The sequence below is a fragment of the Haliotis cracherodii genome, unplaced genomic scaffold (assembly GCF_022045235.1).
Source record: "Haliotis cracherodii isolate W230 unplaced genomic scaffold, xgHalCrac1.p SCAF_6, whole genome shotgun sequence".
Classification (NCBI taxonomy): Eukaryota; Metazoa; Mollusca; class Gastropoda; order Lepetellida; family Haliotidae; genus Haliotis; species Haliotis cracherodii.
Window position 1 is genome coordinate 37,713,155 of NW_027266319.1, and position 117,576 is coordinate 37,830,730.

Below are 117,576 nucleotides of genomic sequence, written 5' to 3' on the forward strand. Positions count from 1 at the left end.
ATCACTGGATTGTCTGGTCCAGACTCGATTATTTACAGACCGCCGTCATATTGCTGGAATATTGCTGAGTGCGGCGTTACACAACAAACCAACCAACCAACCAACCAACTCAACGACGAATTTTCTCGACAAATTCTCAATGCACTATTGGCCTCATGGCCACATATACGAAATAAATCTGTCTGTCTGTCTGTCTGTCTGTCTGTTAACTGAAATACACGTACTCACCAAGTTTCATCCTTCTAGCACAAAAATATAAAAATGTTGGAGAAAATGTCCCTAATATGCCAAAGAGAAAGCCCTTTACCTTGGCCTTGAGTGGTCATATAAATTAAACTACTTAAAATGAGATCTTTACTTACAGGCCGATATGCCAAATATACAAACAATATGTTCATAAATGTGGGGTTTAAAAGGTTTGTGTGTAAGTATTATGTAACCCGTGACTTTGACGTCGGATCCACAAGGTAACAATTCAAGTGTAATCCTCATTTGGTAGCTAGTGTTAGTGCTGCGTGATAATAATGTTTAAGTTAGTGTAATTACCAGCTTTGACACACTGACACAGCTGGATCATGTAATGTTGGTTCAGGTGATCTAATTTTCATATCAATTACATCTTTCTCTAAGATAAATAAACTCAACAAATTTCATCAATTTAGGACTAAATTATGAGAGTTACAAAAAGGTCCCGTAAAAGCCAAACTGAAAGCTTTTTAGTGACTTTGACCTTAGGGCCCTTATATGCCCCGAACTAAGCAATCTGACTCCCTCTGGTTACACATATACGGAATACAAAGTTTTAATGCTAGGATCCTTTGCACGAAGAAGCTAATGCAAAAACAAAAGCTGCAGTGGGACGAGTGAGGAACGGACAAATTTCATTGAAAATTGAGAATTCATGATTGGATGGTTGTTTAACGCCGCACTCAGCAATATTCCAGCTATATGACGGCGATCTATAAATAATCGAGTCTGGACCAGACAATCCAGTGATTGATATCATGAGCATCGATCCAAGCAACTGGGATCGATGACATGCTTCAAACCAAGACAGCGAGCCTGACCACCCGATCCCGTTAGTCACCTCTTACGACAAGCATAGTCGCATGGGTTGCTGAGGACTTATAATTCTAGCCCGGATCTTCACGGGTCGAGAATTCACGGAGAAACCAGTGGTGTACGTGCTGACGTCCATATAGATATATCTGTGATAATATAATGTCATAAATAGTTACATTGGTCTCGGGTTACTAGTGATGCTTGCGATGCATTAATAGTGGTACACAAGTGATCACTTAATGTATGATCATTTGAATTGGAAGGTATTTGAGTTTCAACTTTTTCAAGCTTTGTGCACAATGATCATCTGTGGCCATGTACACATAGTTTAACGTGGCTACATTTTCATTTTTTCCCTTGTTCACTGTGAACATTGTGACAACGCCATGATAGGTGAGTCATGGTTCAAATTTAAGGGCCGTTACACTACGACCACAATGATGGCTGTATCACATGTTGGCAAGGTGGTAACTGAAGAGCTTTGGCCCTTTTTGCATATTATTGCATAAATAACATCTATGTGTTTTTGTCTACCTGTAGAAAACTTATTGTATGTTTTCTTTGATGCGTTTTTGAAAATAATATAGCTACTTTAAATTTAATAAAAGAGCCAAAGTAAAGTTCCAAAAGGGCCAAACTCACTTTGCTAGATTTTGGCCCTTTTAGCTCTCATTTCTGTGTGTGGTTGAGACTGGTTGTCTGAGAGAGATTTTGAAAGTTTGGACACCTTATTATTATATTTCAACTATTTTAACAAAGTTGGCATTAGTTTAAATCATTTAAAATTACTTCAATAGTATGTGTTTGTACTTTCAGTAGTAGTTTATCAATCTCACATGTTAAATCCCATGCTAATGCCTGAGGGTTAAAAAGGGCCAAAAGACAGACATTGGCCCTTTCCACCCTTACACAATTTAAAAACGTAAGTTTTGTGAATGTTTTTTATAACAACATTTATATCTCTGCTGTCAGAATGCGTTAATGTCTAGGAATTTATGGCTAAAAAAAGTTCATTAACATGCATAATATTATGTGTTTTCTTCAATTTTCACAAAACAGACTCCACATGACATTGGCCCTTATGGCTCTAAGCTCTTCAACTGTACTCCATCGCAAGATGTCACTACCACCATATACATGGTTCCACCTAGAGAAAACCAACACCCTTCTTGTGGCTGCGCACGTTACAGAGCGTTACAGTCTCAGTAGTTAGATAAACCGTTCAATGTAACCATCATCGAAAACCCAGGGTAGCATACCCCCATTCTATTATAATATATGCCCTGCACCCATTCGTCACCATAGCTTCCTTTCGAAAATGACGTCACCATTTCAAGCTCTCCTATCACTAACAGTTTCTCTCGCCCATGTGTGGAATTAGAGTGGACGGCTACTTTTAGCGTCATTTGTATCCGGATATATCATAATAAAATGGATATATGTATATATGAAACTCTGAATTGTCGAGGATGCAATCTAATACGTGGAAATTCTACTCCTGAGAACCTTCTTGTGTGGCACAGAGAATAGATGATATATCATTGGAAAAAAAAACAGATAAAGTTAAGGAATGTCAATAAGGACCAGGGGTGGTTGGGGTAGCCTAGTGGTTAAAGCGTTCGCTCGTCACGCCGATGACCCGGGTTCGATTCCCGACATGGGTACAATGTGTGAAGCCCATTTACCGTGTCTCCCGCCTTGATATTGCTGGAATATTGCTACAAGCGGCGTAAAAGCATACTCACTCACTCAATAATGACCACAGCAGTGAATCTAATGTAAACACAGACAGTTTGACAATAAATATATTTATTTCAGCAAACAGATTTCATGTATAACAAAAGAAACATACGTTGTATATAAGGTTGTAATATATATATGTATGTGTTTTAGGGATCTGTTCATACAAAATATTTTCATGAATATCTTTAAACTTATTTTTCTATTCGTAGTTTGAATATGGGCGTTGAGAAAATAGTTCTGTCCTGCAATATACAACATGATGGAACACAATACAGGTACATGTTAGCAATTACACACATAAAGTTTGACATATATAAATATAGGGTTATTTATATATCACAGATTTGCATCAACAGAGTCACCGAGCCTCAAACGTTTATATAGTTATCCTGGCCACCTCATGTTATCGAAAGTGAACGTTGAGTGAGTGAGTGAGTTGGGTTTAACGCCGCTTTTAACAGTATTCCAGTTATATCACGGCGTGTCAGCTTAATGTGGGAGGAAAGCCCGAAGTGATGCAGGTCTAAGAAACCCATGAGCACGGGTATGGTGCTGACAAACCTAGAAATATAATCTGGGCGAACCGGGATTCGAACCCACAATCATAGGTTACTGGCGTGTCCAAGGGACGCAACTCTGCACAGCGAATCGCGGCGCCTTAGACGACTGGGCCACCCGTGCCCCCTGAACGTTGAAGAAGAAGGATTCCTGGTTAAAATTAAGCATACATGATTTCCTGGGGACGCTATATTTCCTTCTAGGACCTCTTCCATTCTTTTGTCATTAAACCTTAACAGAGGAGGCAGCTTTTACGCAGAGTGATAGCGTGAGATTAATTAAAAGTTTGTTTTGTTTGTTGTTGAACGCCGCACTCGGAAATATCCAAGCTATATATGAGGAGGCCTGAAAATACTCGAGTCTGGGCCAGAGTGATTGACCTCATGAGCCTCAATCTACGCAATTGGGATACGATGACATGCACCAAACGAGTCAGCTAGCCTGACCACCCGATCCCGTTAGTCGCCTTTTAATACAAACATGGGCTGCTGTATGATTTATTGAAAGTGTTCATTCTGAATACCCTATGCTGAAATGAAATATCATAACACGTTTTCCTCCATTTACTACACACACTTGGGGCAGGAAGTAATTTTATCTCTCTCGCGTCAAGATGCTCCGCAATCCCCTGTAGATGCATACGTAGCAGCTGATAAAACACGTGGAGTCTTCACGAAATAAAGTATTTCGTATTCTGAGGTACAAAATTAAGTCAGTTATGGCATACCTCTCATGCTGGCTGTAAAAACATGACTGAATCATTTCAACAACATTAACCATTTTTATTTACTGATTTTGGGTTAAGAAATAGAAAAGTGAGACTCAAAATTATGTGCTGGCTTTTTTCTATTTTAATCGCAAATCTGTACAGCGAATTGAGATCACATTGGCGCCCATACCACTTGTTGATTATAGAAGAGGAGGGAATGTTTGGATGCGGAAACAGGTAATACCATCCCTACCTCTCCTTTATCTGTCAGTTTACCGTATTTATAGAGTAACTGTGATCCTCTGTATGTTGCGGGTTCTGACGTCAGTGGTTTCCTTGTGTACCATTTCACTTGTGACCACTGACGGACAATGATTATATCGTGAGATCACACAATAAAGTACTTGGTCGCTCCAATCACCAATCACGAAAGGAGAAAGAGACGATGACTGTGGACGCCTTCGAAATATCATACATACACTATGTTATGTAATTTGTCATTGGTCGAAGCGCTACCCTCCTATGTTTGTTTGTTTGTGCATGGTTGGTTGGTTGGTTGGTTGGTTGGTTTATTGTTGCACTCAGCAATATTCCAGCTTTTTGACGGCGGTCTGTAGATAATCGAGTCTGGACAAGACAATCCAGTGATTGACATCGCTCCAAGCAATTGGGATACCTGACCACCCGATCCCGTTAGTCGCCTCTTACGACAAGCATAGTCACCTTTTTACGACAAGCATGGGTTGCTGAAGACCTATATTTACCCCGGCTACCCTTCTTCGAAATCCTCCTCTGAGAAACGTCACAAACTACTTTTAATCATGTTGTTAGATGTGCCACCATCAGCAGCAGGAAAGACCTAAACAATTCAAATTGTACTTAATTGTAGGAACTTAAATTTCAAAAATTATTAACTTCATACGTTACGTACATGATATCAATATGTAATAGAAATAATAGTAAACATATTCTAACGAAGTCTTTGCGTAAACATTTAGCTGTTTTTCGAATACACCCCAAAATTGTGCTATGCCGGAAAGATTTTTATTTTACTCCTTCTAGTATAATACCAACAGCGTGTTCTTTCTGTTGTAGGGTTAATTTTAGTATGCTACTGTACAACGGTTTGGGTGTGAATGAACAACACACCGTTCTTTTTGTACCCATATCTTTGTAGCTGGCCATGATGTAAGTGCAGCCAAAGTTCCACTTCAAACACAAGTTCTATTGATCTGGGTACTGTAGCAGTTACTTACTCTGCAAATTATTTTGGTTGTGTTTGGGCTCTTGATTCTCAACCATTTTGTGACACTATTTGGGGTTTGAGTCCAAATTGCGTCCAGATCTTGCCGAATGCGAACCGTCTTTGTCGGTTCACCGTCCGGTCACTGTCTGATCTCTGTCGGGTCGCATTCGGGAGAATCGGGACGCTGTCGGGACAGATTCGGTCGTTGTTTTACCATGCGGAAGAGACAAATCGGATCAGATTCAGATTGAGAACGGGAGAATCGGGACGAATTCGGCTGGCAACGGCTGAATCGGGACGCTTCCTGAACAATATCTGATTATTGATGAATTTCCCGCCACGAATCACAGGATCTTGATCAGACTTTTGACAAATTTTATTCGGGAATAGTCCTGTCAAGGACGGCAGTAAAAATCCTGAATGTGTGACTGAGCACTAACGGTTCTTCTTTCTTCGTCAGTTTACATCAAAAGTTATGCTATTTATGTCCATCATACACAATCTTAGTAACTGAAAAGTACATTCCTCGAGCAGTTGTGCGTACAAACATATGTCATGTTGACAGTTTCCTGCGAATCTTAAGAAAACTGCACACAAAAGGCTTTTTCTAAGTGTGGTGTAAAACAATGGTCTTTTACAACAAAAAATGCTTTATTGTACTGCTGTTTTCAATGTTCTATTGAAATCACCTACGTCTGTAGGCCTACTGTTTGGTGAACAGTGAGAAAAAATTAACATTCTTTCAATATGTTGAATTTGAAATGTGAAGTAAAAAACAATCTCATCACTCTTTTATAAAGAAAGAAATCTCAGCCTCTAATAATTAAGAAAAAACAACAGGACTCTTTACCCTACCCCTCTAAATATCAAATGGTCCGCCCCTTAACCGGATGGTAATCACCTGATGTTTGTGTGAAGTGGACAATCCATACCCGCCCATTTTCCCTGGGTATACGAATCTCCCTGGCGACGGATCGTCTTGTATTCTGTTTATCGCTAGCGAAATGGATATGTCGTGAAAAGCGCACTTTGCATTTTTTATCATTACTGTAAAGTAATATTTCTTATGAGCGGAATGTCTTGTTTTCACTTTATAAGTATTAGCACACATATGCGGCCATCTTCGTTAATCAAACATCGCAATATTTCGTGATTCTATTTCAAGTGGCGAAGGGGGCACGGGTGGCCCAGTCGTCTAAGGCGCCGCGATTCGTTGTGCAGGGTTGCTTCCCTTGGGCACGCTTGAAACCTTCGATTGTGGGTTCGAATCCCGGGTCGCCCCGATTATGTTTCTAGGTTTGTCAGCACCACACCCGTGCTCATGGGTTTCACCGAAGTGGTAAACGTCTGATACCTGCATCACTTCGGGCTTTCCTCCCACACTAAGCTGACACGCCGTGATATAACTGGAATACTGTTAAAAGCGGCGTTAAACCCAACTCACTCACTTAATTGGCGACAATTGGTTACACAATTCCATGCATGAGGGCACCCTGCGGCACAAAAGTTCCCATTCAAAAATACATTCATGCAATAAAACAACGAAGATGATATTCTGGAATTGGAAGATAAAAGCAGTACATGTATGGATATATATTTACGTCATCCCTGGAGTATTTAAAAACATTTATCATCAGTTCGAGTTCGAAGTATAAAAAATAAACCTCCATTTTGTCGGTAAGTGTTTCCTGGATCTCAATACAATTAGGCCGCAAGCCCCGGTCTGTATATGGCCAAATACGTTTGTTTGAAATAACAGCTGAAATATCTATAAGCGAGTCACAATTTAAGTCCTCTGTGTGTGAGGTGAGGAGAAATAGAGTTTAACGTCGCGTCCAAGATTATTACACTTTTAAAGCTACGTGCATGCATGTGTGTGTGTGTGTGTGTGTGTGTGTGTTTGTGGCTGCTTGTACTAGTCCAGACTAATGCCGATTTTATAGTGCTAGCCCACTGATCGAGATACCATGCCGCAGTCTAACATGAACTCCCCACTCAGACACAGTATACTGACTCCGAGCTGACCAGTCCCTGTTTTATCCACTGATTCCAAGCGCCAGGCAGGGTAACAACAAGTACCATCTTTTTAACGTCTTTTGGTTTGACGCGGCCGGTAGGGATCGAACCCCCGACCTTTCGCCCTCCGAGCGGACGCTCTACCTCTACCACGCAGGCGTTCAAATAATGTCAATACAAAGTTTGTCGGTACCCTTTGTATTGTTTGCATTTCGGCAATAAGAAATAGAACCAAAATCAATTTTCATAATCGATATACCATTCGCTGGTATAAAAAGTTCTTGGTAATGGAAATTGACAGCTACATGTGAGTAGATCGACGAGCTACCCATTCCACTGGTCAAGTCAGAAACACGCCAAATTTAATTTCTGATTTTATGTATATTGTTAGACATATAGATCTATTATGTTAGTTCTATATCGATAGGTCATAGGATATACGTAGATAATTGGACACAGGTGAACAATATCACATTCAAAATTACTTATTAATCAGAAGAGCTCCAGATCTCTCACAGTGGAGAAGCGTTTTTCTACTGCTTGACCCGACATATATCACAGATCGTCATTGTCGGGTCTCTGTGATCTTTTATAGTGTAGGTAATTCACTATCTCAAGCAGATTTCACAGTGGCAAATAATTGATAATGGATACCGACAAGATTACGCCTCGATGCCGAGTGTTTAAATGTATTGGTGATACTTCCGAGACCCTTCTGATTGTAAAGTGGCGGTGAGATTAGAGCCGAACGAGCACTTCAACCCGTGGCGTCCGGTTGCTAGGTGACAAGGGCAACCCTCAATGGCGTTGTCAACAAGCAAACAAGATGGCGGCCTACGGAGCCCGTTCTCGCACCGCATGGATAGAAACTAGTTAATGGATGGGTATTACGCCACTGTCATCCTATTTAAGACGGGTAAGATTATGTCAATGTATTTTAATGATAATTACAATCGGAGATTGAAAACGTCCAGTGACAAACCTCACTGAACGCTGATAACATTAGCAGTAGGCCTAGGTCGGACACCTGTCACTAACACTATAGTAACAGTAACAGTCCTCGACTCGGGATTGGAAATGTGAAAACAAACTGTCCCGTGACTTTGAGAAATTGTGTTTGATGTTCATCATATCCAAAATGCAATGGTTACATAAAGATTGAACTTCTTTCACTTCAATTATGCGATTATTTTATTGAATAGTTGTGTTTTGACAGGTATTGCTAACACATGGTTATTTTTCTGATATATTTTATAATAGGCCTAGTAATCCCTCAACATACACAATGAACTTAGTATCACAAGAAGCACAAATTCATTTTACATGTATATTGTTCATTTCATTTCATTTCTATACTATATTCTTTCGACAAACTCTTTCCAACTGATTACTGACTGAAATGTCTGTTTGTAGAAATCTTGGTAATATAGTTTCTAAGCTACCAAAAATCATGCATCCTCAATTACCCAGTTTGCTTTGTCTTCATTCTATTATGATATATATGCTTCACCCATCCTCTACAATAAAGCGCTATTTTGAGTCCATCTGAATGACACAAAACAACATATATAGCAGCCCAGTCACATTACCCTCGTATGTGAGAGAAATTCAAGGTGATGTTACTGAAAACAAAGATGGAGACATCACTTCCAAATTGAAACTATGGTTATATGGTGTCAAAAGCACCAAATCAGTTTTTGGTACTCATCGTGATAGAGTGGACATTTAATATACTGAATAATCATGTTTATCATAACTAGTACACGTGTCACCTTGGGCATAATGTAAAAAGCTGTGTATGGTTTGGCAATGCCCCACCCTTTTTTGTGGGGACCGCCTCTGTGGTCAAGTGGATAGAGTGTGTGCCCGGAGAGCAGAAGGTTGGTGGCTCAATCCCTGGCCGCATCCTACCAAAAGAGTTAAAATTTGGTACTTGTTGTTACCCTATCTGGCACTTCGTTATTTGGGGCTAAATCAAGGACTGGCTTGGAGTCTGTATATACTAGGTCTGAGTGGGTTATCCATGTTAAACTGTGGAATGGTATCTCAGTGGTCAAGTACACACCATGCACAATGATATATAATGGCAATAATTTTTAGCCGTGAAGATGCATGTCATCATATTCCAATTGCATGGATCAATGCTCATGATGTCAATCACTGGATTGTCTTAAATTTGTCCAGATTCGATTATTTACAGACCGCCGCCATATAACTGGAATATTGCTGAGTGCGGCGTTAAACAACAAACAAGCAAAGGAAAACAGGCAAAGATGTTGAAAAGCAGCATTGAACCCTACATCACCTCTCCTCACCTACTTTTCGGTTGTACTACAGTGTTTAACATCTACAACCTCTATCACTTTGAGCTTCCCTCCCACATGAAGCTGACATACATCTTACCGAGGCAAGGGAGTTAACTGACAATAAAAGTCCAGTTTCCACCCTTGCCGAACTAGGCTGGAATCTGGAGTTAATGCAATCAAAATTGCATAACGAGCTGCACATGCATTTGGTAAACATGGAATTGAGCCTGCAGATTTCAGTCGACTGCAGGATTTGCAAAGCATGCGTACAGCCAACTGGGTGTTGACAGATATTTGCCAATCTTTTCATGTTTTTATTCAAGGTGCTCAAGTGATATGATTCACTTCACGGGGTAATACCCATTATATTACAATATGGACCATGATTAGATCGTCTTGACCGGGCACCGCCATTTTGTTTGATGCAAATGCAAGTGAAATGAGAGATTGAATCTGATTGGTCAATAGTAGAGACATAACTCATAATAGCAACTGGCGGCGCTACAGTCGAGCTTGGAAATTCCAGCCTAGCTCGGCAAGAGTGGAAACTGGACTTTTATAGTCAGTTAACACCCTTGCTTCGGGAAGATGGTTGTCATGTAACTTAAATGGTCATGCTTTTAGGAGTGACCTAACTCACATGACTAATGCTCAACAATGTCATGCAAGCAAATATCACTCTTATTTCTAAACATAATTCTGTTTCAGGATCATTTTGCCAATAATTAACATATAAGTGCTCTCTGGTCATTTGAGTAGCAGTCATATAATAACATCTCAGAGTAAGAAGATCAAGATGTCGTCCATCATACCACATAAGAGAGGCCTGATCGACATCTTGACAGTGGCACTGCTGTATTTACAAGCATTAGCTAGTAATATGATAATGACTATCTGACACAGTAAGGGGCTTACTGTCAAATTACAAAGGTACCTTATAGTAATCATAACATTTATTGAAAATTACGTTTAATATTTCTAGATATATCAATAAGGCTGTCTGTTTGTGTGTTACAGCTTAAGATTTTCTGTTAACAGCAGATTAGCTTTGTTTGTTTGATAAGTACTGAATGAAGAGAAATAAACCATATTTAATAGGCAAGACCTATAGAAGGGTTTCAGTAAAAGAAATATTCGACAATAAGCGCCCAGGGCGCTCTCAAAATTAGAAATAGGGGGCTCTTTTTAGAATATTATTTTGGTGAAAAAAACAGAGTTGAAATTTTGTGGTTTATGCTGACAGCCTGAAATGTTAATGTACGACAGATATATTTTTCCAGAATTTAATTGCCCATAATTAAGGGTGCATATAACATTTGAGTGCGTATTATACGTGAATAAATAAGTCTTGTGTACATTGATCAATTGGGATTGTTCACCAGCCAATATATTAGCAGATGTCGCCATGGGAGCTTATTAGAGCGGGGCGCTTACTGCGTCGAATATGGTACACAGTGTTTGAAATAAGTGCTCTACAGGTGTTAGTTTACTGTGCTGGTGGCACCGTAAGTCCCCATGATCCCCAGTGAGGTGGCCTAGCTTTGGTTACTGGTGGACTATAGCCGGTGTTTTAAAATGTATGAATGATATTGTGATGCTCAAATATGTTTGATAAATTGTTTTTAAATATTACTTTGTATTCATAATTAAATTGTGTATATATCAACTTGGTCTCTTCGCTTGGCTGAAACAATGCTGACGCGACTTTAAATTTTAACTCACTCACTACTGTACTGGTGAATGGGATACTAGTGTAAAATTGCTTCACAGTATTCTGAGAAATGTTCAAAGAAATCATAAAAATTCAGAATGGGCAGTCTATCTATATAAATATTGATTATCAGTATAAGTACTGAATAAATTAATTATTTGATTTTCATTCAAAACCTAAAACGATGTGAGGCAGATCAAGTTTTTATTATATTTTGCTTTTTCCATTAACAAGCTGTTCAAGGCATGTTTATTTTATATGTTGATGGTTGTGATTCACATGAAGATGAATGTTTACTGGGACTATATATGTGGTGTTATGTAAATTAAGAAGAGAACAGACATACAATTCAATTTTTAAGGTAGTTTTGATAAATAGAATATGTGAAGAGGGGTGTTTTGTAGTAAAACGGGCGAGGATAAACATTAATCATTAATTTAGTCAGGGTTATAAATTAATTTTTACTTCCACCTGTTTGCAAAAATGATAAGCTGCAAAGTTGCCGTCTTAGACGTTGTGGTCCACAAGAAAATGTCACGGGTAAAGGAATCCTTCCTGAGTTTTATAGTCTTGGACTAGCAGACTTATGTTACTTTTGAACCCCGTTATTTGTTTGAACAAAGAGAATTTACTTTGGCTATTTGGCACCACAGGTCACTGTCTGGACAAAAATAAACAATATTTTTGGATTCAACATGGTGTTTTAGAAGGATACCATGTTATTATGCAGCACTGGGGAAATTGAACTAGTTTCAGATAATCACCTTCATTTCAGTCTGCATCATTTATACATAAGGAAGAGAATGGATGTCAACTTCTTTATTACGAGGAACACAAAGCTTCGGAGTATATACTTACTCCTTCATCAGGTGAATGAATGCTATGAGGCAGAGAACATATATATATACCTGTAGGGGCTGTCGGGTAGCCTAGTGGTTAAAGTGTTCGATTGGGGAAGACCAGGGTTCGATTCCCAACATGGGTACAATGTGTGAAGCCCATTTCTGGTGTCTCCCGCCGTTATATCGCTGGAATATTGCTAAAAGCGACATAAAACCATACTCACTCACTATATGTACCTGTAAGGACAACAAAAGTAATAAGATTACAAAAGTGGAAACTTAACGAGGGAAGCCAGCAGATTCATACAGATGTGTGCTTCCAAAGTGAAGAATCTATTCTTTCTTTCGGGTCCTGATGTCACAACAGAATTAACATTCACTTCAAAATATTCCGTTTCCGTCTCATATGGTCCATATAGGTGTAGTCTACATGAAAATCCTATTACACTAATCTCCAGTACAATGTCCCAATACAAGGTATGCCGGGCATGTCCATTAGCTGTGGGTGTGACTGACTCACTGATCCTGCTTGTTGCCAACATAATGTATATAATGCATGCATATTCATCAGACAGGAATTATGCATATTCATCAGACAGGAATTATGCATATTCATCACGCAGTCATCGGGTCAGTCACTACAGTGTAAACAATACTGATCAATATATCTGCAATCGCATTGTAACCGTCTCAACTCAGAACCTATTGGCCACATCGCAACAGGACTCTTAGCAGTTCGGATGGTTTCTGATTGTTTAGTTACACTGTGGGGATGAATCATTAGTGAATATTTTTTTGTCATTTCAGGATGCTGATGGGCAGAATATGCGATCATGATATAAAGAAAAAAACAAATAAAGGGCTGTGATTATTCCCAAGATGGAGGAACCTTACTTTTTCCAACAAGCTGGATTCCAATATCCAACTAAACGATTCCGGAAACTTCCAGAGGACTTACCGGACAGTTTAAAATTCGCTCACCTGAATCCTCGGGTCGCTGCCTATCTGGCCAGCAAGGAAAAGCAAAAGCAGGAAGAAGATTTGTTCGGAGATGGATTGGGGAAGAAAAGTCTTATGCCAGAGATTAACCAGGCATTTCAGCACGTCAAGAACCATCTGGACACCACTCTGTCCAACGATGAGGACTCACAGAGATATCTCTTTGAGGAGGCCAGGAGGTCAGCCTTAAGTATTCTTTACCAGTTAGGGAGAATTATATACAATTATGAAAGCCTAGTGGAATTTATTCCAAAGAGTTTAGAATACCAGTTAATGCTCAATTATAAAGATCTCACTGCAGATGTGATACATGTTCCTCGGGAATGGCAGACGATAGTAGCAAGGGAGATGTTTAATCGAAAAGTTACTGACATCCCGAGTGACGATGATAAACAAGGTATTGACGATGACGGGAGGTCGACTCGGACTGATAAACAAGAGAAGTTAAAGAAGAAAGTGCCCAAGTCGGGTTTGCCGGAAATAGTCGAGGATGAGGATTCAAATCGGACTACAGGTATAGCGACAACTCGACGTAGTGATAGCAAGCAGTCTGGTCAGTCCAAGAAACCAGGAATGAGCAGGGCGGATCGGGGAAAGAATACTCTCCATGCAGACTCCTCAAGATTGTCAGGTGGGTTCTGTGCTTTGTTCTTTGTTATGGTCTGCTTTGTGTAGGGGCTTAGATGGAGGTCATCCAAGGTGCAACAATTGGCTGTGCAGAGTTGCCCCCCTTAGTCGTACAAGTATCTGCTGATCATGGGTTTGAGTCCTGAGTTCAGTGCTATGTTCTGTTATGAATCTAGATTTCAGTGCTATGTTCTATCATGAATCTGAATTTCAGTGCTATGTTCTATGATGAATCTAGATTCCAGTGCTTTGTTCTGTTATGAATCTAGAGTTCAGTGCTATGTTCTGTTTTGAATCTAGAGCTTAGTGATATTTTCTGCTCTATTATGGGGCATAGGTGAGACCACTAAGTACCACAATTGGCTGTGCAGGGTTGCATGGGTTTGAATCCATGATTTATCCTAATTATGATCTTTGATCTGTCAGCACCATGAACCATGACTGTGGGATTCACCAAAACGGTAAACATCTGCAACCTACTACACTTTGGGCCTTTCTTCAACATTCAGCTGACATGTTGTGTAATTAAAGAAATTCGGTTCAAAGCGGCATTCATCCCACCCAATGAATTCATATATTTACTTCATCGTTATATCTAGAAATGTTGATGAGAGGTGAAATGGTGTTTAACATCAAAATTATTGCATTCCTATAGTGCTGTCTGTCTGTCTGTCTGTCTGCCTGCCTGCCTGCCTGTCTGTCTGTCTGTCTGTCTGAATCAGAGAGATATCATCTATTATTCATAGATTATAAAATCCAGTATGCTGTAACTAAGGGAATAGATCGATATTGTTGTTACTGAAAAGTTCCCAATTCTGTCTCAATATGATGTATTAACTGAGTTGGATTGCCCCTGATTTATGCTCAATGGTAGTTAGCATATTCTCAGTTGAAGTTTAAAATATTTGATGTCAAACAAAAACAAAATTGAACTCTTTGAAGCCACATCATCAATATGTGCCCCAAACTCTCTCTTGACATCGCTAGAAACATCTGTTTAAATAGTTTTAGTATTAAGATTACAAGCAAACCTTCCTGGACCAAAAGACATGTTACAAGACTAATGGCTGAAATCACGGACTGCCATGATTGAATTACTTGCATGTGCATGTCTTCAGTTCTTGTAATATATCTTGTGGACAATGTTTGCAATTTACCAAATCTTAAGATTTTGATAACTAAATTAGAGTATGTTTATATTTGATATCCATGTTGTTTACAGCTGAAACAGTGAAGTTTGTTAAAGGTAATGGTGACTGTGTGCATGTTGTTGATATTGTTGGTGTTATGTTACTGAAGTTGAGTTATGGTTTTTTTTCAAAACAGATTATTTTCTCTTCCCATGTTCCTGTAGTTGTGTAGTTCAGTTGTTGTAATTTGTTGTAAATGTCTTTACCAACAATGTTGTTGAGAGTTTTATATGATTATTTGAAGCAATTACTGTATTTGGCGTAATAAGCGCCCAGGGCACTCTAAAAATTAGAATAGGGGGCTCTTATTAGAATATAATTTTGGAGAGATCAAAAAACAGTTGAAAGATTGTAAATTTTGTGGTTTATGCTGATAGCCTGAAATGATGTAAAAGAAGGATCTGTGCATATTTTACACGATAGATATATTTTCGAGAACAAAATTGCCCATAATTAAGGGTACATATAACATACGAGTGCGTATTATACATGAATAAATAAGTCTTGTGTACATTGATCATTCAGAAAGGGTGCTAATTGGGATTGTTCACTAGCCAATATATTAGCAAATATCCGCGTGGGAACTTTTTAGAGCGGGGGGCTTATTACGTTGAATACGGTATGCTCTTTTGCTTAATTGTTAAGCGTTATTGTAAGAAACTTCCTATATTGCATCATCAGTTAGAAATGATTTTTTTATTTTCACTAGTCAGCAATATTTATCTGCTGCAGAGTTGCAATGTACTATTTGCATAGTTCAAAATTAAGCATGAAAGTCAAGGGGTCCTTGTCATAAGCCTATTATTAAAAGTTTACAATTTAGTGGTCCCTAGATGTATATACTACAGAAGCTAAGGCTGGGACGAGTCCCATTTTACTACCCAGGTACCCACACTCCTATTATCCGACCCTACCCAGGTACCCGCTATTGGTGTCAAGAGATAGGTACAAAATGTCTGATTGGGAATAGTTTGACAGTAGCCCTGGCAAAATGTATTTAGATACATGTATAAAACAATGTGGTCATGCATACACTAAAGTTGACTAAAGTTTTAGCTTTGTTCAAACATATATATGTCAGAAGGAACGTGTTCATAGTCATGAAGAAATGCGAAATTTGGAAACTTAAAATTGTCGTGTAACCATGTATTTATATTGTGAATTCGTGTCATGAAACAATATATCACGTGACTAACCACGGGTCCGGGTAGTCCTGTGGGTACTCGGGTCCTACTCAGTACCCACCCGGCCCGAGTACCCGAGTTACACGTCCCAGCCCTAATAGGAGCAAACCTCAAGGACCCCAGTTCCCTACTTGAGTTTGAACACTGTAATTGTGAAAGTGGTGGCCTGCAAGGTTATGTCACTGGTCCTTCTAATTTTACTAGCTCCTCAATAGCTGACTTACGTTAATGTTGTACCATGTATTGTCAATTTGTGATGTATAATTTCATTTTACATGTACTCGATTGTCAGTTGACAGTTTACAAGGTTTAATAAATTGTAAGACAATTAATAATATCAGAGATTTCACTAAAGTGGTAAACATCTGGGACCTGCATAACTTCGGGCTTTCCTCCATTAAACTCAGACATGCCATGATATACCGTATTCGACGTAATAAGCGACCAGGGCGCTCTAAAAATTAGAAATAGGGGGCGCTTATGAGAAATATTATTTTGAGTTGAAAGATCATAAATTTTGTGGTTTATGCAAACATCCTGAAATGTTTACATACGACAGATATATTTTTCAAGAATTTAATTGCCCATAGTTAAGGGTGCATATAACACACCTGCATAACTTCGGGCTTTCCTCCATTAAACTCAGACATGCCATGATATACCGTATTCGACGTAATAAGCGACCAGGGCGCTCTAAAAATTAGAAATAGGGGGCGCTTATGAGAAATATTATTTTGAGTTGAAAGATCATAAATTTTGTGGTTTATGCAAACATCCTGAAATGTTTACATACGACAGATATATTTTTCAAGAATTTAATTGCCCATAGTTAAGGGTGCATATAACACACGAGGCCGTATTATGCACGAATATATATGTCTTGTGTACATTGATCAATCGGAAGGGGTGCTGATTGGGATTGTTCACTAGCCAATATATTAGCAAATATCGCCGTGGGCGCTAAATAGAGCGGGGCGCTTATTACGTCAAATATGGTAAGTGGAATACTGTTAAAAGTGGCTTTAGACCCAATTCACTCACTCTTAGCTCACCTGTCTGAAAGTTAGTTGAGCTCATGTCATGGCCTTTTTGTCCATCATTTATTGTGGCACTATTTTTAAGTGGGCAGTAACACTCCCAAAGAAAATTTCCTAACATATATTTTATTCATAAAAATATATGAGTATATTTGTTTTAAAACTTTAATGATTTTTTTCTCACAATTTACCACATACAAACCTGACAACATATTTGAAAATCATTTTCAAGAAATTGGCCTAGACTTTTAAAGAAAATGAAATAAAAACACACAGTAATGTGTCCTTGTTTTGTATCTTGAAACATCAGCTGTTGTTAAGACCCCTAATTGTTTACTAAAGACATCTGAAATCTAGTATGTTTGTATCTCTAAAACATCTGACAATACAGAGACAGTAAACAAAGTGTCTGCCCACTTGGACTCTGCTGACCCCTCAGTGACCACAAAGTACATGTACAAGCATTGATCTCTCTAGGAATAAAGGAGTTTAAATCTCCTCTATCATCTTGTTTTGTCACAAATGTAGATGGCTAACAAGTTTGCACAGCCATACAATTGCCTTGAACCGCTGCCATAAGATATTGAGATAGACTTTAACGAGAGACAAGGGCTACGTTTGTAGACATGTTATTTCAGCATTATCTTTCTTGAAGAGAATAAAGCTGCCCTTGCCAGCAGTGATTTCTTGATTACTGTATAGATGTCTATTCAGTAATTTCTTGGATAACATACTTGAAGATATAATACTGCTTTGTACTTACTGAATTCCATTCTGCTGACTCGTGTTTTTTGTGTAAGTTTAGAGTAAGGTTGCTGTTGGACTTATTGGACAATCAGTCTTTTAAAGAGTTTAATATGTATGTTTGGTTTCTAAGAAATAAGTTAATTTCACATAATTCTGTATCTAAATAACTCTGTCTGTATTAGGGTGATACTGATAGCAAGTAATATTTCTGTTTATCAAATTTTGTGGCCTAAAATGAAGAACTGGCTGGATTTTTTATTTATTTATTTTTATTTTTTTTGTAATTTCAGAACAATATAAATTGTAAAAATTGTCTTAGGCATTGTAATGGAAGGTATAAAGCACCAATTCATTTCAATTTCCCCAACTTTACGGTATCCATTCCTTGAAGTTTCCTTCATTTAACAGTGTGCCTATGTATTGTCCATCTAGGTGAGTGAGTGAGTGAGTTAAAGATTAATGCCATCTCAGCAATAAATTTCGACCATATAGAGACAGCCTTATCTAGGTGATTGCTGGGTAAAGCAAGTACTATATTTGTCTTGCATATGGAAAAGAGATGAGTCTTCCAGTGTAATATAATCTATTGATTTTCAATTTGTGGATAAAGAAACTTATTTCAGGATTACCCAAAAAATGAAAAAAATGAAAGATTCAATGGAAAGTAGGTGGGTGATAGGATTATTGTGTAGACTTAATGGATTTCGTCTTAGGTGCACTTATCGCAGTAAAGAAATGCATTGCTCACTGGAGATGTGAGTACATTTATGTGACAGCATAAATCATAATTCATTATTACTATGACGCTCATACCAATGAAAGGTTGTCAAGACAGACAGGTGATTGAAATTTACAATTATGTTATTGAAATGGACTAAGTATTCCTTACAGAAAAAATGACAGATAAATAAAACTTATTTCTGTATAGAGTCTTTAATGCTTTTTAATGGTAATGTATTTGGTGTATTGTGATATGGGTGTCGTCAATTTCAGTAGATATGAAATCGACGTGATAAATTACAAGTAGGTAATGTTGTACATTTCATTGATCAACAGAATGCCAAGGGTGTAACACAGACATGAGTGAAGTAAAGGGAAAATGGTGTTATCAGAGTGAAATAAAATGGTAGTTTATATCATGAGCTGATAGATCTAACGTGATATGGCTGAAATAGAAAGGGTGTTTTGGTGCTTTATGAGTTTAATAATGATGTTGATACAGGGTTCTTATGAAGGATTTATTTACCATGACAAATAATCAACAACATATCATTTCCAGATTTGTATATGCTTTCTTTCAATACGATTTCACTGTTAAGTGTTAAGATAACATTATGTTTCTGTGTAACCTGTATGTTTGTCCTCATTTCAAAGTAAGAAATATGATTTTTGTTAAGTTATCAATTTTATTTTCGATGAGATTTTACACTTAAGACAAATGGGTAACTGAATGTGATTTACAACATGATTTCAGCAGGATCAGCTGCATATTAATATAATACCGTATTTGACGTAATAAGCACCCAGGGCGCTCTCAAAATTAGAACTAAGGGGCGCTTATTGGAATATAATTTTGGTTGAAAAAACACAGAATTGAAAGATTGTAAATTTCGTGGGTTGGCAAAAGCAGAAAACGTCCGCTCTCAGTATTTTACCCCTTTAGATGTATAGGTCTCTTACAAATAATACTACCTACGTACTTGCAAGTATTAACTTACATATCTATGTATTTGTGATAACGCAGCTCCACATTAATGATGAATAAAATGATCGTCGACGCCCACACGAGTGAGTTTTATACTCAAATAAGTAAGTTTTGTGTACACTGATGAATCAGAATGGGGCGCTTATTGGGATTGTTCACTAGCCAATATATTAGCAAATATCTCCATGGGCGCTTATTAGAGCGGGCGCTTATTGCGTCGATTACGGTATATGTAAAATCACAATTACAATCTGTGCCATGAACTTTGAAGTATACTAGCCTTACATTCTTACATATCCCACATTCTCAATTTTATGATTCATTATCCAGGGATAATTCTAGGGTGGGGCCTTGTGCTTTTAGCCCCTAAATTTGAAACAAGGCCCACATTTTAAAATACAATGGGGCATTTTAACATTGTGCTGTATGGGCAAGTGTGGGTATAACTCTGGAATATTTGAAATTTTCACATAAAGGGCCCATGTCAGAAAATTCCTAGAGTGAAACATGATTATCTTATTCATTCTTATTAATCACTGATAAAATAACAAGTTTGTTTATCCTAATAATATTTTGCTCAGGAAAATGTATATCCATCTTAAAGATCTAAATTTCCAGTCTTTAATGAACTCCATATAACAGTTTATACCTTTTGTGACAAATTGTTCCATCAAAGCAATTTCCAATATATTACATTTCAATGTAAACGCCACACTCAGATCACAAACAGGATCAAATAAAAGTATTGAGTTCACCCATATCTTTCCCTAATCTAGACCCGAGCCTATTGTTATATAACAGCACAACACAGAACCGCCGCCATTAATCAACAAAAGACTTGCAATAATATACCTGTCTGCGTCCGTCAACCTAATAACTGTAACCTTATTCCAACATTTAATTACATACCTAATCTCAGGATAAAAACACAACAAATTGTGACAGAAGTACATACTAGAACACAGTGTGGCACCTCCAACAGGTATATATCACCACAGAATAGGGCCAGGCTTCCCTGACGGCAGAATAATGGCCATATTGTTCAAAATCTACTTGAGACTGCATACTAAATCTCTCACAGTTAAACTTGACTCTCTTGCGATGTTGACATTAGTTTCACATTGTAAAGGACGACTCTCGTGGTCAGGTTGGAAACGTGTAATTCGTCTGGAGGAGTGAAACAGGCTGCAGATTTCAGGCTTGTTTTGACTTGTTGTTAATGGGACTTACTTGACGACGTCGTTCGGCTTATCTGTAGTATTATTGAAATGTTTTAAAGCCTCCAGCACGATCTTAATGTTTGTTATGGATCAGGAAATTTGTCCCTCTTACAAAGCCTGTGGATGTGTATAGGGTTCTTGTTATCGTAGAATTTGGTGTTACTACTACAGCTCCTGACAGACAGTTTGTTGGTGGACAGATTGCCAATTCTGCCGTTCCTTTTCGCACATTCTCTGTGCAAATTGTTCTGAATAGGGTTGTTAGTCTTTGTTTGTGTTCACACTTATGGTCTAAGATCAAAATTATTCATTTATTGATTCAGGGATTATGTTTTCATATCTATTTCTTGCAGTCACTATTTTTTTTTCAGTGACTTTTCTAAGGTGAAGACATGTTTGAAGCTGGGGGGAGGGTTATAAAACACTGTAGGGTTTCAGATCGGTTTATTTTTTCATAACGCTGACTGATTGTCATCCAAAATGTCCGCAATATTTTTTTCAAATTAAGTCATGTTTAGGTATCACCTTTGAAATTTAAGTGTACCAACAAGAAGAATAGTTTTGTAACTCCTAAAACAAACATAATCATTAAAAAAAATTTTTTTTTAAAAATTGAAAATAGTTATGATCCATCTTTCCCTCAAATAATTGAAAAGTAGGGATTATGAGTTGTATTAACAGTTTGCTATGGTATGCATACCAAGTTTTGTATAACATGGTATATAGGCAACAGACTGTAAGCTATTCAGTGTCCTTGCACAATCCTTTAAAAGAACTTGGCCTGTTCCTGGAAATATGCAGTAGTCATATGTAAAGTATATGATAGGTCAAGGAAAGCCAGTTAAGCACAGTTCCAACAGGATGTCTGATTATTGGTATTGGTTTAAGTGTTCTCAACGACACTGGCCCTGTTAAAACAGAAATGTACAACACGTATAGATCAATCGAGTTCCTGAGTAGTCAGTCATAAAGCAATCCAATAACAGTCCTGCCTCTACTTGTTGTCATCAATAGAACTGATATGTACATGACATGTGAAGTGACACTGATATACCGATAACATAGGACCCTCTTAACTGCCTGACTGATTGATTGCAATCGATTACAACCAGCACTGAATGTCTCCCATTACGTGATTTTGTTAAAATGAAGGTAGTCTAATAAATATACTCTTTTATTTGATGAAATGGACACATGGAATTTTTTTAACAGTACCTAGCACTACCTGGCACTAGTGAGGTGACATGGGGTTAAGCGTCTCTTCGCTTATATAATGTGCGTGTTTGTGTGGCTGCTTGTTTTAGTCCGGACTAATGCTGATTTTATAGTGCTAGCCCATTGAGACATCATGGCACAGTTCAAAATGAATACCCAACTCAGACACAGTATAGTAGACCCGTGAAGATCCGGGGTAGAATAGGTCTTCAGCAACCCATGCTTGCCGTAAAAGGCGACTTACAATGCCTGTCGTAAGAGGGGACTAACGTAATCAGGTGGTCAGGCTCGCTGACTTGGTTGATGCATGTCATCGATCCCAATTGCGTGGATCGATGCTCATGTTGTCAATCACTGGATTGTCTGGTCCAGACTTGATTACTTACAGACCGCTGTCATATAGCTGGAATATTGCTGAGTGTGGCGTAAAACAACAGATAAACAAACTAATACAGTATTACCATCTTTTAACGTCTTGTATGACGCGGCCGTGGATTGAACCACCAAGTGGGTAGCCTAGTAGTTAAAGTGTTAACACATAAAGCCAAAGGCTCAGGTTTTATTCCCAGCTTGGGTACAATGTGTGAAGAACTTTTCTTGTGTCCCTGTTGCTGGAATGTTGCTGGAATGTTGCTGGAATGTTGCTGAATGTGACAAAGGCCCTACTCACTCACTTTAACAACATCTTTTCAAAATGCAGAAGTTGTTGAGTTTCATCAAAAACTGGAACCAAATTTAGAACATAGATTTTAGGAGTTCAGTGATACTTTCCCCCTCTACTTGCTGCGTATCTCGATACACTTGTCATGATACAATATGTATCTCAATATGCCAGAAGAGCAACACAAAGGTCATGAAGTGAAAAGGTATTTTTGTAATTTATTGAAAACATTTAAGTCACTTAATCTTGATGCAGAATCTCCTCACGTAACTGTGCCAAGTAAACATGAAGTTTGGTTCAGTAGCAACTTTGGCATTCTGTATTGCACTGGTAATGTAAATGATTGTGTGATGGCGCCGAAGGTCTGTCGTCAAGTTGGTGGTGCTATTCACGTATTTTAGATGAGTGAAACAGTCGGGACAGACTGTTTCTTGCATGTTAATTGTTCATACAAAAAGTAACAGGGAAGTCCAAACGATCTTAAACAGCTAATTTCAATCTCACGTTATTCCCGCACTTGGCAATGTTTGGCCTTTTGTGTAACCAGCGGCTTGAAGTGCCCTACATTTAAAGCTTTGCGATTGGCTGTTGAGAGAGTGTCAACCAATTACAAGAAAGGATGCCTTTCACCAGTTAAATTGATGACAGGCAAACGTTATAAAAAGAACAATGTTTTTGTTGGAAGATAAAGTTATTCTTTCATTAATTCTTTGCTTAAAGATCAAAGGCTCTGACTGATAGAGTACTTTTAGAGAATGGGCTGATGTCATGACACTGTTCAAATTACCTGCCCATGATCTAACATATCCTTGGTAACATCATTATTTATAAAGATAAAACCCAAAGCTAATCTTAAATTTGTGTTTTAGAAAAATATTAAAGTTTGTTCTACCCCCATGTGCAGTGTAATAGAGTATCATTTTGTCCTAAATTACTGTAGAATCCAATGTCCCCGTGCTTTAACTACAGTAGTTCAGGGCTAAACTTAGTCATAACACTTTTTTACACTATCAAACTGGATTTTTTAAGTAAGTACAAAATATGTGTGTACAAGGCCCAGTTACACAAAGCGATCTTAACTTTAAGAAGATAAAACTCCCATACTTAGGGACCAATCATTTGATATTCTGGGGAGGGCTGGGATTCTGTATTGAGACCAGATTGTTTTTCAGTTTGAGCTGCAAAAAAAACAGATTTTTTCTTAGATAAAACTATGAGCCCCAGTTATTTTTCTTCTAAAAAACACATTGCGACAGTGTAATTTTTGTGGCAGACAAAAAACTTTTCTCAAATAATATGGACAGAATTTTATTTTTCAAGATTTTTTATAGGACAATTTATTGGGGGGGATAAAATCCTCCCTCCCCTCCTTAATGACTTTGTGGAACAGGGCCCTGGTCTATGTATTGTGTATCATTATACTCCAAGGCCCACTATAGCAGTGCAGTATGTCAGTGTATCATTCCACACTTAATAATTTTATGGCCCCCATTTATGGCTAATCTTGGAGATGTCAGTTTGGGCTATTTCCACACAAAGAATGCATGGTCAGTTGAGATGAGTTTTATGAAGACTGTCACGATAAATCATGATCGACAGTGTTTATGACAGAATTGTCAATACAAGGTCGCCAAGCTAATAAAATCTGTGAACATGCTTCAGCTACCTGGCAGGACAAAATTTCTGTCCATGATCGATAGTGGTTTGTTATATTGCATGAACTCATTGTAGCCCCAGGTTACCTGAAGAGACATGCTTGATTAGTCTTGTGTTCAAACTAACTGTATATTGATGCATCTGAAATAAACCTTTCTCTCCTTACCATCGTGCAAATCATGTGATAGAGAATATTTTATCATTTAGAAATTGTTTTGACCGTTTTTGTACATTGTACGAGTTTGTTTGTTTGTTGTTAAACACTGCACTCAGCAATATTCCAGCCGTATGACGGAGGTCTGTAAATAATCGAGTCTGGACCATACAATCCAGTGATTAACATCATGAACATCTATCCACGCAATTGGGATACGATGACATGCATCAACCAAGTCAGCGAGCCTGACCACCGAATCCTGTTAGTCGCCTCTTACGACAAGAATACGCCTTTTACAGCAAGCATGGGTTGCTGAAGACCTAATCTTACCCAAGTGTTCACGGGTCCATTGTACTAGTATCAGAGCTTTATTCAGATTGTTGTGAATACTTATGGATCAGTTGACTTGTGATATTGAGATAAATTAGAGTCAGTTCATTTCTGATTACTGGCCTACCTTGGTAATAGAGAATATATTGTGGTATGGATTTTCAACCTTCCGTTGGAATTTTGTTGCCCATTGCAGGGATTTGCTAGGGAAAAACAGGAAGGGACATTTTCATGATTTTATCAACTTTTGATATGACATTCTTCTATATAAACCTAAAGTGGAAAAATGTGTTTATGAAATTTTGGATGAGATTAAGTAAGTCCAAGAAAAGGAACCAATGGGAAACCAGGTAGTGTTGTGCGAAGAACAGTTTCATAAGCCAATCAATTCTGGCTGATTACTGTTGATGCATATTTGTGCATCACTCAAAATGGCACCAAGTCAAGTATTGTGGGATTTGGGAATTTGTTACGGTTGGCGTTTGATTTTGCACAATGTCGACAAATTACATTTGTGTAACTCACAAAATGAAATAGCTGCCTCCTCAAGAAAAATGAAGCTTACTGACACAATATCATTATTCAGATCTGAGTTCTCTCTATCGCTATACAAAGATCAGAGGACATCCCTTTACGGATCACGTCAGAACGACCTTTCGTCCGACCAATCAAAGCGTCGCTTACCAGATCATGAAAGTGACAGTTAGAATGTGTTTTCTAATTTGGAACCTCGAAAACGTTAACACGGGGTATTTCGAACAACAGTTCGAGCCCATAGGACTGATTCCGTCACAATTATCGTCTATGTCTCACTTCCGTGGGATAAACATTTTAACGGAGGAGGCGTTGCACAGAACGTGGGAAGCACTGCCATACAATCTCAACCATATATTAGACATTCCGGAATGTTCATTTGTTCAGTTTTCAAAATTTTAATCGAGAACTGTGTCAACATATTTTTCAAGTGTAGTCTGAAATGGAAGTCGCCAGGTTGAAATGAGTGCCTGAAAGCTCGAGAAAGCTGCTTTCTAATTGGCTGATGTCGACTTCTTGTTAGTCATTTCAGTGGTCGGTCAAAGTTTGCAAAAGGTCGTTCTGACGTGACCCGTAATGGGATGTCCTTAGATCTTTGTTTAGCGGCAGCGAGAACTTAGATCTGAATTTAATGAGATTGCTTACTGACACAGTTGAGGATTTGTCACGAAACATCATTTTCAAGGCTGTTTATTTGCCATCCTCCATCCAACCAATTTGGCCCCATAAATCCGTAATACGAAAAAAAAGTATGGATCTATATTTTCCCTCCTCCATTCAACTAATTTGTCTGGCCTTACTAATATATGAAGCCTAAACAACATTCACACATACCTGGACACCCATGTAGTGCTTCTGGATTACACTTGGTCCCTAGCAACCTGTGCTGGTCATAAGAGGCAACTTAATGGATCTATTGTCACTCAGTGACTTGGTGGATTGCACGTCATTGTATCCCCATGGTCGGGATGGTTGCTTATTATTTACAGTATAACTGGAATGTTGCTGAGTTTGGTGTTAAGCATAAAACCCAGCATACACTGTACATGTGATTGTTGAGTGAGCAATCTTGCAGGTCAATCGCATTAAAATCAGACCTTAGTTCCCGTTATCGGTAAACAAAGATCTGAAGACATCCCATTAGGGGTCAGAATGACTTTTCATCCGACCAATCAGTGCGTCGCTCACCAGATAATGAAAGTGACAGTCAGAATGGGATTTCTAATCATGCAACTTCAAAAACTTTAACTCCGAACGATAGTTACGGGCATTAAAATGACTGAATCCTTACAATCTAGACCATCTATTAGCCATTCCAGAATGTTCTTTTGTTGAGGTTTCAAATTTGTAATCGAGAATTTGTCAAAATATGTTGCGAAGCGTAGTCGCAAATTTGAAATTAGTGCTGTAAAGCACGAGAAAGCTGCCTTCTGATTGGTCATTCCATTGGACGGTCAAAGTTCGCGCAAGGTCGGTCTGACTAAGACCCGTAATGGGATGTCCTCAGATCTGTGTTTAGCTGAAGCGAGAACTCATAAAGATCTGATTTTAATGAGATTGCTCGGTTACCATGTGTTATGATGTTATGATGTGAAAGTATCAGAATGTAATATATGTGACATGTGATGTGTATTTGCTGCAGTGGTGGGCTCCGTGAGATCTCCAGGCAATAGGCGCAGCTACCATGAAGACTATTTGTCAGCGCTGACAGAAACACCCTCGGACGCAAGATGTGAGTACCTTTAATATCTGTTTATTTGTTTTTGATTCTTAAATGGCAGTTCATATCCGAATGCCAACTTTTGATCATCAGAATCGACATTTTCTTTTGCTATATATTTCCATAAATGCCCCCAACAGATGCTGTTTTTATCCATTATATGATAAAGTTATTCTTCCATGAAAAATTGCAAGTGATTCCAAAGTGTTTGATTGGCTAACCAAGCAATTATTTTGCATTTATATTTCCATGAACCCCAAAATAGGCCATGCTCACTACCAGACTGCTGTTTTCTGATTGGATGATAATTGTGGGGGGGGGGCTTGCATTGTATTATTGCGCTGAACAATGTTGCTGATTTCATGTTGTCAGTTTCTGATGTAAACGTTTAAGTAAGCTCAGTTTTGTTAGTTTCATTACAAACGGGACCTCATCCCACAACTTCTGAGTGGAATCCAGTGTCATTAGGAAAGGTTGTTGGTTGGTTGGTTGGTTGATTAACGCCTCACTCAGCAATAATCCAGCTATATGACAGCGGTCTGCAAATAATCGAGTCTGGAACAGACAATCCAGTGATTAATATCATGATCATCAATCCACACAATTGGAATCGATGACATGCATCAACCAAGTCAGCGAGACTGACCACCCGATCCCATTAGTTGCCTCTTATGACAAGCAATGTCGCCTCTTACGGCAAGCATGGGTTGCTGAAGACCTAGTCTTACCGGGATCTTCACGGGAATCATTAGGAAAGGACAGAAGGAAGTCATTATTACTCGATTTACATGATGATCTCTAATTGAAGTAAATTAGGGATAAATTTGGTCCAGTATTGACAGAGATGTATATTGTTTAGAGTATGGTTTTGACAAATACCACTGTTGTTAAATATTCCATAGAGAACCAGTTTAGATCGATGGTCATTGATTTTACTTGTAAAAAATCATTTTGACCAGCTTAAGACAATGTTTAAAAAAAGAAATTTTAATCCTATTTGAAATTAGTTTCACCTGGTAATACAGCATTGGGGTAGCCTAGTGGTTAAAGTGTTCACTTGTCATGTCAAAGGCCCGGGTTCGATTCCCCACATGGGTACAATGAGTGAAGCCCATTTCTTGGTCCCCCGCTGTGATATTGCTAAAATATTGCAAAAAGCGACGTAGAACAATACTCACTCACCAAGTTATACACTATTACAAACTTTATATTACTGATATAGGCAGTTTTAAAAATACGTATTTCATGTCAAAAATCATTTCTAGAGAATACATGCCTATGTTTTCAACAATTTGTACTCACAATATTTCAGACAGTTCAATGAGTAAGTCCCTGCTGCTACTGTTTCTATTAACAACTATCTTTGCATTAACATTTCAACAAATGTATCATTCAGTCATTTTTTCTGTGCATTATTTATGTGTTCATTTATTAATTATCCATAACTGTTGATATATAATGATATGAATATTTTCTGTGTTTTACTGCCTGTGATATATAAATACTAATTGTTTTTTTACCTGTTTATTTTATGCATGAAAGAAAGCTCTATCGTTCATATTAGCAACATTTTGTTGCTTTTCTCTCTCTTATGTCTGAAGATCAGTCAACAATACAAAGAAATTCTTTTTTAGATTATATCCTTCAAAGGGAAATAACTCTTATTTCTACATATGTTTTTCTTCATGTAAATCCTATTTCAAGTTTAAAATTGTAGTTGAGGAAATGAAAATAATATTTGTTCCAAGTCATTTTAGCTCTGTTTTAACATCTACCGTATTCGATGTAATAAGCGCCCATGGCAATATTTGCTAACATATTGGCAAGTGAACAATCCCAGTTAACACCCCTTTCGATTGATCAATATACACAAAGACTTATTTATTCGCGTATGATACACACTCGTGTGTTATATGCACCCTTAATTATGGGCAGTTAAATTCTGGAAAAATATATCTGTCTTATGTAAACATTTCAGGCTGTCAGTATAAACCACAAAATTTATCTTTCTACTCTGTTTTTTTTTCATCAAAATAATATTCTAATAAGAGCCCTCTATTTCTAATCTTGAGAGCACCCTGGGCGCTTATTACGTCGAATACAGTAGTTTTTTTTCTTGTCAGTAATAATGTGATCTGACTGGAGATAAGGAACACAATACTGGAACAGGTTACGCCTTGAGAAATATATGTTTATGTTGATAAATTGAATGTATATATCATTTGATTGTTTTCTTCAATAGTTAAGTGTATTAAATCCATATAAGGTAATCCTGAGGAGGAAGTAGATCAAGAGGACCTCAGTGATAACCTCAGTTGTTGTATGTACAGAGTATACTATTTACCTGCCACTAATCTTGAATATAATCATCTTAACTTGAGGGGCATTTGTCAGAGAGTAATTTCTTTCCAAACTGAAAGCTCTACAAAGGCCAGAATTTTGTTTATTCTTTGGTTTACAATTATGTCAATTATAATGAAATAAATAAACATAATATTATTTTATTTTTTTACTGTTGAATGATTATATTTTTTTTTATGAAATTATAATTATGTGATAATGGTCTTATTCGATACCAAAAAAACACTATCATTACCCAATGTGAAAGACAACAATGGCAAAACAAATTTATCCGGAGCCATGGTAAACCAAGAAAAAACCAAAGATGGCCTATACCTAAAATGAGCTTCCAGTTTCGAGGGCAACTTAAAACTGATCTCGGGGCCTAGGGTGATTGATGGTGAAGCAGAAGGAATTGGGTACCACCTGTTAATGATAACAATAAACTTAGGCATCAGATGAGGGTGGCAGTGGTGGTTGTATCAGATGAAATTATTTTGGAATGGTAAAGAAAGATTTAACATTTCTCTGTGGTTGGTACTAATATGATCAACACTTGGAGAAGAACTGGTTCAGGTTAATACAAGAATTTAACCGTTTCTTTTTATAAATATTGATATAATGTTTCAGATGCATTCATGTTAATCATGAATTTTGTATGGAAGATGAAGTATATTAAAATGCAGTGTTTGAAATTAATTTATATTTTCACTTGTCGGCAACAATAGACATGCTACTGAGTTGTAATCTACCTTATGGCAAAAATTGGTAGTCAACAAGGAAATGTCATTAGTCCTTCATGAATGTGACTGATCTCGGACAAGTTGACTAATTTCGAACCTTGATATGTGGTATGAATTAGGGCTGGGACGAGTCCAAATTTACTACCTGGGTACCCGACCCCCTATTACCCGACCCTACCCGGGTACCCACTGCAGGTCTCAAGAGATGGGCACAAAATGTCTGATTGGTAAATGTTTTATCGCAGCCCTGGCCAAAACTATTTAGATACATGTATCAAACAATCAGATCATGCGTTCACTGAAGTTGACTGAAGCTTTACCTTTCCTCAAACATATACAAGTCAAAAGAAATGTCTGCATCATCAGAAAGAAATGCAAACATTTTTGTCTTGTGTAACCTCTGAGCTATAGTGAGTTTTTGTCATTAAACAATATATCACGTGACTAACCATTGGTCCAGGTAGTCCTGTGGGTACCCAGGTCCTACTCAGTACCCACCTGACCCGAGTACCTGAGTTACCCGTCCCAGCCCTGGTATGAATACAGGTCAACAGGTTCTACAGTAGAAAGTCATGTCGCAAATGAATTAGAAAAATTTAGTCCTTTGGCATATTAAGTAATTAAGATATGTGACTGGTACGTTGTTAAATCTTCATTGTCATGGTTTGTGTACATGTTGACACTTGCCATATCATCAAGGTAAGATTGCTTTGAAATGAGTCAGTGCTGGCAATTTTCACCACTTGATGAGTAACCACAATTTCATATAATCTTGTGGACATATTATCACATTACTATACATACAGTTCAAGATAAACAAATTGATTAATAATTCATGTGAACATGCATAATATTAATTCACATTGTTTGTATAATAGTTAACTATTGTTTACACAATGCATTTATCTTTCTCGACCTATTGTTTAATGACATCACAGTAACGGATGGTTAAGGTCGGGTGATACTGCAAGCTTCTCATTCTCAAAATAGACAACGCTATTTCTTCACATCTAATTATAGAGTGTGGATGACAAAGAGATTGTTACATTTGTGTGTACAACACAATTATTTTACAAGAGCCAGAATTTGTTTAATCAAAACCAATACTGACATTTGTTTTCTAAAATCGGTATGACACTGTCTCTAATGGAGTAAGGGACGTACCATTTGATATTCTGGGGGTGGTGAGTGAGCTGGGATTCTGTTTTGAGACTAGATATTTTTTCAGTTAGAGCAAAACCAGATTTTTAAAAATCATAACTATGAGCCTAAATATATGTTTAATATAAAACACCTTGCAACAATGTCATTTTTGTGGCAGACTATATTATTCTCTTTTTCAATAGTCAGAATAATTTAAGAACGATCGGGGGCAAATTATTTTTTTCAAAAAAATACCAGGCTCCCTCCCCCCCCCACCCCAGAATGTCAAATGGTTGGCCAGAAATCTCTAGTGATGACCTACAAGTACATATTATTTGTGTGTGTTTGTGTTGCAGCAACCATGGGAAACCCCAGCTATTACATGTGTACAATACAGTTCCAGCTGTCTTCAAAGCAGTGTGAAGAAAAAGGTAGGTTGTGTATTTGACTTGTTGACATACCGTAAATATCCTCATGAACAACCAGGCTGTCAAACTAATGCTAATATTTTTATCATATTGAAGCACTAATAAGAAAAAACATTTTCAAATCAAATTTTGTTTTGGCACCAGACTTCGACTGTTTGCAGACACCATGCCTTTCATCTTGTGTCATTTTTGTTCGTTTGTTCTATAATGCAATTGCATGAGAAGACTCATTTCTTGACCAGACAATCCAGTGACTGATATTGGGAGCATGCCATCAGGATACAATGACATGCAATCAACAAAATCACTCTGCCTGACCATCCAATCCGTTAAATCTCCTCAACGAAACAGCATGGGTTTGCTGGGGGCAATTGTAACCGGCATCCCCTGGGCTAAGAGGCTGTTTGTTGTAAGAGCCTGCTAAAATAGAATTTGGTTGGACAGGAGTAGATCGTTGTTCATGCTTTCAGCCACTGGTTTGGCTGGTCCAGACTTGATTCACAAGCCATGATGAACCTGAAGTATGCTGACTGCAGATTTAAACAATATTTCACTTGTTCACTGTAGAGAGTGAGTGAGTACGGTTTTACGCCGCTTTAAGCAATATTCCAGCAATATCAAGGCGGGGGACACCAGAAATGGGCTTCACACATTGTACCCATGTCGGGAATCGAACCCGGGTCTTCGGCGTGACGAGCGAACGCTTTAACCACTCGGCTACCCAACCACCCCCTTGCACACAGTAAAAAGCTTTGTTACATTTGAGTGTGGCCATGATGTTTCAGGGTGGATCGTTCAGAAGGGGAAGGAGGACGAGATAGCGAGGGATACGCTGCTGGAGTGGTGTGTTCAGATTCTACAACACTGCATGAAGATCACGTGAGTACATTACACTGTAACGGGCAGTCCTTACCAGCAAGCCTTGCAGTAAGACTATACTCCTTCACCAATTCACAGTGCTATTAAATTCAATGATATGATACACAATGGCTATTTTAGTATTTATGTATCAATTATAATTGTCATCTTTGCATGCAGAACTGATTCCATGATGGGATTTGATCAGAGCAAAAAAAAAATGCATTGGATATTATTTCTGCATGGGCATGTTATTCTGTTTGGTTTTTTAAATCATTATTCTGTATTTTTTTTTAAATTATTATTCTGTATGAGCAATTCAAATATGACAACAGTCTCCTCACGACATTATTCAAAGATTAGCAGATCTTTCTTGTTTTTGATAATGGACCATGATTTGTTTGGATGGACCATAATTCTGGCAAATTTTAAGGTCCATTATTCTGGCAAATTTTAAACCCCCTTATTCTGGCAAATTTTGAGGCCCATCAATGGATCTGAAAATATCATCAAAACTGACACTGTATGACAGTTTTCTCATATTCAGTCTGATCATGTATTTGTGTTTAAAAAACATAATGATGAACAATGAAAACGTTTTTAGAAAGAATTTTCCTTGTTCTATCAAACTATGTATTCAACCTTTACATATTTAGTGTTGTTCTAGATTTGTTAAATGGTGATTTATATAGCTCACTTTTTTGCAAATATGTGGGCTGTTCATAGAATCTTAGGCCATCACTGGAAAGTGTTTACTTTGCCTCAGGGAATTGATCTGCATTGTCGTTTCCCTCTGTGATACATATAGCACCTGTTATGTACATGTTTTTACTTCATGTTGGTTGAGTACAAAAGAAGTGTTCAAAATTAAAGGCTTCTGGGCTACTTGAGGTTTGCTTCTACTTAAATCTAGGGACCCTTAAACTGTAAACTTTTAATATTAGGATTATGACAGGGACCCTATCCTTTCCAATCTCATTAAAAACAGACCTCAGTTCTCGCTATCGCTAAACAAAGATCTGAGCACATCCCATTACGGGTCACGTCAGAATGACCTGGTTGCTTACCAGATCGTGAAAGTGACAGTCGGAATGTGTTTCTAATCATGCAATCTCGAAAACGTTAACACGGGGTATTCCAAACGACAATTATGCCCGTACGGCTGATTCCGTCAAAATTATCGTCAATCTCTCGCTTCCGTGGGATAAACATGCACAGTAAGTGGGAAGCAATGCCAGACAATTTAAACCATATATTAGACATTCCAGGATGTTCGTTTTTTCAGTTTTCAAAATTTTAATCGAGAACGGTGTCAACATATTTTTCAAGAGTAGTCTGAAATGAAGTCACCAGATAGAAACGAGTGCAGTGAAGCTCGAGAAAGCTGTTTTTTAATTGGCTGATGTCGACTTCTTCCTAGTCATTTCACTGTCCGGTCAAAGTTTGCGAAAGGTCGTTCTGACGTGACCCATAATGGGATGTCCTCAGATCTTTGTTTAGCGGCAGCGAGAACTAAGATCTGATTTTAATGAGATTGCTAGACTTTCTTGCTTAATTTTGAACAAAGAACAGTTCAGCGAAATGTAGCTTTATACTTCTAAAGTATGTCCTGCCTTATTTTCACAGACGAGACCAGTATGCACAAGAAATAGAAATTGGTTTTGACAAACCTGCTCAAGTTCGTTACTATGGTGACACTAGAAAAGAAACTTTGTTAAAATACCGAAAATCGCCAGTAAAGCCTTCAATCAACCCAGCAGTGAGAGGCAAGAAACCACGGATACCTCACATGTATGACGACCGCAACGAGGGGAAACAACTCATGCTGACTTCACACATGGATGGAACAACAGTCGCATAGTATCCTTGCTTGAGAACAACAAATTCAAAACAAATTCTCATCATAGTTCAGGATCCTGAACTTATATTGTCTGAACAGACATACTGTGTAATATGTATTTGTGAACATGGAAATTGGGTCTTTAAAAGGCATTTAGAAGTGGTACACATAAGGAAGAGAATATATGGATGTCGACTTCTTAATTATGAGGAACACAATGTTTCGGAGTATGTGCTTACTCCTTCATCGGGTGAATGATGAAGGAGTAAGCATATACTCCGAAACGTTGTGTTCCTCATAATAAAGAAGTTGACATTAATATATTCTCATCCGTTTGGAAATTGGGAAGAGTAATTGTCAGAATTTAGTTATAATCTGTACGGAGCTTCATTTGTATTCATTTTTCAATTTATTTCTACATTCATCCTCTATATCTCCAGGGCTTCCATTTGGGTAAACCTACACTAACACCTGGATTCATTGCAGACCTGTGGTTCTTGCAATCTCAAATTACCCGCCCTTGATTTCCATTTACCAATATGATTGGCTGTGCTACTAGGTCTAACGGACCAATCAGAATGTAAGTTACAAACCAGCCTCAATGTTGGATTGGCTATATCAACAACATATGGTGGCCAGTCCAATTGATTATGATTGAGTTTGCAAGAAATTCAACAATGAAAAACACTGACTGACATTCAAAAGAAAGCCCTGAAACATCTTTGGATGGAAAGAATGTCTTCATGTCCATTAAAACTGGCAGTGGTTTTGGGTTTCTAGGCAATATGATCGAGTTACCTCCCTTACCCTCACCCTCAGGCTAAAAAACATACTAGTCTTGGTTCTCAGGCACTGCCTGCATCATCATAAAGTCTGCTGCACATTTTGTTTTCAATTACATCCACAATTTTTTTTTAAATTATCCAAAATGCAATCCAATATAGCATGCAGTTACTTCCCTTTTAATGCACACTGCTTTACTGTGCATCTTCTGTTATAGTCGTGGGGGCAATAGGAGTTGGTATGCTTGTTCATGTAGGGAGGCCCTTTCCCAGGTTGATGGTACACAACTGTTTATTTGGTTACATTCTAGGTTGAACAAGCAAAAATATTATTATTATATATATTTTCATAAGTCATTGCCTGAGAGCAAATTCTTTTATTCTTTTAAGCCTTATGTCGACGTTTGATTGGTCAGTAAAATGTTAATCAAAACCAAGGGCGGGTAATTTGGGAATGGGTCAAGGGGTTAGTGTAGGTTTTCGTAAATGCGAGCCCTGGAGATATAGTGGATGCTCAACATTGAAAGAGGCAAGATAGCTTTCATCTCAAATAATACAAAACATTAAGACTGACAGGGCATTAAGCATTTGTGAAATCAAGAGAAGGCTATCTGCTCAAAATTGATTCATTGAAATAGACTCAGAATAGAACCTATGCACATCATTAATGTGATGAAGCTCAAATACCAGCCAGGAACCTGTCTGTCCGAGGAGAGCTTGCAACACACGTCACATTTGATGCACATTTGATAGGGTATCACTAAGCAGACCTAGGAATTTCTGTGTGTGCACAATTAGTGTGTGTCAGACCCGTGAAGATCCGGGATAGAATAGGTCTTCAGCAACCCATCTGCTTGTGGTAAGGGGCGACTAACGGGATCAGGTGGTCAGGCATGCTGACTTGGTTGATGCATGTCATTGATCCCAATTGCGTGGATTGATGCTCATGATATTAATCACGGGATTGTCTGGTCCAGACTCGATTATTTACAGAGCGCAGTCATATAGCTGGAATATTGCTGAGTGCGGCGTTAAACAACAAACCAAACCAAAAACCAACAAAAGGAGGTAGGTGTATTAAGACTAGAATTAAACACTTTGCAGTTGTAAGGACTCTTGTAAGTAGGATTGGTTGGTTGGTTTTTTGTTTAACACCGCACTCAGCAATATTCCATATATATGACGGCGGTCTGTAAATAATCGAGTCTGGACCAGACAATCCAGTGATTAATATCATGTGCATCGATCCACACAATTGGGATCGATGACATGCATCAACCAAGAAAGGGAGCCTGACCAAACTGACCAGCCTTTTATGACAAGCATAGTCACCTTTTACGGCAAGCATGGGTTGCTGAAGACCTATTCTACCCCGGAATCTTCACGGGTCTGTAAGTAGGAACTAGGGTTAGAAATAGATCACATATTATTCTTTTGGAATGTGTGATCAACATTCTAGAAAATTTAAATCCAACCTTGCACATATGGACCAAATGCTTTCATGAAATGGTACTTTTACAGATTGATTCTCATGGTTTTTAGTCACTGTATTGTCTGGTCCAGACTCGATTATTTACAGACCGATGATAGCTGGAATATTGCTGAGTGTGGCATTAAACAACGAACAAACAAACAAACAGATGTGGTAAGGTAATTCTGATTGCAACAGATATAAACAATACACTTCCTTGACCATTGTCCAGCTACCCATCGGGCCGTCCAGCAGTGGTGAGCAGTGGGGCCGGGTACGGCCGGCCAGGCTACTACACCATAGCCTACACTGATGATCTGGACATGAAGATGCTGGCCTGTTTCACACCGGTTGGGAAAGGGTGCTGTTATCATCCCAATGGTGTAGTCAAGTGAGTACGCCTTTGCCATCATACTTGAATTTATTACCATAACGTTCGAAATAACCGAGTTCATAAAAATTGTATGCGCACTTGTGCAAATATCACTTCACTCACACCAGTGTATTGTTTACATTATCCAACGTCATTGTTGACGTCATTTGAATCTTATTGTGATGTGGGGGCATGGGTGGCCAAGTCGTCTAAGGCGCCATGATTCGCTGGGCAGAGTTGCGTCCCTTGGGCACGCCAAAACCCCATGATTGTGGGTTCGAATCCTGGTTCGCCCTGATTATGTTTCTAAGTTTGTCAGCACCATACCCATGCTTGTGGGTTTGACCGAAGTGGTAAACGTCTGAGACCTGCATCACTTCGGGCTTTCCTCCCAATGTGCTGACACGCCGCAATATAACTGGAATACTGTTAAAAGCAGAGTTAAACTTAACTCACACACTCACTTATTGTGACGTAAGAAGAGAATTTATACTGCAATACGCTTTTCAAACGATACACATTGCAAAAGATTTTGTTTCTAGTATATTTGGTAAAACAAAGTTTGGGTATTATATGTATCATTTGACCTAAAGCTTCACAGAAATTCGTTCACAAATAATGTTTCCCTTCAAAATTGATTCACAAAATGGGTGAAAAATTTGGAAGAATTTGATCTCCGAGTATCCATGACAAACAAATGGTGGTGACTAATCATGCTGTGTAATAACTTTAGTGTGTAGGAAATAGGATCTGCATATACAATCGGTGTCAAACGCTTTAGCAATACAGGGTCTTGCCAATACACAGCCCTAGTTTGCAGATATGTCATGCAAGAAGGTTTAATTTGATGACCATGAGCAGTCTTTGTCAAAAACTTCACATCCTTTTCAGTAGATTTCAGTGTTGTCATATGGACAATATTTAGCTGAACTGACCAGACCGAACCGAATTTTACTACACTGTGGCTTTAGACTGATGGATGAAGTTGCAGACTGAGGAGTTGACCATGGCTCCATTTCATTGCTTGACTTAAGGCTAAAGGAAATAATAGTCTTGGTTCTCAGGCACCACCCACATCAACATAAAGTCTGCTGCACGTTTTGTTTTTATTTCCATTTTCAAAAGAATATACAAATCCTAATACTCAAACACAATGCACAAACAAAATGAAAAATGGAAACAAAAACGAAACATGCATTGAACTTTATGATGAGGTGTTTGAATAAAGATCAAATTTCAATCAACGTCAGTGTATGCATGACAAGAATGTTTTATACAAGTATTTTGCCAGGGCTACGGTCAAACTATTCTCAATTGGACATTTGGACCTATCTCTTGGGACCTACAGCGGGTACTTGGGTATGGTTGGTTAATAGTGGGGTGGGTACCCGGGTAGTAAATTTGGACTCGTCCCAGCCCTAATCTGACGTATATATTCACAGCTGATAGAGAAATATTATACAAACCCATGAAGTATTGACGATACTACATAAATCAGTGATTTCTTGCCACCAGATACAAGACATTCCACTCGATAAAACAGTTTATATTGAAGTCCTTATTAGTATGTATATACAGGAAGTTAAATGAAAATAGAAAATATTCCATACAGTACATTTTCCTTTTAAACATGTTAAAAACTTTTTATAATTTCTGTTAATATTGTGTTTATATGTGATATTTCATCCCAATGCCTCTTCCATGCATTAGAGGCACAAGGTCAAGTCACTTAAGGCATCGTAATATGCTGTGCAGAGTTGCTGCCCTTTGGCAAACAAGGAACCTTGATCGTGTGTTTTCTCGGTTTGTCAGTACCAAACCCATGCTCGTGGGTTTCACATGGGTAAACATCTGAGACCTACATCACTTTGGGCTTTCCTCCAACATCAAGCTGGTGTATATAACTGCAATATTGCTCAAAGCACTGTTAAACCCATTCACTCGTGTTATGTGTCTGACTGTGTGCTGCAGGTTTTTAGCAACGGAGAAGGGAGGCCATTTAGCAGAAGACGATGGAACAGTCTCCCGAAAATGGAAGTGGCCACATGGAAATGTGAAAATAACATCACCAGTCAGTTTCCAGGTAAGATATCTTGCTGGAAGTTTAACTGTCATTTATAATACCGTATACGACGTAATAAGCGTCCATGGCAATATTTGCTAATATATTGGCTGGTGAGCAATCCCAGTTAGCACCCCTTCCGATTGATCAATGTACACAGGACTTATCTATTCTTGTATAATACGTGTGTTATATGCATCCTTAATGATGGGAAATTAAATTCTGGAAAAATATATCTGTCATATGTAAACATTTTAGGCTGTCAGCATAAACCACGAAATTTACGATCTTTAAACTCTGTTGTTTTTCACCAAAATAATGTTCTTATAAGAGCCCCCTATTTCTAATTTTGAGAGTGCCCTGGGCGCATATTATGTCGAATACGGTAAGTTTATTGAAGGATTTCATACTAAGAAGTGTTGTTAAATCTGAACTTCATCAATTCAATAGATCTCCCAAGCGATGTTAGTTTATGGCCTAAGGCGAACTTAGCTAAGTAAAACTTACCTCTAACGCGTAAGGGGTACTTATGAGAGTCATATCACTGTAGTGTGCTGATATGTGATGTGTGTGTGACAGTGAGCACGGGAATTCTGCCTTGGACTTTTCTCCAAAGTGATTTTAGATATCAGGAAGGCTTCTTTCTTAGTTTGGCATCTTCCTGAGGCAAAGGAGTTAACTGACTTGAAAAGTCCAGTTTCCACCCTTGCCGAACTAGGCTGGAATTACTGGGCTCGATCGTTGCGCCACCAGTGGCTATTACCAATTATGTCCCTTCTAAGCCTCTCCTATGGACCAATCAGATTCCACCTCTCGTATCACTGTCGTTTGCTTCACACAAAATGGTGGCACCCAGTCAGGACGATCTGATCGATAATCAAGATCTATATTGTGATAAAACAGGTCTTACAAATGCATGCATCAAATCACGTGAGCACCTTTATTATAAACATGAAAGGATTTGGAAAATATCTGCTGAAAACGAATTCGCGATGCACATTCTTTGCAAACCCTGCAATCGACCGAAATCTGCACGACAGTTTACGAACCGGATTTTGATTTTGGTGCGCAATTTTGATTGGACTATGCATAGACTTGTTAGTCCAGACAAAACGTAACTCCATAATACCAGCCTAGTTTGGCAAGGGTGGAAACTGGACTTTTATAGTCAGTTAACTCCTTTGCTTCGGGAAGATGTAGTTTGGCTGCTAAGATCGCTTTGTCGAACTGGTGAACGGCAGAATCCCTATTGACACTGTCACACTGGTATGATCAGTTTCTCAAACGCCATGTTTAGCATCATGTTCAAGATTATTGCCCATATATATATACACTTGTGTGTGGCCTCTTGTACCAGTTTTATAGTGCTAGCCCACTGAGATACCATGCCACAGTTTAAGATGGATACCCCACTCAGACACAGTATACTGACTCCGAGCCAAATAGGCCTTGTTGTATCACCTAAAACTGAACATTAGGCAGGGTAACAACAAGTACCATCATTTAACATCTTTTGGTATGATGCGGCTGGGGATCGAACAACAAACCTTCCTCTCCTGAGCAGATGCTCTTTCCACTAGACCACAGAGGCAAACACAGCAATATGTTGGAATGATTGTTAACTGCAGAAAACCTTATCTGTCATCCTTGACTCATGCTTTCCTCCTCGTGGAGATGCCAGGATAGAACTGAACCCCTGTAACCCATGCTTGTCGCAACAGTTGACTAAAGTGGAACCTTTGGTCAGGCGCATACTTTCCTGGACTGGTTTGTCTGGCCCCAAAATTATCTACAGATTCTGTGATACAGCATTATTGCTGTCTGGTGTCCACAACTACGTCTGCTTCTAACTTTCATAGCTATTTTTTTCATAAGTAATTGTTGTTGATGTGTTTATGAATGTGTTCCAGATAAACAGTTTCCTGACGTTCCGCTGCGTGAGCCAAAGCTCCATGGTGCTACACTTCAACTGTATGAAGGAGAGTGCTAAGTTCCCCGTGGGGCCTGTGCCCGGAGCTGTCGAGCCACGACAAGGAGATGAAAATGTGAGCAAATCAAACATGTTCATTTTATGAAGTTTTTAGAATGTATTTCTATAAGGAATAAAAAAGAATTGGGAATAAATGTGCAAATTCTTAGTTCCTTATCAATAATGATGGATATATCATCATCATCATTATCATCAGCATAATTGTCAATGACTTTATCCTTCCCCTCATCCTTCATCACCTCCTCCTCTTCCTCTTCCTCTTGCTCCTCCTCTTCCTCCTCCTCATCCTCCTCCTCCTTCATCACCTCCACCTCCTCCTCTTCCTCTTTCTCCTCCTCATCCTCATCATCATCATCAGAGCCATCTCGCCTGAGGATCAAGTGGTCACAATGTGTGATCTAGCTGCTGTTGTGTCAACATACCCCGATGCTCATACAGTCAGCCTCTGGTTTTATGGGCCAAACTAGATTATTTAAAACGGCAGTGCTACAGCTGAAATATTGCTGTCATACTGCAGCATTAAGTAACATTCTTCATCCTTATCAACATCAAAAACATTGCTGATGTAAATACATGTATTCTTAAGTCTTACAGCACCGTCATGAATGATTTGCACAATAAATGTTTATTTCCCTGCTTATCTTTCTCTGTGTTGACGTCAGCCACCCTGTAGATGTGTAATGTATGCAATGTATGTTTTCAGGAGCAGCTACTAACAACTTTCACCTTCTCATCACGAGCTGCCAAAGAACTACTCAGACTTTTTGCACCAAAGACTAAAACAAAATCAAAATCAAAGAAAAAGGTGACACTAACAGTTTTTTTGCATATCTGGAACACAAGACTAAACCAATCAGTTTTCACCACTTCACACTTTAATCAATCTTTAGAACAAACACTGTACACGAAGTATCAGACGTGAAGATTAGCATAGACATATCAAGTGAGTGAGTATAGTATTACGCCGCTTTTAGCAATATTTCAGCAATATCACGGCGGGGGACACCAGTAATGGGCTTCACACATTATACACATGTCAGGAATCGAACCCAGGTCTTCAGCGTGACGAAAGAACGCTTTAACCACCAGGCTACCCGACCACCTAGACATATTAAATAAGTGAGTGAGTGAGTATGGTTTTATGCCGCTTTTAGCAATATTCCAGCAATATCACATTGGGGAACACCAGCAATGGGCTTCACACATTGTACCCATGTCGGGAATCGAACCCGGGTCTTCGGCGTGACGAGTGAACGCTTTAACCACTCGGCTACCCCTCTCTGAAACAGACTTTATGAGAAAGCTTATTTTTTTCTCTTTTGGAGGCGTTTTTATCACTATGAAAACCTTAAGGAAATAGATGCGCACATGAAATATTTGGTGTCTGTTAGCTATGTTCCTCTTTTTAAAGTAAAATGTATAAAAGTACCAAGTGACAAAATAGCTCATATATGTAAAAAAAATTGTGCAAAAATATCTGATCTTTTACTCATAGATCTGGGACAGAATTGGTCTTCAGCAATCCAGGCTTGTCGCAAGAGGCGAATAACTGGGACCGGGTGGTCAGGCTTGCTGACTTATCATTGTATCCCACTTGCGTAGATCAATGCTTATGATGTCAATCCCTAAATTATCTGGTCAAGACTCTATTATTTACAACCTCAATATTGAAGGAATATTGCTGAGTGTGGTTTTATACAACAAACAAATTTCACTTGAACATAGAATGTCAAATATAGATATTTCCTTTTGTTCTCAGATATTGTCTAGGTTAAATATGAGTGAGTGATTAAGTCTGTACATGTATTGTTCATTGTCCAACCAGTCTGATATTCACTGCAAATAGTGTTAAAATGAACTACAAGCCTCACTGTATTGAACATAAGGCTAACAAAAATAATAGTCTTGGTTCTTAGGCACCGCCCACATCATCATAAAGTCTGCTGCAGGTTTTGTTTTAATTTCTATTTTTAAAAAATTTTAAAAAATGATAATGCTTAAAAACAATGCACATAGCACATAGTTACTTGCCTTTACATGCACACTGCATTACTGCGCATCTTGTGTTATGGTCATGGCTGCAATAGGAGTTGATATGCTTGTTGATGTAGGGAGGCCCTTTCCCAGGTTGATGGTACACAACTATATATTTGGTTATATACTAGTTTGAAAAAGCTAAAAAAACATCGCCAACCCGCACTGTTTTCGAAAAAGCCATTGCCTGAGAACCAATTCTTTTACTTTTTTAAGCCCAATGCTAGGAATAGTTCTGTTAACATTATCCATACATTATCACTACATCATTGTTGATGGGTGTCTTTATGATGAGATCCCAGGACTTGTGTGTCACATGAAGTGTATTGCACAATAACACTGTTGTGTTTGTTTTCATCACAGTTTCATGATATCAGTTAATTCTGTATGATCAAGAGGTGTTTGTTAAAACTATTGTTCCATCAGTGATGTGAATGTTGTGGCTCCAGGATAAGTACAAGGGTCAACTCGCCGAGCTCCAGAAGATGATGGAGGTCCAGGACCAGATCCAGTATGATACGGAGGCTGACAAGGAGCTTGCCCGGCTCCAGAGGAAGGCAAGGTAAGGTGGACGGGAGTATACAGATGGAAGGATGGGCTGCATGGCTGCTTTCAAGGAAAGCGTTTTTCACAAATTCACAGTTATATGTGATCCTTTGCATTTTGAGGTGTTATTTTACTCACAAAGCATATATTGAGTTGCAATATGCGTCATAAACAATTTCCTCTTCCATTTTCTTCAATTTGTTTTTTCTAAATTGAAAATGATGGATATTATTGATGGTCAAAGGGAAGACAACTCTCTTTCTGAATTGATTGGTGAAATTCATTAAGATATTAATCAACACTAAGGGAATATGAGGGATTATTAGTAAAATTAGTGGAAAACATTTCTTTGAAAATGATGGACATTTGAATTAAGATTGAGTTTGAAATAATCTCATTTGAAAATAAAAAGTTATTTCTTAGCTCTCACAATGTTTTGCTATAGATGTTTGAATTTCATTCCATATTCCCAAAGAGACAATATTGGATCTCCAATATATGATTGATATTCTTAAGCATTTAAATTTGTTTTATTTGGGTACCAAGTTCCATATTTTGTCTGCATCCAGTCACATTTAAGTTCTTTATATTATATCAATCGACTGCATTTTTTGAAGGCATGAATCACGTATCACAGTCTCCGATATTTGGCATTCACATTTTTTGCACTGTTTGCGTTTTGCCCTCACAGAAACTTAGTAGATGATTGGCTGGAACACTACCGTCTAGCACTGGAGATGTGCACACCTACACTCAACTCCCTGCAAGACATGCCGTCTGTACGGCACCGATACGCCCAGTCGGCTCGACTAGCCGGGGACGTTGTCGGCAGCACCAGGAGAGGGTCAGTGTCCAGGTCGCCGGACACAAGTAATGTATTCCGGACACTGAGAGCCCCATCCGCTCCTGCAGGTAATGGGAGATAAGGACTGATTACAAAGTTCTGATGGGGTTTAACTGAGTAACAAAACTCTGAATTCAAGTACAACATAAATTGACGATGAAATACTGCTGAGTGTAAAAATAAAATAAACTGCTTATTGTAATAGTTGAAAACTGATTCATTTTTGATACCACTAGGCATTAGGGGATTAGTAGCAGTATCACAAGGGGTACATGTGATTTTATGCATTCCTTGTTATGTTTTATACCATGAGCCGTCTTACCGACGTGTTTTAATATGACATTGTGAAAGAGTTAAAACAAATTCAAAATTGGTAGAAAACAGCTGTTCAATTGATCCGAGGTTCACTTGCGCTATGTCATGTGACTTTCATTGACTCAGAAAAAGCGTGAATCTTTTTACTTCGAAGCAGGTTTTAAGGGATATATTCTCCCCCTTAGAAATCCATTAGCACTTCAAGTTGCTAATGTTCACATTTCTTTTGGACTATGCACACATTCATTTCGAATTCTTCATGTTTGAGTAAAAAGATAACGCCTCATCAACTTCAGCATATGCATGATTAGATCAGCATCTTGTACAGAGGAAGATCAGTTTTCAATTTTTTTGTGTAACAATTATTATAAATATTAAACTTTATTCACACGCACACTCTCTCACTCTCGTATTCACGTGTTGCTATGGAGTTGCATGGGTATGGTATGGGACCAGTGTGGTAGTGATTATGTGGGTCACTGGTATGTTGCTCAAGGCTACATGGGTAGTGCAACTACTACCTCTGCAGAAATTCTGAAATCAGTCATTATGCTTAAGATCAACCTCATTAGAATCAGATCTTAGAGCTCGCTACTGCTAAGCAAAGATCTGAGGACATCCCATTACAGGTCACTTCAGAATGACCCTCCACAAACTTTGACCAACCAGTAAAATGACTTACAAGAAGTCGTCATTAGCCAACAAGAAAGCAGCCTTCTGAAGCTTTACAGCGCTAGTCTCCAGACTATACTTCCAGACTATGCTTTCAAAAATATTGTGACAAAGTTCTCGATTCCCAATCTGAAGGGGCTTTCAGGGAGACTAGTGGTTAAAGCGTTTGCTCATCACGCCGAAGACCCGGGTTCGATTCCCGACATTGGTACAATGTGTGAAGCCCATTTCTGGTGCCGGAATATTGCTAAAAACGGCGTAAAACCACACACACACACACACACACACACACACACACACACACACACACACACACACAACACACTCACTCACTCACTCACTCACTCACTCACTCACTCACTCACTCACTCACTCACTCACTCACTCACTCACTCACTCACTCACTCAAAACTGTACAAAACAGTTTTCAGGAATGCCATATAGATGGCCGAGATTCAATTGTAGTACTTCCCATGGCACTGAAAGCCTCTTCCGTTGCAAATGTTCATCGCATTGAAGAGAGATATAGACCACGATTTTGAAGGAATCAGTCATACAGCCAATAAGTTTCATTCCGAATACCCCCATGTATATAGTTTGCATGATTAGAAAACAAATTCTGACTTTACTTTCATTTTCCCGATCTGGTAAGCTACGCTCTGAAGGTGGTTCTTATGTGACATGTAATGGGATACCCCAGATCTTTGTTTAACAGTAGTGAGAACTAAGATCTGATTTTAATGAGATTGACTTGAATATGGAGAGAGTTTTGTCGATTTTATTTATTATGAAGATAATATGTTAGTTTGTTGTTTACGGTGAAGTCAGCAATATACCAGGTATTTGACACCTCTCTGAGTAATTGAGTCTGGAACAGACAATCTAGTGACTGACATCATGAGCATCGATCTACACATTTGGGATACTATGACATTCATAGAGCCTGAACAATGAACACCAAGTTAGTTGGCTTGTCTTACGACAAACAGTAGTTTCTTAGGTCTAATAATAACATATTATTTCAGGGAATCAGAAGAGAGATTCATCAATGGTCGAGAGTCGTCAGCCATCACCTCATCGGTCTGTGGTTAAGTTTGAGGAGAAGTCAGAGATGTACACATACGGACAGGGAGATGAAAGGACAGTGTCTCCTACTGCTGTATCTGTCTTGAGAAGATTGTCAGAGTTAGTAAAATTGAAGTCAGGGTTATTTAACATTGAAGTCAGAGTTAGTTAATGTTAATGTCAAAGATAGTAAGCATTGATGTTTGAGTTTGTGAACATTGAAGTCAGAGTTAGTAAACATTGCTGTCAGAGTTTGTAAACATTGAAGTCAGAGTTAGTGAACATTGATGTCAGAGTTTGTAAACATTGAAGTCAGAGCTAGTGAACATTGATGTCAGAGTTTGTAAACATTGAAGTCAGTTATCAAACATTAATGTCTGAGTTAGTGAACATTGAAGTCAGAGTTAGTGAACATTGATGTCAGAGTTTGTAAACATTGATGTCAGAGTTAGTAAACATTGCTGTCAGGGTTAGTGAACATTGAAGTCAGAGTTAGTGAACATTGAAGTCAGAGTTAGTGAACATTGATGTCAGATATCAAACATTAATGTCTGAGTTAGTGAACATTGAAGTCAGAGTTAGTGAACATTGATATCAGAGTTAGTAAACATTGATGTCAGAGTTAGTAAACATTGATGTCAGAGTTAGTAAACATTGCTGTCAGAGTTAGTAAACATTGCTGTCAGGGTTAGTGAACATTGAAGTCAGAGTTAGTGAACATTGAAGTCAGAGTTAGTGAACATTGCTGTCAGGATTAGTGAACATTGATGTCAGAGTTTGTAAATATTGATGTCAGAGTTTGTAAACATTGATGTCAGAGTAAGTAAACAATGAAGTCAGAGTTAGTAAACATTGTTGTCAGAGTTTGTAAACATTGATGTCAGAGTTAATACAATGGTGTCAGAGTTAGTAACCATTTGGAATGGAACCTGGGTTGTTGGTGTGGGAGCTGAGAATGATCCATAGACAAGGGCAATAATAATATAGCATCGTGAGCATTCGCTTGGAGAGAGTCTGATGCATTATAAATGGACGTTTATTATTGTTGTTGTTTTTGTTAATGGTATTGTTGAACTGCAACATTAATCCTACTGTTATTGTGCCAGCCATGTTATTTCTCCACCATTCTTCACAGACAAGATAGACACAATTTTTTATGGATAACAACTTCTTTAATACTGTAAAAGGCGACGTTTTGGATTTGGTGGTGGAGGTTTTATGCTCTTTGATTCTGGTGTTGATTGGGCGGGATGTTTCACCTACGTAAGATTGCCCTTCCGCATCGCCCTCCCGTTCATAGGAAAAGCCTCCCACATCATCAGCCGCCTCCTCAAACAGCAAGCCAACATCGACACCCACTTCACCAGCTCCAACTCCCTCAACACCCTGCTAAGAGCCAACGGCAGGAACACATCTAAACCCCAAGAGGCTAAAGGTGTAGTCTACAAAATTGACTGCAACTGTGGGCAATCTTACGTAGGTGAAACATCCCGCCCAATCAACACCAGAATCAAAGAGCATAAAACCTCCACCACCAAATCCGACAGCAAATCAGCCATCTCGGACCATATCATCAACTGTCCCAATCACATCATCAACTGGGACAACGTCCAAATCCTCGCCAACAACCTCCATGACTTCACCAAAAGAAAACTAACAGAAGCAGTCCATATTCGCCGCCACAAGCCATCAATCAACAGAGATCAAGGCTATTTCATCCCATCCGCCTACTATGAACTCATCAACCAATAATCACCTGTTTATTGGCTTCATGCCCCTATTGGCTTCTAGCTATGTGTTTTCTGCCCATCGTGTTGTGATAGCATAATCCCTTTGTTGTCACACCTACCTATGTTATCCCACTCATGTATGCCCTTGTTGTTACTGTTAATCCTCTATTGTTATCATCCACTTGCTATATATATTCTACACTATGTCCCTCATTCAGTCTTGCTTGACAACGGTATAAGGATCTATACCGAAACGTCGCCTTTTACAGTATTAAAGAAGTTGTTATCCATAAAAAATTGTGTCTATCTTGTCATCCGTCAACTTCTAAGTAATGCCTATCAAACAATTCATTCTTCACAGAGTTGGTACCAGAGCCCAGTCAGCTCACGGTCATTGTAAGTCTCCCACCCGACAGAACACCAACATGTCCCTGCCGGAACGCATCCGTTCTGCCACCTTGTACCACAGCACGTGTCCTCTGGCTGTCAGACAGTTTGCCATGACGGGGGTGAAGAGTCAGTGTCGATGTAACCGTTACGCCATCCCAAACATCACTGATATCGAGTTTGACGAGTTCATCCTCAGGGAGGCCCCACCATCCCAGCTCCAGATTGTGTGTGCTGTGTCCTCTCTGTAAGTGATGCTAATCATTGTTTGAGACTTACATATGGTTAAGACTATTTTTATTCTTGGGTACGAATTTTGGTAAAACATTGTGGGAGATGTTTCAGGGTAAGAAGGACAATCCTGTTTTGTTTCTGTTCTGAAAATTGGCTCAGTGTACCATTCCATCAGTCTGAATAAATGGAGTATTAAGTTGTAATGTGTGTTATGAGAGTAACCTCCCTTTCAACATGGACGAACAAGCACATTCATGGCAGACATGTTTTTTGAGTCATTGAACATGTCAGGGGTTTGTAATTACCATTTATTTTGCGGTCTGTAAGGCAAGTTATACGTACCTTGAATTAAGGGAGTTCCAACGGGGTCGCCCTGTACACAGGTTAGAAGAGTTTTGATGTTTTTCCCCCCAACACAAAGAGCATGTAACACCAGAAATTCCATGTCAACAAATCTGTTCTCAAGTACTCAAATTAATCATGTAATTACACAGTCTGGTTATAAAATGTGTTCACTGTATATCTGGATTTATGTTAGTAACCTATTTGATTAATTTCATTCAAAATTTTGTTCAATATTGTTTTGGCAAAAGCGTGTGAAGTGATCAGGAGATCACCGTTAGTTACAGCAACTACGGTCAGATTACCGCTATTGATGCCTTGAAACGGATTTTAGTTGACAAAGAATGGACATGTATATATCATAAATACCATACTTTGACTCGTTGACAGTCATATTTGTGGTAGTTTCGTCCATTATGTCAACATAAAGTATTCGCCATCGTGAGCAGAGGAGCATCAACAGTGATTGGTCAAATTGTTCCATACGTAAAAAATATTCGGCAATAACGATCAGCTGTACCAAAGTGGTTATTAATTATTTCAAATATATGCAGTAAAGCTGCAACTAAAATAACATGATATTGGAATACTTTATTCCTGATAATAATAGTGAAATAATAGTTTTATAAACAGTTCAAATCGTATCAAATTCCTTTCAAATGTTTCATTATAAAGTAATTTTTGATCAAATCCCTGGAAGATTGGGAGAAAACATGTTGACAGCTTATTGCAGTTTCCGGGTTAGTTTACGAGAAAATACTCACAGTAATCTTAATCTCTGCATATAAAAAAATGCCTAGCGGAACAGAAAATATGATTCAAAAGGTAAATCATCATGTCTAGTGATGTTTTATTTCAAATTTCAAATTTTGTGTTGACCAAGTTTAATTGTTATCACCTGTTCCTTTACCTCCATATACTGAAGTGATACGATGTAATGTGTTTCTATGAGCTGGGTAGTTTTATTAATTAGCAACGCCTGATAATTCTCTTTCCCTGATGCTAACCTCCCCTTTCCACCCCGGCAGCTACCCCCATGCTACAGGGGCTGAGGACATGTTGAACCATCTGTACAACAACATGAACAGGAACCGGACACGCCCGTGCACCCAGTGTCGGGGCGACACGTACAGGATATTCAAGTACGATATCAACACAGCAGCAGACATGTCTGACCACACTCAGCCCCTACTCCTCACCAGGCACAACGTGGTTCCTGGAATGTTCCTGGTAGGTACTGGAATTGTCTTTGATGTAGGGGTGGCAAGAATGTTCCTGGTAGGTCCTGGTGATAGGTCCTGAAATTGCTTTTGATGTAGGGTGGCAAGAATGTTCCTGGTAGGTCCTGGTGATAGGTCCTGGAATTGCTTTTGATGTAGGATGGCAAGAATGTTCCTGGTAGGTACTGGGGAAAGGCTCTGACATTGTCTTTGATGTAGGGTGGCAAGAATGTTTCTGGTAGGTACTGGTGATAGGTCCTGGAATTGTCTTTGATGTAGTGTAGCAAGAATGTTTCTGGTAGGTACTGGGGATAGGTCCTGAAATTGTCTTTGAAGTAGTGTAGCAAGAATGTTTCTGGTAGGTACTGGAATGTTTCATTACAAACTGTTAGTGTCAGAAGTCACTGTCTCTTAAAGTTCTTTCATGGGACCCGAGTTGGAATAGCTCCACAAACCTCTTTTACTTGTCTGAAGGCAACTGAACTGGTGGACATGCTGACTTGGATGATTGTGTGACATGGTACCTTGATGGTGTGGTACTCCTAATATCAGCCCCTGGTCTGTCTGGCCCTGACTCTTTACAGGCCTTCAGGATATGGCTGGGATATTGTTGATTGTAATGTGGAACAACTCAAACACTATGCACCATTCAGATTCACTGAAGAACACAACTGAAAAAAACTTTTTTTGTTTACAGATCTATGCTGATGGCCGCCTCCTGTTCTGTGATCACATCTTCAATGGCTATGGCAACACCAGCAGGAAGGACTTCAAGAAGCAGATCATGAAATCAAGGCTAGACTCACTGCAGGGCTTCTCCCTTCCTAAAGATTTCAGATTTAGGTGAGTAGCACATTTGGAACAGTTATCACCTGAATCGTATGCCTCAATCCAACCAGCACCTGTCTCAGCATGCTACTCCATACAGGCGTGGGGTAGCCCGATGGTTACAGAGTTCACTTGCAAATACCCCAGGTTTTATTTCCCCCATGGAAACACTGCGTGAAGCCCATTTCTGGTTGCCTCTGGTGTGATATTACTAGAATATTGCTGAAAGGGGCATGAAATGATACGCACCCACTCATGAAGATCCGGGGTAGAACAGGTCTTCAGCAACCCATGCTGGCCTTAAAAGGTGACATTGCTTGTCGTAAGAGGCGATCAGGTGGTCAGGCTTGCTGACTTGGTTGATGCATGTCATCGTATCCCAAATGCGTGGATCAGTGCTCATGATATCAATCTCTGGATTGTCTGGTCCAGACTCGATTATTTACAGACCGCCGTCATATAGCTGGAATATTGCTGAGTGCGGCATTAAACAAGAAACAAACAAACAGTTACTGCTTGCTCCATTTTTGCTAAATTGTCCTCTCAAGTGACACAATCCTCTCTCAGATCCATCCTACAGACTCAAAACATTTGGCTCGAATTCCATCCCTCTTCCAGCTGAAACTCTGTTACAGAGCTAACCTCAAAACCTATCTGTGTGCTAGCTGCTATAACAGAGTTTATAATCTCTTTTCTCTCAAACTCAGTATTTCAATGCATAATTTTACGTGAGTTTTGTTACATTATTCTTTTTTGTTGCACTGTGAGCAGTTATTCTTGTCTGCTTTAAGCGCAATTTAAATGTACATTATTGTTGTTGTTGTTGTTGTTGTTGTTGTCATTTATCACCTGAAATAAAGACTTATGGTATGAGTGGACCTTTGTTGGTCAGTGTTGGCTGACCATAATGTCAATGTTTGGAGACCACCTCGGTGAAATGTTTGCCCTCCGAGGAACATTGACATAATATACTTCTGGAATACCAAACACTGTAACACCTCTGATGTAAAGCTTCTCAAGATAATCACATTCCTAATCTAAATCTAAATGTAAATCTCCCACCCTAGGCTACAGGTTTGTGAGGTGCTGTCGGTCTTGACATCCTCAGTCTGGGCTTAGATATGTAGAACTATGGCCCATGTCATGGTCATATAGCATATATGTTTGGTTGTGGAGCACACCTGCCCACCTGACTGGACAGCATAGTATGTGATGATAGACATCCTCAGTCAGGGCCAAAAATCATAACAGCAATGCCCTTACTTTGTATTAAATAGTTTTATAAATAACAATCACATTACAACGAATGAATGCCTTGTCTGATCCAGTAGGAGGAATGGTATATTTGTCTGGATTACTTTTATGTGTTATGAGTAATAAGAGGATTATATCATAGGATATATGTGATCTTTTCAGTGTTTGTATACAAGCAGTAATATATTACATAGCTGTCTGGCAAACTATGACCCATATGTCTGTGAACCAGGCTAATGTAGCATTGCTACCAGAGTAACTCTATGTTACTGGGAGTCCATAATCATATCAGAATAATTATCTTGTTATTTCCTGATACAGTTGGCTATGATCTATTTCAGCCATAAGCACATCAGGGTAACTCTGATGTAGAAGCATGGGTATACTAACTTACACCTCTCCTGTAATAACCCAACCCAAACCCAAACCCAAACCCAAACCCAAACCCTCACTGCCAATCACCACCACTACCACCTCCACCATCAACCCCACTGCCACTCTCACTGCCAATCACCACCACTACCCCCTCCACCATCAACCCCACTGCAACCCTCACTGCCAATCACCACCACTACCCCCTCCACCATCAACCCCACTGCCACCCTCACTACCAATCACTACCACTGCCACCCTCACTGCCAATCACCACCACTTCCGCCCTCACTGCAAATCACCACCACTGCCACCCTCACTGCCAATCACCACCACTGCCTCCCTCACTGCAAATCACCACCACTGCCACCCTCACTGCCAATCACCACCACTGCCTCCCTCACTGCCAATCACCACCACTGCCACCCTCACTGCCAATCACCACCACTACCACCCTCACTGCAAATCACCACCACTGCCACCCTCACTGCCAATCACCACCACTGCCTCCCTCACTGCCAATCACCACCACTGCCACCCTCACTGCCAATCACCACCACTGCCACCCTCACTGCCAATCACCACCACTGCCACCCTCACTGCCAATCACCACCACTGCCACCCTCACTGCCAATCACCACCACTGCCTCCCTCACTGCCAATCACCACCACTGCCTCCCTCACTGCCAATCACCACCACTGCCTCCCTCACTGCAATCACCACCACTGCCACCCTCACTGCCAATCACCACCACTGCCACCCTCACTGCCAATCACCACCACTGCCACCCTCACTGCCAATCACCACCACTGCCACCCTCACTGCCAATCACCACCACTGCCACCCTCACTGCCAATCACCACCACTGCCACCCTCACTGCAAATCACCACCACTGCCACCTTCACTGCCAATCACCACCACTGCCTCCCTCACTGCCAATCACCACCACTACCACCTCCACCATCAACCCCACTGCCACCCTCACTGCCAATCACCAGCACTGCCACCCTCACTGCCAATCACCAGCACTGCCACCCTCACTGCCAATCACCACCACTGCCACCCTCACTGCCAATCACCACCACTGCCACCCTCACTGCCAATCACCACCACTGCCACCCTCAATGCCACCCTATATTCATGACGCTGAAATTAAAGCACCCCTAATTCTTCTAACAGTTTTTAACTGCCTCCAAGTTCACCTTTCAGTTCAGTGCTAATTCCACACTAAATTTGAAATTTCAAAATATGTTCAGTCCTCATTTAAGAAAGCTTAAAGATCACTCGATCAGAGTTTCAGATGGGTTGATTTTCTGGGACAATAACTGATTGTCATCCGAAATGTCCTCAAGATTTTTATCAAATTTGGTTATGAAATAAAAAAATAAAAAGCTCTAATCATGAAATGTCCTATTTCCATTTGTCTCAAGCAAACCCACAGCTTGACATTGATAGGTGACCAGTAATGAACTGTACAATAAGTTGTGTTACTGATTATGTGAAGATCCAAGATAGAATTGGTCTTCAGCAACCCATGCTTGTCATAAGAGGACCCTAGCAGGTTCAGGTGGTCAGGCTCACTGACTTGGTTGATGCATGTTGATTGTGTATATCAATGCTCATGTCAGGCACTGGATTGTCTAGTCTAGACTGATTTACAGACAACCATCACATAGCTGGAATGTTGCTGAGTGTCGTGTTTAACAACAAACAAAATAAAGCACCCCCACTAGGGCTGGGACAAGTCCAACTTTACTACCCAGGTACCCACGCCCCTATTACCCGACCCTACCCGGCTACCAACTGTATATGTAGGTCTCAAGATATAGGTACAAAATGTCCGATTGGGAAGTTTTTTAACCATAGCCCTGGTAAAACATATCAGATTCATATTCAGTAGTGCTGTGGATACCCAGGTCCTACTGAGTACCCAACGACCCGGGTACCCGAGTTACCCGTACCAGCCCTAACCCCCTCCCCTATCTTAGATGGTATTCCAGAAACAACCTGTATCCCGGCAAGAGAAGGTCCACTGTATGCTTTGCTTGTTGTACGAGCTGCCTGGAGAGGCTTGGGTGGTAAGGCTCTGAGACTTGGATACTTGTATTCAGACCTGGACACGGAGATTGTTGCTCATGCACTTGTGTGTCTGGTCCTGACTTTTTTATTTACAGACCGCTGTGATAAAGCCAGCGTTAGAAATTGGCACTAGTCCTGTAGTCCTTGCAAAACTGACCAATAGTTAAGGTATCATGAGGACTAGTAGAAATTTGCCATTTTAAGGGTTTTGCTATATGTTATCATTATAAGGACTAGTGGACTAAAAATGTTAGTTTCTACCGCTGAAAGCTGGAATATTACTAACTGATGTAACACAACATTAAATCAGGAAGCACCCAGTTTGGCAAATGTTGAACATCTATAGTCCTGTAGTCCTTATAATCATAACATTTAGCAATGCCATTAAAAATGGCAAAATTCTACTTGTCCTTATGATACCATTGGGCAGTTTGGCAAGGACTACAGTACTGGTACCCAATTTTCGCTGTTGAAATCAATCAATGGTACAAATCAATGGCTGCTATGAAGAATTCCCTGTATGCTTGTCTCAGTAATCGCAGTGGTTTAGATTTAAATGTGATTGCCATGAATATATGCTGCACACACTCTTGTACTTGAATATAGAAATATTGAGGTTTTGAAACATGCAGAGACACTTTTCTCATGGAGTCAATAAAAAATATTTTCAAACCTGAATAGAGAGAGTGCTGGATCCCCAAGAAATAATTTGAGTAAATTTTTTCTTATTTTCTGCTCCAGCCCTAGTCGAGGTCGCCATGGTGCCCGGTCAGCGTGGGGTGGGGAGATCGGTGGCGCTGGGGTGGACAATTATGGCAGTCCAGGGACGTCGGTCAGTAACGCACTCATGCCAAGACTTCATTCATCTGACAGTGGGGAGGGGCCATCCTTAGACAAAGTAAAGTAAGTATAACAGCTTGTTGGAGCACATAGATGTTGTACCTTGCCGTGTCTGGGGAACTGTTTATTTAGTTTTGTGAACATCCCTCACATTTATCAGCATTTTCAAATTTATTTTCGTTCGTAGCTCAACATCAACATATTAACAGTTACATTGCTTAAGAGAATGATTGTATCTAAGCACTCACTAGTACTTATATGTAGGTTTACAGGTTTTCTTTTATGACAATAGGATTGGTATAAGTCAGAACAGAAATGTCGTGTTTATGTGAATTTCCTTTTTCAAATTCAAACTGATATGAGATATTTCATTCAAAATATGTGTGTCGAAAATTTGATGATAATAGAACACATTTAGTTTAGTTTTTCTGTTTACAAGATTTGAGTTGATAAAGTTTAAAATAATAAAAATGAAATCCTTGCTTTTGGAAATAGAAATCTAGTCATGTATGTCATAGTGTCTCGTATTTTAATGGTTATTATTTTTCACATTTTTCAACATTAGAAACGTTAATATTTCCTTTGCTTTGCCCATCTATTGCAAATGAATCTCAAAAACGCCTACAGTTTTTAATTGTTCCAAATTTCAACATTATGAAGTTTAATAAGTAACGTGACATGCGGACAGTTAGAAAGCTTTCTATCTGTTTGTAAAGCTATTTCCCATTTAACTGGTACAAGAAAAAGATACGACTGGTAAGTTTACTGGGGACATAATGTATGAGAATAATGTGGTATATCTATTTCCCTCCTATAGCCATGTGTTGGTAACCAGCTAGTGTATGCATCTCTGTTCATCTGTCAACACTGTGAGGCACCTGTAGCTGGCTGGGTTGTTGTACAATCAGACTCCACTCCTGTATACACTGGTACACCTAGCCTCATACATTAGGATGTTAAATGTGACTGAAATGGGGATTGGTTGGTTAATATGGTTGAATGCAGTTGGTATTTGGACATTGCACCAATGACAAGATCTTAAGATTCTTCATCTTGTTAAGTGCACCATTTCAATGCTGTTATTAATACAATGCCAAATATGAAAATATTGTACAAACTCCTTCATGGCATGTCTGCTTATATTCAGTGTATTTTGTTAGATATCAGTACATCATATTCCAATTGCGTGGATTGATGCTCATGATGTCACTCACTGGATTGGTTGGTCCAGACTCCATTCATTTACAGACCGTCATCATATAGCTGGAATATTGCTGAGTGAGGTGTTAATAAAGTTTGATCATTATTGATAAGAACAACTGTCCACATTATATTTCAAGTTCTGCATGCCACATGCACCATTGTATCATGACTAGATGGCATTCTCCAGTGATATTATATCTGTCTCACAACCGTTCACAATGGTAGAGCACCCATGAACACCTGGGGTAGAATAGGTATCAGCAACCCATGCTTGCCTTAAAAGGCGACTATGCTTGTTGTAAAAGGCAACTAACAGGATCGGGTGGTCAGGCTCGCTGACTTGGTTGATGAATATCATTGTATCCTGATTGCATGGATCGATGCTCATGATGTCACCTGATTGTCTGGTCCAGACTCTTTTATTTACAGACCACTGTCATACAGCTGGAATATTGCTGAGTTTGGCATGTCATCGATCTCAATTGCGTGGATCGATGCTCATGATGTCAATCATTGGATTGCCTGGTCCAGACTCGATTATTTTACAGACCACCGTCATATAGCTTGAATATTGCTGAGTGCAGCGTTAAACAACAAACAAACAAACTAACACAAAGGCTGAGAGGGTTACAGAAACACTATCAGTTCCAGATGAAATTTCAATATGAATATTCAATAAGACCCACACATCTGGAAACACATGTTTATCTCTTAAGTCAGTTGTACAAGAGACATTGAGAAGTACCAGGTATACAGCAGTAGTGTCTGTTGTAACAAACACCACCGGCCAGCAATGTATGTTTGCTGGGTTGTAATGCTGAGTCTGTTTTGTCGGTACCAGTCAGCCTTGTATCGTCCATGGATATAGGGAACTGTATCATTTGTGTCTTGTATCGTGATCGTGTCCATGGTGGCAATAACTCCTAACAAATGATTAATGGTTTAATATTTTCACAGAATTTATGCCTAACCAAACATGTATCCATTCTATTTGAGCATCTATTTTGCATATATTATATATTTGGAATTATACTGATGCATGAAAGTAAGGGAACATGTAACATCATTGTAAAATAATGTTAACTTTTTTCAATGCAAATCAACAAAATAGTATAAAAGACCCACTTGCACAAAGTGATTTTAGTTCTCAGACTATATGTGTGTGTAAAAGTATTGATATTAGGAGAGTCTTAGGACTGAGACTGCTTTGTGCACGTGGGCACTTTAGTGTACATTGACAATCTGTGGTTTTACGTTCAGATTTTAGGTTCTCCAGCTGTTCACATATTTCTTACCATCAGTATATGTTATGGTTCCTGTTAACCAATATTTAGATGGCATCGATATGTATGACACAAGTGTTGCTGGTGGATTGTCTTGAACATAGGCTTCATTGACCAGTGCAGAGAACGCCTGGGGGCATACTTTGCCTGTGATAATAAGCATTCAGATTTTGGGGATTTCTTTTTAAATAGTATAACCACAATTGCTCACTGAATGTTTATCAGTGACAGGATCATCTTCCCGAGGCAAGGGCGTTAACTGACTCTAAAGTCCACTTTTGCCGAACTAGGCTGGAATTCCTGACTTGATTGTAGTGCCACCAGTTGCTATTTACAAGTTATGTCCCTCCTATTGACCAATTGACATCACTTGCATTTGCTTCGAACAAAATGGCGACACCCAGTCAAGACAATTCAATCGATAATCAAGATCTATATTGTAATAAAACAGGCTTTACCTCGCGAAGTGCATCAAATCACATGTGCACCTTGATTAAAAACATGAAAAGATTTGCAAAATATCTGCCAAAACGCAGTTGGCAGTACACATGCTTTGCAAATCCTTCAGTCGACTGAAATCTGCGCATTGAAGTCCATGTTGTTTGCAAACCAGATGTTTAGTTTGTCACATGATTTTTATTGGACTATGCATAGACTCCAGCCAAAATATAAATCCAGAACTCCAGCCAAGGGTGGAAACTGGACTTTGATAGTCAGTTAAAGCCCTTGCCTCAGGAAGATGAGTCAGGATTGGGTTACTAAGTATTACTATGTCCAGCAACCAACTGTTGAACAAGATGATGCATCAATTGTGAGCCTTTAGTTCCAGTGTGGGAGAGATGCAACAAGGTAACGTTGATCGAGTGAAGCAATCACATCGTTGTCACTTGCTCAGCACTTGTGCTGTGGAGGAAATATTACATACTGATCCCTGTTTTAAGAATTTTGTCTGTTCCTGAAACGGACTACATACAACTGTCAGATCTCAAGGCTGTTTAGATACAACCTTTAGACAACATTTCTTGGTCAGACCATTTTTTTCTCTAATTTTACATGAGTCTGAGTTAAATTAAAACAAAATCATTTTTAAGAATTTCATATAAATATCTTATAAAAAGATTGATGTAACATCATTTTTTTAAACCTCAAACAAACCTGCCTTTTTAATATTTTTATTATAATTTCATTAATTTTTGTATTTCTTTTTTCACATTTTGCCAAGAAAACCTTCTAAACAAGTTAAAAAATGGTCTTGCCTTACACGTTGCTAATGAAATATTTTCTGTCATTATCTTCTAGTCTATTTTCGCTGAGTATGTGCAGTGAATTTCCCGTTGATGCAACCTAGTTTGATTCACCCATGCCAGCTTAAAATATATTATATCCCCAAACCATCCAAACCTTTACCATCCAACCTTTACCATCAGCCCCATCTAAATGCAACCCCTGTGCTTCTCCAACCTCCCAACTTATCTTGTGCATCATCTGTATTCTCAGATTATCATAAGTTCTCACATGTATATTTCATTGACCTAGTTGTTGACAGGCTGGCGTGTCACTCAATGAAACTCGTCACCAAATGACAGGTGATTGACATGCGTTATTTACATGGTATACATTTCAGACTCGCTAAGTACACAAGACGACTACTTCAAGCAATAGGTACATCGTGTGGCTGGCTTTGTATTTCTAGAGAGCTAGATCACTGCTATAAATATCTGACGTTTTCAATGATGGTCGCTGAACCAGAAAATGTGATTAAGCATTGGAATATTGGAAAATAATACTTCATAGTATTTAAAATAAGCTGCATCCTTTAGCCACTAGTCCGAAACTAGAAAGTTAAAATACCCTTTGGGTCTGACACTACTCTAGATATCAGTGCCTATACTAAGAATAAATGCAATGAAAATAATACCAAGATGCAAGTTCAGGCAAGTTAGATTTAAAAAATTTGGCCAGACATTTTTTGATTTTTCTTTTTTCATTTTCATGGCTCATAATCTTCATTTGAGATATTGTTTCAAAACATTTATCAATGGTTGTAAATATATCGAAAAACTGCAAAGCAGCTAGCCACATATATATTTAAGCTCCTATTATTGTTTGAGTGACACGGCTTACGTGGTTTATGTCATAGGGCGATCTATCGGCGGATCGGGCCATTACTAAACCTGGTGCCTTGGAGGTAATTGTAGTTGTGTGTCCATTCATTGTCCACGTCTGTCTGCACACGGATTGTAGGCATGTTTGAAGTGATAATACCTTGTTATTAATTCACGCTTGTTTTTAAGGCACCACAACAACGATTATGTTTTGTTTCATTTCATCACCAATAATGTTTGGAAATAATATTTTATTTTTGCACTGTTCACCTCGCAATTGCCTGCCACAAACATTTCTTTTCAGTTAACAGGGGTGAGAATCTTTGGATTTCCTAGTATTTTAGTGACCCCAAATTTGTTAAAATCTCATGGCTTCCCCACTAAACACCCTCAAATTATGGACCACGCTCCATTCCAAAGAAGTTTCAGCTGAAAAGGAAAATATCCATTCTCATCCCTGAGTTACAGTATTTGGTGTATTTGGTGCCCTGGGTTCGAAGCTGTCTCAAGGGTTAAGCCTGAATTAATATGTATCTTGATTGTGAGCTCACGATGCAATATGTATCATGATACATAAAAAATGATACAATTTGATAACTATATGTACTGTGTCATTTTGCATTAAAGGAGGTAGCCAAACTATTATGTTGCATTTGATTGGTTAATTGATCACTATCAGTTCGAATAGTTGGCCAATCAGATTTGCAATTGCATACACAGCCTTCTATCTGGCAAATATTTTTAAAATAATTTTTTTTTGGCAATGTTGCAATGCACTAAAAATATACTGTGCTCATCCAATATACAGGTAACAGCAATAACTATGAAACTGATTGTTTTGTATCAAACATGAAACTATGATACAATATTTATATCATGATTGATGCATCAATGATGACCTCATCCTATCTTGGGTGTACTGATATACTAATGTATGAATGCATTGTGGTACTTGTCTCGTGATGGGATATATGAATGTGCACTGTTCAAAATTAACATGAAAGGCTTGTGTTTGTCATTACCCTAATGTTAAAGATTTAGGGGGTTGCGGGACTTGAATATTTCAGGATGAAATATCAAGGACCCCCTTAATTTTAAACACTGATTGTGCATACAGAGTTATTCATCAATATAATATGTATAAATATCAGTTCTATCACGAGTGGCCCAGTCATCTAAGGCTCCACGATTTGCTGTGCAGAGTTGCGTCCCTTAGGCATGCCAGAAACCTATGATTGTGGGTTCGAATTCCGGTTCGCCCCGATTTTGTTTCTAGGTTTTTCAGCGCCATACCTGTGCTCGTGGGTTTCACCGAAGTGGTAAACATCTGAAACCTGCATCACTTCGGGCTTTCCTCCCACATTAAGCTGACACGCTGTGATATAACTGGAATAATGTTAAAAGCGGCGTTAAACACAACTCACACACTCAATTCTAATGTATCTAACACACATTAGGACTAGTTTGGGAATTGGTTGAAAATTCAAGTTTGGTCATTGCTTTGAAAAATTGGATGAAGGTAGAAAAATCATGCATAATATTCTTCACTATAATATCCCCCTTTTATATAACAACAAAAAATATAAATAAACTTTCAAGTTCATTGTTACTGTACCAGCTCTCCTCAGGAACACAAGGGGCGGTCGGGTAGTCTAGTGGTTAAAGTGTTCGCTCGTCACGCCGAAGACCTGGGTTTGATTCCCTACATGGGTACAATGTGTGAAGCCCATTTCTGGTGTCCCCCGCCATGATATTGCTGGAATATTGCTAAAAGCGGCGTAAAACCATACTCACTCCCTCACTCACTATAGCTGAAATATTGCCTACTGCGATGTAAAATAACAAATAAGAACAAACAAACTACATCTATAAATGTGGCTGAAGTATGATGAGGTACCGGTAGAAACAATTAAAACATTTTCAGTGTTCATGACAACAGGGTGTCAAATAGACCAAATACGGTATTTTGTATTGAATTATTGATAACTGTGTTGATAAATGCTGATAAAAGGAATTAAGGGTCCTTCTCCTACAATAATGTTTACTAAAGTTTACGATTCCTGTTATAATTAGCTACAACAGTGTTTCATGGACAGTTTAAAAATATTTTTGTGTCTGCCAGTTTAGAATGCATGTGGTTATCTTTTGATGTGTATTAAATGTTGGTGCTGGGTCGCATAAACAAACATCTTGTGTGTTGTGTGAGATAACTTACACTACATGCAGAATATGTTTAGCTATATCAAACTGATTAGATGTGTGATTGATTTGGTGTCTTTTTTTATTGATTTTCATTTTTTGGGTTTGCACTTTATTTTTATTTTTTATATTGCACAATCACAAGCACATGTAATCATTATGTCAAATATGTATCATAGAACTTTTCTTCTTTTTTTCTTTTTTCATGTATATAGTGAAAATTATCCCAGAGCCTACCAAAGTAAATATTTTTTCATTTCATTTATTTTAGATTTGTCCTTGACTGGCCTTGTTTAAACTATGATAATGCAAGAGCCAGAATAAAATGTATATGCTGATCGGTATGATGCCATTGGTGTCAAGATTTGTCTTACAGGTTTGTTTGTTATTTAAGCAACACTTAATACTCATCTTCTGCTGTGTGAACATATGTAGTAGACATATTTTTTAAGGAATTCAATCAGATAAGGATAAATGGGGAGTATTCTTCAGAGGTCAGTCAAATTTATTTTCTCGTTTTTCAGATCCTAAATTTTGCATAAATAGAGTAAATAATAACATTAGATAAGTTGTGTTTCATTAATAATATTTTCTTTTTAAAAATATGTATTTTCATTAAAAGTTTGTGAGACTTTTTAAAGAAAATTGTTTCAAAGCAACCCAGACAAAAAGCAAGGTTTTTTTGGTCATACTGAATATTGGAATATCACGAAAGGAAATCTGTGAAACAAGAAATTAGACTGATCTGAATTAATGCATCCTCACTAATCCAGGGTATTATATCTCCATTTCTTATGACATACATACCCTGGACCCATACTCCAACGCTTTGTCATGTCTCTCCGTCTCCCATGTCGCTAACCTAGCACAGAATTTCTGTTGCTGATAAGTTTGAAAGAAACAACAAATGAAAAGGTCTATTCTATACGACAGTTTGGCAAGATCAACATTCAAACTAGCGGCCTCATTTAAGCAAGCGATATATTTCAAACAAAGGATTTTACTTCAAATCAGAATGAACTAGCTGGAAAAGATGTTTTAATAGAGGGACAGAAGTCCTTATGCTATATGTCATTCCCAGATTATACATAATAACACCAGTCAGGTACTTGAGATATTAATAATTATTTGCCCTCTATAAGTATAATTTGATTAAATGGCTATTTTTATTGTTGTGTCATTAGAACTGGACTCAAGACAAAGCATTGGTGACGAATGGGTGCAGGGTATTTATCATACTGGAATTGAGATCTGATACCCTGGATAATTTAGGATGGATTCCTGGATTGGTGAAGAAAGTATTATTTTAATTAGAAAAGTGATATCTATGATATTTATGACATTTGACTGACAACACTGATATTTGTTACAAGTTTGCTTTGTGTGTTTGTGTCTTGTCCCTGTGTTGCAATGTGTGTGGGTTTGCTGTGACTGACATCTTACATTGAAATTACACGCTTGGTGCTGTCAGCAGCTTTGTGTCAAGCGATGGAAATTAACTATTTTATCACTTTCTAAATATAAAATGCTATAATATGAATAATTATTTTATCTTCAACATTTTTTATTCACACATATTGACATCATATAAAGCTAAAACAGTTACTCTTGCAGTAAGATTATTCGTTTCAAAATTTCTCATTTATGATTCCCCCAAAGTTGTCAATAAAACATCTTGCATAATTGTACAAATATATTAGGATTTCTATGTAAAAATGTTCGTCCATAAAAGTAGTGTCAATGAAATATAAACAACTGTTATGAATCTGTTCTCCTGCTTGACTGTTCTGTTTTCCTCCCTGCGGCAGTTCCAGCAATCAAATACCGTCCCTGACATCAATCACATCACATAACTGACAGGTAACAGCGACAGTGGTAGATTTTATTGTGTGAATATCATTTTACAGGGAAAGATATTAAATTAATGAATGTGGACAGTAGACTGTGATTGTTCGAAAGTACATGTACATCCTTTTCTGTGTGAAAAAAATAGATACCGTATTCGACATAATAAGCGCCCAGGGCGCTCTCAAAATTAGGAATAGGGAGCTCTTATTAGAATATTATTTTGGTGAAAAAAATACTGAGTTGAAATATAAATTTTATGCTTTATGCTGACAGGCTGAAATGTTTATATATGACAGATATATTTTCCAGAATTTAATTGCCCATAATTAAGGGTGCATATAACACACGAGTGCGTTCTAAAAAGTCTTTTGTACAATGATCAATCGGAAGGGGTGTTAATTGGGATTGTTCACTCGCCAATATATTAGCAAATTTCACCGTGGGCGCTTATTAGAGAGGGGCACTTATTACATCGAATACGGTATTGATAGTCTCAGCGGGGACTACTTCCAAGGGTGGATACAAGTTTTTAGAGGTGTAATAATTCAGTGAGTCGTGATACGATACGTACCCTGATACTATGGGTGTGATGCGATTTGTATCCCGATAGTGTATGTTTATTTCGTAGGTTGATTTTTTTCTTTTTGCAGGTGAATCACAACCCCGAATCATTCATTAAATTTCAGAGATCGAACTTGGGATATTGTAGGGCAAAACATCTTGGTAGAGGTCACTGTGAATGTTATGCTATTTATAGCCAACTAGGGAATACTAGAGAATCTGCGTAAGCTGGTTGTTAAATAGTTTGTGTTATTATTCACACAAATAAATCATGTAACGTAAAGTATCATATGTATCGCGATACAGGAGTTGTTAATCAATGTACCTTTTTGTATTGTACTGGTATTGTATTATGGGCCTCATATCGGGATACAATACTGTATCACCATATCGTTACACCACTACAAGTTTTGGGAAAGATAAGCGGTGCATTTTGTGATTTGGCAATTAACTTTAGTATTCGTGTAATTTTGTTGAAGATATGTCATATTGTTGCTGCATGTATATGTTTTGTATTCCTAGTTATCTGTAAAATGTCTGACTGTATACATGTTTAGTATGCTTTGAGAATTGGGGTGAAGAGCCCTGCACCTTCCTCTGGAGTCACGTACGACTTTGAGTATTCGTGAAATGTCAATACTTTCCCTGACGGAAGATTTCCATAAGAATCAGTCTTGTAATGTCAACATGTACTACTTTCAAACCGTATTGGAACAGCTTATACAGCTGAAAGTTGTAAGATATTATATACATGATGCATGAAAATTCTTTATTCTACAGCCATGTCATGGGTTGTCCAGGTGCCTCAATGGTGCAAGATGCAATTTGCATCATGCCTCATTAATGTCAGATGTTTTACTCTGATACAATATGTTCTGATGACACCTCCCTAGAAGGTTGCAGCAGGTGCATCCGGAGTCAACTTTGACCTACCAATCAAAATGAAGGCTGCATGGGTTTTGAGTCAATCGGATGACTCCTTTGTGAAATGAGATCCAGCTAGGCTCCGTTCCACAAAGCGATCTTAGCGCTAAGTCGATCATTTCTCCCATACTTTAACATAGACTTACAACAGTCGTAGTGCTAAGATCGCTTTGTGGAATGGGACCAAGGGCCCACTTGCAGAAAGCAATCTTAGTGCTACGAGTATTGTAAGCCTATGTTACAGTATGGGAGTTACGATCATCTTAGCGCTAAGATCACTTTGTGCAAGTAGCCCCTGGGCTCTGTTTCACTAAGCGATCGTAGCGCTAAGATTATCATAAGTTTAACATATAGACTTACAACAGTCATAGCGCTGAGATTGCTTTGTGAAACAGAATACAGGTTGTATTCAAGAAGGTTGTCCTCCTCCCCGCTCCTCTTCCCCCTCCATTCATCCTCATCCTCATCCTTCTATTTTTCAGTTTGCTCCATTATTCATCCCTTGCTTTTTGCCCCCAGACTTGCTGTGATGAGGTGTTTATATGTGATCGATATACTGACTTGACATTTTAAGACTGAAATGCTATGTTTGCAGTAACTAGGTTTTATCATCTTCATGACATCTCTCCTTCAGGGACCTGCATCCTGTGGCCAAGTTGATCAGCCTCAGCCTCTCTCCCATCAGCTACAGACCGACCGCTCACCTGACCTCTCCCCTCAAACAGCAACCAATGGCTCACTCAATAACCGGGACAATAGGATGAGGCTGGACACCTGTGTACCTTCAATTTGTAGAACACTCTTACCCTACGTCTTAAAGTGCCAGTTATTCCCCTTGCAGTGTTCAATATTATGCTGAAGTCAAGGTGTCTACAAAAAGATGTGGAGGTCGCTAGATTCATATACTGTATGACCAAACCTCAAGGACCCAAGTTAATTTTGAACACTGCCATGTCTGGGTCAGGATGTAATGATTCAGATACATATTGGTTCGTGATGCTTGAGTGGCAATACAGAACACATCTTCCCGAGGCAAGAGAGTTAACTGACTTTAAAAGTCCAGTTTCCACCCCTGCCGAACTAGGCTGGAATTACTGGGCTCGATCGTAGCGCCACCAGTGGCTATTACCAGTTTTGTCCCTTCTAAGCCTCTCCAATGGACCAATCAGATTCCACCTCTCGTATCACTTGCGTTAGCTTCACACAAAATGGTGTCGCCCAATCAGGACGATCTGATCGATAACCAAGATCTATATTGTGATAAAACGGGTCTTACATCGCGAAATGCATCAGATCACGTGAGCACCTTGATTAAAAACATGAAAAGATTGGGAAAATATCTGCTGACAACGAGTTGGCGGTGCACATGCTTTGCAAATCCTGCAATCGACCAAAATCTGCACGACAGTTTAAGAACTGGATTTCAATTTCGGTGCACGATTTTGATTGGACTATGCATGGACTCGCTAGTCCAGCTAAATTGTAACTCCATAATACCAGCCTAGTTCGGCAAGGGTGGAAACTGGACTTTTAGTTAGTTAACTCTCTTGCCTCGGAAAGATGTATAGAACATCGATGGAGGAGTTGGTATACAGTGAAACCCTAATTCCAACGTCATCAGGGACTGGCCATTTCACTCTGTCCATGTATTGCCATTCACATTACATAAAACTTTCAAGAAATCTCAACATGAAAAAGTGCTTGTTCTCGCAATTGTTTAGTTGCAACAAACAGTGTTAACAAAAAAGATAATCTTGTATAGTGGTTACCGTAGAGAAAACGTCAAACTGAAGCAAACACGTTGTCTGAAGTTGTTCATGAATGATATATATCTAAAAATATATAACTATTTATACCCAAGGTTTGCAGCAGAGGATCTATTATTTACTGTACCAATACGAAAAGTCACAGTCACTCAATAAAATGTTATATTGACAGATATATAAAATTAATGTAGAATCGTTTCCAAATACGAGTGACAGTGGTATTGTTAGGAAACATCCTTCCCGCAAACAAAATCTGACATACTAATTTATATATACTGATGTAGGAGTACAGCAATGCATTTTCCTCCATAAAACTGATGAACATTTAACCACCATTGCCCTGTATCTGTTAAAATGAATATGAAACTATTATTGATTTGTTGAACTTGCAAGAAGTTTATAAAATTTGGTTGATATATTTTTACATTTATGCATAATTTAGTTTACCTCAGAGCTATTGAGGTACATCTTCTGTGACTATTTTAACAAGTTTATCTGCCTTAGATGTATGTATACCAAACCATCAGCTGATGAACCAAAGCCTGATCTCTTTTACACCAAAGCATATTGAATGTTTAAGTATTGGCCATGTGAAACTGCTGAAATATTTTCTGCTTCCAGCATTTGATATTGTAGTTTTATTTTGTTGGTCAAAACTTTAATGTGTTACCGATATTCCATTGTCAAACTGCTGAAGTTGTGTATCCCATTGTCATGAAGCTTTACTTCCAGCATCAGAGGATGAAAGTATTATTCAATTAAACTGCTGACATCGATATTTTCAAAATTACTACTGACTGCCAGAAATGGAAATGCATTATTCATCTATTGAACAAGAAATTAGGAAATTGTATTCTATTTAAAACGTGTTTGTACAGGCATCTTACTGATTTTGTTCTTGTATATAAGAATTCTTGCTTGCCAAAATATTTGTATATAGCCTTGATACAGTTGTGTAACCAGAGTGACTGGGTTGCTTGTATTGTTGTTGGAAATCTATACCATTAAGTTGCGGTCTGTGATATAGTAGCTGTGATGAGCAAATTGTTTTTCTATTCTATTGTTCATGAGCCAAGCCTATTGTTCATGATTCTACTCTATTCATGATTCAAACCTGTTGTTCATGATTCTAACCTATTCATGATTCTACCCTGTTCATGATTCTACTCTATTCATGATTCTAACCAATTGTTCATGATTCCAACCTATTGTTCATGACTACCCTGTTCATGATTATAACCTATTGTTCATTGTTTTACTCAGTTCATGATTCTAACCTATTGTTCATGATTCTAACTTATTCATAAATCGACTGTATTGTTCATGTTTCTATCCTGTTCATGATTCTATTCTTTCTTCATTCCATTGTTGCATATCTTCATGTTCTCATGTAAGCCAGTTTTGTTTTGATGATACATGAAGTACACAATTGTTTGATGTTGGAAGTATGACATGAAACAGTGTTTGCCTTTCTCAGAATTTCCTACAAATTAATATTATGAACAGAAGATAGTTTTACATCATTTTGTAAAGAAAAAGTGTCATCCTTGATACAAAATCATAACTTATTAATAAGTAGTATTATATTGGTAATGATAACTTTCTGTGATATGCTGTGATTGGTATTAAGCTATGCGCACATTCAGAAACAGTCTGTTCTTTGGCTTGTATATTATTGTTATGAAGTCCATGGACACACCTTAGAATACTCAGACAAAGGCGGAAATACTGACATACAGCCTCTATGGCTGTTGTCAAAAATTAAAATATTATGAATAAATAAAAAAAATCACAAATTTATTTAAAATTCCTTTTGCTTCATTTAACACAATGTGCCTTTTTGTTATTGTTCTGCTCATATTTTCAACAATGTTATTATAACAATACCAGACATGCCTGAGTGATGCCATAAAAGTTATACCACTCCTCAGTAGTGTATGTGACAGTAAAAGTTATCCCTCTCCTCAGTAGTGTATGTGACAGTAAAAGTTATCCCTCTCCTCAGTAGTGTATGTGACAGTAAAAGTTATCCCTCTCCTCAGTAGTGTATGTGACAGTAAAAGTTATCCCACTCCTCAGTAGTGTATGTGACAGTAAAAGTTATCCCTCTCCTCAGTAGTGTATGTGACAGTAAAAGTTATCCCACTCCTCAGTAGTGCATGTGACCGTAAAAGTTATACTACTCCACAGTAGTGTAAGTGACAGTAAAAGTTATACCACTCCTCAGTAGTGTCAGCTAGTAGTGTATGTGACAGTAAAAGTTATACCACTCCTCAGTAGTGTATGTGACAGTAAAAGTTATCCCACTCCTCAGTAGTGTATGTGACAGTAAAAGTTATCCCACTCCTCAGTAATGTCAGCTAGTAGTGTATGTGACAGTAAAAGTTATCCCACTCCTCAGTAGTGTATGTGACAGTTAAAGTTATCCCTCTCTTCAGTAGTGTATGTGACAGTAAAAGTTATACCACTCCTCAGTAGTGTCAGCTAGTAGTGTAAGTGACAGTAAAAGTTATACCGCTCCTCAGTAGTGTATGTGACAGTAAAAGTTATCCCTCTCCTCAGTAGGGTATGTGACAGTAAAAGTTATCCCACTCCTCAGTAGTGTCAGCTAGTAGTGTAAGTGACAGTAAAAGTTATCCCACTCCTCAGTAGTGTATGTGACAGTAAAAGTTATCCCACTCCTCAGTAGTGTATGTGACAGTAAAAGTTATCCCTCTCCTCAGTAGGGTATGTGACAGTAAAAGTTATCCCACTCCTCAGTAGTGTCAGCTAGTAGTGTAAGTGACAGTAAAAGTTATCCCACTCCTCAGTAGTGTATATGTATGTGGCAGTAAAAGTTATCCCACTCCTCAGTAATTGTCCCCAGTCGCGCGAAAGCGCGAAGCAGGGGATATAGTATTCACGACCGTCCGTCCGTACGTCCCACCTGTTTGTTGCCGCGATATCTCAAGAACTAAACGCTGGATTGTCTTCATATTTGGAACTATGGTGTATATACAGACACCGCAGACACCAGTCGGTTTTGGTGACCTTGACCCTATTTTCAAGGTCACAGCAGGCAAATCTGCTTTAGGAGTTGGAAAACGGTGTTGCCGCGATATCTCAAGAACTAATCGCTGGATTGTCTTCATATTTGGTACTATGGTATATATACAGGCGGGGGACATTTCGTCACTTTGTGACAAATACTTGTGTATATATGTATGTGGCAGTAAACGTTATCCCTCTCCTCAGTAATGTATATATAACAGTAAACGTTATCCCACTCCTCAGTAGTGTATAGGACATTGTAAAAGTTATGCCATTTCATTAGTTAAAACTGAGTTACTCTGGCAACTAATCTTTCAGTATTGTTCTTAATGTGATTACAGAAAATGCATTTCTAGCGTATGACAGTGACTAAACAAGCATTAAGAACAAGTATCTGTCACTTATCATTCTTCCAGTAGCTAATCACGCAGGTAAAGAATCTTATTGAACTGCTCCGTTGTAACATCTTGCCATACATCATCACATCTAAACAAATAATCTTACCATTCAGAAATGCTAAACCAGATACAAAATGATACTTGTTCTGTTCTCAAAACAAATTTCAATATTATTACATTTGAAGTGGCAGTTAGCCACATGAATAACCCTGATGTCTTAACTCGGTGATCAATAGAAACTCACTGTATATCAAACTTTGATGTTTCATAAACATTCCAGTCAACCATGTCTACAATTATAGACTGCTCATAATTATCGTACTTAAATATGACTGGCTATATTTACAAAAAGACACCAGTCTCCTGTACTTAACCCCTTTACAAAGCTCACCATACATAAATCCTGTTAAGGTCATTATTTCTAGTTTTATGGATCACAGATTAGTTCTGTTTAAGTCAGATGTAGGACAAGGAAACCTCAATCTAGGTACGGGTACCTTTGATTTTCAACATCCACAGATAGGTAGCCTAGTAGTTTAAGCGTTTGCTCGTCACGCCGAAGACCTGGGTTCGATTCCCGACATGGATACAATGTGTGAAGCCCATTTCTGGTGTTCCCTGCCGTGATATTGCTGGAATATTGCTAAAAGCGGCGTAAAACCATACTCACTCCACAGATGTCCACAAAGAAGGCATTAAGTAGGGAGATAACTCCAGCAGTCTTTGTATCACAAGCTCCACACAGCGATAACCCATTCGCAGAGCTCTCTATACTATCACTGCCAACAGTCAAAAACTCCCCACTGTGATAGGTGCCCTGAACCATGCTTAGAGTTGAACTTGCAACCAAATGACCGTTATGTTTACAAACACAAAGACACTTACCGCTGCTATATTACTTTCTTTGTTTGTCAATTTGAATTTCTATTTCATTAAAACTATCATCTTTAATTGATATAGTAAGAATATATGGGAGAAGGTTGATTTTCTGTTAGTCTGCAATCTCGAACCAATCAGATTATTAAAACAACAAAGTAAATTCATCTGGAAAACATGGTCAGTCGTAAACCTTTTCAAAATGAAATATGATGGCATTTCCAAAGACATAAACAAAAGTATATCGTCACTACATTTGGGGTTAGAGAGCAAATTTCAAGATTCTTGTAATGGCCACGCAATCAATGGTGGCAGCGATGTTACCGAGTGTAACGAAGGTGTCACGCACTAGGCAGGAGCTCGTTTGTATCAATGACAAGGGACAGAACTCTTGTTTCATCACGCACCAAGTCTACTATGACTGATCAATTTGCTATAATATGAATGTCAAATTAAGCATCATATTAAGGTCATTGATTTTTTAAGCCACTTGGGTAATCACAAAATATTCTTAAATATGTGATGTCCCAAAATATTGTAATTACAGTCAAACACAGTTGTGTTGAAGTTGACAGGACATATGTAAATACTTTGAGTTTTCTGAAGTTTGACACAACCGAAAAATGAACTTGATGGGATCAAGCTTTTACTTCAAGATAACCGTAAGTTTGACCAGAGACCATATAATAGATAATAGATAATTTTATATGGTCTCTGGTTTGATCAACACAAGTGTTTGACTGTATGTAGTTTTCAGTTTTGATGAAAATAGAGTTGGTAGACCTGTGATCCAACAGAAAATAAGTAAATACCGGTAATGGCTTTAGGCAGAGACCATTCAGCGACTGCCTTTGGGCAAGTAATGTTATATGTCCATGTATGTCATCATGTCCATAGTGTTAAGTACTATTTATGTCACAGATCTCATTCTGCTCAAGTTGACCTCGAAGGTTGGCTGTTACATATTCTTGTTACTTTGTTACACCAGTATTGTATGACCTGAAGGGGTTGTTGACTCGCATGATATTTTCAGTTTCATCCATGTGCCTGTGTGGAGATACCATATTTCATTTACCACAGAAAACAATTGCTCTTGAAGATTCTCTATAAAATATTTAATGTCAGTCTGGACTTTTGTTTTATATTTTGTAATATGTTTTACGAGCGTGTTAGTTTGGGTTAACACCACTGTGAACAGTATTTCTGTTAAAACACTGCCTGTCAGATTAATGGGAGAGGTGGCAAGATATGAGAATTTACTTTGGTGAAACCCATGAGTTTTTTTTGTTTTGTTTTTCTTTTGTAATGCCAAACTCAGCAGTATTCCAGCTATATGACAGTGGTCTGTAAATAATAGAGTCTAGACCAGACAATCAGGTGACATGTGCATCGATCCACGCAATTGGGATACGACGATATTAATCAACCAAGTCGGCGGACCCGACCACCCAATCCTGTTAGTCGCCTCTTACGATAAATTTTGTCGCCTTTTACGGCAAGCATGGGTTGCTGAAGAATTCCATTCTACCCCGAATCTTCATGGGTCAAAAACCATGATTACTGGTATAGTGCTGACAATTAATCATACTCGGGATGATTCTTGGACTCAAACTCACAATTATAGGATCCTGGCATGCCTAAGGGACACAATTCTAAACAGAGAATTCTTGTGAGACACATGGGGATTCCTGTTACAATATAGATCCCCAGCATCCTGTGCTAGTAGGAGGCAACCAAAAGGATTGAGTGGTCAATCTTCTTGACTTGGTTGGTTGCATGTCACCGTATCCTAATTGCAGATTCATGCCAATGTTATCAATCACTGGATTTTCTGGTCCAGTCATTGTCGTAAAAGGCATCTAACAGGATCGGGTGGTCAGGCTCGCTGACTTGGTTGATGCATGTAATCGTATCCCAATTGCGTGGATCGATGCTCATGACATTAATTACTGGATTGTCTGGTCCAGACTTGATTATTTACAGACCGCCATCATATAGCTGGAATATTGCTGAGTGCGGCGTTAAACAACAAACCAACCAACCAACGAGTCATATAGCTGGAATATTGCTGAATGTGGTGTACAACAACAAACAAACCAAGCCTTAGTTGAATGGACCAACCTTGCACCCCACATGTATGTTTAATGAGGCAATTGGGTAATTGTGTATCAGGTGGTCCGAAAGGCTGTTGTGTTTGGAAAGTGCCTTGATGTGTGTCCAGCTCACAAGACCAAGTATTCATTGTGACCTGGTTGTTCTAGTGAGGCAACTTGATTTCCCATGACATCACCAGGCAAACAACACAAAGACCAGATGCACTTCACTGCTTTATGTACAAAATGGTGACTGTATTTACACAGGAATATTCTGCCTACACTCCACTGGAGGTCAACTGGTGGTGTCCTCGTCGGATGATGTGTTCTCGCTGGTGGAAGTCTGCACTTTCTATAAAACAGAACACATATATTAATATATTGCTGAACATGTGTGGCAGATGGATGCAAGCAACAGAATTGTGGAAGTACCTGATTCAGCAACATAAACTGCAAGACAAGCAGAATTTTGCATTTTTGAATTTTGGGTTATTCCTGGTTAAAAGACCCATGAAGGTCTGGGGTAGAATAGGTCTTCAGCATGCCATAAAAGGCCACTATGCTTGTCGTAAAAGGCCACTAACGGGATCAGGTGGTCAGACTCGCTGACTTGGTTGATGCATGTCATCGTATCCCAATTGCATGGATCAATGCTCATGATGTCAACCTCTGGATTGTCTGGTCCAGACATGATTATTTTCAGACCGCCGTCACATAGCTGGAATATTGCTGGAGTGCGGCGTTAAACAACAAACCAACCAACCATTATTAAAAGTTTAAATTCAACTTCCTCCAGACACTAATATAAAAAATCTTCACTATGGCATTTTTTAATATTACACTGTTTTTGTGTGTGTGTTTTTGTGTGGGGGGATAATAATTTAAACTGTTAATTACACTGTTCACAAGAGTCAAATTATAGCTTGTATCTTATGAACCTCTCTGTTTAATATGTGGACAGTGGTATTTATTACATTTTTATCACACCAAGGTGTGCAACAGATGTACTGAGTTGTTTAAGAAAACCACCAGTTGAGTTCAAACCAAGGTTTTACACATATGGCCACAACATGTAATACACACACTGAAATATTTTGAGCCTATAATTTTTTGGACAAGTGGCTTCACCTTCCAAATTCCAGATATTTTGGCTTCAGAAAGTTTATGACAAATCAAGGCACACCAACAATGTGTATCACATAATTTACCTGTTGGTATCCAAACCTAGTAATTATTCCAAACCTTAATTTCCCAACTGAATCCTATTTCAAGTGTAGAGCACAGATGACCTGTGGAGATGGGCAGGTGAATGGATGTTGTTCAATGATTCAGACAGCAATATTGCAGCTACTTGTGGCATTCAGTGTTTGAAGGAATGAGACAGATTTCTGAAATGATTCTAATTCATTTCTTTCCTAGATTTGGAAAGTTTGACTTGTACGAAGGATATTCACAGAGACCACAAATATTCCTTCAATGATCTCCTTTTTGGGTGTAGATCTACTAGATGCCATGGCCCTCAGAAATGACAGGGCGCACAAAATATCCATAATATGATGGTGCAGCCTTAATCATCTACATTCAGAAGTGGTTGCTTTAGGTGGTTTTGAAGATACCCATATTGGATATGCTGGTTTGAATTCTCCAATAGAGGCATTGTTAGATCTTCATGAAGAGGTATCGTATCAGAGAAAGAGATCTGATTTTAATGAGATTGTATCATCCAGCCTGCTGAAGATCACACCCCGGGTCACAGGGTCACATCCCGTCACACACTGAAACCAATCCATCTTCTTCCCAGTCATCTCTCACAACAAACATGGGGTACTTAAAACCTTCTCTGCCCCGGAACCCTCATCCCAGTCATCTCTCACAACAAGCATGGGGTACTTAGGATCAACCAATTCTGGCCCGGAACCCTCATCCCAGTCATCTCTCACAACAAACATGGGGTACTTAGGACCTTCTCTGCCCCGGAACCCTCATCCCAGTCATCTCATGACAAGCATTGGGCACAGAGGACCAACTCTGCCCCAGAATTCCCACAGAGTTCAGCATGTGGAAGTCCATCATCCTGATCATACCAGGTGCAGGAGGTCCATGAGCTTGTAGGGATCCTCCCCAGCAGCCAGGTCGACGAAGTCCCGCGGCATGGCGAAGTAGGCGAAGGGGTTGGGCTGTACTCCATCCTTGCTCTGGAGGAACCGAAACTCAGGCCGCTGGGAAGAGAAAGAAACACTTAAGGATCATCAGGCATTATAACGTGTCTTGTTTTCACTCCAGTCAGTCAATAACTGAGTCAAGACCAGACAAACCAATGTTTCATACCATGAGCAACATCACATCAATCAACCAAGTCATCAGGCCAACCACTCAATCCAACCGAGTCCAGACTGGGACAGTCACAAATACAGTCAAGTTCCGTTAATCCGACATGGTTGGATGCATATGATTATGTCGGATTAACGAGTATGTCAGATAAACGAAATTAGGTAGTATCAACGTTTGTAATAAAAAATTGGACAACTACACGATAGATAACGATACAAATATGGTGTAATAAAAAAAGGAAAAAGGAAATATTCATATCGTTGTGTTACATTGTTAGCGGAATATATTTTCTAATCATACAACCTCTAAAGTTTAACACAAAACTACTGTTACGGACTATGACTGATTCAAAATACTTTTTAAAGCATAGTCTGGAATGGAAGTCGCCAATTTGAAACTGGTAAAGCTGCTTTCATAGTGGCTAATGTCAACTTTCTGTTAGTGAGTGAGTGAATATGGTTTTACGCCGCTTTTAGCAATATCCCAGCAATATCACGGTGGGGGACACCAGAAATAGGCTTCACACATTGTACCCAACTTTCTGTTAGTAATTTCATTGGTCGGTCAAAGTTCACGAAAGGTCGTTCTGACGTGACCTGTAATGGGATGTCCACAGCGGTAGCGAGAACGGGTATCCGATTTTAATGTGAGCGAGTGAGTGGAATTAACGCCGCTTTTAACAGTATTCCAGTTATATCACGCCGTGTCAGCTTAATGTGGGAGGGAAGCCCGAAGTGATGCAGGTCTCAGACGTTTACCACTTCGGTGAAACCCACGAGCACGGGTATGGTGCTGACAAACCTAGAAACATAATTGGGGAGAACCGGGATTCGAACCCACAATCATAGGTTTCTGGCGTATCCAAGGGACACAACTCTGCACAGTGAATCGCGGCACCTTAGACGACTGGGCCATCCATGCCCCCCCCCCCCCCCCCCCCAACCAATTTTAATGAGATTCAGGTAATCTAGGCATGTGATTAATCCAGTTTTGTTTATTTAAAGCAAGCCGTTGAAGTATGCAGCTACTCGCCGACTCTTCTCAGATCAAAACATGGGCTGTGTACTCGCGGGCAGATGACCACGGAATACGCTGATCACTGTGTCAGATTAATGAGACTGTTCAATGAGTGATTTCAGCAATTCGTTGCAAAGTAGGTGTGTCGGAGTCGGAGTGCCAGACTGTCGGTTGAAGGGGTCTAAATAGCACTGAAATAATCGGTTCGCATCATTTGTGTCGGAAAAAGCCAATTGTCGGAATAACAAGTGTCGGATAAACAAGACTTGACTGTATGTGATGTTTAAACTAACACATGGTGTTATGATGACTCTCAGCACCGACGGCTGACTTGGGTTTCACATGGGTAGCCTAGTGGTTAAAGTGTTTGCTCGTCACGCTCAAGGCCCGGGTTTGATTTCCCACTTGGATACAATGTGTGACGCCCATTTCTGGTATTCCATAAAGCGTCGTAAAACACAAACATGGCAAAAGGAGCGCAGTAGCTTTGATTCTATGTCAACTGATACAACACCAAATTCTACCATGTCTACATCATTGTACCTGTAATTTAATTTGGGTCATGCAATTCGTAGATGGGATTATCTGCCATATGGTTGAGAAAAGCCAGTTAATAAGAATCTATACAAGGTACGGCAGTGATAATGACTTCATATGCTACTGTTGACACACAACAGACAATACTGTCATGACCTTGCAGTATATCATTGTTGGCGTTATGTTGACATACATGTATCAGCTTCACAAGGATTTTGTTATCAAAAACATTACACTTTGCTACAGCCAATCCTGATGTGTGGATCATAAAAAAAGAATTACATACACCTGAAAAAATAATTTTCGGGGTGAAATTAAAGGGGGTGTGATGAAAAATTGACTCAGCAAAAGAAAGAGTGGGGGCATCAAACTTTATCAACTACATGAGGGAGGGGAGGGGGGAGGGGCATGAAAAATTAACAGTGCTGTTTCAAAAACCAATGTGAACTTTATTAAGGGACCTGTACCGGTAATTTATACTTGGGGGGTTGGGTGTGGGGGGGGGGGGGGTGAGTGTGTGAAGGTGTGGTGTTCATGAAAATTGTTACATGTATTTGTGGGGGCCATGAAGTATATGGGGGGGCAGCAAAATAATCTCACCCCCTACCCCACCCAAATTATAACTGTTCCTTAGCAATAGACTATCCTTTCATCTGCATCCTCTGCTTTCTTGCATCCCATGTTTTGACTCAGTACTTCAACCATCTGGAGAAACATGGTGGTCTCGTACCAACAGGTGACAGTGGAATCTTATCTATTCCTACTTGTCAAATGGTCTCCCTCTCTCGGGAAATACAAAAGATCCTTGCACCTGTTTCACAAACATGATTAAATCAGTACGACACAAGCTCATTTTGTTCATCTCAACACAGTGTCTGACCTCAGCCTTGAGTTCTCCACTGTCATTTGCCAGTTCTTCCCATGTAAACAGCAGGGCATCCGTCACCTCACCGAACGGGTTGAAGTCCACCAGAGTCAGGTGTCCCTGGATAAGAGATAGGGAATGTCTGCACAGGAAGTCATGGGTTTTAGATGCAGCAGTATAAGATTAAATGAGTCAGTTGTTTGTTCGTTGGTTTGTTGTTCACTGCCGAAGCTATAATCAAGTCTGAACCAGACAATACAGTGATTGACATCATGAGCATCGATCTACGCAATTGGAATACGATGACATGCATCAACCAAGTCATGCATCAACCAAGTGAGCCTGTCCAACCGATCCTGTTAGCCGCCTCTTAAGAAAAGCATAATTGCCTTTTTCGGCAAGCATGGGTTGCTGGTGAGTTTGGATGCTGAGCAAGTCATGATGCTTTGAGCAGTACTTAAGTTATATCATGTCAGATTGATATAGGTGGAAAGCCCGAAGTCATTTGATTGATGAACATGTGTGTGTGTGTGTGTGTGTGTGTGTGTGTGTGTGTGTGTGTGTGTGTGTGTGTGTGTGTGTGTGTGTGTGTGTGTGTGTGTGTTTGTTTGATGTTTGTCACACACTCGGCAATATTCCAGCTTCTGACAGCCTGTAAATAATCGAGTCTGGACAGGATAAGCCAGTGATTGATATTGTGAACAACAATCCACGTCATTGGGGTAGGTCACCCAAGTCACTGAGACTGACCACTCAATCCACCGAGTCGTCCCTTAACTTTTAGGGTACAACAAACAAGCATGGAAGTTTGAGTTTAATCAGGAAATACTGATCGTAATTCTACCCCAGAAGCAAAGTCCTACCCTCATTTTAAAGTCCTATTTGTTGTTAAGGAAACCAGCAAAAATAAAATATTCTTATATTCCAAAATAGTATATTGCACAAGTTCACGGCTTGTTGCCGAATTATTTGTTCAAGATAACTTAATTGATGTACCTTATCTTTCCTGTAAACATCAAACACATCTGAAAAATAAAAAAAATCACATGATAGATCGTAGATCATACATGATACAAATATTACATGAATTGTTTGACAGGCGTAATACTGATACTACAGCAGTCAGTATCCTAATAAGGCTTAAAAAAAATAATAGAATTGGTTCTCAGGCGATGGCTTTTGAAAATATTGTGTGGGCAGGCGGTGGTTTGTTTTTGGGGGTTGTTCAGGCTAGTATGTAACAAAATTTTGTTTAAAATCATTTCAGGGAAATTATGTTCTTCTTAAATATTGTAGCATTTCACCGCCGGGGTCGTGTGTTCAAGACACGGAATATATAAAGATTTTAATATTTTTTTAAATGGAAATAAAAACAAAATGTGTTGCAGACTTTATGTAGGCCTGTGGGGCCTGAGAACAAAGACTATTATTTATTTTAGCCTAAACATTGTACAGTAAGGGTAAAATGTGAACCAGCTGATAGCCAAGATATAGTGTTTCAAATGGTTATTATTGTCTGTGGTTAAACTCAACTTGTCTGGTTCATTTGCATAATTTCTTAGGAAATTTTGAATTGTCAAAATACAATTTACAAAGACATTGTACAATTACACCTTCGAAAAATTATTTAAAACAAGGAGATATTGAGTTTGGTTGTAGCACCTCACTGAATGGTATTTCAGTCATGAAGTAAAATGGGGGTTTAACTTCGTGTCCAAAATTAGTGCACTTATATAGCAACATGTATGTTCATGTGTGTGTATGTATGGCTGCTTGTGAGATGAGGTGAGATTGGGTTAAACATCACGTCCAAGATTTTTGCATTAAAACGAAGTGCATGTACATGTGTGTGTGGCTGCTTGTACTTGTCCGGATTAATGATGATTTTATAGTGCTAGCCCACTAGGATACCATGTCACAGTTTAACATGGATACCCCACACTAAGCACTGTATACCAAGCCCACCAGTCCTTGTTTCATCAACTTAATGCCGAGCACCAGGCAGGGAAACAACAAGTACCAATCATCTGGTATGATGAGGCCAGGGAATGGAAACCCCCAACCTTCCGCTCTCCGGGCAGACACTCTATCCACAAGACTATGGCGGACACCTCTCAAACAAAGAACATGTTGATCAGTCTAGGAATTTTCCCAAAGATTTAAATTAATTTGTGTACGGTACTTACAGCTCTCGTCAGGAAACTTGTTGGAGATCATGTGATAGAAGAATGCCTGAATGTCGCTGATGATCTCATCTTTCTGAGTCTCCAGGAAGGCGTAGTACTGGATGTGATGTCTCTGAGATATAGCTGCAAAAGCAGAATATAAAAACTGGTGACTCTACCATGAACATTTGTACAACCAGGTAGTGTAATAATATGACTAACTTGCATTGATTGGTTGCTTGGTTGGTTGGTTGGTTGGTTGGTTGGTTGATTGGATTTAAAAATATTTATTAATTTAATTATTATTTATATATTTTTATCAAAATATTTATTTATTCATTTATTTATTTTCTATTTTTATTAAAAACATTTATTTATTTATTTATTCATTCATTCATTCATTCATTCATTCATTCATTCATTCATTCATTCATTCATTCATTCATTCATTCATTCATTCATTCATTCATTCATTCATTCATTCATTCATTTATTTATTTATTTGTCAGTGTTCCAAATAACCAGCACCAAACAAATCTACTGGTCCTGTTGGATCTCTACTAGACACAATGTTACGTAGAGTTTTAGGCTCGATCTATTACTGATTTCAAAAGTCATACAAACTTAAATTACTTTGTTCATCCCCAAAATAACACCAGACAACCATTTAGTTATTTGTACTAATCCTTAAAGAAAATATACTAGACTCGGACCAGCGGACCAGTGTTAGTGTCGAGCACCAGCTTGTTGTGTGACCGGGCTAAAGAAGATCGGTGAAGTCAGATTCTTTGAGTTGGCCGACTGTGTGTCAACATGCCCCAATGGTATGGATCATCATTCATGTTTTCAGTCACTGGTTTATCTGGTCCAGATTTGATTATTCACAGCATAGAACAGAAAATATTACTGACTAGTGTTTAAGTATCAGACAAACAACAAGTGACGATACTTATCAGGACATGAACGTTTAGTCTCAATAACATAGGTCAAGGTAAAGTCGATCCTATTTTTCCTGCACCTGTTCCTTTTTATCCTGGTAAAACCTACGGAAGCAGGGGTATAACACTTTTGGTTTCTCCTACATCTGTCATTCATTAACAACGACTTTGAAGAATCGTTCTGCTGCATGCCCCCATCAGACAAAGATTTACCTACCAATCAGTTTCTTGTTCCTGACGAAACACCTGAACTCCATGCCAGGTTGCAGGTCCTGCCATCGCCTCAGGATCAGGTCATACTTAACGTCTGCTCGTGCCATCTCAAGGTCACAGTCAGAACAATGGAGAAACCTATAAACAAACAGACCTTGAAACTTTGTACTTACAACTACCACTATAGCAGAGAGCGATGAAAACAGACGCTGGCTCTGTTGATGTCTTAAAAATAATTTTTGATTGAATTAGGACTGCTAACATCCATGGCATAATAATGTTTTTTAATTTTTTCTCTCAAAATGTTTGTACAGCATTTCAGGGCCATCATCATAATCATCATCATCATCATCATCATCATCATCATCATCATCAATCTTAACTTGATAACACCCTAACTAGTATGTAACTAAATAAAACCAGTTGTGTACCATCCACCTGGGAAAGGGCCTCCCTACAAAAATGTATTTCTTGATGAGTAAAATACTGGAATACAGTATTTGACAACTGTTGGACTTGGAATACTTATGGATTTGGGTTGGTTGTTTTTTTAAATGGAAATAAAAACGAAACGTGTGATGAACTTGATGATGATGTGGCCAGTGCCTGAGAACTAAGACCACTATTTTCTTTAGCCTGACAACACTCACACATGTAAATATGAACAGGATGGACAAAGAAACGCAGGTTAACGAGTGAGAGAACATGCAAATATCAACCACGAAACTTACGGCTGTGACAAATCATGTGCGATAAAATCGGAACTCTTCAACAGAAGGTAGACATCACTGGGACATGTGCACTTCAGGGTTTTATCAAAGGAAATCCACGTCGCATCCTGCAACACAACAGAGGGCCGAGTTCATCATACTTACCTTGTCATGGATACTGCAGTCAAGCTGAGCCGAAATGATCAATTGTCCTTTTGTCAGCAAACAATTGTTTAACATCAAGAGTTAAAATGGTAAACTTAGCAATGATCTCATTTGGCTAATCTACAGGAATAAAGTTGCCAAGTTATGGTAATTGAATTGAACAATTTTTTGAGATATGAACATGTTGTTTGTTTGTTCGTTTGTTTGTTGTTTAACGACGCACTTAGCAATATTCAGGCTATATGACAGCGGACTGTAGATAATGTCTGGACCAGACAATCCAGTTATTGATATCATGAGCATCGATCTACGCAATTGGGATACGATGAAAAGTCACCCAATCCTGTCGCCTCTTATGACATGAACATGTGATGACAGGGAGTATTATAGATAACTACTTTATTATACACACACAATGTTTCACAGCTACCTCTTGCTCTTTCATCAGGTGAATATGTATGATAAAGTTGTCATCCATAATAATCCTTGTATTAATAACTATTATCATATCCAATTTCTAAATGCCTAAAAAGACTATTATGCATAAGTGAATTTTAGCAATTCTTAACACTGATTGGTCAGTTGAAGCTCTAAGAAATCACACGGCTTCATTGCTGAGAGGGGGCGGTCGGGTAGCCTAGTGGTTAAAGCGTTCGCTCGTCACGCCGAAGACCCGGATTCGATTCCCGACATGGGTACAATGTGTGAAGCCCATTTCTGGTGTCTCCCGCCTTGATATTGCTGGTATATTGCTAAAAGTGGCGTAAAACCAAACCCACTCACTCACTCACTCATTGCTGAGAGACCCGTGAAGATACCGGGATAGAATATGTCTTCAGCAACCCATGCTTGTCATAAAAGGTGACTATGCTTGTGGTAAGAGAAGACTAACGGGATCGGGTGGTCAAGCTCGCGGACTTGGTTGATGTATGTCAGTGTATCCCAATTGCATGGATCGATGCTCATGATATCAATCACTTATCTGGTCCAGACTCGATCACAGTCATATAGCTGGAATATTGCTGAGTGTGGCATTAAACAACAAACAAACAAAAAATTATTGGTGATAACAATGCAAATTGAAATGATAACTGACTTCAGACAAGTTTGTCATTAGGGTTGACGGTTCATAGATTTTCTTCATATTCATTCTTAAAATGATTAATACATGGAATAACCATCTCAAAACTGGGGATTATGGATTATCTGTGACCCATGAATGAATGCTGTCCCTCGCAAAACTTCAAGACTTACACAATTCACCCCATTGGCACAGATAAATCCTAATTCCTCATAGCTCTATCTCAGTCTCAGACTAACCCGTGGAGCACTCCAGTTGAGTTTGGGGAACACTCTCCCCCCCAGCTTCTGTATGGCCTTCTTCACCAGCCTCTCAAACTCAGGAAACTCCGGCGCCTGACACACAGAACGGTCATTATTAACCCAATATCCCGCTGCCATGATTCCTGGGAGTTATCTAGGATTCACAAACCAAGTACCCTGGGCTGACAAAATGGGGAAAATCATAATTTTACAAAATTGGAACTTTCTAAAAAGTCCATATTTTCATAAATTCAGGGATATTTGAATAGTTCATTCAATTAATGGTTCATTCAACTGAACTACTCTTCTTGTTTATCATGGTTTATTGGTGCATTATACAAGTTTAAAATGCAGGTCACCTCTCCAAAGCAAATACATTAGTGATTACTATAATAACATAACTTGGCGATATATTTTATTTGAATCCGGGAAATTCTTAATGACAATTGTTTCAGACATGTGGCCAAATATCAGACTTGGAGCAAGTCTAGATAAATCCCAGGTTTCTATTATGGAAAAACTCATCCAATTTAGTACATTCATTAACATGATTTACATTTACTGCCAAAACATAAAAAGTTTTATGCCGCTTAACACTAAACATTGACCTGAAACTAAAGGCAGTAGAGTCGGACACCATCAGGGAACATCTACTGACTTGAGATTTTTAAAGAAACGAGATGTGGCAAAAAAGTAATAAACTTGTTTGGTATTGATCAAATCATAACACAAGCTGAAGAATATATTTTTAGAATAACATCACACAAGCTGTGTTTATTGTGTTTATCATCTCACAGTGATATCAATTTGGAATCTACACGTCAGGGCCCAACACTGGGGTGTTTACAGTGCCCCCTGTGTGCCGAGGATGGATACCTACCACTGCCACTGCTGCACTGCCTGACCCCCAGTCAACGTCCTGGACAAACAAACAAACAAACACGTCATGGCATCCTGTGTAATATCGTGTTAACAAACATCATGACGTTATAACATGCTGTGTAATATTGTGTAAACAAACATGACATTATAACATGCTGTGTAATATTGTGTAAACAACATTATAACATGCTTTGTAATATCATATAAACAACCATGACATCATAACATGCTGTGTAATATCGTGTAAACAAACATAACATTATAACATGTGTAATGTCGTGTAAACAAACATCATGACATTATAACATGTTGTGTAGTATCGTGTAAACGACATTATAACATGCTGTGTAATATCATTTATACAAACATCATGATGTTATAACACGCTGTGTAATACAGTATAAACAAACATGACATCACAACATGCTGTGTAATATCATGTAAACAAACATGACATTATAACATGTGTAATATCGTGTAAACAAACATTAAATTATTACATGCTGTGTAATATCATTAAAACAAACATGAAACTATAACATGCTGTGTAACATTTTGTTAACAAAGATGACATCATCATGATCATAACATGCTAAGTAATATTGCGTAAACAAACATCATGATGTTATAAAATGTGTAATATCATGTAAACAAACATGACGTTATAACATACTGTGTAATATCATGTAAACAATCATGTTATGACGTCATCTAATGCTGTGTAAACAGCCATGTCATGACAATCACACGTAGTGCCAGGCTTACACACCAAGTGGTGTCCTGTAACATTCATGTTCAGGTGTGACTGGTTCAACTCACATCATCATCATCATTTTCATCCTCTGGTCTTGATTGTGAGCTCCCCTGTACTGAACTGTAAACAGAATACAGGAAACACATTATTAATATGGGTCTTAATAACACAGTTACCATGGTTACTTGCACATATGTAAGTTGCAACAGTTCCCTGAAGTGTGCAAGCAGGATGAATTCCTGCCTTGAGGATCAAAATCAGAAAGTATTGTAACAATAACTCCATTTATAAAGCATCAGATTCCATTCACCAAGTGAATGGTCATGACACAACATTATCATCATCCCGGTCAGTGGATCAGTGTGAACTCAAATTTCATTCTCAGCTCCCTGGAGAGTATCCAACCCAATTTTGGATTTGTTTACTTTTAACTTGAAAACTAAAGGTCCTATTATCTCACCACGCTCACTACAATATACACAGCGTATGGTCACATCCAGTTGAATAGAACAATAGAAGAAGACTTTGAAAATCAGGCAAGAAGTCTCTGGGAAGTTCAAATATAGCTCTCTGTGACTTTCTAAATAAGGATACATGGCTTTCTAGCCCCTATGGACATTTGACTGCCAGGTTAGCACTGATTTCTAACAGTGCAATTTCTACGAGAGTGATAAATACACACAACAACAACACAGTAGACAATGTCAGCGCCGTCTACTTACCCCTCTGGCAGCACAACGCCATCCTTGTGAAGGTAGTCGATGAATTCTTGAGGTAGAGGCAGCACCACACTGTAACACCAAACATCACACCACTGAGTAATGCATAAATGAACAATCTCATTAAAATCAGATCTTTGTTCTCGCTATCGCTAAACAAAGATCTGAGGACATCCCACTACGGGTCACGTCAGAACGACCTTACATCCAACCAATCAAAGCGTCACTTACCAGATCATTAAAGTGACCTTCGGATTATATTTTCATTAACACGGGGTATTCCGAATGACAGTTACGGACCGTACAACTGATTCCGTCAAGATTATCGTCTTTATCTCACTTCCGTGGGATAAACATTTGAACAGAAGAGGCGTTGTACAGTACGTGGGAAGTACCGCCATACAATCGCAACCATATATTAGACATTCTGGAATGTTCGTTTGTTCGGTTTTCAAAGTTCTAATCGAGAACTGTGTCAACATATTTTTCAAGCCTAGTCTGAAATGGAAGTCGCAGGGTTGAAACGAGTGCTGCAAAGCTCGAGAAAACTGCTTTCTAATTGGTAGATGTCGACTTCTTGTTAGTCGTTTCAGTGGTCGGTCAGAGTTTGCTAAAGGTCGTTCTGACGTGACCCCTGATTGGGATGTCCTCAGATCTTTGTTTAGCGGCAGAGAGAACTTAGAAATTTGTGTCAACGTTTGACGTGTTTGACATATTCTGTTAAACTCAATTGGATTACGTTGTTGATTGTGTAGGTGTCTGCCTATTCAAACGCAAGAGTGAAATTCTAAAGAAAGTTATAAATGGCAAGTAATAAATAAAATATTAAACGAGCTTCCGTGTAATACCAATTTTATGAAACTCGTGAATAGTTCTGGTATCTGACTCGCTTTCGCTTGTCAAATACCAAAACTATTCACTATTCAAATTGGTATTACACGGGAGCTTGTTTAGCATTCTATATGTAACTAATATATTTAGTGTCGGGGTAACACCATATCAACAGCTGACTTATATTAAGGGGAGGTGAGATGGGGTTTAACATCATGTCCAAGACTATTTCACTTATATAGCGACATGCATCAATGCATGTGTGTGTGGCTGTTTGTACTAGTCCGGGCGATTTAATAGTGATAGCACACTGAGATACCATGCCACAGTTTAATCATGAATACCCCACTCAGACACAGTATACTGACTCCGAGCCGACAAGTCCTTGTTTGAGCCCCTAAATGACAAGCGCCAGGCAGGTTAAGAACAAGTATACCATCTTTTAACATCTTCTGATATGACCCTCTACTCTCACTAGACCACGGAGGGAGTCGACTTATGTTTAGGGCTCTCGATCTTCTTCTCCATATATAGCAGAAGATCTAGTGTAACCATGGCAACAACTTTCTGCTTACATGCACATGTGCGATAACATGCGAAAAGTGGTCTTTTGACGCATCACATTACATTGTTTACTTTAGCAAAATTAAATGACTGTGCATTATGTCGCAAATTGACAAAATTGCATCACCTGAAGAATAGACTGACTTCAACACTGTTCAGAGAAGTATATTTGTTGTTGTTACCTTATTGATTTTGACAGTGTTAAAATTGTTATAAAATCTTATCCACACAATATGTCACACATAATCGATGAATCGGATCAGTCAATGAAACTCATTGAAAGTATCCCTAACGAAACCAAACAGACATCAAAATACTTTGGGGAGTATTATACACAGAAGCAACCACAACATATACACACAGAGTTAATGATAAAATAGGAACACCGAAAGATGTCAGTGTGACAGATTCTCTATTTACAATTTTACCTTTTGATTGTAAGATCTTTGAATCTGTCATACCAAGACGAAAAGCTACAATTAAGGACGTGCTCTTTCTTCATTTTGTGTCTTTTGAGGTTGTTTACGTCCGTCCTTCCCATTAATTCAACCAACGACTGTCAAAATTACCTGACAGCTACATCAGAAAATGAAATTTCCGTAGCGATTGCGTGAGAAATCAAAACATGTACATGTGCTGGGCTGATACCTTTACGCTCACTTCCGCTTCCGGGTTGTGGGAGAACCAGTCTAACAGATGTAGACTTGCTCTTGGTCTTTCACGAATAAACCCATTTCCAGCCATCCGATCATGATCTCGCCAGAGTCGTCTCAGATATGACATCGTAGTGGTAAATAGGGGTTATCACGCGAGTGTGTTTGAGGATGTTAAATATCCCGTATCAAGGAATAAACATTGTATTTAGCGTGATAACCTCTATTTCATGTGCTTGTCTAAGAGGCGACTAACGGAATCGGGTGGTCAGGCCCACTGACTTGGTTGATGCATGTCATCGTATCCCAATTGTGTGGATTGATACTCATGATATCAATCACTGTATTGTCTGGTCCAGACTCGATTATTTACAGACCGCCGTCATATTGCTGGAATATTGCTGAGTGCGGCGTTTCAAACGTTTTAAATAATCCATGTGATCACTTTTGTGGATGATTTAAATATTTCCGCCGTGGCAAAACCACAACTACTAATGAACGGCGACTACAATTATATGTATATATAAATCCAAAAATGGTCGCTTGAAATGGTTTGAAGTTTTAAAAGTTAAGACCAACATACCATTTTGGTAGAAAACATATTCGATCTCATTAAAAAATTTTTAAAATGATGTTTGGGTGGATCTCCTGGTATTAGTTTTTATTATTTGACTGTTTTGTCACACATAAGGTGTATAAAAAATGCCCGAAGGCGTTTCAAATTCTAAGTGTGGAGATCCGACCACCCTCTTCCAACAATATTCGATGTCATTATTTTTTTTTTTAATAATGTTGTTGGGGTGGAGTGAGTGAGTGAGTTGGGTTTAACGCCGCTTTTAACAGTATTCCAGTTATATCAGTCAGCTTAATGTGGGAGGAAAGCCCGAAGTGATGCAGGTCTCAGACGTTTACCACTTCGGTGAAACCCACGAGCACGGATATGGTGCTGACAAACCTAGAAACATAATCGGGGCGAACCGGGATTCGAACCCACAATCATAGGTTTCTGGCGTGCCCAAGGGACGCAACTCTGCACAGCGAATCGCGGCGCCTTAGACGACTGGGCCAATAAAACCAATCAACTATCTATTTCCACATTACGGTTACTGAGAACAATATGTCATCCAAAAACTAGAAATTACATAATGGACATCCAGTAGTATTACCATTGCTTGGGTGAGGACTTCCACTTTGATGACATCTACTCCGCAAACAGAATAAACGTTGATATAAGCGTTGTTTTTAGGAAAACATTATTGCTTTTTAGGAAGTACGTACTACTCAGCGCTATTGAGCGGTGTTATTTGCTATTTGTTTTGATAACTTTGCCTGGGGGCGAGGGATCCAATAGCTAAATAGGGCCATAAATCAATCAAATTCTTTTGTACGCAGAAATACGTGGATTGTTATAAGAGCACATATGTCTGTACTGTTAAATTATATTTAAGTTGATAGTGAGAAAATTTCAACATCCCGTCCATATGTATAATTTGAAATGCGACTTGGAAAAATCTCAGCTCTCTTCTGTATGATTTAAACCCACAAGAGCCCCCACACACACACACACACACACACACGCGCGCATGCGACCCATATCGTGGCCATGAGGGAATATTGCTATACCGCGAGAAAGCGATAAATAATAATAATATAATAATAATATAGTTTATTACAGTGTCATGTGTTACAAAGCAATACAACATTTAGCACATACTTAAATTACAAACACCAGGCCTCAGAGGGCCGAAATGAAACCTTAAGATATTACAACTATTAAAATACAGTTAGATATAAAAAGTAATCATGCACATTCTTTATATCTACATATACACATATTCACTAACACAATCACATAATGCATTCATGCATAGACACATATATACATACGCACTCACGCACGCACGCACGCACGCACGCACGCACCTACGCACGCACGCACACAATCAATCACTCTAATATTCTCCCGCACATACTAAACAGACACCCAAACACATTCAGATATCCTCCACCCCCTCACTCGAGACATACACGCACACACACACACACACACACACACACACACACACACACACACTCAACCTCACTCACAAATACACCCATACCCAAATTCCTGCATCTACACACACTCCATATCCTTTCTTCTGACCGTACCAACATTCATATCCCCTCCCCACACACACCCATGACCCATGACCTCACACACTCAATTACCCTTTTCATATAAAATTCATACTGAATAGTTATTGTACACCTTGCAGCCTTTTGTGATACATTTTCTGAATACATCTCGCCAAGTCTAGCTGGATACATTCAGTATTCATCAACCACTTATATTTATCTAACGTGGACAGTTCACAGAAACTACTGAACTGATTATTGCATGTATCAAATAAACTTTTCCTTAAATCATTGTAGAATTTGAACACCACAACAAAGTGAACTTCATCTTCGATTAATTGTTCCTGACATAGTTGACAAAGTCTCTTTACCAAGGGAGTCACAGGCTTGGTATACCTGCCACTATCTATAGCCAGAGGAAGGTTTCCACAATGTAATGAGGCTAAGATACTTCTTTGTTGTCTGGGTAGAGACATTTTCACATAGTGAGAAGTTTGGATAGTTTCTTTATATTTCCTATATGTTCGTAATTTATGTCCATTGCAATTACCTTTGTCATTAAATATATCCGAGAACCACTTTTGTATGTCTCTTGTATCTAACACTTCAAGGCATGTTTTGAGAAATGAGGCACGTTAAGCCTTGACACAAAAATCTAAAACGTCCATATTTCCATGAATATCTATTTTTTTCACAAAATCACACACCCTATAATCCAGATGTTTCACGGGAGGTGGTGATTTTATGGAAACTTCGAAGAACTTCAATTTTAACTTTAGTATCTTGGCTTCTCCACCCCATCTCCTCTGACGGCAACATTAGAAGCATTCTTTCTCACTCCCAAGAAGAATCTGGAGGCTTTATTCTGAATATAACTTATTTCTTTGTACATATTTATGCCCCACACACTTGCACTATAGTTAAGTACTGGTTGCACATAACTATCAAATAATTTTGTGTACACTGCATTGCTTAAACCTCCCAAATGGTTGAACTTACTGAAAATAACTCCAAGTGCTCTGTTTGCCGCTTTGCATATTTCTTTAACTGTTTTCCTGTAGTCACAATGTTCATTGTTCCACATTCCTAGATATTTATATTCTGTACAAAAATCGATATTGACATTTCCACATTTAAACTGAATATCACATCTACGCGTTGATGCTGTTCTACAGTGCATGATGTTTGTTTTGTCTCTATTCACTGCTAGCTTCCATTTGGTAGACCACTGATGAAAACAATCGAGTTGCTTTTGTAAGTTATCTTCATTAGGTGCGATGAGGACAATATCATCCGCATACATTAGGAATGAAATGTTGAAAGAGTCAATTTTAATTCCAAACTGAAGTTCACTTAAAGCATCTGCTAGAGCATTTATATACATAGAAAATAGTGTTGGTGACAAGCCAACAGCCTTGCTTGACCCCAACAGTAACATCAAACCAGTCAGTTTTGTCAGTATTCACCTTGACAGAACATTGCACATCCTGGTAGAGAGATTGAATAGATCTCAAAATATATCCTTGAACTCCAAATTGATGTTGTAGTTTATGCCACAACATATTTCTCTGTATAGAATCAAAGGCTTTATGCATGTCAACAAAACATACATAAGTAGATAGTTTTGACATCTTCCTATTGTATATTATTTTAGTGAGAGTTTCTAGGTGATCCTGACATGATCTACCCTTGCGGAAAGCTTTTTGGTAAGGTGTAAGCAGATCATGAGTCTCCAGCCAGGTGCTGATTCTGTTGTTGAGTACTTACTTACTTACTTTGGAGATTTAACGTGCGCTTTCCGACTGATGCGTATTTCGCACACGGGCCCGGTCAGGCCATTTAATGTGTTTCCGAAAGGGGCCAAAGTGGTGTGTGCAACCCAAGAGGGGGCTTAAGGGGTTGCTTATATAGAATTTTATAATTTTGAGATTTGGAATAGGTGCCGATGGGGTTGGGGAGGAGAACTAAGGGAGCTGGGTATGGTGGATGTTTGATTGTTTATGTAATTTTGATTTGGTAGATTATAGTGTTTTTAGATGCGTTTTATTAGTTCCGTTTTGATTAAGAATACGCCTAAGGCCTTGAAGTTTTCTAGTTTATTTTGTGGGTTTAGTATTGCTTCTAGAGTGAGAGCCTTGTTTAGATTGAGGGTGGTTTGTAATGCGGTTCGATGTGTTAGGTAGTGTGTGCAGTGGATGTGTGCGTGTTCTGGGGTTTCTAGTTGTTTGCAGTGTGGGCAGTTACCTGTAGTATGTTTTTTAATTTTTTTAGATGGTTATTTAGGTTGGTGTGTCCTGTTTGGAGTTTAGTGATTACTCTGTCGATTTGTTTTGATGGATGGAGAATTTTTGGTTTGGTTAGTGGTTTGCTGAGTACTTTTTTGATTTGGCTATTTGAGTTTATATAAAGGATATGCCATTTTTTGGTGATTTTTTGCTTGTTTACGCTTTTAATTTCTGATTTTGAGATTGGTAAGTTTAAGCTTATTTCTGGGATTTTGAGGGATAGTTTAGCTGCTTTATCGGCGTTTTCATTACCGTATATTCCTACGTGGGCGGGTATCCACAAGAAGGTTATTTGTTTGCCTGCCTTAATTAGGTCGTTGGAGCTTTTAAGTATTTGATTTATTAATTTAGGTCGTTTTTTGGTATTTTTGTTTTGGAGGGCTTGCAGTCCACTTAGGGAGTCGGTAAGAATTAGGATTTTTTTTGTGGTTTTTGGATTCTTGATTATTGAGGTCTGAGGCCATGCCCATTAGTTCTGCCGTGAATATTGATTGGTTGTTCGGGAGTCGGAAGGATCGTGTGGTTTTAGTTGGTTGTGTGGAATGGACTCCGAAACCTGTGTGTTTGGAGGTCGGATCTGAGGCCAATTTTCGTGAATGTATGCTAGTGTGGTGGTTTTAGCTATGTTTGGGTCGGTTTGTTTATTTATTTGGCTAGCTAGTGTTGTGTCTATTTTTGGGTATTTTAAGTTTAGGGGTGAAGATATTTGATTGTTTGCAGTTTTGTTTAAGATTTTTAATTTGGTGTTCATTTAGGTAGTTTGTTATTCTTTGGGATATTGGGGTAAGTAAGGGGAGTTTACGAGCTAGAGCTTGGTTTTTGGGGCTGATGTTTTGGTTTATTAAGTTTTGGATGAGAGGGTTTGATTTGGACGCGGCCCAGAAATTTAAGCTTCGCTGTTCCCTGCGTAGACTTAGTGGCATTTCTCCTGTTAAGGCCTGAAGTGAAGTGTAGGAGGTGCCATGTTGGGTGCGTGTAATTAGTTTGAGAGCCTGATATTGTATTGAGTCAAGTTTTTTAGATAGAGAGTTGTTTAGGGTGTTGTATATGGCGCAGCCGTAGTCTAGTTTTGATCTAATTAGTGATATGTAGAGAGAGAGGATGGTATCTTTGGAGGCTCCCCAGATAGAGCCAGTTAGGCATCTTAGGGTGTTTAGGTCTTTACTGCATTTAGTTGTTAGGTTTCCGATGTGAGCATCGCAGGTGAGATGTTCATCGAAAATAAGTCCTAAGAATTTGGTTTGTTTTTTAAATTTGATTGTTTGGTTGTTTAGCTGGAGGATTGGGGAGGCGGGTTTCATGTTTTTATGTTTGAATACTATTCCTGCTGTTTTTTCTGAGTTAAGGGAGAAGCCCCATTTGTCAGCCAATTGTTGTATTTTATTAAGAGATTTTTGGAGTAAAGTTTGGGCCATTTTCATGGTTTTAGTGCGGATCCAGAGGGCTCCATCATCCGCGAATTTTGATGTGTTTACTTTAGGGGATAGGCCCTCGAATAGATCGTTTATCATTATATTGAAGAGGGTGGGGCTGAGGATACTGCCCCGTGGAGTGCCATTTTCTATGGGACATTGGTTCGATAGAGGTATGGTCTATACTCACGGTTATTTTACGATTGTTTAGGAAGTCCTTGATGTAGTTTATCATCTGACCTTTGAGTCCTATTTTTTAAGTTTTTGTATTAGCCCATCGTGCCATACCATGTCGAAAGCTTTAGAGAAGTCTAAGAAGATGCCTGTGGTATATTGTTTATTTAGTTGTCCTGTCTTAATATCTTGTTCTAGTCGGGCGAGGTTATCTAGGGTTGAGCGGCCAGGAGTGAAACCGCTTTGATCTGGGTTGATGATGTTATTTTGGGTTAAGTAATGTTGTAATCTATTTTTAGCCATTGATTCCATTACTTTACATAAGTTTGAAGTTAGGGATATTGGTCTATATGAGTTAGCTTGATTAGCTGGTTTATTAGGTTTAGGGATTGGTATGACTAGGGCCTGTTTCCAGGGAGTAGGAACCTGTCCGTTTAGGTAAATGAGATTGTATAGTTTGAGTAGTGCCTGGAGTAGTTTTAGGGGGAGTTTTTTAACTATTTGGTAAGAAGTTAGGTTTTGGATTACGTAGAGGAGCTCCTCCATTGTGTAGGGTTGGTTTATATCTAGATTGTTATTGTTTGGTTCTTTTGTGGGTATGTTTTCTGTTTTAGTTTATCTTGGAATTTTTGGCTGAAGTTGGTGTTACTGCTAACGGCCGAAAAGTGGTTGGCGAGAATATTTGCTTTTTGGGCGTGGTTGGTTGAGTCGTTAATGTTAGGGGTTTTTTTATGTCGTTCTAAGCCTCTAATGGCGTGCATTTTGCGCCAGGCCGTTCTGGCATCTGTACGGTTATTTATACCTTCGCAGATTTTTTTCCAGTCTCTACTTTTGGCTATTTGGACTAGTTTTTGAACCTGGTGGTTTAGTTCGTGGGGTATGTTTAAATATTTGTAGTCGCGTTTTGCTTTATTGAAGGTTGATTTACGTTTTCGTCTAGTCTGATCTATTTCCTCATTCCACCATGGTACCGTCGGTTTGCCTGTTTTAGATTTTTTGAAGGGGATGGAGGTTTTGGATGCGTTTATTATATAGTCTGTTAGGTTTTTACAATAGGTTTCTGGATCATTATTTTCTATTTCGTTGGATATCTTGGAATTGGTCCCAGTTAGCTTTATTGTAATGGAATTTTAGTTCTTGGTTTTCTGTTTGGATTGGTACGTTTGTATTTCCTATGGTTATGTTTATGGGGAAGTGATGTGAACAGGACGTCACTTAAATATGTTATAAATAACAGGATTAACTCAATGTCAATTAAGACCACCAATAATCTCTAAAGAACACCACGCTTAGTAATCTCTACAAGCTAATTGAGGTGAGTTTACTCAATTTAGATATGGGACACTCATTTAAAGGTATCGCTAATCTGATTAATTACCGGCTAGAGTAGGTGAAATGCACACAGCTGAAAATGCGGCGCATTCGGCAATAGTCATTTTATAAATGTGGCTCAACCGGCTAGACATCAGTAATTGACACTGAGGGAGACGTAGAGTATTGTGTACTCGCAGCTGTTTCGGAGAACCCGTTTATTGCCACTGTGCTTTAAACAAGTACCGACTCTTGCGTGAAGCTATTGTCCCGGAACTACTGCATAGAGCCGTATTGCATCATCTTACCATCATTCAATCCTGTGGTATCATTCAGAGCAACAACAAAACCATGAAAGATTTTTTTTGCTCAAATCTATAAAAGAAAAGGGCTTAGCTAACACCCCTGCAATGATCAGTGCATGGGTTAATGCAGAATGAATGATATTATTTCTCCATCAACCGTTACTACACCTAGAGTGTTGGAACTAATTGATGGGACTACACATCTCGCTCCACATGAGAGTCTCTTCAGCCCTTAATATATACTTCAAATATTGACACATTATACAAACATGTTGCAGCAAGTCCTGTATCACCAAAACTGTACGCTGTTTTCAAGTCGGATTCTCAAAACCACATCGGGTAAAATCAATTGTTGTTCATCATAAGCTTTGTTTATCCGTCAGAGTAATCACTGTTCATGAATTAATTATTTTCTTGACCAGCCTATACAAATTATGTGTTTTAACAATAAAAGTGTAACACGTTATCACCTTGATGATATATTTGAATACAGATGGCTCGTTACCATGTATATGTATACATTCAATCGCTTACTGGAGCGAAGGATGCACATACACGTTCTGTCCTTTTTGCGCATGACAAAATCTCGATCCAGTTTGTTATTGGCTCCAGGTGCTTGTCATGTGGTTTGTCCCTACTTAGGCGACAGCTAACAGTGAGATAAAAATCATTGGGTTTCTTATCAACGCAACGCACGGAGTGGCATTCTGTGTCCCTTTGGTCATTTGTTTATATACGGCACACATCGCTGAATTCGAATTGCGTGTTTACTGATTTCAACCGCTGACATCACGTGGACTTTGACGATAGGTTTGTTCTTAACCAACGGACCATTGATGTCAATTACGAGTGTGGACACTGGTGCCAGTCACGAGTTCGAATCTGTTTTCTTTAAGGATTTCCCCAGCATTTTGAGGAGGGGACGATAGTTAGACATTGTTGATTCTTTGTTAAGGGATTTTCAAGACAACCACTCCTGACAATTTGTGACATCTCGCAAGCGTCACAATGACAAAGAAGAACGGTTCTGCCGTTTTGACGGCTTCTACCCAGATTGAAAAAGAGACACCGAACAGTTCTCCCGGACTTGTCAACGGTGGCTTCCAATACGACGACCAACACTCAATCATCCTGGATCCACGAACTCTAAACGGAGATGCCCATGGTAAGTGCTAGCATAAGCATTGTATAAGGATCCCAATTTATGTAATATTTGCCTCAACCTCTTTTTCTTCACCGTCCGTTTAGTTAATTTCGTCGTGGCAAACTACAGAGCACTTTAACAATGTTTAAACAATAAATATATTTTCAGAGGTCTCTCTGTGGTTGAATACATTCAGCCAACAGGGTGAATTGATCATATACCTCTAGGAAATAATCTTTAACTCAAGCTTTAAAAAATGGACAATGGATGTCCAAAGTATGGCACAGAAATAGGTTAGTCAGGTAGTGGCGTTCTCGAAAATCTAATTCACGAGTTGACTCTCAAACGTTTTCCCAAGATTCTACTTACAAACAATGGAGACATCCATGTCGGTAGAAACCCCGTTGACTTATTGGCAATCAACGTTGTACTTGGTACTATTGTGCATGAGGTTTTGACATTAACCTAGCAGTAATAATGTTTTTTATGTTAAGTTTCATATGACAATACAGGGGATTGGAACATGTTTTTCACTAAAGAAGAATTCATTTTAAAACTTGTGTGGTGCTGTGATGATCTTATGCAGAATTGTAATGTGTACATACAAAATAGTGAGCCTGGTCTAGGTTCTGAAACCATAAGATTACATTTACGTCTGGCATGCCGCACATGGTACAATCATGAACTAAGATATGTACCACGATACAGACCTGTGTATGTACATTCAAAATAACACAATCCTTAATCTATTGAAAATGTGCGGACCTAATCAGGCTGGAAAAGATAACAGGTGTGATTACTGACCTAGATATGTCTCCCCTTACAATTGATTATATGCTACTCTCCTTGCAACGAAATTGATATGATTTGTTTTGTTTTTTTAAAAACTCCTGAAATCAACGAACTGTACCACAGTGTGCTGGTCGTATCATTGATGTTACTTTTTATTGACAACACACTGTAACACACTGGTCAGTACATATTCCCACTGTACTGGCAACTGTGACGTCAGCCCTACTGTGCGGGCTATGTGGGTCAATTAACGGAACTTTCTTCACAAATAATTCATGTATTATTTTTCTTAGAGAGGGTATTTAACGAGATATCACATGTGCAGATCATTTTGCTGTGAGTATTTCATGAAATATATGTGCAGAGCATTTTAGACTGGACTTCGTTATACTGGAAAACACCCAATGTGGACGATTACGTTTCGGAACGTTAAGATGAATGTACAATTTAAAGACATTACTTCGTACTCACCATTCCTTAATCCGACATTTGTTAATCCGGACGGGTTTACTTGGAAAGGTAACGTCCGAATTATAGAGGTTTCATTGTATTTGAGTGTGAGAGTTTTATCAATAATCAAGGAAATAGCACAGGAGGGGACACAGAAAAGGGCATCACACACTGTCCCCATGTGGGGACTTTTTGCGGTCCAGGTCCTTATGCGTGACGAGCGAACACTTTAACCCAAGACTACCCCACCACCCTATCTGTTAACAAACCATTATGCCAGTCCCCAGTAAACGTCTCCTTCACAATGCAACCTAACGGGTGTCTGTAACCACTTGAAGTTTAAGTATCCTTTTTACATATGATATTTTAAATATTTGAATTGACTACACTGACATGTATTGGTTCTTAATATCAAACAGTCCTAGAGATACCGAAAATATATCTTTATGGGCCTAAGTGTTAAATATGAATCGTAAACTGACATCGTATTAAACAATATTTCAACGAGATTTCACGATATGCTGGTTCCAGACATATATATTGCTTTTAATGGTTTTACAACTGGTCGGGGTAACTCCTACACAATGCATAATAAACGTTCAGATGGTTCAAAAATAGGCCGGCATACCTACCACCTATGTTGTTTGTTGTTTAACGCCGCACTCAGGAATATTCTGGCTATATGACGGAGGTCTGAAAATAATTGAGTCTGGACCAGACAACCCAGTGATTGACAGCATGAGCATCGATCCACGCATTTGGGGATACGATGCCATGCATCAATCAAGTCAGCGAGCCTAACCACCCGATCCCATTAGTCGCCTTTTACAAGTATAGTCGCCTTTAAAAGCAAGTATGGGTTGGCGAAGTATGGGGTACTTCCACTTATAGTAAATGCTGTTCTGGCAGTTATATTACTTTCAGAATCATTACAAGGCGGAACACAAACAACATTTTAAATATTTTGTAATATTTTTATTTTTATTAACACGTATACATTATTCAATTGGCAAAATCCAAACAGTGTGCGATATGGAACATGAATGCTTATTAATTACAATCATACATTTCGGTATATAAATATGTATGTATGTATGTATGTATGTATGTATGTATGTATGTATGTATGTACGTATGTACGTATGTATGTATGTATGTATGTATGTATGTATGTATGTATGTATGAACTAGAAAAGAAGTTGTAAATTAAGATCACTCCTTTTAATTTGTTGGTGTAATTAATACTTACCTGACAACTTGTAATCAATTAACACTTATATTACAACCAATCGAGTCTCAAATCGCAGAGAACTCCAGTTGAAAAGAAAACTTTTGTATAAACATCTATTTCCCACAGTGTTGCTATACGTGTTTGTAATAATGATCCAAGAACACCACAGACGCTGTGGTGTAATATGATCGCCCGAACGTGACGTCCCTGTTTGGGTGACACAAACATAACTATCGGCGCAACCTTGAAATGACAAACTATCCACAGAAGGGCAAATGTTCTTTGTTATAACGATTTTATTTTTAGTCTACTTCGTTTTGATTCATCATTATCAGCTAAAAGTAATCGCATCTGTTTCTAACCTTTTTTGACGACGTGTGTGTGTGTTTGTTTGTTTATTTACTTGTATTGTATTTAGGAAGGACATGGCTGGGAAGACGAAAGTCAACAGATACATGTACTTATTTTAACTTTAATAAGACTCCATACAAAACTAAACTTTTTCTCGAGCACAATTTTTTCAATTGTGAGGAGGAAGATTGGACTTTGTTTTTATTGTTTGTTTAAAACAAAATTTATGCGGAAGAAACATTTTCTATTTGTTTTCTTTCATGAATACCATGGTAAACGTCTGAGACCTGCATCACTTCGGGCTCTCCTCCCACATTAAGCTGAACACGCCGTGATATAACTGGAATAATGTTAAAAGCGGCGTTAGACCCAACTCACTCACTCACTCACTCACTCACTCACTCACTCACTCACTCACTCATGAATACCAACAAATACAACTGGACAGGTGAGATAAAAACGGGTTTTAACATCTCGTTCAAAATTATTGCACTTACATAGCTGTGTGCATACACGTGTGTGTGGCGTCAACTACTAGTCCGGACTGAATCCGATTTTATAGTGCTAGCCCACCGAGATACCATGCCGCAGTATACATGAATATCTGAGCTGCACAGACATAATGTTTCAGTAGGTTATTGTATTTTGCCGATTCGGTCGATGTCTAATGAAATATTTGTTCTATTTGTTGTTTAACTTTTCAAGCCATATGACGGCGTCTGTAATTAATCGAGTCTGGATCTAATAAAATAAGTATGCCTGACGCATATACATACAAACACTATTTTTAGTTCCCAGGGTATAGTTCGAAAACTCCATTAATCATAGTCTTGGGGTTACAATCAATGCATTACTATTAATTGAAGTCATTACAGACATTTAAATATGAATTGCTTGTCGGCTGTGCTTCATCTACAGTCAAAGCATTCCTGCTACATTTATTAAATTAAATTATGAATTTCACTAAGTTACCTGTTCAGTATAGACATTACTGCTTTTTATGAGATTCCCGTTAAGTTAAAGTACATACATGTTACTTGGCTGATTGTGTGTCATCGTGCCTTGATAGCCTGCATTGTGCCGATGACGGTGGTCAATATAGGATACCCAAAATAATAATAATAATAATAATAATAATAATGATAATATTGTTTTGTTTGTTTGTTGTTTAATGCCGCACTTAGCAATATCGCAGCTATATGTCGGCGGTCTGTAAATAATCGAGCCTGAGCGAGACAATCCAGTGATTGACATCATGAGAATCTATTGGGATACGATGACATGCATCAAGCAAGTAAGCGACCCTGGCCACCCGATCCCGTTAGTCTCCTCTTACGGCAAGCATGGGTTGCTGGAGACCTATTCTACCCTAATAACATTGGACTGTACTGTTGGATGGTACAGAAATGAGTGTCAACCATGTGAAGTGCCATATCAAATCGGCCCTGACTCAGTTTTTCAAGGAAAGGCTATCTGAACGACCACTGCAACGAGTTTATGTGCAGTGTGTTGAGAAGATCAGTAACCCTGCAGAGTCCTTCGCTTGGATGAAGTCGGCTGGCCTGAAAAGTGAAACAGAAGGCATTCTGTTGGCTGCTCAGGACCAGTCACTTCCCGCTCGAAACCGTCAGTGTCTGATTTTGCATCAAAATGTAAATATGAAAAGTAGATAATGCAATGAATTTAATGAGACTGTCCAACACATTGTCAGTGGATGCCCAGCTTTTGCACAAACACAGTATCTTAAGCGACATGATGGTGTAGCTCGATCTCATTCTACCGGGTACCCATTCACTGCAAGTCACTTGCCTAAGGAGACACAATATGTGTTACGCGTGTTTCAGTGTGCGGCATTATTCATGCAGATATTTTTTAATTCTCAACATATTTTTGGCTGGTAAATTTCTCTTTACGTACAAATGTACAACTTTAATATAAGTAGGATTTTTTGGAAGACATAAGCTAGAAATAATATCTCGAATAGGAATTGTAAAACAAACAAGGAGAATGAAACTCTGCTTGACGAACCACCGCCACCGCCACTGGCTTATGAAAGCGTACTGCTTATCCGTAGTCGTGATGGCCTTGAACAGATGACCTTTGAACAGAAACATTGTATTTGTGAAATCAACGGGTCCACCAAACATAGTTTATGATCCTGTAAGTAAGCCAACTATAAAGGCTGGGGGTCAGCGTTCTTTCAAAAGTGCATGTATCATGTGCGAGGATGCTTATCTGTCTCAATTGAGGCACATTCAATTCAACTGTAGGTATAATTTATGCATTTACAACCTGATCTTGGCTTCCCCACTTTCATGTATTTATTTGCCTAGCACAGAATCGGTATGCATTGAAACGTGCGTGTGTGCGTGCGTGCTTGCGTGCGTGCGTGCGTGCGTGCAGGGAAATATTTCAAGGAGTACTCTTGTCAATCAGATATTTCAAAAATTTCAAGAACTCGGACTCTCCTCGCGGTTTTCCGTATGTTCAAGTCAAAAGGTCACTTAATTTCGCTGTTAGACATTCAGTGACCAGAGCAACAGATATCAGTTTAAATCTTCAGTCACCTCTTCAGTGCGGTCGCCAGAGGGTGAGACTATCATCTTGTTTTGATACATACTCCGGCGGCTACAGGAGTCTGAACCCCCAGTGACACGATGGCATATTTATGGCTTTATTTACTATCACGTCGGGGCGGTCGGGTAGCCTAGTGGTGAAAGCGTTCGCTCGTCGCGCCGAAGACCCGGGTTCGATTCTTGACATGGGTACATTGTGTGAAGCCCATTTCTGGTTTTTCCCCGCCTTGATGTTGATAAAAGCGGCTTAAAATCATAATCACTGACTACTACCACGCACTACTGACTATATAAACGCATAGTAAAATGTATCAGTTTCATTATTTTAATACTCGTAGGTTTCACCAAAGTGGTTAACGTGTAAGACCTGCAGCACTTCGGGCATTCCTCATACATTAAGCTGAAACGCCGTGATATAACTGGAATATGGTTCAAAGTGGCGTTAAACCCAACACGATCATTCACTCACTCATTATTCTAATCAGAACTTTAAATTTGTATTCCTGTGGTAAAACGTTCGCAACATAACGTATTGGTAGGAATAACGTCATCTGACAACCAACTCTGATAAAAGATAGACTTCAAGTTAAGTATATATGTTTAACGTCGCACACGGCAATATTCCAGTTATATGACGGCGGCCTGTAAATAATCGAGTCTTGACCAGACAATCCAGTGGTTGATCCAACGGCATCGCGGCACGTTGACACTCCGTCGATGAGGTCGGCAAGTTTGACCATGCGGTCTTTTAAGTCGCTTTTTTCGACCAGCATAGGTTACGAGGGACCAAAATAAATTTAACCCAGAACCCCACGGGTTCAATTTAAGTATAATGTATGTATTATGAGTGAGTGAGTGGGCTAGATGTTACGCCGCGTTCACCAAAATATCGCGTTGTGTCTTCACATATTATGTCCAAGTGAGAAATTGAACCCAGATTGAACCAATCCTACAATCACTGAGCTACGTCTCACCCCTAGGTGTTTACATCATAAGGTCCATTCTGTTTAGGTAACGTTAAAGACAATCCTTAATGTTCTGAATATGCTCACTGGGAACCCGAAAGAAAGGGCTTCACACGTTGTACTAAGTGCAGCTGACGCTTTCCATGAATACTCTATACAGCGTCATCCTGGACATAACCATTAGAATTGAAACACCGTCAAGAACAAAACGTCGATTGTGTGGGCATTGAGCAACGTTGGCACACTGGCGGTGTTCCTTCGCACAGAGACATTCCAGTAATCCCAGGACAATACGTATATATAAGCTGTGCGTATCGCTGAAAGTCTGCCACGTAAGACGTAGTGAGACATTCATTCGACCCATTACGTCACGAATCCTTGATGGCGGACGATAGCCATTGATCCCATGCGTCTGAAATGTCACGCTCCAACGAGCTGTCACCGCTTTCAAAGGAGGTCGTTTTCTTAACCTGGAGTACCGTGTTGTCGAAATCGTTGATCTTTATTGTTGTCGCGAATTGTCACGTCTTTCATTCCATTCTCCCCGATAATGATGCTTGGTTTCTGAGCACGATACAAAACGTCGAAGACTTGTGGGCTTTCAATTCCTACATCATGCTGTCATGTTGTGCTATATTTTGAATACTGTTCAAAGTGGCGTTAAACCCAACTCCCTCACTCAGTCCTTAATTGTATTTCAAAGCGATGGGTATGCAAACCAACAGATGATAGGCTGGGGATGCCAATCAATCAAATTTGGACGTTACGGTCTTCCAAAGTGACCTTCACCTTGAACACGTTCGTCTAAGATAGCCAACAAGTTGCGTTCTGGTAGATTGATTAATCATTTTAAACATAGGGGACTAAGCATGCTTTCAACACGTATATTTTATCGGCGATTCGTATAAAGACATTGACAAGAAGCAAGAATGAGATTGTTTAACAGACCGTATTTGAGTGATCTCGATAGAGTGACTTGAAAATATTCATAACATATCGCTGGCGCTGTAAATTGTTCTTATTATCACTGTAGGTCAATAGTGTAAGCAGGGACTGTAGATAATTATCAGTAAGTGTAACTATATTCTCACAAGCGAAGGAAAGTTTTGACCCCAGGATCTGATAACATATAAGTTTTCCACGGGGTATGTCCTTTAACGCTTTAGCTTTATCTGACCATGATGACCTCTTGATAGACAATCGGTCAGCAGTGCCCTTGAGGTCAAGGCGGTTTGGTGGCCTTCTGTGATAAAAGACATACACAGTCGCGAAACTAATTATTCTCTCATGTAACTGGGAGTGACTGGGAGTTCTTTACCCCCGGGCAGTAACGTATCCGTTAACGTTAAAACAAAAAAGAGCACATGTCGCCGCGTCGTCTAATGCGCCACAATTCGCTGTGCAGAGTTGTGTTCCTTGGGCATGCCTAAATCCTGTGATCGTGGGTTCGAATCCTGGTTCGCCGTTATTCTTTCTATGTTTGTCAGCACCATACCCGTGCTCGTGGGTTTCACCAAAGTGGTTACCGTCTTACACCAACATCACTTTGAGCTTTCCTCCCACATCCAACTGCAACGCTATGAATACTGTTCCAAGCCGCGTTAAACCAAACTCACTCACTCCAAAAGATGTCTAGTCTTTTCATCGCCTGACAACCAGATGGTCCTATGTCCACATTTGAACATAAATAATGTTTTTTTTGCATTTTCCTTTCCAAATGGGTGCTTTCCTAACATTGTTGTAAATTCCATGAATCCCCTGTTGCTGGAAAGTAGTTTTTCAGTGATTCTATGTACGAAAACTTAAGTTTCTTGAAACCAAACTGTTCCATGTCCATGTCCATCTGTCCAATCAAATTCTTCACACAGATCATGTGACACGGAGAAAGGACCGTATAGTTCCAAATCATTTGGATATTTTTCAACTGTAGAATGTGAATATTGGGAGTGAATTTTGTAATCTGTGAACTGAAATACATCATAAAAGGTGATGACTTCATTACAATAAGTTGTTTCAAGTATGTGAAAACTTTGGTCAAGATGAATCAGAATACGCAAATTGATTTTACTGATGGAGATAGACCAGTATGTATCTGTCCTAACTTCTTTGGTACTCTTACATAAAAAAAACGGTATTTATCTGTAAATGAGAAGATTGATAATTACGCTTGCTTTAAAAACATATCAATTAATTTGTATTTGTTTGTTTCGTGTAAAATAAATGCATATTGTTTGTTTAAGTTAATATTATACAGCGCTTCAAATTTTCAAATATAACTTACTCCAAACTTGTGAAAGTGGAGATTATGGTTCTTAGGCGACGATTTACTGTTATATTTATGTTCCTTAGTGAACATAGTGATTCTCAATGGAACAAAAAGTAACTACATCATCGTGACTCACTACTTGTAGGGCGTTATACCAAATGCTTTAATACAATGATTCAGCTTATTTGCTGCAGCGTTATTTTACCCGTTCATGTTTTGGTCACGTCCACAGTGTCTTATACATAATCACACATTAATTATCACATAAATAATTAACAGCTGGTAAGTACATCGATCACATATTCATTTGCGCCTCAACAAACACACCGACCCTTGGTCGCATGAAGCCAACATGTCCAGACACACAGGTAAAGCGCCTTTTGACATTCCATTTTAGATTCAAAATACTGTGTTTGTTTGTTTCATGTTGTTTAATGCGCCAACTATATGACGGCGTCCTTTAAATAATTTGATTTAATTCCATTAGCCTTTCGTAAGAGCCGACGAAAGTGGGGATTGGATGGACAGTTCCAGCGATTGGCTTATTTGGAGTCATCGTGCGGGGATGGCGGGGATCGTTGCTCGCGTTTTCTTCCCTTGTTTGTTGTTTAACGCCACACTCAGCATTTTTCCAGCTATATGACGGCGGTCTTTAAATAATCGAGTCTGGGCGAGACCATCCAGTGATTGACATCATGAGGATCTATCTACGCAATTGGGATACGATGACATGCATCAAGCAGGTCAGCGAGCCTGACCACCTGATCCCGTTAGTCGCCTCTTACGATAAGTATAGTTGCCTTTTAAGGCAAGTATTGGTTGGTGAAGACCAATTCTACCCCGGATCTTCACGGGTCCTTCCACATATGATATGTGTTGTTCTGGCAGTTATATTACATTAAGAATCAATGCTTTGATCTCCGAATTTCATTATGTCATTACAAAGAAGGTTGTTGGATACCAATTTTAACCCGGATCTTCACGTGTCGCACGCCTTACCAGCCGCTGAGATTTGATCATTTACTGGCAACCGTGATATATCATTCAGTTCATAACGTCAAGGTTTAATGTGATATTATAATTATCACGCTGATATAAACACAATGTGTATACTGCTTCAAACGCTTACTCAAGGGAAGCCATCGAGAGAGACCCAATGGCTGGAAGACCTAAAGTAACACATGACCTTAAGATGTCCCAATGGGACGCCACTGGTCTAACTACACGCACAAAGTCCTAATATGAATCGAGGGGCAAAAGAAAACATACTAAATTTGTTTTTTATGCCATTAAAAATTTAAAGAACTGTTGTTAAGTTTAATTGTGTCTATTTAACCATCACCCATTCATGCAAAAGTAATCTATGAGTAAATTTGTGTAAAAAGGAATTGGTTCAATAATGATTAGGATAAGAAATAAATTAGCATCCACAAGACCCTTATGTTTGAAATTTTGTAAATTTGTGACGAAATCATCAAACTTCTTGATGTTCAAACATAAGATGTCAACGGTAGCCACCAACAGTTATGTATTATGCGAAAAATATATAATATTTTTAAAGTTTTTAAATCAAATTCTTTTGTAAACAATTAAACCGCGTTGAAGTATTCTTTGAGTGCTACCTACACGTCAGTACAGTTCATGCTTTGCCTATAACATCACCAACTAGATATTTTCCATTGAAATTAAACATACCATAAACTCAACTGGGGGGTATAGTGTCACCTGCTCCCCAATCTGGTTCAAAAATATAAAATAAAGGTTAACCAGGTCATCCGTGACATGTCTGAGTTTATACGACATGGCAGAATACAGGCTGTGTTCAAGCAGAATGCTTACCTAGAAAACATTCCTATATGGAACATGTAACCATTGTCTCATAACGCGAGATTTCCATTCCACTGATAAGGAAAGTCATGATTCATACCTTCTCCCTACAACATTCGGACTAGCCAAGTATTACCTGGAGAATACTATCACACACTGCACCGTCAGTCTGCGGACACTCTTGGCCTCAACTATGACATTGGGGACGGTTTCCGGTAGGTCAATGGAAAACATTTAACACTTTTTTTATGAGTGGCAGGTGCTACCGGTTTTGCAGGACATACATGGCCTATGATCTAGGCAACAAGATCTACATTTGTCACTGAAAGATGATTACGTTCCATTCACTACCATCATTACGTAATGTGATGATCATCACAATGAATATATGTATAAGGCTCTTTCCTCGAACGGGGCCGGGATCTTGGACCCTGATGGCAGCGGTATATCGAAAATACTTATCCTTTCGCGAACACTGATTTTTCAGTGATCCATTTATAGAATTTTCACCACCATTTTTCCAATGGAATATGTTTCGACAGAAAACCGAGACTGGGTGTTATCTGGCGTTGGCGTTGTATATTTATTGGCATTGATAAATATAATTATTCTTTCCAGGTTTTGTTTAACTTTTTCAAGAAAGGGTTACACAATCCTAGACATGGAATATTTGTTATTAGCCTTCCATACTTGTCATATTCCTCTGGAGCACTTCTCTAAAATATTTTCTAAGCATATCACATGACGTCAGGGAGATTGCTATGGGGAATCGCCTACATTCGATTTTAACGGATGGTCCGTTTAACGAAACGGAGTGTTGTAGACATTAAACCAGTCTAAGGTTCTTTCTACGAGGAACGCTATTTAAGAATTACGTTTATTGACTATATAATTGTCAAACTTACAACACCGCCTCGACCATATAACCGCGAATATAGACATTTATTTAGTATGGGTATATCTCATTTGCCTCCGAAACGTGACGGTTAATAAATGCCACAAAACCCTTGTAATATTCTTGAGAGTCGATTGTGCGAGTCCGACTACTGAGTATATCGTGAGCATGTGTTTATGAATCACTATCAAATAGTGATCGGGTGTTCGCGAAAAGGTGAACCCCTGACCACCTTTGGTAAACACACGCAAAGGCAAGTCAATTGTTCACCTGAAAAAAAACCCACGGAAACATATGGTACAAATCACTTTTTCTCACTGATGCGTAAAATTTAGAAATGTCCCCAACATGTCCACATGTCTACACTAAAATGTTTTAAAGCATTACTGAGACTTTGAAAAGTTTTAGAAAAACGAAAGTTTCCAGCACCCCAAGATTCTAATGATACGTCGACAGTAAGAAAATGTCTGAATTGCACAACATAGAGACTCCTTGTAAAGGTGGTTGACCTAAGTTGACATAGAGGCTTCCCTTTTACGATAAACTTATCACAATGCTCTATTCTGATTATCTATCGTAATGGACGTTTCTTTTGACTAAAATAGAAATGGCGTGTACTACACGTTTTATAAGCCTAAGTGTACTATCACGATCGCCGCCATGAAAAGAGACTCATTCATGAAATGATAAAGTTGGGCCCTAAATACTGATTTTCATACAAGCCTACCGAGGACGAATTATCATTAAATAAATTTGGTGTGACAGCATTAAGTGTAATCAAAGATTGGTAGATAATTGTCTCTTTACAGATTGTAGTAGTCCATCATTTGTAGAATATTGATTTCAGTTGAACCATCCACATCTTTATTGTTTAAACTTCCCATATGAATTTAAAATAAATGCAAATTTGTACAAGTCATTAGTGGTAGTCTGGGGGGGGGGGGGGGGGGGGGGGGGTGGTGGTCTCGTAGTTAAAGAGGTCTCACTCCTCGCCGAAGAAAAGGGTTCTGTTCAATGATGTCCATGATCGTGATGTTGCTGAATATTGCTTCAATCGGCGTAATTCCATACACTCTGAAACATTTCCACCATTTTACCGGGCTGGACACGGGTGGCCACGAATAATCACATGAAGGTTTGAGCTTGATATTCAGTCACTGTGCCTCATTGCACACCATCATTGATCAGTAATTAACACTACGCGGACTGTCAAAGAGCGCAGCCTCGGGCGACTCAGGGCGCCGCCTCTAATGGCATAACACTTTTAACACTTGCCACGAAGGCTCCCTTTGTTGAAAGTAGGCCTACTTGAGAATAAGCCCTGGTCTTGCCTAAGTAGGGCGGAAGAGGGGAGGCTCATTATTGTTCATGTAAGACCCAAATTGCTTTGCCGCGCTAATCCGCTGTGTGACATCGAGCAAGATTTCGATCTACGTAAGATATTACCAATCCCCATATTTGATCACCGTGTTTGTCTAATCTACACACCTGTTAGTGGTTATTAGATGTGTTCACTGAAGCATGCCATGGTCGAGTGAAGAGTGTATGTGAAGCATACCAGTGACATAATATCTAACACGTTGTGTTCAACATGTTTTTTGTTTCTTGTAAGTGTCCAACATGTTTCTTGTAAGTGTCCAACATGTTTCTTGTTTCTTGTAAGTGTCCAGTGTGCTTCTTGTTTCTTGTAAGTGTCCAACATGTTTCTTGTTTCTTGTAAGTGTCCAACATATTTCTTGTTTCTTGTAAGTGTCCAACATATTTCTTCTTTCTTGTAAGTGTCCAACATGTTTCTTTTTTCTTGTAAGTGTCCAACATATTTCTTCTTTCTTGTAAGTGTCCAACATGTTTCTTGTAAGTGTCCAACAGTGTCCAACATGTTTCTTGTAAGTGTCCAACATGTTTCTTGTAAGTGCCCAACATGTTTCTTTTAAGTGTCCAGCATGTTTCTTGTAAGTGTCCAACATGTTTTTTGTAAGTGTCCAATATGTTTCTTGTTTCTTGTAAGTGTCCAACATGTTTCTTGATACTTGTAAGTGTAAGTGATGTTTTAGGCGATAATTAAGCTGTGTACAGTTGCGCTAGGACTTTCGTAACTCCTACACTTATGAATATCCATCCCATAGACTTACGGCACGTGTAATGCTAAGTTCGCTTTGTGGAACAGGACCCAGAGGCTTGTGCAGCATAGCAATGTTAGTGCTGAGTGAGTGAGTTTATTTTAACGCCGCTTTGAACAGGTTATCAGTTATGTCAGTTTGTGGCATGAGACGCATAGTGAAATCCGGCCACAGATCACTGGGCTTCCCGTGCCTTTTCTTAGTGATATGACTGTCGTAAACAAAGTTAAACATTGGAGTCTTAGTGTTAAGACTGTCGTAAACAAAGTTGAATATTGGAGTCTTAGTGTTAAGACTGTCGTAAGTCAAAATTAAAGCATAAGAGTCTTAGTGTTAAGACTGTCGTAAGTCAAAGTTAAAGCATTGGAGTCTTAGTGTTAAGACTGTCGTAAACAAAGTTAAACATTGGAGTCTTAGTGTTAAGACTGTCGTAAGTCAAAATTAAAGCATAAGAGTCTTAGTGTTAAGACTGTCGTAAGTCAAAGTTAAAGCATTGGAGTCTTAGTGTTAAGACTGTCGTAAACAAAGTTAAACATTGGAGTCTTAGTGTTAAGACTGTCGTAAGTCAAAATTAAAGCATAAGAGTCTTAGTGTTAAGACTGTCGTAAGTCAAAGTTAAAGCATTGGAGTCTTAGTGTTAAGACTGTCGTAAACAAAGTTAAACATTGGAGTCTTAGTGTTAAGACTGTCGTAAACAAAGTTAAACATTGGAGTCTTAGTGTTAAGACTGTCGTAAGTCAAAATTAAAGCATAAGAGTCTTAGTGTTAAGACTGTCGTAAGTCAAAGTTAAAGCATTGGAGTCTTAGTGTTAAGACTGTCGTAAGTCAAAGTTAAAGCATTGGAGTCTCAGTGTTAAGACTTTTTGTAAGTCAAAATTAAAGCATTAGAGTCTTAGTGTTAAGACTGTTGTAAGTCAAAGTTAAAGTATTGGAGTCTTAGTGTTAAGACTGTCGTAAGTCAAAGTTAAAGTATTGGAGTCTTAGTGTTAAGACTGTCGTAAGTCAAAGTTAAAGCATTGGAGTCTCAGTGTTAAGACTTTTTGTAAGTCAAAATTAAAGCATTAGAGTCTTAGTGTTAAGACTGTTGTAAGTCAAAGTTAAAGTATTGGAGTCTAAGTGTTAAGACTGTTGTAAGTCAAAGTTAAAGTATTGGAGTCTTAGTGTTAAGACTGTCGTAAGTCAAAGTTAAAGTATTGGAGTCTAAGTGTTAAGACTGTCGTAAGTCAAAGTTAAAGTATTGGAGTCTTAGTGTTAAGACTGTCGTAAGTCAAAGTTAAAGTATTGGAGTCTTAGTGTTAAGACTGTTGTAAGTCAAAGTTAAAGTATTGGAGTCTAAGTGTTAAGACTGTCGTAAGTCAAAGTTAAAGTATTGGAGTCTTAGTGTTAAGACTGTCGTAAGTCAAAGTTAAAGTATTGGAGTCTAAGTGTTAAGACTGTTGTAAGTCAAAGTTAAAGTATTGGAGTCTAAGTGTTAAGACTGTCCTAAGTCAAAGTTAAAGTATTGGAGTCTTAGTGTTAAGACTGTCGTAAGTCAAAGTTAAAGTATTGGAGTCTTAGTGTTAAGACTGTCGTAAGTCAAAGTTAAAGTATTGGAGTCTTAGTGTTAAGACTGTCGTAAGTCAAAGTTCAAGTATTGAGGTCTTAGTGTTAAGACTGTCGTAAGTCAAACTTAAAGTATTGGAGTCTTAGTGTTAAGACTGTCGTAAGTCAAAGTTAAAGTATTGGAGTCTTAGTGTTAAGACTGTCGTAAGTCAAAGTTAAAGTATTGGAGTCTTAGTGTTAAGACTGTCGTAAGTCAAAGTTGAAGTATTGAGGTCTTAGTGTTAAGACTGTCGTAAGTCAAAGTTAAAGCATTGGAGTCTTAGTGTTAAGACTGTCGTAAACAAAGTTTAACATTGGAGTCTTAGTGTTAAGACTGTCGTAAGTCAAAATTAAAGCATAAGAGTCTTAGTGTTAAGACTGTCGTAAGTCAAAGTTAAAGCATTGGAGTCTTAGTGTTAAGACTGTCGTAAACAAAGTTAAACATTGGAGTCTTAGTGTTAAGACTGTCGTAAGTCAAAATTAAAGCATAAGAGTCTTAGTGTTAAGACTGTCGTAAGTCAAAGTTAAAGTATTGGAGTCTTAGTGTTAAGACTGTCGTAAGTCAAAGTTGAAGTATTGAGGTCTTAGTGTTAAGACTGTCGTAAGTCAAAGTTAAAGTATTGGAGTCTTAGTGTTAAGACTGTCGTAAGTCAAAGTTAAAGTATTGGAGTCTTAGTGTTAAGACTGTCGTAAGTCAAAGTTAAAGTATTGGAGTCTTAGTGTTAAGACTGTCGTAAGTCAAAGTTCAAGTATTGAGGTCTTAGTGTTAAGACTGTCGTAAGTCAAAGTTAAAGTATTGGAGTCTTAGCGTTAAGTATGCATCAATAATTGTAATCACATGCGGATGTTCATATAAATGAAGTCTAATTCACTAGCACATTCTCATTCACATTTACAGTCCCATTCACAATCACTTATACATGCAGTCTCTCATTCACAATCACTTATACATGCAGTCTCTCATTCACAATCACTTATACATGCAGTCTCTCATTCACAATCACTTATACATGCAGTCTCCCATTCACAATCACTTATACATGCAGTCTCTCATTCACAATCACTTACACGTGCAGTCTCCCATTCACTATCACTTATACATGCAGTCTCTCATTCACTATCACTTACACGTGCAGTTTCCCATTCACTATCACTTATACATGCAGTCTCTCATTCACAATCACTTACACGTGCAGTCTCCCATTCACTATCACTTACACATGCAGTCTCCCATTCACGATCACTTATACATGCAGTCTCTCATTCACAATCACTTACACGTGCAGTCTCCCATTCACTATCACTTATACATGCAGTCTCTCATTCACTATCACTTACACGTGCAGTCTCCCATTCACTATCACTTATACATGCAGTCTCTCATTCACAATCACTTACACGTGCAGTCTCCCATTCACTATCACTTACACATGCAGCCTCTCATTCACAATCACTTATACATGCAGTCTCCCATTCACTATCACTTATACATGCAGTCTCTCATTCACAATCACTTACACGTGCAGTCTCCCATTCACTATCACTTATACATGCAGTCTCTCATTCACAATCACTTACACATGCAGTCTCTCATTCACAACAATCACTTACACATGCAGTCTCCCATTCACAATCACTTTACATGCAGTCTCTCATTCACAATCACTTACACATGCAGTCTCTCATTCACAATCACTTACACATGCAGTCTCCCATTCACAATCACTTATACATGCAGTCTCCCATTCACAATCACTTATACATGCAGTCTCTCATTCACAATCACTTACACGTGCAGTCTCTCATTCACAATCACTTACACATGCAGTCTCCCATTCACAATCACTTACACATGCAGTCTCCCATTCACAGTCACTTACACGTGCAGTCTCCCATTCACAATCACTTACACATGCATTTTCCCATTCACAATGACTTACACGTGCAGTATCCCATTCACATTTATAGTCGCCGTACGCCGTAAGATTTTACCGTACGTCCAAATTAGTTCATCATGAATAGACTCCCCCGTTATATCGGTAGCATTGTGTTTGGTTCAGCAGGGTTGTGTAGGGTTGCACATAAAACTATATTGTGTGGGTCCAGCCTTCAGAGCAGACGCCGCTGGATGTGGGAGTTAAGTGTTTTACAATCTTCATATTTCGCTCAGTCGTTCACTTTTATTATGATCATTCATCATAATAAACATCTTGAGGTGGAGACAAAGGCTTGTCTAAATCTCAGGTACTATTGACTATTTATAGTGTAGATTCAAACATTGTTTGGGTACATATACCATTCGCGTTGATCTGGGTCATACTGAGTGGTAATTGGATGAGTTCTGATGTATGATGCGTCTCAGACTGCCACCGTGGCCTAGTACCGGAGAGTCGGTGGTTCGATTCCCGGCCGCGTCATACCAAAAGACGTTCAAAGATGGTATTGGCTGTTACCCTGTCCGGCGCTCGGCATTAAGGGGCTAAAACAAGGACTGGTCGGCTCGGAGTCAGTTTACTGTGTCTTAGTGGAGTATTCATATTAAACTGTAGCATGGATTGGTTGGTTGGTTTGTTGTTTAACGCCGCACTCAGCAATATTCCAGCTATATGACAGCGGTCTGTAAATAATCGAATCTGGACCGGACAATCCCCGGGTTCTGTAGCATGGAATCTCAGTTGGCTATCACGAACTAGCACAAGCACGCCCACACACACATCTAAGCACGCACGCACACACAAACACACACATGTACATGCACGTCGCTATATAAGTGCAATATTCTTGACTGTTTGGTTACACCCCATTTCACCTCACCTGATGTACATGTGCAGCCTATAACAGGTATATATCACTGTGAGTGCAGAACGATAATAAGACCAGGACACGAGATACACGGTATTCACACTCTTTAAACAGTACTGTAAGGGGGTTACAGGTTTATATAAATTTTCGGAACCTGAAATTCAAGAAATCATTCGTTCAAAAACTGAAAAACACAATCCACAAAAAAATACTTTGAAATAACTTGTGTTTCTTTCAGTTGAAATCATGTTTCTTGAGAGACAAGAAAACGGACCGTTAAACTTTTATCTCTGAACATATATGCATGTATTCCATTAGGTAATCAATGAAGTAATATCGAAATTAAAGCTGTTATCAAACAAAATGCAAAGCACACCCGTTTTATTAAAATTACACGTCACATTTTTATGGGAATTAAAAGTGTTTACCGTAATTAATATATACATATTTCTTAAATCGCCCCCGGATATAAGACGCCACTGATATAAATAGACGATGAAGCATCTATTCAGGGACTTACTGTAGTATACATGAATATATATAATTGTATACAGAATGATTAATACAGGGCAATGATACTACTAATAAAAATTTACCACTTCTCTGTATTGTGTAAATGGCGCACTTGTCTGCAATAGAAGCGGCAGTAAAATATTCTCAACCGGCTTAACTAAGCACCATGTTTGAAAACAGAGAGCTCATAGTGACACGGTCAGCTCTACCCTCGATTACCCAGTGTATCATATCTCCATTGTATTTCTTTAGAGGTGAAGTGAAATGGGGTTTAACGCCGCGTCCAAGATTATTGCACTTAAAATAGCGTGCATGCACGTGTATGTGTGTGTGTGGCTGCTTGTACTTGTCCGGACTGATGCCGATGTATAGTGCTAGCCCACTGAGACACCATGTCACAGTTTAACATGAATACCCCACTCAGACACAGTTTACTGACTCCAAGCCGACCATTCCTTGTTTTAGCCCCTTAATGCCGAGCAGCCAAACAGGCTAACAACAACATCTTTCAACGTCTTTTGGTATGACGCAGCCGGGGATCGAACCCCGGACCTTCCGCTCTCCGGGTGGTATTACTTTAGAAAGTAGATGTGGTACACTTGATACCCGAGGATGGGTCTCATGATGTTATAACTTTGTTACTTGCTTGACGTTTTGGTTCGATCTGTATATGGCTCGAGTTCGACCCGTACATAGCTCCAGTTCGACATGTATAAGTTATAAAAGAGAACATCATTCCGGAACATAATCGTTCTAGTGTTAATATACAATACTCAATAAGTTCAATATTTATATCTTTACTTTCAATGTCATCTGGTGCGATAGAGACGAGTCGAAAACTAGGAACTATCAGCGTGAAGGATTTTAGGATTTGTATCAACGTATCACCTTGGTGTGATGTATAAATTCCGAGATATTTAACGAAACAAAAACTGTACGAGGTGATTGTAGTAGGCTGCGTGAACAAATTTACTGTCAAGGTTGTTGGAATAATACTGTCTGAGTCGTTAGTATTGTAACGTTACATTGATATGTACACATTTACACAGTAGGGAGTCACATTGATGAAAACCGTTTCAGTTGAAGTCATTTCAGGACGTTTTGTTAGTCCATATATTCCCTCAGAGTATTTAGCTACCTTGTTTTGGCCGCGAAAGTCTGAAAACTTTCACATGTGACGTTGCGCGTCAAAGGAATTCTCTGTTTTGGGGCTTGGAATACTTATAGGCGTGGTAAAGATTAAAATGTTTTTGTTTTGTTTTTTTGTAATGGCAAATTAACGGAAATTTCGCTTCCTATGTGGACCTACTTTGATATTTTCGTGGCCTCGGTTAGTTAACAGACTCAAAAGGCAGAGAAAAGACCATTACCGAAACCTTAATATGTTAGAAAAAATGTACTCGGCAGATCCGTTAACCAATTAATTAAATATATGCCCTAGATGTTTGGGTTTTTTTACTGCTGAAAGAAATGTAAGGCGAGGACCAGTATTTGTTTCGTATAGTCAGAAAATGTATTATGACGCATTTCGTGTCT

At 38.8% G+C, this 117,576-nt stretch overlaps 2 protein-coding genes across 2 annotated transcripts; one reads left to right on the top strand and one right to left on the bottom strand.

The window, feature by feature from the left end:
- Nucleotides 1-8,161: 8,161 nt before the first annotated feature.
- On the top strand, nucleotides 8,162-67,429 carry LOC139446027 (uncharacterized). Its single transcript, XM_071227291.1, has 18 exons — nucleotides 8,162-8,250; nucleotides 13,001-13,823; nucleotides 27,098-27,187; nucleotides 31,758-31,832; nucleotides 32,615-32,708; nucleotides 34,314-34,547; nucleotides 37,013-37,171; nucleotides 39,125-39,236; nucleotides 41,126-41,260; nucleotides 41,909-42,010; nucleotides 43,689-43,801; nucleotides 44,477-44,697; nucleotides 46,642-46,801; nucleotides 48,773-49,045; nucleotides 50,403-50,604; nucleotides 51,292-51,437; nucleotides 55,871-56,032; nucleotides 66,727-67,429. The coding sequence occupies exons 2-18, from the start codon at nucleotides 13,073-13,075 to the stop codon at nucleotides 66,854-66,856; spliced, it is 3,159 nt and encodes a 1,052-aa protein (XP_071083392.1). The 5' UTR covers nucleotides 8,162-8,250; nucleotides 13,001-13,072; the 3' UTR covers nucleotides 66,857-67,429.
- A 7,060-nt stretch (nucleotides 67,430-74,489) lies between these two features.
- LOC139445217 (translation initiation factor eIF2 assembly protein-like) lies at nucleotides 74,490-88,911 on the bottom strand. Its single transcript, XM_071226355.1, has 12 exons — nucleotides 88,698-88,911; nucleotides 86,878-86,946; nucleotides 86,221-86,275; nucleotides 85,400-85,438; nucleotides 84,517-84,612; nucleotides 83,053-83,159; nucleotides 82,326-82,459; nucleotides 81,192-81,314; nucleotides 80,002-80,030; nucleotides 79,021-79,125; nucleotides 76,340-76,474; nucleotides 74,490-74,607 (listed from the first exon to the last, which is right to left on the bottom strand). The coding sequence occupies exons 1-12, from the start codon at nucleotides 88,808-88,810 to the stop codon at nucleotides 74,551-74,553; spliced, it is 1,062 nt and encodes a 353-aa protein (XP_071082456.1). The 5' UTR covers nucleotides 88,811-88,911; the 3' UTR covers nucleotides 74,490-74,550.
- Between the last annotated feature and the right edge of the window lie 28,665 nt (nucleotides 88,912-117,576).

Excerpts from the sequence above, each read along its gene's own strand:
- LOC139446027 (XM_071227291.1), top strand. The coding sequence starts at position 13,073 with ATGGAGGAACCTTACTTTTTCCAACAAGCTGGATTCCAATATCCAACT. Across the intron at positions 34,548-37,012 it reads GATGGAACAACAGTCGCATA|CTACCCATCGGGCCGTCCAG; the intron begins GTATCCTTGCTT and ends ACCATTGTCCAG. Across the intron at positions 42,011-43,688 it reads AATCAAAATCAAAGAAAAAG|GATAAGTACAAGGGTCAACT; the intron begins GTGACACTAACA and ends TTGTGGCTCCAG.
- LOC139445217 (XM_071226355.1), bottom strand. The coding sequence starts at position 88,810 with ATGGGAAGGACGGACGTAAACAACCTCAAAAGACACAAAATGAAGAAA. Across the intron at positions 83,160-84,516 it reads TCAACTGGAGTGCTCCACGG|GATGCGACGTGGATTTCCTT; the intron begins GTTAGTCTGAGA and ends GTTGTGTTGCAG. Across the intron at positions 81,315-82,325 it reads CAGGAACAAGAAACTGATTG|CTATATCTCAGAGACATCAC; the intron begins GTAGGTAAATCT and ends CTGCTTTTGCAG.